The sequence below is a fragment of the Patella vulgata genome, chromosome 3 (assembly GCF_932274485.2).
Source record: "Patella vulgata chromosome 3, xgPatVulg1.2, whole genome shotgun sequence".
In the NCBI taxonomy this organism is placed as follows: domain Eukaryota; kingdom Metazoa; phylum Mollusca; class Gastropoda; family Patellidae; genus Patella; species Patella vulgata.
This window is the reverse complement of record NC_065881.2, coordinates 46293314-46437492: the sequence shown is the minus strand read 5'-3', so window position 1 is coordinate 46437492 and position 144179 is coordinate 46293314. Positions and strand designations below refer to the sequence as shown.

The window sequence follows — 144179 nt, the reverse complement described above, 5'->3', positions numbered from 1 at the left end:
ATATTGCTTGGCACCAGATACATAATGACTATACAGTATATACTTTTATATCTACATATATTTATATCAGTGGTATGTGGAAGTCTGGTGGTTATTTCATCTCTTAACAGATTTTCTCCTAGTATGGTAAACATAGGTCTGACATTAGTAATGGTATTGTTAGATCAATGTACACTATCAGGTGGATTATAAGGTTTATTTTATGGATTCCCTAACTTTATAAACCTATAATGGTAAATCTCTTTGATCTTTGGGGTATATTCTATGCCCGGAATAACTTGTGGTCTGAAAGTCGGGGGCGCCTTTGAATATATACAAGGGAATTTGGGGTTATTCTTCTAGAAGTTTTTCTTAAAACCTGTAGTAACGGGTTAGTCTTCCAGTGTAGGCTTTACTTTCCATAAGAAAACAAGATAAAAGGTTTTTCTTACTGGAATTCTGGGATATTCTTTATATTGCTTATCAACCATCTATGTTTACATGTATGTTAAATGAGAATATCCCAGAATTCCAGTAAGAAAAACCTTATATTATGTTTTCTTATGGAAAAAAACATACGCTGGAAGAATATCCTGTTACAGATTTAAAGAAAAACTTTCAGAAGAATAATCCCAAAGTCACCTGTATATATCCAAAGCCGCCCCCGACTTTCAGACTTTCCGGGCATAGAATATACCCCAAAGATCAAAGAGATTTACCGTTATAGGTTTATAAGCACATGTAAACATAGATGGTTTATAAGCAAGATAAAGTCCTCGACTTCGATTATACTGGGGAAGAAAGACTTCAGAAAAAAAACCTGACAGAAAAACCTCGGCCTGCTGGCCTTGCTTTTTCTTTTTCTCAGGTTATTTTCTTCAGTTTTTCTTTCCCCAGCATAACTTCAGTCTCGTGCTTTATCCTACACATAACAACCTGTTTTTTTGAAAATAACTATACTGTGATCATTTTTGATAACACACTGAAACTTTTCAAATATTAAATTATTTTTTCATGTTTTTGCTTCTGTCGTTCTTTTTGAATACAGTAATCGAATTAAAGCCAAACTATTTCAGACTAATATAGGGAACTACGTACAGACTTTAGAAAATATTTAGTACCGGTAGTTTAAACAACAAGCATATTGGTCCATTATTATGCCATCCAAAATTCAATTATTTATGTCATGCTCCCATCTTTTATTTTATAGGGTTAGCTGAATCCTAACAATAATTTATTTATTTCCATGAAATAGCATCTATGTTTTGTGTTTTTATCATCCAGATTACTATCTAACGAACATTCTGTCATTATTATTGATTATTGTTAACTTTATTGGCCTTCTCACACACCCAGGCTTTAAAACAAAATAAAAACCTACCGTAGAATCATCTGCACCTGAAGCTATAATATTTTCATTGAAAGGGTTCCATTTGATATCCATAACAGCACCTGCATGACCGCATACTTTTGGAGAATTTATGTCCACTCGACCAGTCTAAAATAAAAAGTTATCAACAAATAGATATCAGTTCCGAGATATTTTAATACACAGTTTAAGAAAAATATGCCAGGTATCAAATTAAAATTAATGCTATGAAAATAATAATATACAAATATCAGTAAGTATCTATCAATATACCTACCTTTTCAATAGGTAACACTACAAAACATCCTCCACCTGAACTTTCTGTGACGACAGCTACAAATTTCAGATTCACAGCACAAAAATGGCTTTCATGAGCATTTCGTGTTATTCGCACATTTTCATAACAATGTTCTTTCCGAAAAGGGCTACCGTAAACATGGCGGAATTTGGTACTCCGCATTTTAAATGCCATCTGAAAAATGGAAGAAAATCAGAAGAATAAACAATGGCAGTATAGTTAACACTTTAATTCCTTCCTAATCTCTGTGCAATCTTAGCTTACACAAGATGCTTGTCAAATTTTGGCACAAAGAGAAACCATTTATTGCATTGAAAGTTTACATTTCTTTTACATTAAATCAAATCAAATCTCTTATTGAGTTAAGAAAGGCCTAAAATAATACATTAAGATATAAATGTTTACAAAATATCTCTATCATATTATTACAGCATTACGTTTAAACTTAATGAAACATGCTAGTTTAATCCACATTTAAACTTGTCAACAACAAAACATATTGCAAACCTTCATGCTGAAAAGTCAAGACAATTGACATGCATACAACTCTACAGCTCTTATTACACAAAAATACATGTAAGGGATTATGTGGACAAGTTAACTTCAGTTTTCTTTGCAAGATAATCTGTCAAGCTTCACTATATTCTTGTTTAACTATTTCTTTTACACTTCTCATATAAAACAAACTCTAGGAATGATAGACAAGGGTTTCCTTTATGATAGCATTTCTCTTTCAATATAAGGGACACACGTTTTAAGAAAGGAAAGAATCACTTCCTTCCAACAAAATCAATCACAAAATGGCTACATGCCCACTTTTAATTAACTTACGAGATCAACAGAATCAGAAAATCTTATATTTGATATGCGAAAAATACTTAAATATTGATAACTTATTTGCATGAAGATATACACATTATAAAATTAATAACATTTTTACCAACTTAAATAAAGGAGAATGCAATAGTAAAAGTTTAATTTTATCATTTACTTAGTTCATTGTGTAACGGATTTCAGCATTATTTTTTTTAAAAAAAAGTTTTAGTAACAAATAACGTTAAAAAACAGAATCAGAAGATCTTATATTCGATATGCGGAAAATACTTAAACATTGAAAATTTATTTGCATGAAGATATACACATTATAAAATTAATAACATTTTTACCAACTTAAATAAAGGAGAATGTAATAGTAAAAGTTTAATTTTATTATTTACTTAGTTCATTGTGTAACGGATTTCAGCATTATTTTTTTTAAAAAAAAGTTTTAGTAACGAATAACATTAAAAAACACTTTCGGAATTTCCGGAATTACGGAAACACCCGACAATTAATGAGCTGAAGCTAAATCATGTGACATGACGTAAGAGGCGACTCTGGTGTAGCAGTCGCTGTATATTTCAATATGGTATCGGCAAAAAGTGACAGCTTGTCAGACATTGATTTCACCCCGAATATTCTTCCCAATCAGTACGAGCCAATTAGAAAGGCGAGCAACAGCGGTGACGATAATAGTTCGGACCATTCTACCATTTCTAGCCACGAAGAATGACAAATAGGCACTAAAAACAGCGTAGGCCTACCTTGTATTATCACCACTCCACAGTCCTTGGAGTTGGATTCTCGATAACTTTTCGCTTCATTTATCGATGTTCATGCTTCCTCAGCGAAAATATATCAGAGAAAAACTATTAATTCCAATAAGTTTACCCTAGCCATAGGGTAATACGGTATTATATGTCCTAGACTACTTTCTTTGTGCAACAATTGAAAAACAAGGATCACATACATAGAACTATCGGCATCGGACCCGAGTATCCGCGTATCGCTGAAAAAATATTCTATCACACTCATTTACCTAGTTAAATCTGACAGACTTCCTACATCTAGGACTATCTATGATCGACTGCAAAATCGTCGACATGGGCCTACACCTACTACTGGCGCGGAAGACGCTTCGAAGTGGGGATATTAATTTACATTTAGTAGTATTTAGCTGGCCTACCTAGCTGTGTTGTTTACATTTCATTGCTATGGTTACATCAGTCATTTATATTCCTAGATTTTGAAAGCATGTCGGTTTCACCATAGAACTATGCATAGTTTTTGCATTGAAAGATAACATAACTGCTATATCTTGATCGACATAATAATATAATTAAAATTGCACTGGTCACGTTCGTAAGCAGATAACTCGAAATGCTCCAAACAAAGAGAAGCATGTTTTGACATCGCCTCGTTGACATTGCTGTGTCCAGACCATTCTGCGTGTTGCCTCGCTTGAAAATTTTTTTTAAAAATGACACATGCTTCCTGGTTTATTGTTTGTGCTATTAGTACATCCCCAAACAACGCAACTGACCATGATAATGCTTCCAGGTAGACAAAATGACGGGATGCAGTGCTCAGTTGCAATAGTCTTCTATAAGTAAAATCACGACGTCTGTCGTCTTTGACATCACTCACGGAAAAAATCAAAACGAGGCTGCAGATATGCATAAATGTCAGTTCAGTTTTTTTGGGTATATTTTTCCAATATGACTTTTCAGAATGACTTTTAAAATTTCGCAGGGCTAAAAATATTCTAATATTAACGTTATTTTTCATAATAAAACAACTTTTTGCGAAATTATTCTCCTTTAAAGGATAAAGAGCTTACAGTTCTCGCTATAATAGTTAAAAATAGATAATGAAAAGGGAATATGTTGGAAATTTCAGTCAGATTACTTCACTTTGAGCAGAGATATCGGCCACACAATAACAGTGTACCTTCGATTGTCATTGCTACCGTTGTTACGATAATAAACAAAGTGTACTTTATCCATTTTTACAGTAAATCACCAAAAGCAAAACATGTTTAAATCTACTTAATAGCAGAGCCATCCAATTGCAAAGAGAGGTGTTTATGGCCTTGATAAGTTAATTATGTCTAATTAATAATTTATAACATTTAAGGCCTAAAGAAAGACCTGCAATAGGCAGATTTAGCTCTTGCATAATGCCTGTTTTAATAAACACTATGACCGATAAAGGTCTAGATTTTGAAACATTATTATTTCTTTACAAGGCATATTAATACTACAGTGTTCAAAATTACAAATTTCTATGGATACTCTGGAGATATTTTATAAATCTGAACAATCTTATCCTATAGTACATGTATGCACAAAAAAAATGAACATACAGCATAGTTGAAGATATGTTTTCTTTTAACACATGATTTAAGCCAATAAATGACACAAGAGCCAGACATGCATCTTCTTAGATCAGCATGAGACTGGGTCTTCATTACAGATTTGTTTTCCTTTAATGGAGCATAATCTAAATAAACATCCACAGCACGAGATAAATCTCAACTGAATCATTTTATGTTTTTAAAGCATTAGAATCTCTGCCAAGTTTATTTACATGAATGGAATGGGAATAAACCATAACACATATTTATGGAAGAGCAATTACTAATTTATTTTGACGCCGAATGGAATGGGATTTAATGTCATGTTAACACAATATTTTGTCATTTTTGTGACAAACACGATAATTTTCATATCTATGGTTGTGTGTGCCGATTGAGGTAGGGGAAGTTTGCCAGGGCAACAATGTTTCATCTTACGCTCTATGTTGATTTTAATTTGAAATGTCAAGGGTTCTTTCACGTGCAAGCCAATGTGTTCATGCATGTAAAACATTAACACTACATGATTTTATATACCAGTACTCAATACCAACCAAATATTGAATAAAGAATACAGCAGGGTACTTTCTACATAGAAATTAATTTATACACTGAGCCAGTTACTGAAATAACATATTGTCATTGGCTGAATATTAAACATGTGGTTGCCATGCAAGATACGCCCACATTTTGCAAGAGATAGACAGAAACAAACTAAACAGCGATTTTTCGTATTTTCAGGAGCCATAACCCAGGATGTTACAGTCCGACATGCGACAATATCAAAAGGAACCAACAAGTTTCATCAAAATCAGATAATTCTCAGTGATGGCAGAGGAAATTCTGGTGTGCTTTCCCCTTGTCAGTAGTGCAGGATGGAGGGCCTGGCAAGGAACAGTGTATAGTTGTTTGGATGGCACAAAATCTTGAGGTAGTGTGGACACCCTAGCGTGCACGTAAAATAACCTTGACAGTTGGAATTTGAAATAAGAGTAAGACAATCACTGTCCGTCCAAAATTTCTATCATAGCACATTGCATGGCGTATACCTGTCTTTATTAGCCAAGTCAGTACAAAAAAAGTAGGATGTTAATCCCCATTTCATTTCATTTTTGAATGTAGTTGAGACATCAAGAGTGTTTGATAAGAATAACTACAATGAAGTCAACATTAACTGCAACTGATGCTAAATCAATGGCCTTACATCAGATTATAACGTTATTACGAACAGATATTCTTCTACTAATCTGTCTACTTATATACAGATCAGGCTATAAAAAGAAGCAGGAATGATTGTTTTCATACTATATTTATTGATTGACAAACTAGCCATGGCGCCTGCATTATAATACATGGTGTAACATCCGTCAGACTCATTAATCAGTATTAAACACCTTGATAGTGCATTTTATAAATACTATTACATAATGCATTTTATAAATACTATTACATAATAGAAGTAATTTCCAATGTAAGCATATCTCCCGGAAATAAAAAGAAGTGAACTGAAATGGCTTTGTAATTTTCATCAGTCTGATATAATATAAGACATTAATGTGTAGGACTCAGAATTTAAGATGAAGGTACCCTTTGGAATCTTGCCAAGTTATTCTTCAAATTCTATTTTCACCCAACTAGATTAATATCACCTTAAAAACAACAATATAAGCCATGATTGATGTAAATCATTGTAAAAGGAAGCATGACAGGGAAATGGTGTCATCAATCTGCACAAAGTTATGAAGACATTTGAGTGGCTGCAGAATATCAAAGCCAAGAAAAGATTTAGAAGAAAATTGATATATATTTTCAAAAGTGGCAAATATATTTAAATGATTTAAATAATATACAGTTAAGTCAGACAGAAGCTTTTATCAAAGCAGCAATATTATAAAGATAGGTTGCCAGGCAAAAAAACATACACCCACAGCAGTTAAGTCGTCTGAACACTCCACAAGGGTTGTCACATATCTATTGTCTTGTAGGTAATGGGAGAGTATAAAGGACAACAAAAACTAATTATGAGTAAAACCCCAATAAGTAATTATCAGAAATAATTAAATTGGCCTCTAGTTTTTCAAGATACTAACATTTATTATACAAAACATGTAGGCCTACCGGTAACAATGATAAATTCGGCTGTTTGAGTTATTTGAAATCGCTTGAAATTAATGTTTCATCAAATAGACACTGCTGTATTAATTTCAAATCAATGAGGAAACAACTTGAACTGCTAAACGGTGAACAAGATTTTAAAAAGTTATCAAGGGTAATAACTCTGAAGTAATTCTAGACCACTTCATTAAAATCAGAATGTAAAGATAGGTTGCCAGGCAACGAAACATATGCCCACAGCAGCTAAATCATCCGGGCAGTCAACAAGAGTTGTCGCATATTTTTACTTTTTTCGGTAATAAAACATTTATAATACACTAAAATCTGATTAAGAGCAACAACTCACGAAGTAACTATCAGAAAACCATTAGAATTTTTGGGTTTTTATAAAGTTCTGCCCCATGCTAACGTTTTATATACAAAGATTTTAATATCATGGATTTAACTGTTCAAGTCATAAAAATTCATTGAAAATCAATATACTTGTTCGTCTCAAGAACTTAAACTCTGTGTATCAATCTGAAGTCAATCGGATGATAACTTTAGCCTTTAGAGTGTCACAAGATTTTCCAAAGTGATCAAGGGCCATAACTTTGGCAGTAATTATCGGAAATCATTGAAAATCAATAGGAATCTTCGTCTCATGACTTCAAACACTGTGTATAAATATAAACTCAATCGGACAGCCTCTAGAGTATCCACAAGATTTTTTGAAGTGATCAAGGACCATAACTCTGGCAGTAATTATCGGAAATCGCTGAAAATCAATAGGCTTCTTCGTCTCATGACCTTAAACACTGTGTATAAATTGAAAGTCAATCGGATATTAACTTTGGCCTCTAGAGCGTCCACAAGATTTTTCAAAGTGATCAAGGGCCATAACTCTGGCAGCAAATATTGGAAATCGCTGAAAATCAATAGGCTTCTTCGTCTCATGACCTTAAACACTGTGTATAAATTTAAAGTCAATCGGATATTAACTTTGGCCTTTAGAGCGTCCACAAGATTGTTTGAAGTGATCAAGGGCCATAACTCTGGCAGTAATTATCGGAAATCACTGAAAATCAATAGGCTTCTTTGTCTTATGACCTTAAACACTGTGTATAAATTTAAGGTCAATTGGATATTAACTTTGGCCTCTAGAGCGTCCACAAGAATTTTCAAAGTGATCAAGGGCCATAACTCTGGTAGTAATTATCAGAAATCGCTGAAAATCAATAGGCTTCTTCGTCTCAAGACCTTAAACACTGTGTATAAATTTAAAGTCAATCAGATATTAACTTTAGCCTCTAGAGTGTCCACAAGCAATTGTCGACGCCGGACCGACCGACGAACAGACGGGGGCGACAACAATATACGACCACATTGAAATAAAAATAAAGGAACTCGAAAAACAAATTCATCAAGATTGTTAAAAGTTGTCAAGGGCAAAAACTTTGGCAGTGATTAAACCAAATCATTTGACTTCTTTAGCCTCTAGACTAGAGCATCCACATGATTTTTCAATTTAAACCAGGGCCACAACTCTGTAGGAATTATAGAAAATCAATGCAAATCATTGGGTTTGTTCATCTCATGACCACAGACACAATGTATTCATTTAAATGCAATTGGAACGTAACTTTAACCTCTAGAGCATCCACAATTACAATTATGATTGAACAGACAAAAGAACCTTATATGTTTACAGTAAGTGGGTGACCTTATAAGTTATAGAGAGGTAAACAATGAGCATAATTCAAGAGTATTGCAATTACCAGAGCTTGAAAAGTTAGAATTTTAAAATTTATGAGAATAATTAATGACAACAATTTATCCTCGCTAGGATTCAATCGGATTAAAAACAGGCATATCCATCATATTTCATAAACACTTTCAGATGGTGGAGGGTGTGTTCTAATATGACGTCATCCAACAATAAACAGACTTGTAATTACTGATTGATGGAATTTCGCTTCATCATAACGTTATAAATTAACAATGGAACTGAACCATTTTTGGACTGATATTTCTATTAGAAATTCAACTTTTACGTTAGTTTGCAATGGATTCCCATATCGTTCAAATCACACTTAGAAACTTAAGAAGTAGTATCTACTGTTTATTATTTTGTTTTATCTAAATAGAATTATGACCACCTTCGTTGATTAAAATATCAAATAAATCATAAGTTTCATCCTATTCATGATGTCGTTCCTTAATTACTTTTTGGCTAAAATTTGACTGTATAATAAATAATCATCCAGGCAACTAGAATAGACAAACATCCATAAAGCAGAAAATACAATGTCAACAGAGATAGTGATTTTCTTGTAAAATGTGGAAAAATGTATGAAAACTGGCACCAAAATGGCTGAAAAGATTTGAAATTGTACCAAGTGGATGGGATATGATAAACAAAGAATGTTGACTGGTCAGGAAACAAACAAACAAAATAAACAACAGCTATTTTATTTGCGACTATCATTACACATAGTAATGGTGGACACCAAACAACTAAGAATTTACTACATGTATTTGACACATAGTCCTTGTATAGTCAATAAACCAACAAATTAAATCTAATAACAATTCACTTTTCATCAATATTTCCCTTCTGATACTGCCATTTTCCTTAATATAACTGTCACTTAATGGCAGCTATCCAAGTGCTATAAATGACAGCTTAATTTATTGCGGCTGATTTTATTACGATCTGTTCCAAAAACATAAATGGTATTAATCATTTTAATAACAGGAAGAAATTACATCATGTATCAAATACATTCATTATTCAATCCTCTAATACCAAAAATTGGCTTTGAATTTTGCACGGCGCTCATGACAAGATGTAGTCTCCTTGAGATTGTGCATAGAAGGTGTATGCAAAAATTAAGCAAAGACTATATCATGTACCCCACCCCAACCCTTCAAATTTTATTACTGGCATATGGAAAAATAAAAGTAATAGAAATAGAAATTAAATTTAGAAGTTTAATAACTTGTAACACCATCCTCTCCTCTTTTCCAATATAATTAAAACTCTTAAAATTCATAATACATACCACCTTTAATTACAAAGGATATCTTTTTCATAATAAATAACTAGGTTTTAATATTAGTTTTAATCTTAAATTATACATCAATCTGTTTAACACACAGATCTCCATTTCTTTTCAAATTTAGTTTTATTTGGCTTAAGCTACCACCCGTACATAAGAATTATCTATAGAGACTGAATATCCAATGCCCATTTAGGAAAATTTAATAGTTGGCTCATTTGATAAACAATATTAGCGATAGGGTATAAATGTCTCAAATCAGCTGCTGTAACTGATTTTTAAAATGGAAATGTTCTAGATGGGAACAAAATAAACTACTGTTGCCAATTCAAGTGTCCTACAACCCATATTCTATTGAAAAAAAAAACAAATTTTGTATACACTTTCAATGCAAATCTATGTCAAATTATAAACATTTACCTCTGATTTTTTGTTTTTTAAAAAAAAATTCTAGACATTTGTAGGTTAATATAAGTACTATGCCCTTGTATTAAAAATGATGTTAATTGACTATGCAGATTTGGTAAAGTTATTGTATTATTCTTATCTACGTATAATTAGTGACATTTATAACCAAGCCCATCATTCTTGTAAGTGATATTTTGTTAAAATAACTGATTGATCATAAAGTTTGTCATTTAAAATGATCATGAAGATATTAAACAAAGACGATTATGTTGAGTTAAATGACATATAGAAGGATCCAGACAGCCATTGTTATACTAAGATGTCACTAACGGCAGAAGACATTTAATAAAGCAAACTGAAAATCCAATGAAACACTAGTAGGGTAGGGTAGAGTGAACCCAAACGGTGTACAAGATGCAAGTGACAATAACTGAACATGCTATACAGAATTATTTGCTGTTTCCTCAATACATGTACCTCCAAACTGTTGGATCCCATTGTTGACAAGGTTTCTGAGTGGCGTTTCTAACAGAGAGTGATCGAAATAAAAGAGTGAATTGCAATTTTTGTACGTAGACTACCACATAAACTGCTACAGAGAAAGATGCTGCAATAAAATAATGGATGAAATAGGGATTGCATAAAGGCATATATATATATATAATGATTTGAATATATAATTAAATAAATTCATATTGATTATAATATAATATGCTATTCAAGTACTAATGATATAAATTCTAGTGAAGACACTAAGCCGGGGGGTTTCTAATGTGTGGAATGTTTATCTTCAACCTATTAACCTAAACTGATCATAATATCCATCTCTTAATCTAATAATTGTCACATTCTATTTTGTCCTATTAGAAATTTGTAATTATGTAATTAAAAAACTTGAAAAACAATTTCATAAGCATAATTAATATGATCAAAACAGAATATCAGCAACAATGTGTCTCGATCATTAGTTCATAAAAGATAGGTTGCCAGACGATGAAACATACGCCCACTGCAGCTATTCAGGGAATTTAAAAAAGCACTAAAAACTGTTCAAGAGTAACAACACAACTACCAGGAATAATTAAAATTTGATTGGCTTCTCGTTCTTCTTAGTGCTAACATTTATTATACAATACAATTATTCAGATGGTAATGTTTGAGTTAACAAAATTCATTGAAAAACAATAACCATCTTAATAACTTTTACCTACTAGATTTTTTAAAAGTGATAAAGGTAGTAATTTCAAATCAATTACCGTCCACAAGATTTTTCGTATTTATCAAGGACCATAACTCTGACAGTAATTATTGGAAATCATTGAAACACTCCATCAACACTGTATACATTTAAGTCAGACTATAGTATAACATTAGCCTCTAAACCGTCCACAAGATTGTTCAAATTGATCAAGAAGCATAAATCTGACAGTAATTATTGGAAATTAATGAACCACTGCATCAACACTGTGTATACATTTAAGTCAGACTATAATTTTAGCCTCTAGGGCATACATAAGATTTTTATAAAAAGATTAAGGGTTGTAACTATAACAGTACTTGTAACTATCGGAAATCAGTGAAAATTAATAAGCATCTTTGTCTCATCAACTTAAAACACTGTGCATAATCAAATGATATCATAAGCCTAAACAGCGAATGTGGATGACAGATTAACAGACAGAAAGGGTGACAAAATACGACCACTTTATTATAGGTGTATAAAAATAAGAAAATAACAAGAAAAAAGATGTGTTGCTAGGCAACAAAACATACACCCACAGCAGCTAAGTCATCCGGACAGGCAACAAGTGTTGTTGCATATTTTTTTTCTTTTGTCAGTAATGAAAACATTTACAATACATGAAAATCTGATTACAGGTAATAACCCATGAAGTAATTATCAGAAAACATTAGAATTTGTTTTGATTGTTTGTGTCTTGACCTTAAACAATTTATATTAACTTTAGCCTCTAAAGTCAATGAATGAAAGAAATGGAGTTTTAGCCTCTAGAACTTCCACAAGTGATCAAGGGCCTTAACTCTAGCAGTAATTATCGGAAATCGTTGAAAATGAATAGGATTCTTTGTCTCGTGACCTTAAATGCTGTATAAGTTTTTTAAAGTCAATCAGATATTAACTTTAGCCTAAAGAGCTTTTACAAGATTTTTCAAAGAGGTCAAGGGCTATAACTCTGGCAGTAATTATCGAAAATAGTTGAAAATCAATAGGCTTCTTTATCTCATGACCTTAAACAGTGCATATAAATTTAAAGTCAATCAGATATTAACTGTAGCCTCTAGAGTGTCCTCAAGATATTTAAAGTGATCAAGGGCCATAACTCTGGCAGTAATTATTGTAAATTGTTGAAAATCAATAGGCTTCTGTGTCCCATGACCTAAAACACTGTGTATATATTTAAAGTCAATCAGATATTAACCTTAGCTTCTAGATCATCCACAAGCGATTGTGGACACCAGACCGACAGCGGCGACAACAATATCTGACCACATTTCAATCTGGGCGTATAAAAAGGAAAATAATTGTAATAGTTTATCAAATATACAAAATTTCAAAGACTATCATAATATAATGTGCAATGATTATAAATGCAACGTACTGCATGAGGTGAAAAATGTTGGATACTTACAGGCATGATGGTAGGTTAAAGTTGTTGACAATCACAGGGTTAAGGTATTAGTATAAACATCGAACCTGGAATAACAAATAAGTTCATTTAAAAATAAATATCCAGTGTATATCATTTTAAATTGAAAAGATATCTTTAATAAAGCACTGATATTTAATATTGTCATACTATTATATTGAAAAAGGTCATTCACCCCTAGAAATAGAATGTCAATTATTCAAGAATGTTTCCCTCATTAAGAACTAGATTGGGGGCTCTCTCTTTATTCAGCAAAAATAAACTAATTCTAACAAAAATGTAATCATCTTCAATGAAGAACATATGGTAGCATCGAACAAAGAAACTTTAGAAGCAATTCTGTTTCTCGACCCACCAATAAGGTCACAATGACATATACAACTGGAATCAAATTCCTGTGAAAAATGACTACCAGTTTAAAAGCCCAGTCAGAATCTAACTGCAAAATCAAGAAAAGCAGCATGATTTTTGTATTTATACAAGATCATTTCATAAACTAATCAACATAATCTGCTTACAGGAAATCAAATTTTACACATACATCTATAGAATTTTTTCATTCTAATTAAGTCATTCAACTAAAACAATAACAATGCATTATGGTAAATAATGTATATGTGATTATGATAAAAGAGCACAAATTAAAATCAATTTACTTATCATCCAAATCATATCAATAAAATTGATCTCACCACTACCAAATTCAAAACTGATGAAGGGTACTACATGTGTGATCATAAAATGTTATGTAAAGCTTAATAAAGTTTATTTATCAGAATATTTTATCAGAATAAGGTGGCAAGTAATTTTAAGAACATGTGCAAATGTCCATACTAATTATATTTATCTTAAAGCCTTCTTACTAAAGATCATCTTGACATACAGCCAAAAACCTAAGCTTATATGACAGATCTCTGGCAATGAGTAAGTTTAAAGAGTACAGTTTAGAGGGTAAAATGCGAGAAGATTGTACATCATGTATGTTAGTATTAGATAGGGTTAAAGTACCCTAGAAATTTAATGCTACATGTACATGTATGTACAATAAGTGAATCTAGGTTCTTCACATTCCTCAAATAGAACTAGTAGAACAAGTTGATTATGGTGCTTGTTTTACCCATCTAATTATATTTGTAGTCCCTACACCCTACATTTAGCTTAAATTCTATAAAGTGCATTTTTAATAAGAAAGTAGTCTACCTCATGCACTAAATGTCATGTAGGTCTCTAGCTCCCACCAAAGCATACTAAAATACAGAACTAATCATATTTGTGAATAAAAATTGATAAATGAATTGAATTTATATAATTTTGATGAATCCAATCAATACAAACTTTGGTTCATGAAAATAAGATGAAAATGATTGAAAGTAATCACCCTTTCAATAAAAATGTATATCTCGAAAACGCCCCAACGGCAGACTGATTACCACTCGGCATTGTATTTGTGCCCATTTGATGGACACCCCTCCGCACTGAGCCTCCAGACTCAACATCTTTTTGACACTGATCTATGTCAAGGTTAAGCATACATTTTAGTGGCTAAAATGGAATGTTATTTAATTTAAATAAACTAACTAATCTAGTAATGTATTCATGTTAACTAATCTAGTAATTACATTAATGTAATAATACATTATGTATCCCATGTTTGCTAACTAATCTAGTAATTACATTAATGTAATAATACATTATGTATCCCATGTTTGCTAACTAATCCTGTAATGTATTCATGTTTACCAACTAATCTAGTATCTAGTAATGTAGTCATCTAGTAATGTATTAGTGCTTACTATATATATATACCGGTATATACAACTAATCTAGTAATGTCTTCATGTTTACTAACTAATCTTTATAGCTGGTAAACAATGTCATACAGTTTTCAAATTATTCAACTAGAACAGAACAGAAAGTTTGGAGTGGATGGGAGTAGAGAGAGGTTTCACCTTGCCCCTGGAAAAGTGGAGTTGAATTACATGTATAATAGAGACATTTAACTTTATAGATGAACATAGTGGGGTTGCAGATCTATACCCACCTCAAGAACAGCACCAGTACAACAACATTCCACATCAAGGCTTATAATCAAACACATTTATATTTCTGTAGAAGATTACTCAAGCATGGTTCATAACAAAATGAGTTATGGTCTCAATTATTTCTTACAAATCAACTAGAATTCAACTAAAATCATTCAATCATATTTCTAATCAAATAAGAATCAAAATAACATCATGGTCAAATGGAGCAAAAACATAGCTCATTGCAAATTCCTATTTTAATTTGTTCGTCTATGAAATATTTATATCATTGGTACAGATAGCCCATAAATAAATCCCTATACATGTATAGTCACTGAATTTATTTCATGAACCTTTTTATTAAATTGACAACAAAACAAAATAACAGCCAAATGAGAGTGAAAACAACTTTTATGGTGACATTTTTGAAAATAATATATCTTTGAACGAAAAATTATTCAAACTAATTAAATATAATTGATAAGTCCTACTTTTCTGAATCAACCGGACTAATGAAGATGGGAAAACACCATGCAATGTTCTTTGAGAGACATTTTGCCCAGGCAGTGGCCTTTTCACCTACTCAAACTGTCAAGGGTTCTTTTATGCGCACAATAATGTCTACACAGGAATTTGTTTTTTTTTAATCCATCCACAACCTTCTGGTTTGTGAGCCTGCACCTATCTCGCTGACCTGCTGTAGCTCCAAATATTTGTCTAAGACACATAAAGATGGTGATGGGAAATCAATAGAAACTAATGTAAACTTTAAATGGACACAATCTTAGTCAGAAAATGCTTGTTTTAGTTATAAGTACTTTTGAATGTACATGTATATTGTACAGAGTTAACATCATTAACAATAAAGATCCTGGTCCATTTTAAATATCAAAGTACCGGTATCCTATCTTAACCGTGTTTGACTCCCCTCTGTGTGACAGAATGTCAAATGCTGCAGAATGCTTTCCAATCACTGCTTTTTTTGTACTGTAAATTTATGTTGATCCCTCAGGATCTAACTGATATCTTACATATGCTCTTTACACAAGAATAAATTTATATTTCAAATGTCTGTTAAGTCTGTAATGTACCTCTCAATCTATTTTGCGTAACTTTAGGCACATGGCTGTCTGAAATTGTAAGATCCATGTTCTCTCACTATAACAAATAAACCATGCCAAGAAACAAACATCCACGCTTTAACTAGTAAACAATCAACTGTCTTATTTAAACTCATTCAAATACAGTAAGTGGCCTCAAATACTTGCAATATACACTCTTGAATACTAATAATACGCTGTATCAGTGCATTCACTTTTTTTGGGGGGGATTCAGATGACTTTGTGTTTTAAAAATTTATTTAATCTTACATGACCCTTAACTGGTACACAGTGTAATCAAAATTAGGATTTGAAAAATTCACTTTAAACAAAATTTTATCAAAATAACACATTTATGATAAACAACACTTACATGTACTGAAGTCTAAACTATTTAAATATTCAAATAGACATGCATACATATAGGCCAAGACTACTCATTTATCACATTAATAACTACACACTTGACATACTTTATCTAGAATGTTAAAACTTCTTGTCACATGAACATGCCATATTAATAAAATCATCTTAACTTTCCAGTTACATGTAAGATTTTACATATCTTTGACAAGTGGAGAGTCTTCAATATACTGGTATATTACACATTCCGTAATTATATGGAATGCAAGTTAATTGGATGTTTCTTATACACAGGTCACAATTCTATGGAATACAATTACTGTTTATTACTGAACAACATTTAAACAGGGCTTTTCTAGTCTTTATCAAGTAAAAGGTATAGGTCTGTAGAGTGTTGATTAGTGAAATTTAATGCACTTAATCGGGCCATTCTTAGAATCCTGATTACACTGTTGAGGATAATAAATATTTAAAGCAGACAGTAAACTGAATCCCCAAAAGCGTAAGGGCACAGGTACAGTTCACTATTTTATTCCATAGAAGTGTGACCTGTGTATTTCTTGTTCATTTATTAAATGCCATTGAAACAATTTAGAAGTTTTTTAGTGAGGTTGTTGGAGGGTTTGGAGAGGATACTGACAATTTTGATTCTTGATTTGTGCAAGAGCGGAAAACAAAAACTCCTTGCTACCAGTTAGTCACCATAATAGAAAAGTAAATTCTGAGAGCAGTACATATTGTATTTTGGGGAATGTTAATACCAAGATACACACATCATATCAATAGCTACAGAATTCCAGACACCAAGTACCGTGCTTTGGAAGTGCAGCCAATGTGATCTGTTCAAAAACGAAAAGAAAACAAACGTGAATTCTAATCATGGCATTACTGAAGTGAAATATGAAAAAATGTACTCTTGGGCAAATTTTAAGTGAACAGTCGTTGGATCGGTTATAGAGTTTTCATATGTCACATGTTTAATGTGGTAAAGTACTATATTAGTCAATATCAAGAAAATATTACATTGTAAATTAACAAAAACAATACCAGATTTACATACAGGCTTGGTAGACTGACGTATTGGGCCTAAAGATCTGGACCTACGACCAAGGTATATAATATTTTGACTTGACCACTACCATGACTCAACTTTGCTTAATTGTTTTAAAGACACACTTTCATCTTCTTCTAGTCATGAGGGTGGGAGATCAGGAGGGGTCTCATAAATGGAATAGCCTAGAGCTTCTCTTCATCCAAATCTGACACTGAATGTAAATAATATTAACAACCCTCTAAATTTATAATATTGGATATAATTGATAAATTAATATCATATTGTTAGAATTATCAGTATTAAATTATGTATTGTGTATTTCAATTATACCTAACTCTATATAATCAAAGTTAATCCTCAAATAAATAACTATGCTAAATTATCCATTAGCTGATAGATATCTAAATCTAGGGTAAATTATCACTATATATATATAAATTGCTGTATAATATATACTTTATATTTCTATTCCAAATTGGGGTATGTAATAACATCCTATTAATAACTGTATAAATTATGAACAATTGGTTCAGTTGGATGATAATGAAACAATTACTAGGACTTGACTACCGGTATATATATATAAGGCTGATTCTATCTATGCGATACAGACATGCGACTAAGTTTGACATCATAAACAAAAAATTTGTAATAAAATTATTAAGAGTCCTCCATTATAGAGATCAAAACAGTAGTACAGTCCCGACGTATAGTACTCAATGTTACAAAATGGCTTGGCATAAAAGAAAAACAAATATGATAGATCTATAATGACAGGAACCGAGCATGATATATGTCTTCTGAAATGAGTCCCTGTGGCATTGGATGTTATGACACTGTACCTTGTCACAATCTGTACTGTAGAGATCATAAGCCAAATAAAACAGATTTATATGTGAATATGCCAAAAACAAAATTTAGAATAAGATACTAGTAACTAGATACTATAATTATAGTAGAAAAGTTCCAGATCTTTCTTGCAAATGTTTTGGCCCCATTCTTAAGCTCATGTACTGTCAACTTCAGCTATTTTCTCCTCTTAATTTGTTTTAATACAAATAAGAAGAATTTACCCATAGTGTACTGGGTACATGTAACTTGGCAGTAGTATCAATGTATGTATTTCGATATTGGTAATATTACTCTACTTGAAGAACATCTTGTCCTTCATCTCAACACCTAGATTGTATGCTAACACCTACATGTTATGTCCACATATATATTCTACAATAGATAGAAAACTAACAACCTAGAGAGAACTGTAAATACACGGTCTACCATCTTCTATACTTGTAATAAATTAGATCTGTACAACAAATGTATACTAACAATTTACTGTTGGGGGGGATAAATTACTAGTTTTAGCTTATACACGTCTCACAACATCTCATAGGTATTTCTATTTGAACAGATAATAACTTGCTTCTAATTGAAACCATTCAAAGATACTTTTTTAGATATTTTCTTTCAAGATATTATTTTTGCTGATGATATCAATGTATTGTAAAAAGTAAGTAAGTAGTAGCTTATTAACATCTCACCAATGATAATTAAATCATATTCAAATAAAATGTATTAATTAATTAAAATAATTGCCATTCATTATGAATTACCAGAGACGATAAATAGTTTATATAAAGCAGTAATATTGAGGAAAAATATATAAGCACAGTAAATAATTTACATATAAAATAAAACTTAAGTTATAAATCCTAAAAGAAATGTCAACATAAAGCTAAAAATCAGTCATGAACTAGATTAAGGAGTTTGCCTACGTTTTTTCAAAATATCACAGCCATATTTGGCACTTAACTGAACTTGTATAGGATGACAGGGATCATTGATTCAATTGTAACATTACATGTATACACTGATAGTTATCGAGTTGAGCAACAATCAGTATGAAATGTTTAGTTATTCATACCAAAAGAGGTTTTGAAAAAAAAAGGAATTTAAAATTGTAATATAAATATATTTCATACATGAATAGCTAACTAAATACATGTAAAGAAATGTTTTTCAAGTTTTTGAAAAAAGAAAAACCTTACGAATCTTTAAAAATGAAGGGTCATATTCAATCAGAAAGCTTAATCCATGTTCAAATATACCCAAATATGCCACTTTGTTATAAATTGGTGATAATAAATCAAGCATTTGAGGATCCTGTTAATCCAACAAAGAGACCCGCTATCACATCTGATCAAACAAGTAACAAACCTGACAAAGCAAGTTGATATCAATATAAATCTGTGTAAATATCATGAATAACACAGATTGACACCACCTAGTAATATATAGCTATATATGTTGATGAATGCAAGTCCCACCCACACCAGGTAAAAGCTACTGTTACAATGTACCTACTATATAAAAGCTTTAATATGCAGATTATGAACGCTTTACAGGTGTACCAACATAAAGCAAGAATCTTGATGTAAAACCAAAATGCTCCTCTAAATCAAAGTCTAAAGCACCCTAGCTGCCCCCTCCTCTAAAGACACTTAGTGATCCCAATTACAACTCTGAACCTAGAGTCAATGAGATGAGACAATCTATTGTCAAGTTATAGACCTGATTCGAGATTGTTAAATATCAATTCCACACAATACCACGGTTTCAAGTTTACCAAACACAGTATACATATCAAATTCATCATTTCTTAAATAATACAAATCATTCCCTTGATAATGTTGAGAGGTTCAATTAATATGTCCTCCAAATTAAAATAGTGATTGTATCCCATATAATGTTATTGTGTTTATTAAGTATACTGGTATATGAATGACTGATTTTTGGTGCTCTCTATAAGTTACAGTTCATTTATCACATTATTTTGGGGTGGGAAAGTGATATCATCTATGTGCATTTCAAATTTCAATATAGGTTAGTTAAATTTGGGTAAATTACTACTCGTTCCAATCTAACACATCATGTCAACAAATTCAAACTTCATCAACACTTAAACTTTGTTTGCTGCCCTATATTTTTGAATGAAACCTTTTCATTTACAGTGTCAATACGAACATTTTGAATGTACCCACAAAGTCTTTCAAGCTGTAAATGCAAATATAAAACCCAGTATATTTTTTTTTCTTTTCTTGAGGTGAGATATGAGTGGATTTTAATGGTAAATAGTTGATCTATCTATTATATCAGGCAGAATCTTTGCCAAGCTTTATATTTGGGTGGAGACTATTTTGGATCAAATTTGTTCAGTTTATGATTTTTTATTGCTTTCTTGTGCTTCAATAATTATATGTTTTATAGATATTTTGTCAAAGCATTTCTTTTTTTTTTATATACTTTGTCTTGTGTTATTCTCATGTTGTATAAGCTTACTTCTCTTCAGGGGCTAAGTGAGAGGGATGCCATGACAAGCTTTGTGTCATGGTCTTGAGTTTTTGTGCCTCCTTGCAAATGGCAAAAAATCATGCAGTTTCAATGTGGTTTTCAACATTATAATCCTAATGCTTAACCAGTGTCAAACATATACCGTGGGTCAGATATGCTACAAGTTGACTCTATCATGTTCCACACAGTCCAATATTACCCTGTGACACAGGGAGCGACTGCCACCCCCCTCCCCCACACACACACATTTAAATATTGTTTTTGGGGCCCGGACGGGGATATTATTCCTCATACAAACTCATGGGTCACCACGCCCCTGCTTCTCTTAACTGGTATTAGATTATGCAACATAACACACATAAAATCTATTCCATGCAATAGATGTGGCCATGTAGACCATTTACAAGAACTGTGGGTGGATAGACGGACTGACAGGCATGACAACAATCTGCTCCTCTGCACGAAAAATGGGCACGTAATAAAGTGTTGGGTTGACATTTCTTCGGCATAATTACATGGGTACAAGTATTGTGTAAGTAACTAAGTATAAAATATCTACATTTGCCAAGTAAACAGTTAAAAGACAGCGGACAAAGAACAGGGAGATATGATATACTAAGCCCCTAAGGCAACTGGCTAAAAACAATGGATCAAAGCTGATCCATTTAATACCAGTAACTTCATTTTTTGTAAGCATTAAGTAAAATTGGAAAACGTGCCACTACAGGTGGCATTCAGATGTGATATTTGCATACTGACTTGTCCACTCCTAACTACTATCAGTGGTATCATGTGTGAATAATAATAACAGACCTGCAAATTGTTAGTGACTACACAGTATGGCCGTTGGTTGACCTTCATCAGTTAACACATAAATAACTATATCTGAAATAGAAATGCCATTTTGCCAAAAGAAAGTCAGAATATATCACTGTTAACAGCACAGCACTCAACAAAAAAACATTCTGTATTAATCTATCATCATGTAATTATAAACATCTCTCATAAATATCATGACCTGCTTTTAATCTGTTTCTTTTACATCCAGGGCATAACATGCAATAACATAAGAGAACTTGTTCAGTCTGTGCCAATATTCTATGATTCATGGTACGGTACTCCAAATCGAGTTCAAAATCAATATTTATAAAACTTGCAGACTATCATTTTATCCTGAATTCATAAAGTATACAATCATTGATTACATACTACACTAAACAGCAAATAAAAAACTGTCAGTATGATTTCAAAATCTGAGAGGCACTTTAATCAAATCATTCTAGAAAACGACTTACTAAATGGATCAAAGCAATTTTTTTTGTGAACAGTATGTTGATACATTAGTGATTAATTCATCACAATTCCAAGACATTACAAGAAGGTTTAGAGTCTGTACACAGTCTATACATCAGTATCTGGTGTGTCCACCGTGAGTGTCAATAACAGCAGCGCTGCGTCTGTAAATGGAGTGGACCAGACGATTGATGAACACCATTTCCACCTGGAACCATACACTCAAAAAAACCTAGAGCAATCCGTCAGCTAACGGTATGACGTTATTAAGTCTCCTCTTAAGTGCAAAACGTTGACACCGTTCTGCTGTAGAAAGTCCCGAGTAACTCTTGCGGTGTGGGCACGGCGTTGTCATGCTGCAAAACGTTGTTTCCATGACATGCGAAATGTGGTATGACGTGGGGTCTGAGAGCTTGATCGATCTAGCGCACTCCTGTGATGCCGCCTCCTCTCCCTGGACCAAGATTTTGGAACACCACTGGACCAACTCTCTGGTTCAGGCCGAGTTCACCCCAAACCATTATGCTTGGACCTCCTCATGAGTCAGAATAATGCTGGCCACGTTGACGCCATATTCTGGTCCTGCCATCTGCAGTTGATACCGACTCTCATCTGTGAACAGAACAGTTCTCCATTGTCTGTGTCGCCAGTTCTGGTTTTGTTGGGCAAACTGTAGACGTTTACGTCAATGGCGAGGGGTGAGGATCAGTCCACGGTAAGGTCTACGGCAATGGATGTTCTCTCTGGTGAGACGTCGGCGCACTCTATCGGTACTGATGGGTCATCCGTGTGTTTCCATTGTCTGACGTGCTGTCTCAGATGCCTGTGTGAAGGGATTCTGCACATGCTATCGCACAACATAGTGGTCTTGTCGCCTTGTGGTAACCCTTGATCTACCAGTTCGGGGGCGATCATCTGTGGTGTTGGTGGCCCGAAAGCATTGCTGAAGCCTGTAGATGGTCCGAACATTGACTTGGAAGTAATTGGCAATGGCTTGGGCAGTGTGGCCAGTGTTGAGTCTTCCAAGCGTCTGGTTCCTCTGAGCTGTCGTGAGTCGTGGCATGCGGCTGAGGTTGTAGTGTGAATGATTCAACCAGGTATGGGGGTGCATTTTATAGGGCTGGTCCCGGTGAACAACACGTGCAGCATAAGTTACATGAAAGTCATGGAGAACACATTACCATCTCAAAAGTCAAGTTGCGATTTTGAGAACATTTCCTGGGTTCAATTCTGTGTTTTGGAAGGAGCCTTATTACTCAGGTAAAGTGGTCACAAATATACAATAAAAACATTTGGCAAGTTTTATGCAATGCGTCTATTCAGAGTAACATACCAGCCGGACGTTTCTTTTGCTGCTTAGTATATATAAACATGTGTACACTGAGCTTTCTTTGGTGGATCGTCCAAAAGTCTGAACAAGATTTATGCCCTTAGATTAAGTCAGTAACTTTTTGTGTACTATGTATAGTATATTACTTGATATTAATGTTTCTTGTTCATATTCCTGCAAGCCCTTCTCAAATGGTACTAGGTTAGTTCCTTAGGAAAAGTCTCTGATCAGACACTGTCTGCTGACCGTTCCAATCCATCCCTATATAGCTGCAATATAAAAATACCTCTCTTTCCCACCTCTGTTCTAAGGCTATTTTGGAGGTCTTACTGACTATTTCTCACCGTGATTCTTTTGGTATGCCAAAAGGAATCATTTATCGCCACATTTGACACAAATTTATAATTCAACACTATTTCCAAGTTTGCTATTTCACATTTAATTCAGAAAACAAATTTAAAATGTCAACGTGGTAGATAATCTCCAGGCTTGAATTCAATTGGATACAAGACTTAAGCAAAGATTACAGGTGGCAGTTTACTGGCTTTTGACCATGTCCATCCAGAGGACGCTGAATGATGACGTATTTTCAATTCATGATATCTTTGTAAATAATGAACTTGATTAAAACAGTTTTGGACTGATTTCCCTTAAACATGCATTATGCAAGAGCAAAATCTGCTTATTACAAGTCTTTCTTTAGGCCTGAAATGTTATCTAAATTATCAATTAGACATTAATTAACTGATCCAGACCATAATAAACTCTCGATGTCAAGGCTAGCCTTCGATGTTGGCTGGATTAGATTCCTATATGCCGCTAACGGCCGTTGATAATTAAATCAACAAAAGTGGATAATCAAGACTATGCTGTTTATATTAATGATTTTAGTAATGATGACCGAGACTATGCAAAAATTTCAACCGCTTCTTTCTCAGCTCATAGTTGATCAATTTGACTGAAATTTTCAGCAAATTACCTTTACACTATCTAGTTTTTAACTATTATAGCGAGAACTGCCATCTCTTTATCTTATTTCCCATAATGTATCTTTAAGTGATTCGACTTTCCCGATATTGTACTATTTTGCAAGGAAATTCCTTAATACGGTACCTCAAATGACATCAAAGACTTTAATTTACAGGTACTTATCTCATTTATAGAATCTATATTCTAACCTACCTTTATACATATATTCTATGTTAGTGAAACTCAATGATCCCACGATTTGAATGACTTAATAAAATAAACAAGACTATCAACTGACCAATATTGTGTCTGCTATAGATACTAGTCGACTGATTGCCTTCTTAGTCAGTGTGACACTTACATATTGACAAGGTTTAACCAACCATATCTTTAATGTGACAATCACCACTTACCGGTAGTATACGCTTACAACATAAAATGTCAAAATGACTAACTGTGACGCACATCACATCAGCTTAAAATACAAAACTTTAAAGTGTGGATTATGCACTAAAATGTTGATTCATAATCATATCATTATCGAAGTTTCTATGAGGTAGAAATTGTTGCTTCAAAACAATTCAACCAGTTCTATGGACAATTGATCTGCATTATATTGTAACTTATTGATGGTGTGTAAATGAAATTAAATAGTGTTTAATGGCACATCAGCACCAACCACTCTATATTGTGCCTAAATGATACCTACTCAAAATTGAATTCTTGTATAAAACTAAACTGCCCTCAAAACTAAATGGTTGTATTTAAAGTAGCTAAGTCTCTAACTCAATATCATCCAAAATCTTCGACATTGAAAACACGATTTATTTGTTGGTTTAAATCAACAGTGATGTTGTGATCTTACCGGGAAAAGATGACCTTCTGATATCCAATATTTAAGACAAAATAAACATTTTACAATTGGTACACGAATCGTGTACCATACTGCGTTTCAGCATTATTTGTAATAAGGGACTCGAAACACGAGGCTAGGCATATTACACAAGTCATGTCAAACGGTGACGCTATATTCTTATCTGGAGAGCATGCCCAATAAATACTATCGCCGTAGACTGGAATAACCAGAAGCTAGAGATTGAAATTTGATTGAGAATACTGGCGTATGTCGCCGAACCTAACTGATTAGAAATTACAGTAAAAACTGAAACGATTGAATGTAAATCAATTTATATACATTCATATTACATTATTGTATGCGTTACGACCCATTTGTGTCAATTTCTAGGTCCCAAATATTAGCGACTTGGCTCCTTTAACCTAAAAACAGTGATAATATAAACCAATAATTATCTAAACAGTAGTCTAGTAACTAAACACAGCATTCAGATTCTAAGATAATAAGTTGATAAAACACTGCCTGTTCCTCAAAACTAAATAGCAACCAGTCTCCAGCATTTTATCTTCTTAAAACCTCACTAGATTTTGTAGGAAATTTAAAGTTTCAGCTGGATCTCCTAATTTGAAAATCATGACTAACACAGTAACTGTATGGATATATTGATCTATTTATCATTGACGGAATATCTTTGACCCTGGGCTATATTGTCTATACTGATATCAGGACTACTCATCAAGTATTACCTTTACATAAGTGCCAATGGAAAAGTTGTGTAACACAATCACAAAGTGGTATAGTTTCATGAAAGATCTATCTCTACTTATCCAGGATTTCCTGGTTTGTTGAAGTCTTCACTTGATTTTTTATGACACATTATCAATTTATACATCGAGTATTACCGTATTGGTAGAAGAGTGGTGCAAATATAAATATAAGTATTTGATGCATAGATTGCATACCAAGGACACCTAATTAAGCATAAAGAGGGTATCAGTTTTTCAGAATTTGAGTTTTACCACACCCTGTCTTATAAGTAAAGAAAATAAATTGGTGAAGCAGAAATGAGACATGTTTGCCAATAAAACCAGACACAAAACGGCATGATCAAGATATGTATGGACTATGGTACATGCACTTTACATGGTGCATCTATCCTAAAATCCACAGGTATTAATTTTGCTTTTACTTAGTACTGTATTACATGGAAAAAAGCCTCTACTGACCTACGTCTACTCTTAAAAGTGTAATGATTTCCATTAAATAATAATGAAAACATGAGTTAAATTTTCAGCCATAAAATGAAATAAATTCTGATTGATAGATCTGCTTACTCTTCAGAAATAAAAATTGAATCGTTTCCAGATTTGTCCTCGAACACTAATAAAATCATTATAGTATAGCAGATAGGTCCAAGACAACATGCTATTTTGACCTCCTTTTATATCAATGAGATCCTGTTCATGTACACTTTTAATGTTCTAGATGGTATCCAATAGTTCTTACTCATTTTAAAAACTATTTTATTTACAGTATCCAACTGACATTTTAAATGTGTCACAATTTATAAACAGGTTAATCTTAAGCCTTGTGGTGTGGTACAAGAAATATTGATAAAATATTTAAATCAAGATTGATCAATAATTACGCAACTACACATAACCTAGATTGTCAGTGAAATCAAAATGTCGTAGTAAAGGCAACATGCCAGAACTCTTTAGAATAAAAGTATACATGTCAAAGGCAATACTTAATCACGAACCCCTTAATCACCAAGCCTACTCATTTTACTAGGCTCAAAATTAATCAAATTAATCAATTCTAACTTAATGTTATTTGTTATGACTATACATTCTACATGTACATGTATATTGCCTTTCTTTAAGAACATCTGATACCACTTATCATTTGAGGTTCAAATAGCTAACAATATTTTACTCTGTCATCTTATTCTATTAGACCCATGTAGCATTACTAACTGATTCTTTTATTTGCAATTGGATTTGCTTTATTAGAAAGACATTTCAAAATACTCTGCACAATTTCTCACTTCTTTGATAACATTTTCCTAAAAAAAAATTCTATTGTAATTACGTACTTACAGCTATAGAATTATCTGACTATAATTGAGATTTTATTACATCCTGACATAGTGACATATAATATCATTATTAATAAACAGTTGTCTATACTAGAGCTACTAATAACTATCCTATTACTGACGTGTGTACATTTTATGCACTATGATTATGCAGAGTAAAAACTGGGGTAAAGCTTTATTTTGAGTCTACTACTAGATACTGTGTTCATTTTAAACAAATATTCAACAGCAATGCTTTTATCCCACATGATAAATCCTTCATAAAATATTGATGTGTGTGACATCTGTTAAAACCATCTCTCACATTGCCTGTAGAATAACATCTAGCTATCAGATATAATGCAACCAGAGAGAGAAATGCTAGCTGGATTAGACAAAACCATATTCAGTAGTGCCTTGGCTCTACTTCATGTAGATGTAAACACTTCCACCTACCTTAAAATGGCTACGTTAATTATTTTCCAATTATTTAATCCCTATATTAAAGCTTTGCAATGTAATCCTGTTAAAACAATTCAATACTCCTTGATCTGTGGAGTGCAATACATGCGACTCTCCACACCCAAACACACACACACATGAATACAACAATGATGTCATCAATAGCTATAAATAGTTCTGGAGTCTTTACACCTCAAATGTACTACTGGATAGACTTTCTACTACAGCTATATATTGTTAATTTGTATAATAAGTGGTCTATTCAGAATCTAGATTGTAAAATTGTCGACATGATATGATCACTGAAGCCGAAAAAATTTCACCCACTGACTAACACAGTCTGCTAAATCCCAAAGATAAAACAAACAATTAAGCGTTTTATCATATTTTTAGCTGAAACAAGAGCCTAGGGCTACAAACAGTCAATATAGATTGGATGAAAAGCCTGTTAGCTATTGGTTTATGCTGTATATAACTGTTCATAAACTGCCTGCCAGGTTTATGCAGACAAAGATTATGGAGTTCTTCAGACTTTGAAATCAGCTCAATCAACAGGTTATAATGTAAACTAGTAACAGGTTATAAACTAGTATAGATAGAAAATAGACAGATTTCGACTGATGATATATAAATGAGATATTTATGTCTGGAATCATACATAAAATATTTGATCTATTTACTGTAGCCAAGTTAAAACTGGAGCAGCATATAACACACTTTGTATTTAGTAAAACCCCCAACAACAGATAGGGATACACAACACGTACCCTTTGGGAGAAATCTGAAACTGTCACTGCTATTTTGAGGGCTGATGACCAGGGTAGATTATTAGTAAGTTATAACAATATAAGAAAATATCCCCAAAATTATTTGACATAACCAACTCTTGTCAATTATTTCCCCTGGGGGAGTAGTCTGAAATATCCCAACCTTGTCATTGCTATTTATTAGAGGGCAAGGGAAGAGTCAGTTTTGTAATTTTTCTGAACCTTCACAGATTCAGGGATTTTACAAATTTTCAGATGGATTATTTCCCTGAAACACTTTAAACAACTGATTGAAAGATTTCTGGTGTAATAAGTTAGTTTATATATACTTCAAAACTTGCTTGTTGGAAGGTTCAAAACAATCAGCACCTGCCCAAATTGCATATCAGCAAAAAAATTAAAAATGTCAATAACTAACTAGAGATAAATTTTAATAATGGAATACAGTCACAGTGTATTTAAAATATCAACCAAAAAACTATGTAATGATAGACAAATCTGTGACTGACAAAATGATCATGACAGGCATCAGATGAATTGAGCCGAACATCATCGGCAGACATATCCTACACGTAAATATTACTGCACGCATACATACATACAATATTATACTGTACCCAATTATAAGCTTATATAATTAGACCTAATAATCAGAAGAAAAATATGAAATAAATAGGCCTACAACAACATAAAAGATTTTAAAACGGGGGAAAAAAATTTCCGTATATTATTATCATTACACAAGGAACCAAGCTAGATAACAAACCTCATCTCTCAGCCCTCCGTGTTTCGAGATAAGAGATGGTCCTATATAGTTCCACGTAGCAACGCCGAACACGAATCACATCCAGCCTCAGTAAGCAAAATTGACAATATTTTTCATCAAAACAACGATTGATTATTGTTATTTATAACATTTCTGCCACATCCAACTATAATTAAGCAGAAAATCCTACCTGACACAGGTACAAATCCCCTCTTTTTAAATCAAAGCGATAGTAGATTGTTCTTTCCAACATTTTAAATTTACGTCTTTAACACAGAAAGGCAGGGCCTTGTGTGCAATAGCCAATCAAAGTGCTAACCTGATCAGAGTTGCGCAGGAGTAATATGCCGTAATTATGAATGTCCGTATCAATTTTGATAAAAACAACGCTTGATTTACTTTATTGTCAATATTTGCTGATAAATGAATGTTGTTTCAGTAGATTGGACTGCGTAGGCCCTATGTGTAATAAGTACAAATAGTATAAAATTAACTTATTTTTAAGATGGTACATGCATTAATTAAGAAATTGAGTTTGCCACTTGGAACTAAAGCCAAAGGCATCCAATCGTAGCTAAAATTTAAAAACAAGCACATCAGTATATATCTCAATGTTTTTAGTTACGTTCTCGTTCTCGTAGCTAGGAACCAAGCCAACCCATATGTGGATTTCCATGCCAAACCATATACTTATATAGGGGACTTTCAAGCAAAACTTTTCATTTGTGCCTGACATTTTTAGATGCAGGTGGTTTATTTCCAGACTTGGATTAAAGTTGGATGAAATATAATGAAATGTCCCTAACTTCCAAATAAACATTAAACAATTAATGGACAATTTCAGGCTGACAGCGAGATGTTATTTCCAATTGCATAAAAATGAGGTAATTTCATTGTTTATTAATCATTGAGATTTAATCGCATTGACGCAAGAAAGGAATATCTACCGTATAGCCTTGGTTTGGTACTACTGTCAGTTGTTTTGATAACTGCACACATGATGATGATGGTGGCAGGCTATATTCGAAATATTTACACATTTTTTTGGCACGATTGCGTCTAGAACCAAGATCCGTTTCCCATAACAACCAATAATCTATGTACATGCATACTATTTCATTCTAAAATAAAACTTTATAGTATTTGAAATGAGCACATTAACAATGTAAACGGTAAAAACTGTGCACCGTTCATGACAGCACACCACACTTACCACGAAATCTATCAGCCATGCACTCAGCTAAGCTTGATCGGTCACGTGATTGAGTGGGGGCGTGATTATCCGTAATTACGTGTTTTATGCTATTTTTGTCGAAGCCAAAAGTGACGTTACAATAGATACGCGCTTGAGTTTAATTGTTCTTTCTTTTATCTCAAATACAATACATTAATCTTCAAGTGGATATTAATAATGTAACAAGACGGTCGACATCTTTATCTGCCGTGAGTCAAATTGATGGGCCTGTTTCAAATCCGATTGAATCTTATTATATAGCCGTATTTTGATTTTGTTTTCTTAATTAAATGTTAAACAATAAATCTGAGTACAATTACTATTAGCTTGGATTGCTCCAGGTATGTATTAATAATGTAACAAGACGGTCGCCATCTTTATTTGCCGTGAGTCAAATTGATGGGCCTGTTTCAAATCCGATTGAATCTTATATAGCCGTATTTTGATTTTGTTTTCTTAATTAAATGTTAAACAATCAATCTGAGTACAATTACTATTAGCTTGGATTAATTAAGCCGTGAGAAATTTGTTATTTGCAAATCACGTATCGTTACTAAATTAACCTGGATTCAGACTCCTCCACGTGACATTGTCATCGTTTACCATGCATCATGTCATAACCGAGAAACCTCCTTGCTTAGTGTAGTCATGGACCTTATAATGTATTATAAGGTCCATGGTGTAGTTTCCCCTTGTAGGGATTTAAAAAAGTCCAGTTACTGTTAAGGAACGTCGTCTAGCCGTTCGGGTGGGACGAAATTCCGAAGTTTACAGAAAAGTTCTACTTTTAATTCCAGTTTTATTTCATTTTGGCTATTTATTTGACACTGGAGTTTTACAGACAATTTAAATAAGTGACTGGCACTGAACGTACGAGTGTTGTCGTATAAGCCTAAAGCGCATGGGAGACATCGGTTAATTAGCTCCGGTTTTAATAGTTCTTGTTGGGTCGTATGTATAACAGGACGACACCCACCGAGGGTTGCCGATTGAAAATACTTTCCAGCGTTATCTCCCCATAACGAACTTTGAACCTAACGAAGAGGCGGTATCATGTGATCAAATAGAAACCGAAAAACGAAACTAAAATAAGCTCAATTGTAAATTCTTTAATAATATATTTACTTACTCTTGAAGAAGGGAGATACAGAAGTTTAAAATGGCTTCTGCTAGATCTTCGTAAGTTAAAAAGTAGTTTCCTACTCATTATTTACGGATCTGCCAAGCTCTTTTGAATCAAATTCTTATTTTGTTTTTGTACTAAATTGTAGGCATATAATAATTATGGCCGGATATTCGACACCCAGTCTGAGTTGTAAAATATATAGTTCCGTGAATCATAGATCTGTTTCATGCTAAAGATATGGAAATCAACATTTGATGTAACTGTACTGGTGTAGCACATAATGAACGTGGGTGTATCATTACTTTTTGCTTGCCGGGTGGCAATATTTAAATATTCTCTGCCAAAAGTAAATTTTCAATCTATGTTACGTATGCAAGGTAAAGTGACACCATCTTGTTGCATAATAGTCTCAACACCAACAAGGCTTAAGCCATAAGGTATTATTTCCCAACACAGAATAGTGACCCTTGGATACAAACGTCCAAAATAAACTTTTGTTACTCTATTACTCACAATACACTATTAGTATTTCACTGTCAATACCTCTTTAATTCGTACATTCACGTGTTATCACGTAAACGAAAGTTTCAGTTTCATCACTTTCTTGCACAATCGCAGTTACACCTACAGACAAAACGATAAAACTTGGGGACAGCTATTATCTCTCTATTTATACTCTGATCTATGTAGTACAGTAGTCGAGTCTTAGATTTTCGAGTTGCTTTCCTATTTCCTTGTAGTATGAGATTTCCACATCTTGCTACCACGGGTTTGGGATCCGCCATTTTCTTTTTCAAACTTGAAAATGACCCTTCATATCTTTAGACGAGTGATGCGAATAATTGTTGAACTAACAATGCTTACATCACCATACCTACAATTATGTCGTATTCCCTAAAAAAAAGTAATAACACATTTCGCCGTTGTATAAATGTAAACAATGATTCGTAGGTAGCTTTCGTGTCGGAATATCTGGTATGTCCTTGACCGTATGCTAATATTAGGGTGACCCATGTACTCACAGAAATACAGTTCACCGCTGATAGTTCGAGACTACCACTGAAGCGTGCACATTCGCCGTGCCGAGACCAACTTTCTGACAGTATGATACTATAAATAGCCATGGCACGTGCAATTCTCTACAAATCTATCAACTATTACAGCCGTAAAAAATTTATTGTTGACGATTTTGAATAGCAGTAAAATTAAGCTTCTTGGTTATTACAGCAGATTTAGAAATTACGTTCGTTTCATTTTTTAAATCGCTTTATCATTAACTGTACCGTTAATAAGGGCATCTTTTGGTTTAGTACAAAAAATATCTCTGAATCACTCGGGTTAGACAGGAACATGATACTAGCAGTAGTTTCATTTTACTTTTACAAGCTTCTTAAAACGATTGTTGAGCTACCTAACGTGCTTATTTCTAAATTCAATTTCTTGTTCTAGCTTTCTGTTATGTTTCGTAAAAAAGTAGTCTTGATTATCCCGACCTGTCAATCAGACGTAGAATGGTCGATAGACTGGTTAAGCGAGACTAATTTCAAAACAAGGGCACGTAACCTATCTTTTACTCAAAAGTGTCTGGATGTTATGGACGACTCTTGGAACCAGTTTTCAGTCTATTATTTATACATGATTAATGGTCATAGCTTATTAAGTACAACATGATCGTTTATTTAGTGACTATAATTGTGTGAAACTGATTTGAGGCTTGGCATATATATAAATATTGTGGCGTAATTGTCGAGATATATGGAGATATTTATTTATGGTGGGTCACCCTACTAATATCAATGAATAAAGTGTTAATTTTAAATACAAATTTTTATTTTTTTAATTTAAACAACTGCGGAATACGATTAATTCATATCAAAATACAAATGAGGTGTCATTTACGGGATTTGATAATATTATAAAAATAAGTCATGCATGAACTCATTGATGCGAGCAACACTTCCTTTGAGCGGTAATTCGACACAGAAAGGTAAATAAAAATGCAGTAAATACTTTTTGACTTATACTAACACAATTATCCTTACATCAGGTGGTAAAACGTAATATTATAGACTATTGCGCTTCATTTGCAAGAACTGTCACTTCTTTTAATATCAACATTATTCATATGGACCGTTCTGTAAATTGATGAAAACAGAACTGTCAAAATCTATGTTATCATGGCTGCCATGGTAAATGTTAGCAAAAAGGTTTGTTTCTAAACTTTGGATAGATTATTATCAGGGGCGGATTGGGTCCGGGAACCGGCCCGGCTCCCGTGTTGAAGCGGCCCCTTTTACTGTCCGCGGAGCCCGGACGGGGGTGGGGGCAGGGGCTCTCCCCATGGAAAATTTTGAAAAATGAACCCCAAATATGCGATTTGGTGGCATATCTGATTATAATCTCTGTCAAATAATATATCTCATAAATCAATTAATTTAGGCCAAAACCCCGACCTGCAAGTAATTTACAACCATCAACCTGTTTAATTATCACATCTTCATTTATTAATTAACGTATTATCATTGTATCTTCAAGAGTCAAGATAATTCAACTGGTTAAAAAATGGGACTAGTTGAGAAAATTTTGACCATTTGATTAACCAGTTAGAAATATTGAATAAGTAGGAATATTTTCATTGAAAAATGTCCCATTTTTGTTGCTGGGAGCGCTAGTTGATTCCTCCCGTGATGGAAGGCCATGAGACACATTGTACAGAGTGACGAAAGTGAAATTCATGAGCCCGTTAAAGCCACCAGCCACATACAACATGATCATCATCGCCCCATGGCCGGTCCAATACCCCGACCGCCCGATGGCCCAATCCGCCCCTGATTATTATTCATTTATGTTAGAATAATAATCATTTTGAGGGTCTGATATAGAATTTGTTACCATTTGAAACACATCATATTTTCCAATCAATCATTCAGCTGGACCTTTCCACATTCAATAGTGAACTATAAGTGTACAATGTAAAATAAATAATGTGTTGAGTGTGAATAAATATTGAATAAAATTTATAACAAATTATTTGACTGTAAATCTTAGTAAAAATGTTCAATCTTTAATTGTCAGTGCATCTATATGCTTCCTGGCACAAAGTTTCAAGGGTTGAATTAAGAAGTAATACAAATGATAACAATGTGTATTCATTATAAAAAATTGCTGAAAACCAAAAGCAGTTTCAAGGAAATTGTGATGCAGTATTTACAATATTCCATACAGACCCGAAACATTTAATTCAAATGATGTTTATGATGGTACTCCATACAAAAAGTCTGAAAGTAGTCCCTTGAAAAGAATGGAGGATATTTGAAAAATAAAAGTTTAATTATATGAACTTGGTGTGCTAAAACAAAGATAGTTTTCAAAATTTGAAGTCTTGATGGTTGTGTATATATTCAGGTATCTCTGTGAGACTTTGTGATTTCCCATGTTGTGTTGTTTACCCTGTAGCTGCACAGTGCTAAGTGGTATATTTGCTTCATATTTTCCAAAGTTACAAATTCCAAAGTCATTATTTTTGATTTTCATCCATTTTTTATTGTTCAGTATCATCTCAAGCACATCTGGACACCAAAAAAAAAAGGCATTAAAGGTGTTGTGAATGATTTTTTGAGGACCCCCCATTTCAGGTGTTGTGACAATTTTTGACACTTAACCTTGCCCTTAATATTATTATGTCAGTTTTTATAGAACAAGTATGAAATGAAATAGAAACGTCAGTAATGAATTGAACAGTACCAGTAGCCCGATAGGCGTACAGGCTGATTTTCTTTGATGGTTTAACTGATCATTTTTGCCTGAAAAATACGGGGGCAGTGCCCGAAAAATGAAATCTGCATAACTTTACCAGATAGCGCCCGGTCAATAATCAGTGAATTAACTAAAACTAAAATGTTTACATTAACTGATCTCATAGTGTATTATTAATCATCACACCTAATTAATAATTATCGTATATATATACACACCATTCTAATGAAATTAAACATGTAATACCACAAGATTCGAATCAGGCCAATATTGCAGACTATGTATAGCAAAGATTAGTCATTTATTGATAGGAAAGTATATTGGAAATTACGAAAATCCACTTGACAAGAGAACGAAGAGCAAAATATGAATTGCAGCTAGTTCATAATCAAATTCCGCACCGGTCAAAACAATGAATCTGCTCACTTCCGCGAGAGTGAAATCACTAAATAACCGAAGTAAAATCTCAAAAGAAAACAGCAAGTAGCACCTAGTGGAGCGAATTTTCGGGAACTTGACAACCTGAATAAAAATCAGAATAGTGTGATTTTCTGACACTCTGAACTCCAGTTGGGAATTGCATTACTCCACCAAAATGTCAGTATAAAAGTCCCGGAATTAGGGCTCTTCATTTTGCAAGATGGAATAATTTTTAAAAAAATTTCTTTTATATCCACTGAAATTTGATTTTTTTTTCATCATTTGGCCACAGCCCGAAAAATTTGATAATCGCCCAATAAAAATTGGTTTGCTCAACTCTGGAGGGGGTGGGGGGATGAGTACCCCATTGAAGTGTCTTGCGAATTAGTTAAAGTCCTTCAGTTTTAATAATCTTCAACCATGACTGGTGGGTGATTAAGGCCCTTATTATATCTCATGTTATTCATGTATTAAACATCCATATACATCAAGTTGATTTTCATTTAGTCCAGCATATTCACGAGGTACTCATACATTGGAGGTACCAATGGAACTGTTCGGTCAAAATCGCCAGAGGTTGTGTGAAGCTCTTCGGAAAGATCCTCGAGTTCCAAAGAAGGCCATTGTATTGCTTCAAGGAGGTGAATCAACAACCAGATACTGTTCTGATCATGAACCACTTTTTCGACAGGTAAACTAATAATGTTTACGATATTACTGATTATTCTTTGTGAAACATTTATTCTAGTCCTATTCAACTATCTAAAGCTCAGTGTTACTTTTTAGAATAAATACAAAAATGTTCAATTTCAGTGTTGGGTTGGCCATAAGTTCCCCAAATTCCATGCCATACAAATCTTGGAATATTCTTTCCAAAGGTGGTAACAATGAGAAACTATTTATTTTTCATGTAAATTGAACTAAAGCACAATGAATCCCCCAATGGTAGTAGTAAGAAATAGTTATCCTATCGTCCCGAATGAGCTGAAACTCAATCAATTTTATCAAAAATAAACTCTTTAATTACATGTTAAGAAATAACATTTTGCATTTATATTTCATTTTTCCCAGGAATCTTATTTCCACTGGGCATTTGGAGTAGAAGAACCAGACTTTTATGGAGCAATAGATGTAGATAGTGGAAGAGCAATCTTATTCCCTCCCAATCTACCAGAATCATATGCTATTTGGATGGGCAGGTACCAAGTCAATTTTTGCTGAAGAACTAAGCTACAAAGATGCAGATATTTGAAAGCTGCATTCGCAACTTATTGCTTGATATTAGTAAAAATTTATGGCATGAACATTTTCCTTTGCATTCAGTACATGGTTTAGTAATTGACAAACAAGTCACTTAATCTCAGTTTTATCATGAATTTAACTTCTTTAGGTTTGAAAAATAAATTGGACCTCGGAGGAAAAATTACACATTTAGTGACACAAGAAGTAGAGAATTAATACCCATCATATTAAATTTTTTTTTTTATCATCTAGACTGTTGACACAAGAAGATTTTCGTGTAAGATATGGTGTTGATGATGTGTTTTTTTCAAATGATGTATGTACTATTTAATCTTAAGACCTTGTGATACAGAGGGTGGTCATTTGTCATCCATTGAGGTGGATGATTCTAAATACTTATGACAATTTGAAGAAGCTTGTCTTATTGATCTTATGAATGATAAATACATGAATTGATATAAATATTCTGTTCCATCGAATTTGAATATGGGGCTAGTTCAGTTTACCCAAGCTTTAAATCCACTTCCACATAGGGTGATATTGCATACAAGTATCTCCTAATAGACGTGCCGGAAAAAAACAGGTTGAATGAGATGGCAGTCTATCATAGGTTAAACATGGAATGGCGAGTACCAGTAGGAAATATTATCACCACCATTTTCTTGGTAACGGGTGCAATCAAGCCTTTTGAGATACAGTGTTCAATGGTACTGTTAAGGAACATTTCATTCCAAAGGCATTGCTCCTGGGTAAGTGGAATATAGCCTAATCAGAACTGTTATGGTGATGGCCTGCATGTGTAGTCCTGCCTACATTACCACCTTAGCTCTGATCCTTTGAGGGCTGATTCATATTAAGATTATGTGTTTGCAGCCTGGAACTCCTGATACATAAGCAAACATAATCATTTTTATACGTCCACATGGAAGTTCATAATATATGTTCTTCACATTAGTGAGATGAAGAAGCCTGTTGAATTTCAGCAAATTCTTTTAATTACTTCTAGAGTTATGGCCCTTGTTTCATCATCTGATCTGTTTTAAATTCATATGCATTATTTAGATAGAATTTCAGCAATTTCTGTTTATACCATCTAGAGTTATGGCCCTTGTTTCACTTTGTTGAACCTTGTGAACACTCTATCCACAAAAGTTATCATCCGATCTGTGTGAAATTGATATCAGTGTCTTATAAAACCTCTCATTACCTACAAAAGAATAAATATGCGACAACCTGTGTCGACAGTTTAGCTGCTGTGGCATATGTTTCATTGTCTGGCAACCTATCTTTTGTGAAACCAAAAACTTTGCAACAAGAATAGTCAAAATGAGTCTAAATTTTCTAAATACATTGTAAATAATAGTTTAACAATAGTTTTGTATGATTCTTGTTTCAAATTGTTAACAAGGCTTGTTTATTTCAGATTCTGAATATCCTAAAAGAAAAGTCACCATCAGCTCTTCTGACTCTGGTAAGAATATGTATTAGTATGTCTTGCTTTTATTCATTTAGACACATTAGCCGAATGATTCAGTCAAATCAATCGACGCCAAAATTCGCCTAGTGTGTCCGCTTCGCCAAAGCATTTGCCCGATTATAGAATTGATTAGCCGATAACCACTCATCGAGAAGTCACATGATTGTGTAAAGACATGGTCGCTGCTATGTTTAATCATGTGACGTGAAAGGTGATGCAATCATGCGAAGGATTCACCTCATGTGTCCACTCATTCAGCTGCAATTCAGGGCCGTTTGATTCAGTCAAATCATTCGGCTAGTGTGTTCACCACTTCAGAGTACTTTCTTTCTTTTTTACCCTACCAAAAAAGTATGAATCCCAGCTAAACACTGTATATATATATTATGTAACTGGCAAAATATTAAACATTAATTTTTATACGCCCACATTGAAATGTGGACGTATATTGCTGTCGCCCCTGTCCGTCCGTCTGTCCATCCGTCCAATAAAGTTATCATCCAATTGTTTTAAAATTGATATATATTGTTTACATTAGTGAGATGAAGAAGCCTATTTAATTTCAATAATTTCTGTTTATTACGTCTAGAGTTATGGCCCTTGTTTCACTTTGTTGAACCTTGTGAACGCTCTAATGCCAAAAGTTAACATACGATCTTTGTGAAATTTATATGCAATATTTAAGTTAGTGAAAAGAAGAAGCCTATTGAATTTCAACAATTTCTGTTTATTACGTCTAGAGTTATGGCCCTTGTTTCACTTTATTGAACCTTGTGAACGCTCTAACGTCAAAAGTTATCATTCGATCTTTCTGAAAATTGTATGCATTATTTAAATTAGTGAGACGAAGAATCCTATTGAATTCAGCAATTTCCATTTATAGCCCTTGTTTCACTTTATTGAACTTTGTGAATGCTCTAACTCCAAAAGTTATCATCCGATCTTTCTGAAATTTACATGCATTATTTAAATTAGTGAAACGAAGAAGCCTATTGAATTTCAGCAATTTCCGTTTATTACGTCTAGAGTTATGGCCCTTGTTTCACTTTATTGAACCTTGTGAACGCTCTAACGTCAAAAGTTATCATTCGATCTTTGTGAAATTTATATGCATCATTTAAATTAGTGAAACGAAAAAGCCTATTGAATTTCAGCAATTTACAATAATTACTTCTAGAGTTATTGCCCTTGTTTCACTTTGTTAAACCTTGTTAATGCTCGATTGGTGATAGTTATCATCCAATATGTATGAAATTTATATGCATCATTTAAATTTGTGAAACAGGTCTATTGAATTTCAGCAATTTCTGTCAATAATTTCTAGAGTTAGTAAATTAGTAAAACGAAAAAGCCTGTCAAATTTCTGTAGATTACTTCCAGAGTTGAGACCCTTGTTTCAGTTTGTAGAACCTTGTAAACCCTCAAACGACAAAATTGATAATCTGATCTGTATGGAACTGTCTTGTAAAGGCCCCCAATTACCTAAAAATGAATAAATATGCGACAACCCTTGACGACCGCTCGGACGATTTAGCTGCTGTGGGCGTATGTTTTGTTGCCTGGCAACCTATCTTGATAAAAACTTTCATACTAGTTACTGTGAAAGTTTAAAAATAATATAAAGAATCATTGGCATCTTTTGATTTTTAACAGAAAGGTCTAAATACAGACAGTAAACAGTTTAGTCGACCAGCTGCTTTTGATGGTATCAGTAAGTAAGTGTTTAATTATTCTATTATGACTAGGGGACATTGCAGGAATTAGAAACCAAGAAAAAGATAACTTACATGCTTTTAATCAGAAGATGCAATAAACTAGAAATGTGAATGTCATTATATCAATTAAATCATACAAAAATGATGCAAAATTATCCTGTCTAAAATTACAATGATTTTATGTTTTTCAGTTTTACTGTAAATGATGAATTACTACATCCTGTGATATCTGAATGGTAGGCTATTTGTTTGTTTTTGTTTGTATTAAATTATGATTATGCTGGATATTTTCATTTCTAATTGTTATATTTACCATGTAAGGCTGTGGTTCTCAACCTTTTTTAGGCAATGGCACACTTTAGAGCACACGAAAAAATAGCGGCACACCTGGCTAAATATATATGAAAAATATCTGAATTTTCAAAATAAAAACATGGCAAGTCATAGACGGCATACAACCGCAGACACAGGCTAGTCATAGAAAAATAGAATGGCTCAAACTAAATTAAGAACTATGAACGTACCAGTAGACACCAGTGAATACTCAATTGGGATCAAGTGGCTTTTCGCATTTTCTTGGTGTGCCGTTCAAAATTTCGCGGCACACTTAGGAAGATCTCGTGGCACACTGATTGAGAATCACTGATGTAATGTGACGTCCCCTACCCAAAAGACTTGCCCAACATCAGTCAAAGTCTTCCACAGGAGAATCAACAGTTGCTCAACATCTCAAGTTCAGTCCAATCAAGGCCACAAAATCCATTCATCTAAGACCCTAGCACTCACGCAAAATAACGAAAAGACCTGGAAAATGATAGAAGCCATACATATCGAGAGATCCAAACCAGACCTTAACCGAGACACTGGAATATTCCTCCCAAGAGCTGTTGACGATCTAATTCTAAACTGATGTGTACATTCCAAGACATATCCAACATGCATAAGTTTAAATTGAATTTGTGGAATCACGTGTCATTTAATTTTTGGAAATAGGTGTTATTTAATTTGTAGAACTCAAGTCTTCAACACTGATTAAGTATAAACCCAAATGGACATGGAATGTGTACAAATCAGTTTGCTGTTACCAATATGTTTTTTTTTTACTTTTAAGTTGTGTAAAAACGTGTGTGCTAATTTGGGTGAAAGTACGTATGACTGTGTAGTATCGTTTTCACAAATATATTCTTTTAATCATTGATTAAGTTGTAATCCAATTTGTATGGAAACATCCATTGCAACCCAATCTAATAGAGTGTGCTTATTTAAGTGGTGTTTACAAGATACAACCAATCCCCACAACTGGACAACTGTTAACACGACACAATGGTTCTATTCGTTGTTTGACAACATTTATTTGTTCTAATCTAAGTAACTGTATAAAATGGCAGCAATAGACCTCCAGGTGACACTTCTCATCCTTGTGTCAGTCCGTCGGATGAGAATACAACATCCATACAACATGAGTTGGTTGGATGTGACTGTTGCATCCGACGGTTGTCAGGATTGGTTGTATTGTGTAAATGCGGCTTTAGGAGACTGTGTGTAGGACTTTGTTGTATGCTTCTTAATACTTGTATTTTATTCATTATTATTTCACTTAATTATCATCTAATTATTCCATCATCATTAAGCATACATTATGCAAGAGCTAAATCTGCTTATTGCAGGTCTTTCTTTAGGCCTGAAATGTTTTCTAAATTATTAATTAGACAATTAACTTATCCAGGCCATAATCAACTCTCGATGGCATTGGATTTATCTGATATTAAATAGATTAGAACTGTTCAGCCATATTTTGATTTAAGCTAAAAATGGAGGAGCAAGACTTAGCTTCGAACAACCAGTACGGTGGTTGAAATTATTGCACACATCTTGTCAAACCTTCAAAGGCTAATATCTTCGTTCGCAATAGAGTAATTTGAATGAAATTTTTAGATTGTTCATTTTCCATTATCTATTTTCGAACTGTTATAGCAAGAATGGCTAGCTCTTTATTTGAATCTTACATAATGTATCTTTAGTATATCTGGAATTACTATTTCCCTGATGTGTCTGTATCTTGCCATTCATTGTTAAGTGTCATGTATGGCTTCACTTTTGTTTGTTATTTCGTTCTTTTGTTACTACCAATTTTCAAGCAATGAAATTTGATACAAATTTTTAACTATTTTTTAACTATAGTTCATCTATTTCGGGGGTTGAAATATGATGCCAGTCTTCCAATCATTCATGGAGCAACTGGGGTCCTTAAAATTTTCAACAAAGTTTGCGGGAGTCTTAAGGTATCTTAAATCTGAAGTTTAACTTTTTCAGTCGTGTTTTTAAATCAGATTTGGAGTTGCGAGTTATGAGATATGTCAATAAAGTAAGCAGTGAAGCTCATAAAGAGGTAAATAAGATATGTGGATATATTTTTAAATCTAAATACACAAGAAAATTCAAACAATGACATTTTTATTATATAATCATCTTCCTATTGATTTGTATGTATTTACCACATAATTAATTGAAATATTTTCATTGAATACATAAAATTACTCTGAGTATTCAAACATGAAACTTTATAATCAGAATTTATAACGGTGCTTTATATATTTATTATTACGGATTGTTTTTTCAACAGATAATGAAACTTGTTCGACCAGGTTTATATGAATACCAAGCAGAAAGGTAATTTTAAAATGTTCAAATTTATATCTTTCTTTGTTTTAATTTTGTTAAAAAATTGTTTTTGAAAAATAGACGTACTCATGTGTTTAGTGTTGGTTTTTTATAAAAATAGAAACTATGTTTTCAATGTTTTATTACAGTAAATATGGTGATTATTGTCATTTTAATGGTGGATTTAGAAAATTGGCTTATATTTGTGTCTGTGGAAGGTAAAAACCATTATTTGGTCCAAATGAATATTTTTATTTTTATTATTTTATTACAGTAAATATGGTGATTATTGTTATTTTATTGGGGGATTCAGACGAATGTCATATGTTTGTATCTGTGGAAGGTAAAACCTTTATTCACCTGTTTACATTTACAATTACCCACCTGTATAGAAAGCCTCAGGAGCCAAGTGGCGAAGTGTGTAAAACGCTGGCTTGCTAGCCTGAAGGTCGCGTGTTTGATTGCTGCATTGACTGAGAAAGTTCATCAGGCTTTTCGGATGTGGTTTCCCCATGTCAGTGGTACAGGACGGAGGGGCTGACAAGGACAGCTGTCTAGTCGATTGGATAGGATGGAAAACCGAGGTCCATTGAAATGCACGTAAAAGAACCCTTGGCAGTTGGAATTCTCAGCTTGGTCAAATATGCATTATTTAAGAGCTAAATCTGCCTATGGATGTTATATAAATTATTATTTAGACATGTATTCACATGACATGCCTATAATCCACTCTCTAGAACATCAGATGGTGCAGATTTAAACGGATTGAAACACGATTGCCATTTAATGAATTAATTTAACAAGTACCCTTGCTACGATGATAAACCATCTGTCAAAAACTGCAAACAGTGATAACTTCACTCAGAATAAAGTAATTTGAATGAAATTTTCAATATATTGGTTTTGGATTATCTATTTTTGAACGGCCAGCTCTTTATCTAAACCTTACGTAATGTACGGTATCTTTAAATAAAAGGCCTGTACATGTTTATAACAGAAACATTACTCATATTGACATTTTGGATTGTTTGAGTTGTTCTGTTTTTTTATTGGGTAGTTAGTGTGGCACCGTCATTTAGGAACTGCTGGCATCCTATGCTCAGTCTATGAATTCATTATGTTTATGTTAAACAAATATAGATTGTAATTTTTGAGAAACACACTAGATTTGGGCTTTACAAATAAGGCCATACCCAAAAAATATTATGGTTCTCAGACAATCCTTACCAAAAATTTGATGCGAGAGGGGTGTTTTTATTTTTGTGAGTATATTTTGTCAAAGGATCACTACTTGGCTAAATGTCTCATATGCACATCAAATTGTTGTTTATAGGAATGTATGATTATCCAGTATCAGTTATGATTGTCATCAGGGTTGTAACCAGGATAAAATATTTACTTGATGATTCTGTTTTAATTTTTTTGAAATAATAACAGGCTTTGAAGTGATGCAGGATTATCTGATAACCAGAATATTTTTATACACCCACATTTTCATGTGGACGTATATTGTCGTCGCCCCTGTCAGTCCGTCCGATTTTGATGAAACTTAAAACATATTTTTATATCCCAAAGATCTCTGTCCCTTTTGATATTTGCACGTTTCAGGCCATAACTTTCTGGATTATTGCCCCTGATTAAACAAAAAATCATGTTTGTTTTTAGCTTGTTCTCTATCCATCTCTTGCAAAATGTGAGCGTATCCTGCCTGCCAGCCGCTGGTTTACATGACCTAATTGTTGTGTTAGGAACATTTTTTTATCATTTCAGCATGTAAGATGATTTTGTTGCTTTAATATAATATTTTCAAATAATGAGAATAAAATGAATTTTTTTATTTAAGTGGTAATAACGGTGCTACTTTGCATTATGGCCATGCTGGTGCCCCTAATGCTAAACGTATTGAAAATGGGGATATGTGGTAAGTGATATATATTGTTTTATACATTTTCAAATGAATCAATACAGCTATTTTTAAAATCTATGGTAGACGATTGTATAAAATCTGGTTAATTTGTTCATTTTCTAATGATACACGGAACTGTGGGTAAACCAATAAAAACGTCAACGCTGATTGATAATCAATGTCTGACGTCATAGGGTCAAAAGTCGTTCGTACAACCTCTGACGCTACCTTTTACTACAACCGGTCAGATCTTCATTTAGTGCAGGCCATCGAAAGTATAAAAAAACGAAATGAAATATAAACCTGTGTTTTAATCAGATTGATTGACCCAGTGTACTTTTTATGTTACTGTCTACATGAATGCTGAAAATGCTATTATTAGGTTACATCTATTTCATGGCACAATTTTTATGTTATTGTCTACTTGAATGCTGAAGATGTATGATGTTATATATATTTCATGATAAGTACAATCATTATTTTATTGTCTACCTAAATGCTAAAGACGCTATTATGACGCAATTTCTATGAGGAGAGTGTCTGAGTGTTGTAATTTATTTGATTTTCAGTCTGTTTGATATGGGAGGTGAATATTACTGTTATTCATCTGACATCACATGTTCATTCCCAGCCAATGGAAAATTTACTGCAAAACAAAAGGGAATTTACGAAGCCGTATTGAAGGCAAGTCGAGCTGTGATGCAGCAAGTCAGACCTGGTAGGTGAAGAGTAAATTAAGATGGTATTTGTTTTTATACGCCCACGTTTTCATGTGGACGTATATTGTCGTCGCCCCTGTCCGTCCTGACGTCCGTTCACAATTTGTTTGTGGACACTCTACAGTAGGGTGGCCCAAAAATCACTTACTTTCTCAGAACCTCACACTTTTTTGATATATGGTGAGGTTGGGACAGTAATACAAAAATATGATTTTTTTTTGAAAATTAGATCATCCTCTAGGGGTCCCATCTGCCATTTTCCAAGATGGCGGCCAATATGGCTGCCAAAATCAGTTTTTGTCATATGATTTTCACATTTTTGATAAAACATCACTTGTAATATGTCCTTTATAGGGTTTTTGGGGTCAAGGAATTCGAATATGCTAGTGACGATGATGTCACTAAATCCAAGATAGCAGAAATCCAAGATGGCATCATAATTACCACAAAATCAGCCAAAACTATCCATTTAAACATTAAAATAGCCCATCTATCATTATATTCGATCATTATATCCAATCAATATATCAGACATTCAGATAGGATTTCTATATATCCATGTAAAACATATTTTTTATTAAGTAGAACTAGAATAGTAGCCCCTCAAACCAGTAGAAAAGATGAACTCCTAGTAGACGTTTAAGGTTGTATTTATTTAGACGTTTCGGACTAAGGTGTCCTTCCTCAGTAAATGAGTTGGATGAAGCGAAGCGTGCGGTATTTATACTAATTGATTGTGACGTAACGTGATTATTTAGGATGGTTTATGAGTAAATTGGATTAATAAAATCTAAAGTTTTGAATAAAATTGTATATATACCGATCGATTTGCGGTAACATGATGGGATGATATGATTTATACAGATGATTAACAAATTTATCATATACAAATTGATTTAAAAATTGAAATTAATAATTAAAAAGTTAAAAAATTCTTTTTTAAAAAAATTAGAGTTCTTAATTTTAAATTATGCAGGAACAGTTCTTATTCTTCAGAAAGATATATTAAATTCTTCTAAAATTTGGTTAAAGTTCAATTGGTGATATTCGTTGGATATCACATCGTGATCTGACACTGTCGGTGTTGGTGGTGTCTCTGTGTTTGATGTTGTGGATTCTTCCGTGCTGTTTAGTTGATGAAAAAATTCTTCTAAGCTTTTGAAATCGGTATCCTCCTTAACCGGGCTTAAGGTGATGGCTTTGTCCTCGGTGTTGGATTCAACTCGGATGATTGGAGGTTGTGGGCGAGCCTCAAAAGGAGGGATCCACTCACTAGGTTTGACCGGCACGCAAGATGGATGGATGTCGAGCCCGATTTTTTATAGTGAGCGGTCCGTTGTATGCTGTTTCTTTACTTCAAGAATCTGTGTCTTGCTGCAGTTGTGATCTTTTGAAAGGTGTCTGTATAAATTAGAACGCCATTGGTACGGGCGGCCGCATTCTTTACAGTGATTGATAGGCATGTTGAAAAAAATCTTATTTCTTAGGAATGGTCATTAATGCCTCCTGGGTAACTGGTGCCTAAGAATTGGATGAGGCTTTCTTCGTGTCTCAGCCATTTATTCAAATTGCGTGACGTTGTGCTGAGAATAATGACGTCAGGTTTGTGATTGGTTTCCTGGAAATGGTTGCTGACGGGGGTCTCCTTATTCGTTCTGATATCACTAAGATGATTGAGGAAACTTTTTTTACAGTTATCGCTCGTTTGCCCTATGTATTGTGAACCACAGAACGAGCAAATGATCGCGTAGATTACGTACGGGGTTAAACAGTTTAGATGTTGGTTAATTTTGAAAATATTCGAGTTAATTTTGAATTTTATAAAAGTATTTTCCTTGAGGTGTCGGCATAATGTGAAATTCCGTCCACACTTCTTGCATCCTATTGGGCTGGTTTTCCTGAGGGCGATGTCTGATTTGATCAGCATGTCTCTTATATTATTGTTTCGTTGGTAACATACAATTTTCCTGTCAGCTATGAACTTAGTATCCATGTTTAATTTAACTATACTGAGTTGATTGTTGATGAGTTTGTGGTGGTTGAATCCTGGGATATACTTGGTGCTAAATACGATGGCGCCTTGAGTTCTCTTTTCCTTTTGGACTAATAGGTCCGCTCGGGGTTGTGATCTGGCTCGGTCGAAGCACGATGCTATTGAACTTAATGGGTATCCTCTTTTTAAGAAGTTTTTTCGGCAGATCTTAAGCGAATGGTCGCTGTCTTCTAGCGTACTTGAAATACGACAAATTCTTAAAGCTTGGCTGTATGGGAGGCTTCTTTTCAAGGGCTCTGGATGGCAGCTGTTGTAATGGAGATAGAAGAAACTATCTGTGGGTTTTTGGTAGAGGCGTGTTTGAAGGTGCTGCAATTCGTCTTGATAAACTGTGACATCTAGGAAGTTGATACTTGTGTAGCTGTGTTCTAGTGTTAATTTGATGCTAGGTATTGTAGAGTTGATCCCTTCCATGAATCTATTGAGATTCTCTAAGGTGGAGGGCCACAGGAAAAATATATCATCAATATATCGCCACCAAACAAGTGGTTTGATGGGACTTCTGTTGAGTATCTCTTCTTTGAATTGGGTCATGAAATGATGAATATACAGGCGATGTTGGGTGCAGCTTTGGTTCCTATTGAAATACCGTTGGTTTGTAAGTAAAATTTATCATCAAATCTGAAGCAATTTTTGGTTAAAATTAGATGGAGCATACGTAAGAGCAGCCAAGTAGGTGTGGTTTGTTCAAGTCTTTGTTGAAGTTTGTCTCTGCAACTTTTGATGGCTAGATTGAATGGGATTGAGGTGTAGAGGGAGGATACATCTGCTGTGCATAGTATAGTATCAGGTGGTAGCGGGCCAAGAGCGTTGAGTTTCCTGAGAAAATCTGTGGTGTCCTTGATATAAGACTTAGACTCTGTGACGATGGTTTAGGTTTTCTCGGATGTTTTACTTTAAGAGATCTGGCGGTTCTTTTATCCAAAGCTCCTTGTCTTTCTGCAAATTTGATAAATTTGTGGATTTCTGCATTAAATGATAGAGTGAGGTCCTGTGCCAGGGGTTTATAGAACTTGCGTTTTTTTAACTGCCGTAGTCCTTCGTTGATATAATCCGTTCGGTTTAGGATGACAATTTTGCCGCCTTTGTCGGCCGGTTTGATGACAATATCTGTGTTTTCTTTTAGTTCTTTGAGAGCGGCTAGAAATTTTTTGTTGATGTTGCTGGTCTTCTGAATCTTGGTGGGAGTTTTGCTGGTGATTTCATGACTGGTTACGTGAATGAATCTTTCTAAGGTGTGGCAGTGGCTTATGGGTGGGGTCCATCCGGATTCTAATTGGATAGGGTTATTAGAAAGGCGAGGGGGGTGGTCCCTGAAGAAATGTTGTAAGCGTAAGCTTCTTTCGAAAATTTTGTTTTCCATAATGGTTTCAATTTCATTTTTATAGCAGGGGGTAGGTATAAAGTTTAGTCCATAGGCAAGGGCTGTGAGGTGGGTGGGTGAGAGGGGGCTGTTGGATAAATTAATTATTAGATCGTGGAGTTCTGGCATCGTTTCTTGTTTTCTCTGGAATTAATTTTTTATTAATGCACTTCATTAATACTGATATCCATTTAAACATTAAAATAGTCCATCTATCATTATATCCGATTATTATATCTAATCAATATATCCGACATTTAGATAGGATTTCTATATATCCATGTAAATCATTTTTTTTTTTATTAATGCACTTCATAATACTGATATCCATTTAAACATTTAAATAGTTCATTTATCATTATATCCGATTATTACAGTCAAACCTCACTAAGTGTCATCTTGATAACTGAGAAACCTGCTAAATGGAACACTTTCTCCAAAGTCCCGAGGTGTTTAAATAATCGAGGTTTGACTGTATATCCAATCAATATATTCGACAGTTGTATAGGATTTCTATAGATTATATCCGTGTAAAACATATTTTTACTAATGCCTTCACATATCTACAGTTCACAATTTGTATCCGATTTTGACGACACTTGAAATATAGGTCTATCTCCCAAAGATCTTGGTTCCTTTCGATATTGGCATGTATCAGACCATAACTTCATGGATTATAGCCCCTGATTGTGCGAAAAATCATGTTTTTAGCTTGTGGACACTCTAGAGGTCACAATTTGATCAGATTTTGATGAAACTTAAAATGCATGTTTATAACCCAAAGATCTTTGTTCCTTACGATATTCATGCATATCGGATCGTAACTTCCTGAATTATGACCCCTGATTGTATGAAAAATCGTGTTTTTAGCTTGTGGTCCGCCTGGAGGTCACAATTTTTAGCCGATTTATAAAAACGTTTTAGTATATCACCGTTACACCCTAATGTTGGTTGAGTTAGAATTTCGTGAAAATCGGACCAAAATGGACGCCCCTCGTATGCAAATAGTGTAAACATCTGGTATATCAAGGTTGTGGACCTCCTAAAAGGTCACAACTTTGATCTGATTTTGATGAAACTTGAAACGCATGTTTATAACCCAAAGATCTTGGTTCCTTTCGATATTCGTGCATATCAGATTGTAACTTCCTGAATTATGGCCCTTGATTTACGAAAAATCGCCTTTTGAGCTTGTGGTCCCTATAGAGGTCACAATTTTTATCTGATTTAAAAAAAAAACAAAAAACGTGTGAATATATCACAGTTATACACTAGTGATGGTTGAGTTTGAATTTCGTGAAAATCAAAAAAAACTAATGGAGATAATGGCCGCCTTTTGTACGCAAAAAGTGTCAAATTATGGTATATCAAGGTTGTGGGCCCTCTAGAGGCCACACTTTTTATTCGATTTGGAAGGAAACTTTAAATATATGTTTTTATTATAATGATCTTGGTTCATTTTGATAACCACACATATCAGAACGTAATTTCCTGGAATATCGCATATTTAGCTTGTGGATTCTCTAGAGGTCACAATTTTTGTTCCCATTTTAAAAACCGTTTAGATATATCACCATTCCACCATAATGAAGGTTGAATTGGAATTTCGGGAAAATTGAAATGAAACTGACCGACAAAATGACTGTTCTTTGTACACATATTGTGTATAAGTATGTAATACAAAGGTTGTGGCCCCTCTAGAGGTCACAGTTTTTATCCGATTTTGTTAAAACTTATATCGTTATATTCCAAAAATCTCAGTCCCTTTTGATATTTGTGCATTTCAGACAATAACTTTCTGGATTATTGCCCCTGATTGTTCAAAAAATTATTTTTTGTTTTTAGCTTGTCCTCTATCCATCTCTTGCAAAATGTGGGCGTATCCTCCTTTAAAGGAGTAATGGATAGAGGTTATATGATCCGTAATTTTCCAATGATCAACATATTCTTAAAATTTTGTACTTCATTCTATACACGTAGACTTGAATGAAAAATTACATATACTGTGACCCCATGAAAACACAGCGCTTTGATAAACTGATGATACTAAATCTTGTTTGAGATACACTTGAATCTTGCAATTCTGAATGTATCTACATCAAATCCCACCGGGATCTGCGCCCATGACTGGCAGTTACCTGTGCTACTGTGAGTGGTCCAAGTCCACGTGGGTTCATCGTTTGTCGCCGACTACGTTTTGCTGGACTGTGTGAAACATGCTTAGGTTTTATTGTTACCCTTTGTGCATTTTCAGTTTATATTAAATTATCTTGATACCTCTTCTCATGGAGCCAGTATTTGATATTCTTAAAACATCTGTTATTAGGTGTATCTTGGGTTGATATGCATAAGTTATCAGAGAGAACAGAACTAGAAGCCCTGAAAGCTATTGGTATTGTTAGTGGTGATATTGATGAAATGATGAATGTAAGATTAGGTGCAGTATTTATGCCACATGGTTTAGGGCATTTTATGGGTATTGATACACATGATGTTGGTGGGTATCCTGCAGTAAGTATAGAACAATAATAATAGTATATTACACATGACTTGACATCCTATCAAAAAGCACACATATGTTTTGTGGCTAGTTCCTGCCAAATAGGCAGGGGCGGATTGGGCCATTGGGCCGGTCGTACAAAAAATGAAAAAAAATTTTTTGTCCAATTCATCTAAAAAACCTTTTTCTGCTGAACATTATATGGGGGGAGGGGGATATTGGACCGGCCATGGAGCGATGATGATCATGTATGTGGCCGGTGGCTTTAACGGGCCACCATGACATCACTGGAGTCTGGAATGGGATGGTATAATAGACTTTCTGGGCCGGGTGTGCTGGGTGTGGGCCGGAATTCGGAATCCTGCAATAGGGATTCCGAATTTCATCCGAAAATTTCATCGGATTCACCCTACACTGTCGCCCGCAAATTTACTAATTATTATATATGACGATATGATAATTTCACCGGTTGATTATTGTAAATTACTTGCAGGTCAGGGTTTTTCCCGGGGAGAACCCTCGGACCCCCCGTCTGGTCTCCGCGGACAAAAAAGGGGCCGCTCTGACACGGGAGCCCGGGCCGGTTCCCGGCCCCAATCCGCCCCTGCAAATAGGTTTTGGTGTAGATGAATGAATGAATAATAAAATGGAGTTTAACATCATACTTTTCTGTTCCAAATGTGTTTAGGTTGGAAATTTGGCCCGAACAGAACTTGAATTCGAACTGTCAAGGGTTCTGTTGCGTGCACATTGTCCTCATCATTTTCTATCCCATCTAAACAACTACATGCTGCCCTTCTGGAATTTCAATATATTTAATACTTGTAGACTGAAGTGTATTGCAAGGCAATCTTTCAAACATTCTAAGTTTTGTTATTTCTAAAAATATCCCTTATTCCACATTCTGTTTTGTCCGTCCACATTTTCTTGTGAACACTCTAAAGACTTCATTTATCATCTGATTGATTTGAAACTGATATGAAATTTATATGCATTATTTAAATTAGTAAAAATGAAAATTTTTGTTGAATTTCAACAATTTCTGTAAATTACTTCCAGAGTTAAGGCCCTTGTTTCAGTTTGTAGAACCTTGTGAACCCTCTAACGATGAAAATTTTCTGATCTACATGAAATTGTCTTGTAAATGCCCCCAATTATCTACAAAAGAATAGATATGTTGCAACCCTTGTCGACAGCTGGTCGAATTAGCTGCTGTGGGCGTTTGTTTTGTTGTCTGGCAATGTATCTTTAACTCAATTAATGTGTGATATCTATTTAAATAGGGTGTTGAGAGACCAGAAGGAGCAGGTATACAATCCTTAAGAACAGCTAGAACATTAGAAGCCAGAATGGTAATAACCATTGAACCCGGCATATATTTTATAGATGCTGTAAGTAATTAATAAAATATTGAGTTTGTTTTGATCAGTTATGTCAAGGTATGTCATTGTTGGTATCCGAAATGACTAAAGGAAAAATTTGCAACAAATGAAGTGTGTGGGATGTAAGAAGTATCACCTCTTGTCATCCATGCATATGTGGTAGATTATTAACTTGAAAATAATATGATATATTATTCATTTCAACAGACTGATCAGCCTTTTCAAACATGTGACATTTACAAATTAGATTGCATGATTTTGGATCAAATTTGTATAAAAATAGGAACAATAAAGATAGCATTGTTATTGTCCAAAATAGAATATTAAACGAGTTAAGGTTGAAGTTTAAAACCATTATAAATTACTCTGCATATTTTGTGTCCAGTTTAAATTATTATTTTGATCTTTATAGCTCATTGATGGTGCCTTAGCTAATCCAGAACAAGCTAGATTTATCAACAGAGATCTTCTCAATCAGTATAGAGGATTTGGTGGGGTAAGGTTCTCATAAATAAAATTTTCTTCCTTGATTGGCATTTAGTAATTGAACATATTAACACAAGGTACAATTTTATGGCTACACAATTACTGAGTTTAATATTAAGCGAAGTTTCGATGAGGATACTCTCGTCTTTATCAAGCAAATGATAAAGACAAGAGTATTAAACTCAGTAATGCATCCATAAAATTGTACCTTGTGTTAATAAATAAAATTGTTTGTGTTATGATAACATCCAGTTAAGTTAAAAAGCATTATTGCTATATTTCTGTATAGAAGAAGTTTTCAGTCTTGATGTGCCTAGAGTAGGAAATGTAGTATAGAATTTTCAAGGATAATAATAAAATTATTGCCCTAGTAAATTTAAAATACAAGTTTGTATAGTGATGACATGATATTGCTCCATAGTTTTAATTAGCAGAAGTGATTCCAGGTATCTAGCAATTGGTTATTTTCTTTTACATTTGTTTTGTTGCTTACATTGTCTTCACTACAATATTTTGATCCTTACATGATTAGACTTATCAACATAAATTAATAATATTTTCCATTTTATGATTAAAGCTATTCATCACACACCTTTGTATCAACCTTGGAATGCCTCTAACATCAACTGCAATGAAAGTTAACATTAAGGCCAATTTTCTATGTGCGCGTTGTTGCAGCATTTTCAGCGCGTGAAAAAGTTGGTCTAATGCAAATGCGAACATGGAAAACTGGTTTAAATGTAGCTGCATACAAATCACTGATTAGATAACACATAGTAGAAATAGTACCCTTTTTTGTCAGAACAACTCTTGTATATTTACAATTTCTTGATGATTTCAGGTGAGAATTGAAGATGATATTGTGATTACGGAAGATAGTATGGAACTATTAACAGACGTTCCTAGAACTGTAGAAGAAATAGAAGCTTTGATGGCAGAAGGCAGACAATCCCATGCTCCATTGCCTCAAGATACTTGTGGATGATTGGCTTTCTTTCAAAACTGTTTATGACATATATCTCATTTCAAAATTTGTTACTTACATGCTTATTAGTAAAAGATAATAGATAAGTACATAATATATAAGTATATTTTATTCATTTTTATTCATATATTTTTATTCAATATAAATGAATAGGAGATCGCGGAACAGGCAAAATGTCCTATGTCAGACCCCTTTCTCCCTATATAAGTACATCTTTTATTAAACAAATATCCTATCATTTAAAAATCAATTGCTTGTAATATTGTTATGAATATTTATTGGGCAAAATAGAATTATTTTTATTTAAAATTTTCAGATATATAGATGTACAAAATTTGTAAGCTTATATACTATTTGGTCATTGCTATAGGTTAGGGGTTGGCAGCGCCGGATTAAGACCCACAGAGGCCCTAAGCACTTAAATGATTTTGTTGCCACCATATATGTATAATTCAAAACATAAGAGTAAGTGCAGGGGGACTGTACCACACACAAACAAATATACAAGATAAATCTAAGGACAAGACACAATATACAGACATCACAACCAACAAACTACATATCAGATCAAGTGAATGGATCTGGGGGCTAGCCTTAAGCGTCCACTGTGCTGTACAGTCCCGGGCCTGTAGTGATACAGACTTCACTCAAAATGAAAAAAGAACTAACAATAGGGGAATATTTCCCAAATGTTGTATAATACTAATGTGAGTCATAACAATATTTATAAAGCATCAACAACTGTTGAGCAGTGGTTAGAGTTTTCCTGGGGTTTTATGCATGTGATTATTAATCGCGACAAAACAGGTAACAGTAAGAAAAGACAAAAAAAATGAAAAACTAATAATAAGATCATAACTAATTTTTAAATTTAATTTTTTAATTTTGGCATGTAACAAAGCAGACGTTCTGCCTTAAGCACATGCTTATTTTGCTTAATGATTAATCCAGCAAGCCCTGAAGATTTGGGGGCAGTACTAAGAGAATCGTTACAGATTTATGATTAAAACCATTGTTTTAACACTGAATTAAATAAAAAAAATTATGCTCAAATTAGTGTCCATTTGATATGTTCTTGCCTCTTGGTGTATGCCTTTGTTTATATCCACATAAACTAATTGACATTCCTCAATCACTCTTCAGTATTATGACTAGTCTAGCACATATATTTATCTGTTATCAAAATGTTTTGTTTTTTACTACAGAAAACATTATTCTGACATTTTTGTACATAAAATATATTTGTGTCATGTCACTAATCTACAGAATAAATTTTTTAATACACGCTCAGGTTTTTCTAAAGTAAGTCTAGAAGATCATTTTCATTCCATCTATTTTGCCAAATTATATTTAAAGAACAGGTATCGGGTGGAAATTATATAATGTTGTCCAAAAGTAGGGTGCTCCGTGCAACAAAAATTTTCTCTACTAAAAGTTGAACACAACATAGCGAATGTGCTCGCTTCAGTGGCTTGTCTCAAGAGTGATTTCTGGCCAGTCACGCAGTACGATAACACTCGTGTGAATCTTTAAATAGCCATCGCACGTGAAATTCTCTACACATCTATCAACTATTACAGCCGTAAAAGATCTATTATTGATGATTCTAAATAGCAGTAATATTTAAGATTTTGGTTATTACAGCAGCTTTAGAAATTATGTTCGTTTTAATTTTTAAATTGCTTCATCATTAACTATACCGTTAGGAGCGGCATCTTTTGATTTAGTACAAATAATATCTCTGAAACACTCGGGTTAGGCAAGAACATGATATTAGCAGTAGTTTCATTTTACTTTTACAAGGTTCTTAAAACGATTGTTGAGTTGCCTAACGTGCATGTTTCTCAATTCAATTTCTTGTTCCAACTTTCTGTTATGTTTCGTATAAAAGTAGTCTTGATTATCCTGGCCTGTCAATCAGATGGAAAATGGTCGGTAGACTGGTTAAAGGAGCTAAGTCGCTAATATTTGGGACCTAGAAAATTGACACAAATGGGTCGCAACGCATACAATAATGTAATATGAATTTATATAAATTGATTTACATTCAATCGTTCCTTTTTTACTGTAATTTCTAATCAGTTAGGTTCGGCGACATACGCCAGTATTCTCAATTGAATTTAAATCTCTAGCTTCTGGTTATTCCAGTCTACGCCAATAGTATTTATTGGGCATGCTCTCCAGATAAGAATATAGCGTCGTTGTTTGACATGACTTGTGGAATATGCCTAACTCGGTTTTTCGAGACCCTTATTACAAATAGCGCTGAAACGCATTATGGTACATGATTCGTGTACCAATTGTAAAATGTTTATTTTGTCTTAAATACTGGATATCAGAAGGCCATCTTTTCACGGTAAGATCACAACATCAATGTTGATTTAAACCGACAAATAAATCGTGTTTTCAATGTCGAAGATTTTGGATGATATTGAGTTAGAGACTTAGCTACTTTAAGCGAGACTAATTTCAAAACAAGAGCATGTAACCTATTTTTGACTCAAAAGTGCCCGGATGTTATTACCGACCTTCGTAACCATGTTTCAGTCTGTTATTTATGGATGGTTACCGGTAAGTACAACATGACCGTTTATTTAGTGACTATAAATGTGCGAATCTGATTTAAGGCTTGGTATATATATATATAAATATTGTGGTGTAATTGTCAAGATATTTGGAGATATTTATTTATAGTGGGGCACCCAACTAAAAGAAACTTTGAGAGACTTTTGAATAAAAATCCAAATATGTTCCATATTGAAATGATACATATTGAAATTCAAAACAAACTGTAGTGGATATATCAATTGTACTTGACTACTTATTTAAACAATTTTCTTCTTTCTCTTGTTTCAAAATGTTGGTATAGTTTTGTTTTATGCAAGACATCTTCCTGAGCATGAAAAAGAAAAAACACCAATTCCTGATGACTGGGTTGTAATGTGGTATGACATGTCATACCGTAGGATTTGTATGCTAAAATTGATTTTTTTTCTTTCTTGTTTTGTGTTGATGTTGGACCAAGCTATCCAAAAATGTTGGGGTTCAAATTTTCCGCCCCCTTGACCCTTCTGAGAGGGGCATTTTTGAAATCGGGACCCCTCTGAATGAGAACATGCCAATAATGGTTGGATTTTCATGATCTGAAGTCCATTCTCATGTTTTTTCATCGTGCCGACCCATCTATGATACACTTAAAACGATTGGAAGTAGTTTTCATTGATTTCCGGTGGGGAATACCAATTTCCGGTTTCAAACTCGGACTGATTTCAGCCAATAATCTTTGGATTTTCATGATCTGAAGTCATTCTGTTTTTATACGCCCACATTTTCATGTGGACGTATTATGCCGTCGCCCCTGTCCGTCCGTCTGTCCACAATTGTTTGTGGACTCTCTACAGGTCACAATTCTTATCCGATTTCGACGAAACTTGAAATATAGGTTTATCCCCAAAAGATCTTGGCTGCTTTCGATATTGGCATGTATCGGATCGAAACTTCATGGATTATGGCCCCTGTTTGTACGAAAAATCACGTTTTTAGCTTGTGGACACTCTAGAGGTCACAATTTTTATCCGATTTTGTTGAAACTTGAAATGTAAGTTTATAACCCAAAGATCTCAGTTCCTTTCGATATTTGCGCATATCGGACAGTAACTTCCTGAATTATGGCCCCTGATTGTACGAAAAATCGCGTTTTTAGCTTGTGGACCCTATAGAAGTCATAATTTTTACCCGATTTAAAAAAACGTATTATTATATCACCGTTACACGCTAAGGACGACTGAGTTTGAATTTCATGAAAATCGGCCCAAAATTGACAGACAAAATGGCCGCCGTTCATTCTCAAATAGCGTAAAAATATGGTATATCAAGGTTGTGGACCCTATAGAGGTCACAATTTTTATCCGATTTTGTTGAAACTTGAAATATAAGTTTATAACCCAAAGATGGTGGTTCCTTACAATATTTGCCCATATCGGACCGTAACTTCCTGAATTATGGCCTCTGATTGCTCGAAAAATCATGTTTTTAGCTTGTGGACCCATTAGAGGTCATAATTTTTATCCGATTTAAAAAAACGTATTATTATATTACCGTTCCACCCTAAGGACAGTTGAGTTTGAATTTTGTGAAAATCGCCCCAAAATTGACAGACAAAATGGCCGCCGGTTGTTCTCAAATAGCGTAAAAATATGGTATATCAAGGTTGTGGACCCTATAGAGGTAACAATTTTTATCCGATTTTGTTGAAACTTGAAATGTAAGTTTATAACACAAAGATCTCAGTTCCTTTCGATATATGCGCATATCGAATTGTAATTTCCTGAATTATGGCCCTTGATTGTAGGAAAAATCACTTTCTTGTTAGCTTGTTCTCTATCCATCTCTCGAAAATGTGGGCGTATCCTGCCTGGCAGCCGCTGGTTAAATTTATACACAGTGTTTAAGGTCATGAGACGAAGTAGCCTATTGATTTTCAGCGATTTCAGATAATTACAGCCAGAGTCATGGCCCTTGATCACTTCAAAATATCTTGTGGATGCTCTAGAGACGAAAGATAATATCCTATTTACTTTAAATTTATACACAGTGTTTAAGGTCATGAGACAAAGAATCCTATTGATTTTCAGCGATTTTGGATAATTAAATTTATATGCAGTCTCTGGGGTCATGAGATGTAGAATCCTATTGATTTTCAATGATTCCCGATAATTACTGCCAAAGTTATGGCCCTTGATCACTTTGAAAAATCTTGTTACGCTCTAGAGGCTTATGTTATCATCCGATTGACTTCAGATTGATACATCGAGTTTAAGGTCTTGAAACGAACAAGTATATTGATTTTCTATGATTTTTAATAACTTGAACAGCTAAATCCATGATATTAAATATTTTGTATACTAAACGTTAGCATGTGTCAGAAATTGATACATAGAGTTTAAAGGGCCAATCCCGATAATATTTTAGAGAATAAAACTGCTTAATTTTGTGTTAAAATCCCCTAAAATCCTCTACCTCAAGCCGAGAAACTAACTCAATATATGTGATATGTTTTCAAACAACTTAAACCCGTCAGTCTTCATCTGGAAATGGAGACCGGTGTCCCAACCGGTATTATACGGTGTCTGGATAAAACCAGACTTTTATTTTATAAAAATAATGTGTAGGTGAAATTTACCTTTCGTTATCAAGTACAGCACATGGGTCAATCACTGTATAGACCTCTAAAGGAACGGAAATCGATTATCAGGTCACCCAACAAAAAAATCAACCCAAAATCTTAAAAGGGTTACGTGTCCGGATAAGCAGTTTTGACGTTCATGTCCAAACGACTCAATATTTTGGGCTGCAATTTTGAGACAAGCTAAATACAACCTTCCTCTATATTTTTGCGCTTAAATTTCATACATACTCGGATTTTATTTTTGAGGCTCTGTTCAAATCGGGATAGCATGGGGCAGAAATTTATAAACACCAAACAAATTCTAATGATTTTCTGATAATTACTTAATGAGTAGTTACTCTTTAATCAGATTTTAGTGTATTATAAATGTTTCATTACTGAAAAAGTAAGAATATGCGACAACTCTTGTTGACTGCCCAGACGATTTAGCTGCTGTGGGCATATGTTTCGTTGCCTGGCAACCTACCTTTTGTTAAATTTGTCTGTCAGTGTCTTGTTAAATCCTTTTTTTGTATTCAGTTTCTATAGTAAAACATTCTATACAAAACCAGGACTATAAGATGAAATCAATTTCCTAACCATACAATAATGACCTCAGGAATGATACTGGCTTCCTAACCTGGCAAGGAACGGAAAATGGAAGTCCTCTGTGAACACTTTGGCGTGCACCCAAATCAACCCATGAAGTTCTAAATTTTTCTAACAGCACATTGTATGGTGGGTGTATTAGCCTTCATTAGCCTTATTGGTGCAGAAAATTTGGACATTAAACACCCATTTCATTCGGTCAGGGATATTAGCAGTGGGGGGAAAAAACTTGAGAAGGCCGACAACACTACTCCTGGTGAACTACCACAATCAAGGAATTGATGTCACTGTCAACCTACATTTAACACCTTGGACTAACCAACCCTGGAGCAACAGTGGCTCAAGTAAGACATTTCCTTGCTAACCTAGGGGCTCCTTGTTCAATCTTGTTGTGGGCAGAGAAAGTTCATCTGGATTTTCTGACGTGTTCCCCCTTGTTAGTGGTGCAGGACAGAGGGCCTGGCCGGGGACAGAAGACTGAGGTCCCGTGTACACATTGGTGCACATGTGAAAGAACCCTTGGCAGTTGGTATGTGCTGTAAGAGTAGGCCATAGCGCCGCTGTTTGGGCCAAATTTCCCTATTCATTAGCCAGTCGGAGCAGTACAGTAGGACCTTAACCCCCATTTCATTTTCCTTTCATCCCAACCCTATTCTATTATGGGTTATACATTTTCGACAACTGAAAGCACTAATATAGGCATAAAACTGTTTATTATATTATTACTGAATATTAAAATCATTTCACATATGTAGAGAATAAAAGTTTTTAAATTATTGACCATAAATCGTTTCACATATGTAGAGAATAAAAAATATTTGAGAAAAAAGGATTTCGATTCCAATAGGTAACTAATGAGCACTATACCATGTGTGTATTTTTAGAAAGTATGGCATTAAAATGCAAGATTTATCAAAATTGTGGCTTTTTTAAATGGTTAATAAAATGAGCCTCAATAGTTTTGATGTTTTGCACAATATAATACACATCAACCGTTTCCATTATCCTATACATATTTATTAAACAAGCCAACAGTGAGGCTGATGTCCCCCGCCGAAATAGGAAAATAATTAGAGGACACATATAAATTTATCACAAATTATCTTTTACAAAGTATTGAACAATCAAACAGTATATCTTTACTTATAGTCTAACAATCAAAGTAGGAGAGTTATTGTTTTCCAAAGTCTCGACCAATCAAATTGCGTATCGCTCTGCTTACCCTGAGCAGAAAATGCTCATTATCAAACTTAGTCAAGGTATTACTGTAATGAAACTATACACCAAGTTTCATCAATCTCACTTAATTAGAACTAAAGTTATCGTGTCCCAAAGCATCAACCAATCAAATTGCTTATCTCTGCTTACCCTAAGCGGAAAATGCTCATCTTCGAACTCCATCAAGGCATTGACCTAATCAACACATACACCAAGTTTGAACATTCTAGCTCAATTAGGAAGAGAGTTATCGTGCCCCAAAGTATCAACCAATCAAATTGCTTATCTCTGCTTACCCTAAGCGGAAAATGCTCATCTTCGAACTCCATCAAGGCATTGACCTAATAAACACATACACCAAGTTTGAACATTCTAGCTCAATTAAAAGTTATCGTGTCCCAAAGCATCAACCAATCAAATTGCTTATCTCTGCTTACCCTAAGCGGAAAATGCTCATCTTCGAACTCCATCAAGGCATTGACCTAATCAACACATACACCAAGTTTGAACATTCTAGCCCAATTAGGAAGAGAGTTATCGTGTCCCAAAGCATCAACCAATCAAATTGCTTATCTCTGCTTACCCTAAGCGGAAAATGCTCATCTTCGAACTCCATCAAGGCATTGACCTAATCAACACATACACCAAGTTTGAACATTCTAGCCCAATTAGGAAGAGAGTTATTGTGTCCCAAAAAGTGTGACGGACAGACAGACGGACAGACAGAAGGACAGACAGACGGACAGACAGACAGACAGACAGACAGACAGACGGACGAACCCATTTTAATAGTCCCCTGCTTTCTTCGAAAGGCGGGGGACAATTATATACATTTACTTACCAACCTTAAGAAAATACATAATTATTAAAATTACAAGTTCAAGCCTATTGATGATATATAATATATAACTACATTACTCACACTCTCAAACACACTTTAAACAGAATTACAGCCAATTACAACTACATTTATAACATGGAAGGCTTATCAAAGTACAAAGGTTATTCACATTCCTTCTATGTCCTAATTATTATTCAGTATAAATGACAATTGATGGAAAAGTGTATAACTTTAGTATTGTGATAGTTATCTGTGAAATAATTTACTGTTTGAATAAAATAAACAGTATTTCTTGTGTAATAAGAAAACCAGCAATATAATTATGGAACCCAGTTCCTCTTCAATCCTGTAGTACTAGTAGTAACCCAATATATTTGCAACATAATGCATGAACATTACTGTTTTATAAAAACAATAAGCATAGAAAAATATAGTACTGATGATCATAAAGGATAACCAAAATACAAAATTTCAATTGATAGATGACATAAGTGTAATGGTACTACATGGACATTGCTGCTTTCACACTTAAAAGAATTTACAACTGTTTTAGAGGAATATACAAGAAACAAACAGTAGTGATTGATAAGACTACTTCTAGTCTATTATTAGGTTTTCAGTTAAAACATATTCAAACTGAATTTAACTAAACATGACTTTTTGTATAAATGAAAACTTATATGATCGCTTGACCTCCTTTATAGTATCCCATTCTTTCTTTCCAGCCAACAATGCCACATCCACCCAACAAAATAAACAAAATAAAAATGACTTTGTTTAAAAAAAAAAAAAAAATTAATAAATAGCATCAACAGTCAGTGCAAATAGAAAATGGTGGCTTCTAAGTAACAATGCAAGTTGTTAGCTGGTTAAGACAATGATGAATAAAAACTACACTGGATACTTGTACTGTTATTTTCAAGAGCTTCAAGTCATTTTTTTTATAAAAAATAAACTTACTTAGATGGGATTGTTCAGATTAAGAAATATACACCTAATTAAAATTTTCTATTGATGGGCACATTGAACTCTGGGTCCACCTCCATGCATTTCATCATCCTCGTCATCATCATCATGATAGGCTTCACGTCTGCCAGATCTGTTTGATCGTGTCTGATCATAGGGGATCAAATCAACTTCTTCAACATGTTCACCTGTAGGTTTTTCATATTTGGGTCTTTCTGGCAAGAGTTTTTCAAGTTTCTATTAAAACAAAACATTAATTATAAAAAAGAAAGTATTGACATACCTATCTGCACTTAGTACAGCACAAGGCCTGGAAATAAGTCAATGTAAGGCTGATATCCCCTGCCTCAATCCCAAAATAAATGGAGGACACTTATTAAAGGCTTGATGCATCATTTTAAGAATGACTAGCAAATTAAAATATTGTGAAATATAGGAATATCAGTCCAAAATATGGTTCAATTCCGTCAGTATTTACAAAGATATGTGGAATTGAAATTTCATTGATCTATGCTGTTTAGGGCTAAAAATTCACGCGAATATCCAAATCTAATTTGTGCAAGGGTTCTCGTAAGAGTAAAAGCTGCAAATCTACAAGGATTCGCATAAAATATTTGTAACAAAAAAAAAAAAAAATCTCTGAGAACTGTTGAGTCCAACTCTATTGAATGTCAGTCAGGATGTTTTGAATCAAATTTGTATGACTTTCTTTATAGAATAGTACATGTATAATAAAATTAAATATTTGTTGTGTTTTTGTTTTACTGTTTACTTTTAACTTAATTCCATTTACATTTATGCATTGAATTTTAGTTACGCTAAAAATTTATTTGATTCCTAATTATCTATTTTAATCCCTCTTAAATGATATTTAAAAGAAACTGCTTAAGCAGGCCAACCTTGAAAACGAAATAATTTTGTGTTCCATTTTATCCTTTCGAGCGATTTGATTCCGCTAGTTCCACACCAATATAATGGTTAAATTGGGTCATTCCAATTCTATTCTGTCACTGTCAAGGTCTGTCACTTGGTTTTTTTCACTTTCGTTTGTGCGGACATAAACTATATTCCTTTATTATAATACTTTATCAATCAAATTTTTCGGAGATTGACAAGGCTTCTCGAAGCAAAATTATCTAAAGAAACTGTTATGAAACCTAGTAAGGAAATAAATGAAAACTACGAGTTGATTCTGAAAATAAACAGGTAATTCATGCTGCGTGCAAGGTGTGTCGAAGGCACTATAAAAGAATACAATAAACACAATTTTGTTTTTTTAGACAGTATTATTAATTAAGATTCGGAGGATTCACACAGATTGCATATATGAGAATCCTCTTAGATTCTCGCAAAAAAATGACGAATTTCTAGCCCTGCTGTTCGCCGTGTAATAATAAGCCTGTCGCCATTTGGTTATCAGCTAAAATTATTTGTTAGACCCGTTTTAATCCTATTGATCTTGGACATTCAGAAATCCACTAGGATTTGTCCAGTAACTTCGAGGTCATTTAAGATCCCTGGCCAATAGTGATATTTTATACAAACATTTGTTGTATTAAAGTTTCCTGTAACAACATCGATGTCAAATAAAGGTTTATTTTTGTTTTTCTTTTACAAGATTCCAGAAAAAACTACATTTGAAATTAGGTAATAATAAGACTATAGAGAGTATAAACTGATATCTTTAAAAGACACTAACCTTCATACTCTCAGCAGGAATAAAATTATTAGGTGGGAAGGTGACATCAAATTTAATATACATATCACCTTTCTCAAAAGGATTTCTATACATAGGCATTCCTTCACCAACAACAGTTTTTATCAGACCTAAAAATAAATACCGAAAACGTTATCTTGGAGCAATAACACGAGACCCATAGACTTGAATCATCCAATATTTACAACTGGTTGATAACTTCAGTCTCCCGAGCTTCCACAAGGAATTTTGGACAAAGAAAGAGTAATAATGAGAATATACGAAATTTCAATGTAGGAGCAGATAAAAATATATGGAATATTTGTATCCTTTACTGTGCTGACAAAAAGTTAAATGACAGATATATTGGCATACAAAAGTTATTTAGAATAGTTAATTAATTGCATTAATTACAATATAGAATAATAATAATAATGTACATTTATGATTGTGCTTAATCATCCATATTGCATGCTCTAAGCACATGGAAGATAATAGCTAATCCTGATAATAAGTAACAAACAAATGGGTTTTGAGTTTCGATTTGAACACAGAGCTAATGTTTGAGAACTCTGTATCTCCAATAGTAAATTATTCCACAGACACGGTCCGCAGACCCTGAAAGCTTTATCCCCATATGATTTCAGTTTAGTGTGCAGCACAACTAATGTTGGCTTATTTTGCAAGCGAAGTGGTTGATTTTGTTGATATGAATGAATGTGGTCTGTGAGGTAAGATGGGTAAAGATTGTGTTTACACATATAAAACAATGTTAGAATCTTGAAAGTTATCCAATGTAGTAATTTTAAGATGGGAGTTATATGAGAGTACTTTTCTGTTCTTGTTATTACTTTGGTGTTTTGAATTTTTTGGAGTTTTACACATAGGTTTGGGGAAATTCCAATCAAACAATGTTGCAGTAACGGAGCCTTGAGAATACCAAGGAACGCACAAGCAGCTTACAGGCCCCAACTGTTAAGAGGTGTCGAATATTGCCAATACCACACCGTTGCCCAAAATAATAAAGCAAAAAATATGATAGTATTACTTTATATTACCTGGTTTTATAACCTCTCCAGGTGGATTACTGATAACGAGATCCCGTCCATCCAGATGTTTTAAACTAAAACTAAAACCACACAAAGCTTCTGTTAAACCTATACTATGTGTATAAGACAAGTCTGCATGATCTCGTACAAATTTATCATGTTCTCTTAGTTGTAAGACAATAACAACATCACCAGGATCAACATCAGGCTACAAACAAAAATATAGCTATGTCAGTTATACGCTTGAATAAGGTTATATCAAATGTAATGAGAATGGAATAATTGAAATTTTGTTTAATCACTATTTCATTCCCAAATGACAAACAAATCTAATCTCAAAAATATGACTGGGTTTGTTTTGGGGATTTACTACTATCAGCTAAACAGTGAAGGTGTGTTAGATTTATGTAAAATTCCCTTTTTTTTACATTATCCCCTATTTAGTTTCTTTCAGAAAAATGTTTATCCGTCAAACTCGGATTAAACTATGTTATATACAACTCAATATTTACTAGTATTTTTGTAGATCTTAAACAATAACTTACAAGTTGATCTCCTTCTCCTCTAAATGTAATCCTCTGTCCATCCTGCATTCCTTTATCAACATGAACCTCTAAGATTTTTGTTTCATTACTAACTTTCTTTCCTTTACATTCTTTACACCGATCTCTCTCATTGATTATCTCACCTGAAACACATCATCAAGTATATTATAAGTATGTAATCAAATTATTAAACCATGAATTTATTGCAAATTGTATAGACGTTTAATCTTTACTACTACCTCTAGTCTAAGTGGGTCACAAAATCTATGTAAACTCATATTTAAATATAAGCTTGCACATCTTATTTCAACACCACAGTAACTTTATTTCCTCTAGCCATTTCTATATTTACATTAAATCACTGCTACAATCTCTTCTGTAAATGCATTATGAATTTTATTTGTTTTAAATTGACATATGATCTCACAGGTAACTTGACCAAACAAAGTTAAGCAATAATTAGATATGTCATCTATGTCAAACCAATTATAGATTTTATCCAAGTTAATTCAGTATACTATTTGTCTCTGGATAGCCAGAAAATAGATTTGGTCACCATTAGTGATGATATGAAGTAAAATTTTACGCATCGATGCATCGGATGCACACATCGATTCTTGCATCGATGCATCAGGAATTTTTTGTTGCCATTTTGTTAATCAAAAATTACAGAAATAACATTAGTATTTCTGATAGAAACATAAATTTCCCAAACATTATCATTAGGCCTATTATAGAAATGTCGATTTATTTCAATAAATTTATTTCCACAATATTCTTCTGTTATTTATTATGACATTAATATTGTCCGATTCACTTCAATGGACACTCGTTAGCCGTTGTTCAAATTTGTTGTAAATGTAAAGGTGTGAGGGGTGTGTGTGTGAGGTGATTACAAGAGACAGTCTGCATTATTTATACGGATCGTATCAAAGCCGGTCTATAGGGTTTTATAAAGTACATTCTCTATTGCCTGTGACAGAAAATAAGACTAAATCGTTTTAAAACTAGCATAAAAAACGGCCAGGAAATATTATCCTCCTGACACAGTTGGTTTGGCCATTTAAATGAACCGTGAAATTGACCTTGGGGTTAAATGACATGATAGTCTGGGGACGTAACCAGCAAACGCAGTATTTGTAGTCACTGGAAAATGAAGACCAACATAACGGAAGCGTAGGGTAAACAGGTCAAGCCTAATACATCGTGCGGGATTCATTGAATGGTTCCGTTACATATATATTGTTTTATTTTGGATTATAAAAAAACCCACAGAAAAAACGTATCGAAAAGGTGTTATTTATTCTAGTGGACGAACTTGTGAACTCCTCGGAGTCTTCAGACACATAAAGCCAATTATTAGTATTTTTTGCCAATGCATCGATAATACAAAAAAGGACCGAGTATCGAATCGGCGTCAGCACTAGTCACCATAAATAAGGTATAATGATTAAATCCTTTAGACTTGGCTCAATATTCTATTCATTACCTTCTCCATGACAATCTGGACAAACTGACTGCATTTGTTGTACCATACCTGGTCCTAGTTGACGTAATGTGACTTTAATACCACGACCTTGACATACCCTACATTTGATTGTTGCTCCTTGCTTACCTCCTAACCTATGAAATAATAATTAAATCCATTAATACAGTTACTATTTTAAACTTCCGAAGTACAGGAAGTGTTGTTTATCAGACCAGCATGAGCAGGCTAGGAACATGAAGTCTATATTTTTAACTGACAACAGGTTTTAATAGGTGATGTGACTAACAAATCATAACTCTGTCTATACCTTGACTTCAATGCCAAGTAACTAAATTCTGACATCAATGTTCAAACTCTTGCTGCAACTCAGAATGCGACGAGTGCTGTGCAGTGTGTACAAGAACAAGTATGCTCACTTTCTATGTCCACCAATTTCATTATTAAGGAAATTCAAATGTTAATATATTTTGCTGTAAGCTTATGCTGTATTTTACTCTAAAATTGACCATTGCTGTTAAAGGAGCTAAATCGCTAACATTTGGGATCTAGAAATTGACAAAAGTGGGTCGCAACGCATACTGTAATATGAATGTATATAAACTGATTTACATTCAATGGTTTCCGTTTTTAATCCAATTTCAAATCAGTTATGTTCGGCGAAATAAGCCAGCAGTCTCAATCAAGTGCAAATTTCTAGCGTCTGGTTATTCCAGTCTACATACGCCGTTCGATTTGGTGCAATGTGTTTAGCCTCGTCCCTCGAGTCTCTTTTTACAACTGGGACTGATGCGCATTATGGTACACGATTCGTGTACCAATGGTAAAATGTTTATTTTGTCTTAAATATTGGATATCAAAAGCCCATCTTTTTCCGGTAAGATCACAACATCAATGTTGATTTAATTTGACAAATAAATCGTGTTTTCAATGTTGAAGATTTTGGATGATATTAAGTTAGAGACTTAGCTACTTTAACCCAAAACAGACTATCATAAGGTTGCAAGATAAAGATTTTAATTTGACTTACCCTGAACACTTCTTACAGATAATAGTTTTACTTAATTGTAATTTTGCAGCTTTTCCATTATACAAATCTTCTAAAGTTACTCTGAGAAAAAAAAACAACACCACAAAAATGTATTGATGAATTACACAAGACACAATTCTCTGAAATATAAGTTCTGTTTAGCATGGAGTGATGCTTCGACTAGGATTGTTGAAATAAAGGAACTAATGGAAAGAGGGAAATTTTTGGCATATTTTACACTGGAGTAAATAACCTACTTTGAAGCAATTCTTTATCTAATATTTCATGTGGCAATGCATTATAGAATAAAATGAACAAAGCTATGCTGTTTTAATCCAGTAGTTAACATATTTTAATGAAGAAAAAAAAAAAACCCAAACAATTATATAGCTTTTCTCTAGAGTTACTAAAATGGTCAGGTTTTGGCAAAATCAAATGACATATTCTTTAACTGCATATGAGACTATTATTTGAAAAACATCCTTTATTACGTGTTTCAGATTGTTTCTGTAAGTGTTTCTATTGTATTTTTTTTTTTTTGGGGGGGGGGGGAATTTAGTCAGTTTGTGCAGCCAAAACTGTCAAGGTGCAAACATTCTGTCAATGTAGATGTTGCTGGCCTCCGTGGATCTATTTTTCAAATATAAAATGGGTCATTTTTGACACACAGGATGTTTTATTGATAGGATAAAAAAAATCTCAAGATTCCCCATATCTCGGTTGTTTCCCAACGGATCTTCGTCAGATTTGCATTTTTGGATTCTTTGGACGAGTCCCATATGGGCTCTGACCAACGGTTTTTCGAAATTCTGAAGTTTGCTTGATTAAATTTAGCATCAAAGATTTGCAAAAGTTTTCTTCATTTTTTCGACATTCAGGAGGTGTAACAATATTGTTGTTGCGACATTGTTTTCAAATTCATAGACAAGGAATGGAGAAATATGATGGCTGAAACAATATTGTTATCTTTGTATATTATTGATTCTAAGTTCATAACCAAAAATATAGAAAGTATGCTGGTTATTTTGATACGTTAACGCAGTTTTTATAGTTTAGTAAACATATTGGTCATTTCCATTTTTCAAGGATAAGTTGTTATTGTTTGAAATACACATGAGTGGAAAATTACTGATTAGCCTACGCCATTCGGCACCTATAAGAGAGAGCGGGGCAAGAATAATTTTTAGATATCATGCAAATTCTTTAGATGACTATTTCATGATGTAGTGTTTTCCGGAGTCTAGCCCCGCTGGTTAGACTTTTACAGGAGTTGGGGTTAAGAGAAAGATATGTTAATATTAAAGATGGGTTCCCGCATACAAACTGGGTGATTTAATGGCATATATGGACCAAAAACATATTCAAACTAATTAATTTGTCATAATTATGCTTCAAATCCTTCTCAAACATTGTAATTGCGAAGGAATGCCCTGCTATTAAAATTCGATAAAACCAGGTCATGTTTACGTCACGTCTTGGAAGTCAGAGGAGAATCCATTGCATACATAAGACAATGTTGTCTTTAATCGCTTACTATTTATTACAATTATAGAATCCTAATTAAATTCTCGGATTATCCACTACTCACGTCTTTTTCCGTCATTTTTATCTCAGAAAGTGTTGTACGTCTAACTCTTCATAAAGTTTATCAACTTGTACAACAAGCGCTCAATGTTCGCTTGTGACCTTTGACATAACGCGTGCAGAAGTTTTGAATCGTCGGGCTGTTGATTAGGGGAACCCTTACGTTTTTGTCCTGTATACGCTCCATAAGTATTTTTCTAGTAAGATTGGATATCTCTACTTTCCATATATACCAAAATTGCCATAGTTTTATTGGAAATTACCACCCGATAAATATTTTTCTGGGAACCCATCTTTAACTATTGTCTAACTGTTGTGACATAAAAACGTTTAGCAAAAACCTCTCGTTGTTCCCGTTACATATTTGATTTCGGTATCGTAAGAAAACACAATGGTGTAGTCCTTAAGAAGAGAGATACGACAGCAGCCAGTCCAGACAGAGCCAACCAACCCCTTGACGATCAGGTCAAAATAAAGATATGCGGCAGTAATGCTACAGAGGGCGTATCTGAATCTCCTTCACTATTTGAGGTATCAAGTTGAAACTTGGTAGGAATAAGGAACACGTTGATGCCTTCACAATTTTGTGACCACTTCCAGAAACTTCCCGAACATGAATAGTTCTCTCCATTTTAAAAATAGACCAAAGATAGGTTGCCAGGCAACGAAACATACGTCCACAGCAACTAAATCGTCCGGGCAGTCAACAAGGGTTGTCGCATATTTTTACTTTTTTCGGTAATGAAACATTTATAATACACTAAAATCTGATTAAGAGCAACAACTCACGAAGTAATTATCAGAAAACTATTAGAATTTGTTTGGTTTTTATAAAGTTCTGCCCCATGCTAACGTTTTGTATGCAAAGCTTTTAATAAAATGGATTTAACTGTTCAAGTCATAAAAATTCATTGAAAATCAATATACTTGTTCGTCTCAAGATCTTAAACTCTGTGTATCAATCTGAAGTCAATCGGATTATAACTTTAGCCTTTAGAGCATCACAAGTGATCAAGGGCCATAACTTTGGCAGTAATTATCGGAAATCGTTGAAAATCAATAGGTTTCTTCGTCTCATGACCTTAAACATTGTGTATCAATTTAAAGTCAATCGGATATTAACTTTGGTCTTTAGAGCATCCACAAGATTTTTTGAAGTGATCAAGGGCCATAACTCTGGCAGTAATTATCCAAAATCGCCGAAAATCAATAGGCTTCTTCGTCTCATGACCTTAAACACTGTGTATAAATTTAAAGTCAATCGGATATTAACTTTGGCCTTTAGAGCATCCACAAGATTTTTTTGAAGTGATCAAGGGCCATAACTCTGGCAGTAATTATCAGAAATCGCTGAAAATCAATAGGCTTCTTCGCCTCAAGACCTTAAACACTGTGTATAAATTCAAAGTCAATCAGATATTAACTTTAGCCTCTAGAGCGTCCACAAGCAATTGTGGACGCCGGACCAACGGACGGACGGACGGGGGCGACGACAATATACGACCACATTTCAATGTGGGCGTATAAAAATGGCATGTGGTGGTGTTAGCGTCCAATTTTATCTTTCATTTTCGAGACCATGTTCAATTATATTTTCAACCGTTTGGCCGTCATATTGGATTTTTAAAAAAATCTTCCAATCGATATTCAGTCGACATCTTGATTCAGATTTTTAAAAAGCTTTTTTTGTTTTGAACCTACTTCAAATGACAACAATCCTTAGGGAACCGATTTTTGAATTTTGATTTTGTTTACTTCCAGTTTCACTTTGAATTTTCTTTGACTTTTCAACTTCTATCTGTTGACCCAACCTTTTAATGACCCTCAACGTTTTCATATATGACGACCCTCATGTCTACTAACAATTAATATCAAAATGTTCTGTCTTGAAGTTAGTGATGGTCTGATATGGCACCTATCGGTTTTTACGGATATCAGATATTGACAGCAAAATATATCGGCCGATACAGATACAATTACCGATAGTGGTGCAGGGGTAGAAACTAACCTGAAATGGTCACTAGCCATTTGGGCTAGTAGCTTTCAGATCTTACTAGCCCAGCCAACATTCTACTAGCCCAGTAAGACTTTGTTCGTTGTTGCCTCTGTTTTTTTTCATCAAATGAACTCATTAATCAGTCATGAAGACATATATTAAAATTCAATTTGGCACATTTCATTTCATATTTGTCCTTTGGAAGTTTAATCTTCAATACAATAGATTTTTTCAGGGGCTTCATTTGTATTTATATTTCATTTATGTTTTATAAATTCAGTTGTGATCACTAAATTATTTCTATATTTTTATCAGCATCTAGTATTCATGTGACATCAAAGGGATATCCCCCTTTCATCTTTCATTCCAATCCTGCGCAAAACTTGTGATATGCAAAACTTGTGATATTTTCGCGCCTTTTCCAAAAGTTCTACTCATGTTGATAGTGGCAGACAATATTAGCAGTGAACTAGATAAATCGAGGGAAAAAAATTCTGCGAAGTAGTAAGACTTGGAACTATTTCACGATAAGCAACGTTTCATATACCAGCACGGTATGCAATGAACCATTGCTGACATCTTTAGTTTTAATATTTTATTATCATGAATCGTGATAGACATTGTTTACTTCATAGTTAATAAATTTGTTATTACTTATCAGAAACAATTTATATAAAAATTTCAATAGCCTAATTAGGTATTGTTCTAGTTAGTGATCTTGTAATATCAGCATGCATTGAAAACAGATCGAAGAGGGGCCTCCGCGAGATACTGACTGCGTACTCAAATTCTATGATTTTGATCATCATGCAATTGGCTTTTTCCCCTATTCCAAACAAAAGTTTTATCGGATCGACTGTACGTTAATGTCTGTCTGCACATGCGCAGAAATGGTATTCTCAAAAATCGCATTGAGAGATCTAAGCTTTCAAACAGTGTGTGAATAAGGATTTAAAAAATAACGGAGACCGGTAAGGATTTTGTACTGTTTGTTCTTTTCTTTTTAAGGCCCCTATGATAAGAGTCTTGAATTACCGGTACGTCTAAATAGCAACGCACACGGCAACTGATATATAAAACTTTTATTTCGGTTGTCGTGCGGGTGGCAATTTAGATAAAGGCGGCCGGTAAGGATTTTGTGTCGTTTATTCTTTCCTTTTTATGGCCGCTATGAGAGTCTTGCATTACCGGTACGTCTAAATAGCAACAAGCACGGTAACCGAAATAAAACTTTATTTCGGTTGCCGTGTGCGTGACTATTTAGATGTACCGTGTGTCAAGCAAAGAATGATTTGTTCACAACTCGGACAATATTTTAAAGGTATTTACCGAGTCGTTTTGAACAGATCTAAGCTTTCAAACAGTGTGTGAATAAGGATTTAAAAAATAACGGAGACCGGTAAGGATTTTGTACTGTTTATTCTTTTCTTTTTAAGGCCCCTATGATAAGAGTCTTGAATTACCGGTACGTCTAAATAGCAACGCACACGGCAACTGATATATAAAACTTTTATTTCGGTTGTCGTGCGGGTGGCAATTTAGATAAAGGCGGCCGGTAAGGATTTTGTGTCATTTATTCTTTCCTTTTTATGGCCGCTATGAGAGTCTTGCATTACCGGTACGTCTAAATAGCAACAAGCACGGTAACCGAAATAAAACTTTATTTCGGTTGCCGTGTGCGTGACTATTTAGATGTACCGTGTGTCAAGCAAAGAATGATTTGTTCACAACTCGGACAATATTTCAAAGGTATTTACCGAGTCGTTTTGAACAGATATCGGCAACTCAAGTATCGGCAAAATGGCCGTGTATCGGTCGATACCAATTTCTCCTGATAGACCAATTACCGATGTTGAAACCGATTATCGAACCATCACTACTTGAAGTATAACTTCTGGTTTTATCAAGAGTTCAAAATGACAGGTTTATCCACTTCAATAGGTATTGGATCTTACTATACTCAATAATGCATGGTGTAACTTGATTGTTGACGTGACAGGGTGTGACCTGACGTACCGAAACACGTCAGTATCCTTTGGAGTCCTAGTTTATACTTGTAGTATATATGTCTGCTCTGAAACGTAACTAACCTTAGTGGATGCATTGTATTTTCTCCCCGTCGCCTTCCTCTTCTACCCCCTCCTCCCATACCAGACATTCCTGGCATTCCAGGAAAACCAAAGAAACTTCCAAAAATATCATCAAACATGCCTGCTCCGAAACCACCTGTAAAGTAAGGAAAGAAATGGAAGCTCTAAAATAACAGATTTAGAAATCTTATGTTGAGTGGAATCGATTTAGTTAACTTACATGTACACACAATATCTTTGACTTGAATTGTGCACTATATATATAGTATAAAATGATTAATGACCAGACATTAAATTCTTACCTCCTCCTTGTCCACCTTCTTTAATACCCTGTAAACCATGTCTGTCATATATCTCTTTTTTTTCTGGGTTTGATAGGACTTCGTAGGCAAAGCTTATTTCTTTGAACTGAAAGAATCATGTTAAACTATTAACTTTCATTTTGTTGTCAGGTATTGTCCAATTACCTAATTATTTCACTGTATTGGGTAAATTTGTTAGTTTATGAAAGTGCTACAAAGCTAGTTAATATAGAAGATTCTTCTTCAACTCTTTTGATTTTTTAACCTAACTTTAACTTTTACGATTTGACTTCTAATAGAACAATCTATAATTTTTATATCATGTGAAGCTCACTATAAATGTCTTTTTACAATACAAACACATGTAATGATCGCTATGTAATAGCTAAGTATACATGTAGCCTACATAGTTAAGTACAAAAGCTTTTGGCACTATTTGAGCCTGCTAAGTTAACAATACATCTCATCTATATCATTTTTTTAATTTTTAGCCCAAGATGCAAATTTTGGATTAATCAAAACCCTTTAAGCTGAACAAAATAAAGGTTAGTTTATACAATATACACAATATTTAGTGCCAATGTCCAATTCAGATATGGAGGAAAAACACTGGATTAAGACAAAGTAATTCCAAATTCCTTAATTCTATTGCGAGTGAGTAGGTCATCTAATGAACACCTGTTACCTCTTGATTGGATGTTATACTGAGTTTAAAATGTCTCTGTATAAAATAACATCACAGTTTTCAATGAGCTTATACATATACAGAAAAACAAAACCCTAAACAAAAACATCTTAACGTGCAATCATGTTAAAGTTTGAATTATCAAATAAACTATTCAAGATCGGATACTACAATTTATAATAGAAATTGTGATATCAGAATAAGTTCAATTGCTTTAGTGTGGTGAACAAAATGTTATATTACCCTTTCTCCAGCATCAGGATTCTTGTCAGGGTGAAACTCCTTTGCTAATTTATAATATGCCTGAAGTGAAACAGGTAGAAACATATAGTCTCAATGACTTTGTGAAGTATCAACAAGCTTATGTAGTCAAATTTATCATGCAAATGAATTTAAAATTTCTTCACTCAATGTCCAATCATGTGGTGCCAGTTAACTCGTCCACACGCAAACTCGTCCACAGCTAAGAAAACATTTTTATTATTTGTTCGCCACCCGGGCAACATGTATCTTGTTGGGAATTTTGAGGGCCAAGTAACATGTTTCAAGAAAAATGTCAAGAAGTCAAACCAAATCGGAAATGCTCTGACCAGGCATAAGTGTACATGTACCTTAAAGGTATATGGATGCACAAGCAAGGAAAACTACACGCTGACTTTTCGGTGGAAGAAATAAGCTAACTCACAAAATGAAAAGTGTCAGTCAGTAAATAGAATACTAAAATAGATTTTGTGTAAACTAAATGGACTGGATATATATTATGCAAGTTTAATGTATTACCAGTATAAATATCTGAATTTTTAAAATTTCGAGTTTGCTGAAAGAAGTACCGGTAAATAGGTTGTCAAATTTTGTGGCGAGATTTGACTTTTTAGATGTAATATGTTATGACATTAAAATATCAAGTGGGAACAAGTCGGGTCATTGATTTGACTTAAATCGGACAAGAATCTAAGTCGCTGGGTATCCAGACAACCCATCCCAAGACCACCCATCGCAAAAGAAGACAACTCATCCCAAGACCATTCATCCCAATAGAAGACAACAGTGACAACTCATCCCAAAATAGAAGACCACTTGTCCTAAGTTTAGAAGATTACTTGTCCCACAGTAGTTGTTTGTTTTAATACGTGGGCCGAGATATAAGACCATTCGGACCAGGTTTAGAAGACTACTCATCCCATAATAGTTGTGGTTTTTTTTTTAAAAAATACATGGACATGGAGTATCCCAACTTGGAAGTGTATTTGGGAGAACGCGAATAATGACGTGGAGGGTTGGCACAATAGGATGAACCATAAGGCCAAGAAAGGAAACCTCCAATTAGAACTTTTATTACTGTAATTTTATTGTATAAAGAGGCTGCTCAACTACCAACACAGATCAAAATATTATAATTATTTTATTCTTATAAATTGTTGAGTGGTCTTTAAAACTTGGTCTGAGTGGTCTTATATTGCAGCCCACATATTAAAACACATACAACTATTGTGGGGTGAGTTGTCATCTATTATTGGGATGTGACTCCAGTTCCCACCTCTGCAAATGGTTACATCTAACTTGTAGGAATAGCATAAATGGGCACCATTTGATGGATTTCTTTGTTTATTCAGGAAGATTTTATTATAATCAATTTCAAAATATTATAATTCAAGGGAATTTAATAAGTTCCGTGTTCGGCTAGTTGAGTAGTTGCCATGGGCATGAGGAAGAGTAGGCCTATAACACATGCCATTAACACATCCAGTGTAGCTAGAAAAGAGGTCTGTCACCATGCAATATTTACCTACACAGTTCACACACCTGAAAATTCCAAGTTTCACTTTAGTTTACAAAATAGTTAAAAAAAAAAGAAGACAAAACAAGTTCCAGATACTTGATTGATCAAGGGCCAGACACCGCCAAACAATTGTCCCTAATTAATTGTACAATTTCATTCAAATCCAATTTTGTTCTTGTAATAAAGACATATCTTCGGCATGATGAAATATCTTTCCCAGTCCCTATCCAGCCAAGTCATTCTTTGTCAAACATGACAAATCACTCAGTCCTTTAGCCTTTAGATTCACTGATTCAGTGTCTTACTTGTCGTCACGTGTTACGAAACAGTGTACATTTATCTTTTTTTTCAAAGTGGAGGAAACATGGTATTTTAATATAAATTGTTTAATATAGGAGAATCTTTGCATAGAACATTCTCTCACCTTTTTAATCTCACTTTCAGAGGCATTTCTACCCACATTTAGGATGTCATACAATTTCGTGTCAGCCATTTTTTCAGAAAAACCAAGGACAACAGCGCCACCTACACAAGGAAGATTTCTAGTTTTGTCTTGGTTATTCGGACGTTTAATCTGCTACATCCTGGTATTTTGGATGTATATAGATTGTTAGTAGGGATCAACCGATGTAGCACTAGTTTTACCAGTTCTGTCTGCTTACAAAAAATTTCAAGATTATACTACCTGATATAAATAATCCTATTTTCGCCTCGGAATTATTTCCCGAATAAAATCTGGAGGCAAAAGCCATAAACAAAATGGCAAGCATGCCACCAAATTCAATTCTTGGCGCAAATTTCTTTTTATTATTTTTTTTTTTTTTTAAATAATTAACAAAAAACAGCAATGTATCCGAGGACAATGCTAATCTTAAAATTCAAATGCATAAATTGCAATGATTTTGAGCTTCATTTCAGATTACGTTTGTATTTACTTTGCGAACTCTCGAAAATGTGATTCACTCAAGTTTTAGTCTAAAATATGTTTTTATTTATTTATTGAATGGTAACTTTCTATTATTGATAAGTGCAGGAGAACTGTATCACACATAACAAACATTTATTAAACCAGAAAACACATCACATCACACAATTGAAGGATCCGGGGCCGGCCATAAGTGTTCACTGCGCTATAGAGTCCCGAGCTTGCAGTGATGTACAGGCTTCACCTTAAAAGAAAACAAATTCAATAGGGAGGCAGCCCAGAAATAGACAGCATCCCCGAGCGCTGGCGGATGTGTAAAAAGCGCAAGATTTGGAAAAATGAAACGTAATAGATGCAATTCCGGACTTCGGACCGCCTAAATTGAGCAGGAGAAGCACCCCCCCCCCCCCCCCATGAAACGCGACTGATCATGATCGGCTGTGTGTTAAATAAATTGCAATGGCAATAATACATTGACAGGATTTTCAGACAGGGCGGGGGGGGGGGTGCTGCCCCCACTTGGGAGTTCGATGCCCGGCTCTCGGTGGGCGGACTGACACAAGGACACAGGGACCACCGACTTACGACGGGGATCACTACCATTTTTAAGTATTTTTGTTCTTCTTTCCCGCGAGAATATAGAATTAAACACACCATGAGTACTAAAAATATAAATATATCAATGTAGGAACAAATGTGTCAAATTCAACTTTAGTCCGACATTGTGTAATTGAAAGGAGAAACTAAAATAGCAGTATTGTATGTACCCTTGTTTTGATAATAGGTATTATTGTGTTTTTCCAAATTTATATTCTCTTTACCTAAAACTATTATTTAATGTGCAATAAAGCAGAAACTATTACTTTATGTTATTAACTTACGGCTAGTCCCCGGACCCATCACTCGATCTGTTATGTGCGTTTGTTGTTTTTGGTGTCTATATATTGTGTCCTGTCCGTAGGTTTGTATTATGCAACTGTTTGTGGCCGCCCCCCCCCCCCTCCCCCGTCACCCGCACTTAGCATTATACGTTGTTCATCGTTCGGTGATGTTTATAGAATAATCAAAATGCCGGCTCAGTGCTTTCCTATTTATTAAAGCAAGAATTTCATATTTTCTAAGAAAGTCAAAACATAATTATTTCTATGTCTTTTGCTCAATAGGTTGTCAACTAACTATCAGACGACCATAGGTATCATTCTCACACGTAAAAACCATTCGCCACGGAAATAATAACACAATTACCTCCCTTGTTTTTTCTATCCCCACCCACCCCCACCCCCATATGGAATAGCTATCTTCAAAAGTTTGAATTTGAAGTTGAAAATGATATTTTTGCCAATTTCTCAACTCGCAGTAGTGAATTATAGGATTAATAGGATTATTCTTTAACAAGGTAGGACTGTTTATAGATACCATCTATTTTAAGGCTTTATTTTAATACATTTTAAAAATATAACTTAAAAATATGAAATTATCGCTTTAACGGATATCACGACTGGTGTATATTGAGTATTTCCCGGTGTATATACCATGGATATCACAACGGGTGTACATTAAATTGAATATTTTACTGTGTATATTCCACTTCGCTACTGACCCATTTTTATTGCCCGCTAACTGATGGCAATAACCACTGGTGTATAATATGTGACCGAGTATTTTTCCAGTTGTTTATTCCCCTTTTTACCGACTGAGATAATTACTGACTAGACAATATTGGATATTTTTAACATGGTATCCGTAATAACATGGACAAATGTCCACGATTAAGAACTATTAAATTTTCGCGATATAAATTATTTAATGATGCGCATATTAAAATCTTATTTTAATAAATTATCAATATTCAATACTAGTATCCTGGTATTAAAAATCGAATCTATAAATTATTTGTCATATGATTTTATTGTAAGAAACCGGATGAATTGAATAATGCCTAAACTATGCTAGGCGATGGGCGTAACCTGATACTGCCACTGGCTCAATCCAGAGTCGTGAAAGTAGACGAACCGAATTCCAGTGAAAACTGTACCGTATGAAGTTAGAAATAAGTTCGCTCTTTGCTGATTTCAACCCAATACAAGTGATATTTTGATCTATTATAATGATATGAAGGATTATTGTTACGTTTTGTGAGAGGATATGGACAAAAAATTGCAATGTTGGGTGTAAAACGTGCAGAAATGGAGTTGTAATTTAGCCAGGTAGAGTGACCTACAATTGACAGTGAGAGGGCGCCATCTTCCTACCGTCACCGTGTGAAAAGTTATATGAAGAATTTAAAGTTACATACGTGTGTATAGCTAAAATACAACCATGTTTAAGAAGAAAAAGAAGCCGTCTATAGAAATATCCGAACCGCAGGATTTTCAGCATCGAGTACATACAGGATATGATAATGAACATGGTGTTTTTGTAGGATTACCGAGTCAGTGGGCTGGTATTATTGGAGTTGAAAAGGAGCGTCCCCGTCCAATCATAGATCCATCCACTATTACCGACTATGAAATAGAACCCTTAAAAACAATTGTAAGGGGTAATTCACAAATAGGAATAAGTGTTGCAAGATCAAATTCATTAAAACAAAGTAGCCCACCTCCCTATCGTAAGAAATATACAGGCAATTCAAACTATCCACCTGTTCAGGAGAATGATGGTTACTATGAAGGAAATAATCATTATCCAGATGTCCCTCATCCTATGCATCAGAATGCCTATAATCAAGGTAATAATCATGGTCATCCAGCAGGCTACAACCCTCGGGTTGACAGTAGGCCCCCACCAGACAGAGATAATTACTATGGAGGAGGAGGAAGAGGAGATCAACATTATCCCCACCAAAACCATCAAGATCACAATAATATGCATCAAGGTGGTTACAGACAACCTGAAAGGGTGAATGACTATCAGCCTCGATTAAACAACTCATATGATAGAGATCAATCTGGATATTCTGAACGAGATAATTCATTTGAAAGAGATAGTCATTATCGGGACAGAAACGACAGAGATATGTACAATCATTCAGCTCCTCAAGATCCAGGGATGGGTAGACAAATGCCGGCACCATATCAGAATATGCCACCAAAACCTGGTTACAATCCTTACAATGATCGCCCTGGCCCACCCCAGCCCCAGCCCCGGTCACCATCTCATTCTAACTCTATGCAGTCATTATCAAAATCTCCAGCACCTACTGATGGGCGCTTGTCCCATGATCAATTCAGAGCTGCCTTGCAAATGGTGGTTAGTCCAGGAGATCCACGAAGTTTCCTTGAAAAGTTTATTAAGATTGGAGAAGGTTCAACTGGTATAGTTTGCATAGCCACAGACAAGGAAAGGCGCAACCAAGTCGCTGTAAAAAAAATGGATTTACGCCGACAACAGAGACGTGAGCTTTTGTTTAATGAAGTAGTTGTTATGAGAGACTATCATCATCCTAATATTGTAGATATGTATAACAGTTTTCTGGTCAATGATGAACTGTGGGTTGTTATGGAGTTCATGGAAGGGGGTGCCTTGACGGACATTGTAACACACAGTAAAATGGATGAAATGCAAATCGCGACTGTTTGTAAAGCTTGTTTGAAGGCTCTTGCTTATCTTCATTCACATGGTGTTATTCACAGAGACATTAAATCAGATTCTATTTTATTGTCACATGATGGAAAAGTGAAATTATCAGACTTTGGTTTCTGTGCCCAGGTAACCCCGGAATTAAGGAAAAGAAAATCTCTGGTAGGTACACCATACTGGATGGCTCCGGAAGTTATTTCAAGGATGCCTTATGGAACAGAAGTTGATATCTGGTCATTGGGCATTATGGTTGTCGAGATGGTAGATAGTGAGCCACCATTTTTTAATGAGCCGCCACTGCAGGCAATGAGAAGGATACGTGATATGCCACCGCCAAAAATACGCAGTTCACACAAAGTCTCTCCAAGGCTTCAAGGCTTTTTGGATAAAATGTTAGTAAGAGATGCTAGCCAGAGAGCATCTGCTCCAGAGCTCCTGAATCATCCATTTTTACGAGAAGCTGGTCCACCAAGCTGCCTTGTTCCTTTGATGAGAAGTTACAGGAATAGTCCATGTTAATATCAGAACAAGTTATGCTGTCCTGGTACTTATTATTATTATTAAATATATCATAACGCATTACATGTTCAGGATTATATATCAACATTTTCTATTATTATTGTAACCTTTAACCCATATAAATATATTCATTAACCTGTACACATTATATGTACATAACTGGTATATAATCATTCATAATATTAATACTAGAAAAAAAGTATATTTTATTTTTTTCATTTCATTTTATATGATTATAATTATTTAACCAATATTTAGTATTTCACTATAGAAATTCTTTAGAAATATCTTGTACGTATACTGTCCATGTACTTGCCTACTTGTTTCTGGGACATATTTTCTAATACACTGAAAATATAATTTGGTAAGTGATCTAATGAGCCTGCACTGCAGACCATACATTTATCTTTCACATCCCAATGGTTATTCAAGTACACATTGTTCAGCTAAGTCTACACCTACTAACAGTAATATAGCAAGTATTTCATAGTATTTAATCATGCTTCGGAGTGTCTTGTGTGTTACTGAACAGAACATGTGCATGAACATCTATGGACTTCTAAAACTTTTAAGTTTATGTAAATACATGTATTGTAATTAATGTAAACAAATTATTCGTATTAGGCCTAACTGTCATTATAACAATATGCTTATTTGTCTTCGTTCACTGTTATTATTATCTTACAGGCATTATATCTTTCAAATACATTCTATAACGTTTCATAGTTCATTAAAATTCATATTTTACACACAATCTAATATGATGATGCCCATTGTAACTACATGTAGCAGGTTTACATGTATGTTTGGTTTCTTTTCCTTCATTGGTGACAAACTCCAAAGTAAGATTGCCTCTTTAATAATATAGTTTATATTTGGATGAGGTTTTAGCCCAGTTAAATTGTTACATCAAGTACCTACGCAGGTTGATTTATGTCTGAAATATAGCTTAATTCTTTTATTAGTGTTTTAATGATAGGATATGCCTTCAAGTATGTAATAAACAGATAATGTTTATTATACTAACTCTATCCAACAAATTATCAAGAAATATTAAGAAATATTATTCTTGGCAATTAAAAGAAATCTAAATTTACGTACATATACTCTATAGATTTTGGCATAAGCACAAGTTTTAAGATGCCAAAAAAAACCCACCTTGAGTTAAGATCAGATGTTTGTACATAGTAGCTAATGCACGAATATCCAACTCTTGCCTATTCAGTGAATAGTAATATGTAGTATCAAAACTATACCAAAGTACTGAGACATCAAATTGAAAAAACAGGAATAAACTACTACTAAATAGTGGTTTTAATATTAGAAAGTAAACAAAAAATATAACATTTTCTATTTACAGTAATAAAATTCAGAAGCGTTCATAGAAAACATTCCTGCTTAAATTAGTGCTGCAAAGTTTCCATTTATTTTTGTACTTTAATGACATAATGGTGTAGAGAAGTAAAAAGTATATTCTAGAAATAGATTTTTAATGTATTTTCATGTTTAGATATTAGCTTTTGTACATACCCGTTACTGTAATGTATTTTCTTTACAATTTGTGTTGTACCCTGTATTTTGTGTGCATGTGATCTATGTCTTAAAATTTTCTCTCTTTGAAAAAACAATTCTTACTTGTGTAGAACTTTTATATATACTTTTGTTTCTTGCAATGCTTAACAATATTGTATAAATTTGTTTTAAATTATCAACATGTATAAAAAAAAGTTGGTCAGTACATTACAGTGATTCATAGTTAATGCATTACTTTCTAACTTCGGGGCAAGTTATAAGTTTAATTGAAACTGTAGAAATAATTATCATTACACAACCAAATAGTCATAATCAGTTTATGGATTTGTCAACAAATTTTATTTAAGTTTATCAAAGTAGTATCAAACTGAATAATAGGAAGTATATCAAGTACATGGATAAGCTGTTTGATATGTTGTATAAAAAGGGGGTCCATAAAAAGGGTGTGGTAATATTTTTGCAAAGTTCTAAATCCATTGAATTTACAGTAGATCTGGTACCACCAAGTTGTATACATGTAGTTCTGTGTATTTACTCTTTAAAGCTGTTGATTGTTATTGCAATTTTAGGAAACCTCAAATTTCTCATTGCTTAATCCATGCTAAAATGTTCTCAAATTGATTATTTAACATGTAAGTATGAAACAAATCAAAATATCAACAGTACATAATTTCCGGCTTTGATTAAAAAGAGGTCAATCAAACAATTTCAGCAAAGATTATACCTGGTGCTGGTATGTTTTGACCATATCCCGTTATATGGTCTGCAAAGGATGTTGAATGTTGACAAAATATCATATCTTTGTAAAAACTGAACAGAACTGTACAATTTTTGGACTAATATTCCCTGTAGAGATTCAGCTTTTAGTTTGCAACTACATGTAATTCAAAATGAAGATGAAAGACTTTATTTAATTATATGTTCATATGAATTATTATTAACATTTTCTCATGTTGCTCTTGGGATAACATAACATTTCTTTTGTAGGTACGCTTAGTTGTGCAATTTTTCATAACATATTGCATGAATTGACATGTTCATCATTAAAATTAATATTCTTATCAGCTTTTGAAACTGCCAACATAAATCATTAATATACAAAATAGGAGTTATAATACGCTGGATGATGTTTGCATGTCACAAAAGTATGAGGTTTATATGTTTATTAAACTTTAGTTCAAATTGAAGGATTGGTATTAATTTCTATAAACTGTTTTACTGGATCTTATTTTCACAAACTGTTGTACGAACTGACATGTTGTTTAGAGCATGGGAAGAAGTATTTATAATGTAATTTGATACATTTAAGCAACTACTGGCAATAAACCTGATATACAAGCAATAATTCACAAACTTCATTTTGATGTCAAATAAGTTATTGAAGAAATGCAATTACTGGTAAATGATATGACACAACTTAAAAATTATTCAAAATAGAATTTTACCAGGTTAATTGTTTTCTTTGATAGACTTATTTACTGAGTTTTTCTCTGAAGTATTTTGTTCTATCTTAAACATATTTATATTGGGGAATGTTCATTTCCACTTTCCATGTATAACCAAACAATATGTTAACCAATATTGGAATTGACTTGACATGGGGGAACTTATGTAATATACTTGTATGTATATATATTATGAGGATGTTTTCATAATCTAACCTTTTGTATTAAGACTTTATTTTCTTCAACTAGCCATTCAGAGACCTTTTTTGTGAAAATGATGTTTTAACTGTTATTTTGTTCCTGTAAAAATCATATCATTATTTTTTGGTTGTGCTATTCATTTTATTTGTAAATGTATGACTTTTAAACAAATATTTGATATGAATTTAAATATTTTATCTATCAGATATTACTATAATGTTTAGATAAGTGTGTAATAGTGATGTGATGTCCATTTGTTAAAATATTATTTTAATATTTCTGTAATTGGTATTACTTTTGTTTATTGTAGATTTTTTGTAAAACATAAGATATATAGAGAAGTTATTATCCCCTTATCTTTTTTTTCTTATCTAATCTTTGTATGATTTACTTTTTTAAATGCATATAATAATCCTTTTTTGTTTAGCTATCATGGTTAATATGCATATTAATAAAAACTTAAGACTTGAAATCTGAAAAAAATGCTAAATTGATTTTTATATTGTAAGCTTGCAGATGCATTATAGTAATTGAATACAAATCAATATTTTCTACATTTTGAACTTTCTTATCACTTTTGCTAGTTTAATAACAACAAAACATACTTATATATTCACTATATTATTATATATTGAAATAAGCCGTTCATTAAAAACATATGTTAAAAATTAGCTGTTTTTGTTTCATGTCAGTGTGTAAGATGGTTGTGTGCTCTTGACGGAGAATTATCATCAAAACTGCAAAATCAAATTTAATTTGCTGATTTGGAATAAAAATATTATTCTTAGATTTCAATTCAAAACTATATTATACCTAGTTGTTTCGATCAACTGGTGTACAGTATATTGATAAAAAATTCATAAATAATGATAATGAAAATACTGCTGCAATGAAGCTGCAAACTTCCTGAGTGTCATGATGTTATGAGGAAGGTTGCTGTCAGATGTCAGCTACTCAGAACATTGTTAGTCTGTTTTTTTCCTGAAAGTTAATTAAACAAATACAAATAGATATTATTAACAAAACTAACTAGAGTAAACCAGCTAGCCTACTCATCATCATGTCCATGCCATGGAAACAATCATGTTATTGGGGCCGATTTAAACTTCAACATGTGACTATAAGAATGATCTCCAAGCCTTAGATTACATAAACTTTGACTTTCAATATGTACATTTCTGTCACTGGAATCCACCGAACTTAAAACATTTATATCGGGTTAACAGTTCTAGCGCTGAGAGAATACATATTACAAAAGGACTTTGTCAAAGGCTGCAGCAGTCTTCTATTATCACCAACATAGAGAGTGTATGATGGGTGTAGTACTTGACCTTTAAGTTTATCTGCTATTAGATATGGATTTGTTTTTCTTGTGTCTTTTTATCTGAGCAGGCTTAGGATGTCTTCTTAAACATATGCTAATTGAAGATTTATAGTTTATCTCTGTATATAGCATTCAGTACAAAAGGTGTTTGTTTCTTCCGTTGATTTGGAAAAATCGTATTATTCCAATTTACTAGTTCCACTGAAGCAACCGAATTCGAAGTAATGTTTTACCTACACCGTGCACGGATACCCATTTCATATGGGCGCTATTGCACTTTCGTACCTCTACCAGCTCCCGTAGTCGTAGGCACTTGAAATTTTCAGAGGATGTTAAGGGGGGCTAGCAATGACCACACACCAAATTTCAGCCGAAATGTTGGCATATGTTATCCCCCCGACCCACCTATTGGTTTGAAGGCCATATGTTCGTTGACGCTCTAGGATCTAAAGACAAGCAGGTGATACCATTATGTAGAGCAGTGATGGGATTTCAAAATTTTTCACGTGTCAACAAAATATTCAAATACATTGTATAGTGTTGAGGCTAAAGTTATCACATGATTATGTTCATATTTATACAAAATTTTTACGGTCATGAGACGAACAATGCTAAAATCTGTGGACACTCTAGAGGCTAACCGCTAAGTTACCATCTGATACACTGGTAATTTATGCACATTGTCTATTTTCAACGACTTCTGATAATTACTGCCAGAGTTATAGCCCATGATCACTTTAAAAAATTTTTTTGCACTCTCTGAAGGTCAAACTTATCCGATTAACTTGAAATGTTTATGTTCATAAGATGAAGAAGCATATATAGATTTCCAACATTTTCTGATAATTAATACCAGAGTTATGATCCATGAGAACTTTGACAAGTCTTGTGGACACACGGAGGCCAAATTTATTTTTCGACTGACATGTAATTTATCTTTTCAGTGCCTTTAAATTTATGTGCATGAGATAAAGAAACCTGGAATTACCTTCGGAGTTATTGTCCGTGAACACCTTTAAAAGTCTTGTGTACGCTCAAGAGGTTAAAGTATATAGCCTTGTAGGCCTATCATAAATTTTAGCATTAGGGAGATCTAGAAGCCGATCATATTTCTATAAATTACCGGTACTTAAAGATACATTAATTAAGAGTTTAATAAAAAGTTGGTCATTTTTGCTATAATAATTCAAATATAGATGATAAAAAAAGAAAATATTGAAAATTTCATTCAAATTACTTCATTCTCAGCCAAGTTATCATTGTTAGTAGTTTTGACAAGGAATGCACATTGGTAACCAGGGCACTGGTATAATCGTGTCTTAGCCTCGCTTTCCCATTTTTAAATTAAATTTTTAAATGGCGAACCGTTTTAATCTAGTTAAAATCTCGAGTATCCTATGCCATCGAGAGTCGATTATGGTCTTGTATGTAACATTTCAGGCCTAAAGAAAGACCTGCAATAGGCAGATTTAGCTCTTGCATGGTGTATGTTCAACCGTGGTTAGCCTACTATTCATCGGTTTTTAATGTATTGTAAATTTTTTATGCACCTATTACCTACAAAAGAATAAATATGCGACAACCCCACGGTGTATGATTCGTTGGCTGGCAACCTATCATTTACCTCACAGAATAACTACACTCAGGAAGAGTCAAGAACCAAGAATGACTGTGAAGGAGTTGGTGAAGGGAGGTAACTCTGTTAACTTTATTAACAACCCGGGCTTCTGACTGTGTACTTAATTTAACCCCTTGAAAACCAGTAAATTTAAAGTTAAACAACTTGTATGATTTGTATGAAATGTTGCACACAGTTTAATCTGAACATATCCGACGTGTTTAGTCAAATCACGTTTTTTTTACCAATGATGTACACCACATCAATGCCCCGTTAAGGATGTCTTATTTGGACTAAATTAAAACATATTCAAACTAATTCATCTCAAATGTTTCCTTGAAATCGCTTTCTAAACAATTTAATCGGAAGAAAACTATATCCCATCGCGTGAGTATCTATGTTAATCAGCCTTGTTTGTCACGTTACTTGGTTGAGAGGAAAAAAAATCCAATTCAGCTTGTATTCAAATGTTTCCTTGAAATCGCTTTCTAAACAATTTAATCGGAAGAAAACTATATCCCATCGCGTGAGTATCTATGTTAATCAGCCTTGTTTGTCACGTTACTTGGTTGAGAGGAAAAAAAATCCAATTCAGCTTGTATTTATTTTTAGTCGATAAATTAAATATCGAAGCCTAAGTACCTTCCTGGATTATACTCTGCAAATTTCATTTTCACAGATTATAGGCAACTGAGCGTTTAATTCTCTCAACGGTCTTATAACCGTTAGACTTATAGCCATTTAAGTGGTGGCACACAGTGTGTCATGGCTTATAATAATATAATTTCATATTATAATATACGTTCAGATAAAAAAATAAGGTTCGAGATGACAAAGCCCTATTCACACTTTTCTGTTATTTGACCCCGATTGCCCTACGGTGAGCAAACCGGTGCCAACAGTGGGGATTCGTGGAAGCAAGGATGTGAAAGGGGGTGATCAAGATTGAACCGTGAGTCGCTACGGTGGTTTTAAAACTGTTGGGGCGAACCGTGTTCAAACCTGGGATATTGTCGCTTTTAAAAGACTAACCGACGCCATTTTGGCAGACAAGCAGTAGGCTATAATACACACCTTGACTACGGTGCCATTATATTACGGTGTAGCCACGGTTTTAGCCAGACAGGTTACAAACGGTTTACTACGGTACGTCCTGGTACAACTACGATTTATCAAAGTTCATCCCGGTCACTACGGTTCGCTATACGGTCTTGCCAGGGGATAATATAGTAACTCAAGGTAGCTACGATGACACCACGGAATGTTCTTTTGCTATGGTTTGCCACGGGTTGCACCGGTAGTTTTAAACAGTTTAAACGGTTTCATTACTGCCTATGCCCACCGTGGCGCCACGGTGTGACTGGGGACGACCCGACGCCCATAAGTCACCGGGGTAGATCGTGAACCGGGATAAACCGGGGAAACCGGTAGTCAAACATTAAAATGCTGTTGTGGTATATGGGATTTCCGTGGCCTTCCGAGGTAAGCCTTGGTAATTGCCGTAATAGTACCGGCAGCTACACTGTAGACCCTATAGTAAAAAAATAATAAACCGAAGTGAAACCGTGAAATACCGCTTTTTTCGCAAACATGAACCCGGTTCGAAACCGGGGAGAACCTGGCTAAAACGTGGCCGATACCGGGAAGGTGTGATCTCCTGGGCTTTAGCTAATTAATGTACATGTACATGTAATATACTCAGGGGAACTAATGATAGACGTAGACTGTGGACATTGACGTTGTTGCTTACAGTGCAGTCTAGTGTTTCTGAAATTATATAAGAACCTAATTTATAAATATCACCCTTTAAACTAAGCTATTACCTGTAGTTATATTTAGTATTTAATTGGCTAACTATAGCTCGTTTTCGCCATAGGCTTATCATTAGAGCGCGTTCCCCCAGGAAGACCAATCATCATTAACTGTCAATTTGTCAGTTTGTAACTCTACCTAATGAAAGGTTGGAGAGTAATTAACCAGTAAAATAAAACAGAAGTCATGAATATAAACAAAATTAGAATATTATATTATGTCTGTGTTGATCTGATGGACTTACTTACAGGCCTCGTTTAGCAGTCGGGCTAGTTTACTAAAATATAATATTATAATTTGTATTGTGAAATGAGTGAGCGAAGCGTGTTTGATATTGACCGTGTCGTGACAAGTTTTCATGAGCTGTATTTAATATATACGCGTTTTCAAATAACAGACATTGAGGTTTTGGTTTAGGGACATACTTGTTAGCTTAGTTACATACACTGCATGGCGAATTATTACATTGGGGCTTGGTGCGAACCTCTATTACAAGTGTCTGGCGGGACAGGGAGAAAACAAACAACATTTTGTTGTGTAATGAAGAACCATTGGACTTCACAATAAATTAAGTGCGTATTGTTGATGCCAGGCGGGACAGCCCCCCCCCCCCAACATTTGTAGTGTTTCTGTACGTTCATTACAGTATAGTTCGAAGAACCATTGCACTTCACAATAAATTAAGTGGGTATTATTGATTTTAACTGATGTTTTGAAGGTTGCTTTATGTTTAGATTCATCTTTAGTTCTTTCCCATTCCGTTGTTGGCCGACACAATTCCCTGGTATGTTCCAGTCTGGGTTTCACTTGTCAGTGCTGGGAAAGAAAAGCACCTAGTCCACCCCACCTGCCCACCCGTGTACTCGTTGGCACCCACGTAAAAGAAAACTTGAATTCGATAAAGGGTAATTCCGCTGTCCTTGCAGAATCCCCACACAGTACATACACTGGAACAAAGAGACAGGGCTTTCGCAACGAATTTCAGCCCAAAACTGCTTTCTTTACTTATCTTCATGAGATAACAATTATGATCTTTAATTCAAAGCTAGGGTTTCGTATCAAGGACGTTGCTGGACGTCATCGTCTCTTCGCACGCCTCGTGTTTACCTGACCTGTGATCCTTGTGTGAGGTAGGTCCAATTTAATGCCACTTACTTTTTTGGACCCGATTCGGTAGGTTTGCCTGTTCTCATTTATTGTCAACACTCTAGATATCAGATTTAAAAAAATGTCTTTAAAACTTGCTATGCGTGTTTGGCTTGCCATAAAGAGTAACCGTATGGAAGCTGTGTTTGGATTTTACGCGTGGTTATTGGCCCTATCACCCAAACCTTGTAAATGACCTACACACCAGTTTTTGAGTTTTAATTTCCATCTCGACGGAATTGGATAGATCTGGAAAACCCCTATATAGCAGATGTTGCCCTTATCACCATGAACCTGTAAACACAGTGTAGGTCAAAGGTTTTTTTAGTTTTATTTTCAAATTGACTGCGCTTTTGGACTAAGCATAAGGGAGAATTATATTTTGAAATTCAATTGCTCATCTATTTTAATATATCGCCCATGTATACCCCCTGAAATCTTGTAAATACTGTATAAGGAGGAACCTTACCGAAATTTAGAATCACACAGTTACTGTCATGAGATACATGAGACCAAAAAAGATTTAACCCATGACACTAGAGCAAACAATGTCCAACACCATAATATTAACGATATAGCAACGGGGGCATTTACAGAAATAGTTTGGAGAAACAATTTTTGTAGATATTGATCCATTTTTTAAACACAACCAAGAAAAGCCTCAAAGCGAAGCTATCAACCATGATTTTGGAAAGTGAAATGATGAAAAACCATTTTATAACAATATTGCCAAGGATATGAACACTGTGCTTAGTGATATCTAAGATTAAGAGGGGTGATTTGTGGGTCCTTCGGCGTGAAAAAACTACTAATCAAATAATATACACATGTTGATACCTACTTATTGTTTAAACAACTTATCTGAAAGTGAAAAGACAAATAAATATCTTATAACAATGCTTAGAGCATATCGTATGTGTAAGAAGTTTTATAGGGTGGTAGGCATGGGTACACTATTTGATTGTTGTATACTTTTCTAACTTTCATTTGAACACCTTAACCTGCAATATGTCAACGGTAAGTTGATTTCTAATCTTATTTTCTTAAATTTTATGATTAATAAAATGCAGTAATTTTAATAAGTAATATTTCTTAAGTTCATATACGTGAAATACTTGAAACACCTATACAGCGTTTTGGAAATCATCATAGGTTGGTAAAAAAAAATGTTTTGCCTTGAAGTGATTTGAGAATCCAGACGGTATGGTAAATTTGAGACACAGTTTTATATTATTTAAGTATATTTTAAAATTTAACGAATGTCTTTTCGAAGTATTTTAAATGTGATATTGTTCAAAGTTAATATACTTTATTTATTGGTGGGGAACGGTAAAATGTATATCTTTAATGTTTTGTAGCGAAAATGTATTAACTATGTTTTATTTAACTACTTGACGTAATATATTCACACATTCTATTGTTTTCTGTTTCTGTTTTATCGATGGTCAAAAAGCATGGGGGCAACATTTTACTTTAAATTTCTACCCGAAGTTAATTTAATGAGCACGATTCATGAACACAGTGAAACAATGAGCAGTTTATCTTCATCGCCCTTTAGTTCATACCAACGTAAGTATACTGTGCAAATTTTGATCATAGTCTGTTTTCATTTTCTATTTTTTACTATTATAGCGAGGACTGTCAGCTCTTTATCTAATCTTGCCCAATGCCCCTTTAAGGCTATTGCAGTCATGTACGTATGTGTTCATGAGAATAATAAATGAAGTTGGAATCCAAAAACACCGTTTTGCGAATGGATATATTATGTGAATTTGTAGAGAACTAAAGATTCCCTGGGACTCATTCGTATAGTTTTACAGAAGTTTTTACGGGAGGTCTATACTTTGCGACTTTTAGTGAAGATGGCTCAATTAATTTTATTCGGATTGGTGTGAACTCGCCGTAAAGTGTATACAGAAACCACCATACAATTTTGTTTGTTCAATTGATTTAGCCCTTGATAAAAATCATGGAATCAATCTGGTATTTAAAAAAATAAACCTGGTGGCATTTAGCAACACATACTGCTGTCATAACTTCAGACTATTGGGTACATGTTTGTAAGGGGCACATGACTATAGTCTGTCAAAACTGTCCACGTAATTTGAAGAGGAGCTTGGCCGATTGTTGGTTACCGATGGTTGCCATAATTTCGCCGTTTAACCCCAAAAAATATCATTGGTTAAATCGTGTTGAAATTGGAAACTGTGAGTGGATGTACTCTTGATACGTGTAGTTTTTACATTTTGAAAACACACTAAATGAAATGTTAAGAGGTGAAATATTTTGATAGGCCTATAGATATATTATTTTATAATGTGTAAAACGTGCTATTTATTATTTCAGGGAGATAACAATCCGGTTTAAGTTTTCCCATCTAGATTAAGTTTTCCCATCTGGATTGTCATCTCACTGAAATAATTAAGACTATTGCAAAAGAAAAATAAACGTATTTTACGTTTCCCGCAAGACATTTATTTCGACTTTATTTTAATTACTTATGAAATACCAAGTACATCGATAATCGTATAAAGGGGGAATAATCTGGTTTAAGAATGAGTTGAATAGAGCAATTTGATTATCAATACTGTTCTATTGCGATATTTGGATCGTATGTCATTTATATTCGTACAATTATCACATTTACTTGTATACTTATCAAACTGAAGCATACAAGGGACAATAAAACATTAAGTCACAACTTTACGCGTGTTTACCTACAAATATGGCGATTAAAATTATACCATATCTACTTACACGATCCCTATTGTGTGATATAAGGCCATCAAAGATATATATATATAATTTAAATTATTTCAGGTTCTTTCAGCGAAGTTTCAGTTGAACCAGATCTACATTTAGATTTATCAGGTAATGGTAATAAAAACATCTATAAAGACAATATTCAGTTTCATTTGATACACGATACAAATCACGAACAAAAACCGACAGGAACCGACAACATCGTTTTTGTCTTGGCAAATAGCGCTCAGATTATTGCAAAAGCAACCCACAATATATATATTATTCTACACGTCAAATCCAAGTTTGAAATGCTTTCATAACATTAAAATTTTTATGGATAATTGAAATTTTGTAATATCCCCATTAAAGGGACAATCTCGATTCTATTTTGGAGAATAAAACTGTTTAATTTTGTGTTAAAATCCCTTAAAATCCTCGACCTTAGAGCCGAGCAACTAACTCAATATATACTCTTCAAAAAAAGTAGGGGATATTCAGAAACAATACAAAACTGAGGAAATGCACTGCTGTTTTTATTAGAGGTAACCAGTGTATGTTAATAACAGGCCAATTGTCTACACATGAACATAAACAGTTCATATGGGCGGCTTATTTGACGGCCCCCTTTCACTCCCAGAGAGATGAACTGTCAAAAGTGAAAATGGACGTTTCTGATTTTTGTCTTCATTTGGGGCAATCTGACCCACTCCTCTTGCAGTGCCACGGCCAATTCTTGCAGTGTTGTCCGTTGACGTCGACGAACACGTCTCCCGATCATGTCCCAGACATGCTCTATAGGGGAAAGGTCAGGACTCATAGCTGGCCAAGGCATACGGACAATATAGTGACGCCGGAGGTAGTCATCACGACACGAGCGCGGTGGGCACGGGCATTATCATCTTGAAAGATGAAACGTCGACCTGAACGTTCAGCAAAGGGCAGAACTATCGGTGCCAGGAACTGGTCGAGATAGTACACACCAGTGACCCTTCCTTGAACAATATGCAAGTCCGTTCTGCCAGCCATGGTGATTCCTCCCCACACCGTAACAGACCCACGCCCGAATCTGTCATGCTGTCTGACGTTAACGTTAGCATGACGCTCATTTACACGCCTCTAAACGCGAGCACGCCTATGGCTGAAATCCGGAATAAATCTGGACTCATCTGAGAACATTACACGCGCCCATCGACGATTACCTCAATTTCTACGCTGCCTACACCATTGACGCCTGTTAGCCATGTGCTGACCAGTTAATGGAGGCACAACACGCGGTCGTCACGCATGCAAATGGGCTGCATGTAGCCGATTTCTAATCGTTTGGGGTGTAACTCGAATTCCTGTAACTTGGTACAAGTTGACAGAAAGCTGATTGACCGTTTGTCCTCGATTTCTCAGGACCTGTGTACGAATGTATCGATCCTGGGCTTGTGTGGTGGCTCTAGGACGACCTGAACGAGGTCTATCATCAACATTGTGTGTTGGTTGGTACCGGTTCCACAGTCTGCTGATCACAGACTGTGACACATTAAGCATGTTGGCTACTGCTCACTGTGTAGAACCCATTTCAAGCATGCCAATAGCACGTTGACGTTCATCATGTTGAACACGCCTCATTGCAAATTAAGCGTAACACACTAAAGCAATGATACGCTAAACAGTAAATCATATGCAAGAACCGATAGGAAAGCAAACATGGATAGGATAAACCAGCACGCAGCAGTTTTCACCAACCCTTCCTTGAAGTGTTAAATTTAACAATGAACCCCTCCCACGTGTATGACGCTATTGCGTGTCGCACGTGCAGTTCAGTGGTTCTGTTGTGGCGATAAGTTCTTCATCTGTGAACATACTCTCAAAGCATGTCAGGTTCCGTGACTATTTATCCCATCACAACCTACATAGGTATTTGCATTTCAATATCCCCTACTGTTTTTGAAGAGTATATGATACGAAACAACTTAAACCCGTCAGTCTTCATCTGGAGATGAATACTGGTGTCCCAAGCTATTTTTTACGATGTCTCGATAAAAATAGACATTTATTTTATAAAAATAACGTGTAGGTGAAATTTACCTTTTGTTATCAAGTACATCACGTGGGCCATGCACTGTATAGACTAGATAACAAACCTCATCTCTCAACCCTCCGTGTTTCACACGTCAGTATATCTCAACGTTTTTAGCTACGTTCTCGTAGCTATCTATGTATATACAACTGGCGGTAGTTTTTACTTTGATGTCCATAGCAGTTATATCTCATAACAACCTGTCATGACATCATCATAGGTTGATATATTCGTTCATATCAACCGCTGATGACGTCATGACAGGTTGATATTTCATATCAACCGCTAATGACGTCATCCCATTTCAATATATTCGGCTCATATCAACCGCTGATGACGTAGATGATCGAAATAATACAAAAAAACACAGAAATAAATTTTTATTCTTTTGACAATTAAAATTTGTTATGGTACAGTTTCTAACATTCAGGACCGAAATAGACGGCGTACTTATCGACATACATGTATTTAGATCGGTTATCCATGTCTAAGACATCTTTCAGAATTTTCTTTTCGTCCACATTGCGATTATTTCTCCACACACTACAAGACTTGAAAGTATTTATCGCCCAAGAGTTCCTTTGTAAAGTATTTTTGGGTACAGTCCACTTAAAACAGTCGGTCAAATCCTTCTCTGAACATACCGAAAACCTTCAATCATGGTTCACTGTGAAAGAATTATGCCTTTTGGTCCAAAGTTTCTGCAGGCTTTGGATAGATCCTCGTCGATATTTGCATTCACATCTATTCCATCGTCAATATGTTGGCTAAAAAGGATTGATTATTCGTCTGACTTCGTATTACTATCCATTTTGTTTTTGCTTTCAATTCAATAGTCCAAAATGGCGACATATAAACAAAAACATGCACGTAATTGCACGTGATTACTTCGGTAATTTTCGCTATTTGGCGGAAACTATCGAGCAATTATCCAATCGTTGTTGCCTTTTAATGGAAGAGCCCATTAAATTTAAGGGTGAAATGGCGTGGTATATGTCGGATATAAACCTACTCTCCCTCGGGTAGGTTAATATCCTATACATAGACCTCTAAAGGAACGGCACTAGATTATCAGGTCACCCATCGAAAAAATTGACCCGAAATCTTAAAAGGGTTTTGACGTTCACGTTCAAACGACTCAATATTTTGAACTGAAATTTTTATACCCCCACATTTTCATGTGGACGTATATTGTCGTCGCGCCTGTCCGTCCGTCCACAATTGTTTGTGGACACCCTACGGGTCACAATTTTTATCCGATTTCAACGAAACTTGAAATATAGGTTTATCCCCCTCAGATCTCGGTTCCTTTCGATATTGGCATGTATAGGACCGTAACTTCATGGATTATGGCCCCTGATTGTACGAAAAATTGCGTTTTTAGCTTGTGGACCCTATAGAGGTCACAATTTTTATCCGATTTTGTTGAAACCTGAAATGTAAGTTTATAAGCCAAAGATCCCGGTTCCTTTCGATATTCGCGCATATCGGACCGTAACTTCCTGAATTAGGCCCCTGGTTGTACGAAAAATCGCGTTTTTAGCTTGTGGACCTTATAGAGGTCATAATTTTTATCCGATTTCAAACACCGTTTGAATATATCACCGTTACACCATAAGGATGGTTGAGTTCGAATTTCATAAAAATCGTACTCAAATAGCGTAAAAATATGGTATATCAATGTTGTGGACCCTCTAGAGGTCACAATTTTCTTCTGATTTTGATGAAACTTGAAATGTAAGTTTATAACCCAACGAACTTGGTTCTTTTCGATATTTGCGCATATCGAATAGTAACTTCTTGAATTATGGCCCCTGATTGTACGAAAAATCGCGTTTTTAGCCTGAGGTCCCACTAGATGTCACAATTACATGTATTATCCGATTTAAAAAAAAACAACGTTCAAATATACCACTGTTACACCGTAATTTTGGTTGAGTTCGAATTTCGTGAAAATCGGACCAAAACTGCCGGACAAAATGGCCGCCCCTCGTAAACATCTGGTATATCAAAGTTGTGGACCCTCTAGAGGTCACAATTTTGATCTGATTTTGATGAAACTTGAAGTGCATGTTTATAACCCAAAGATCTTGGTTCCTGTCGATATTCGGGCATATCGGATTATGACCCTTGAATGTAGAAAAAATCACGTTTTTAGGTTGCCGTCCATGTAGAGGTCACAATTTTTATCTGATTTGAATATATCACCATTGCACACTAAGATCTTGGTTCCTTTTGATAATCGCGTATATCCCAACGTAATTTCCTGGATTATGGCTCCTGATTGCTCGAAAAATCGCATTTTTAGCTTGCGGATTCTCTAGAGGTCACATTTTTTTTCCGATTTTAAAAACCGTTTAAGTATATCACCATTCCACCATAATGAAGGTTGAATTCGAATTTCGGGAAAATAGAAATGAAACTGCCCGACAAAATGGCCGCTCTTTGTACACAAATTGTGTAAAAGTATGCAATACGAAGGTTGTGGACCCTCTAGAGGTCACAGTTTTTACCGATTCTGATGAAACTTCAAACATATCTTTATAGACCAAAGATCTCAGTCCCTTTTGATATTTGCACATTTCAGACCATAACTTTCTAGATTATTGCCCCTGATTGCACAAAAAATCCCGTTTGGGTTTAGCTTGTTCTCTATCCATCTCTTGCAAAATGTGGGCGTATCCTGCCTGGCAGCCGCTGGTTAGACATATTTTGGCATTTAAATTTTATACGTACATATACTTTTATTTCTGAGACCCGTCTTCATTAGCCCAGGTTAGGAGCAGAACAGTAGGACGTTAAACCCCATTTCATTTCATTTATTTCTGAGACTCTGTTAAAATCAGGATGGTCCCTTTAATATTTATCCAAATGTAAACATTTTTATATAAATGGTATAATATATAGACCCACCTTGTATTGCACATGTCGGAAAGTTCATTTCGTATCTTGGTCCTTGTTTGGTTCTTACAACCTGCATACGTATATTAATTTTCATTCAATTGATGTTAGTTATATGGCAGATCTATCTATCACACATTCCCGTAGGTCACCTTTTGCAATAATGTGGACGCTATTGACAAAAAACAAAACAAAAAACGCTATGGTCGGTTCTTGTCGGTGGATAGTCAATCTGATTAAAGCACAGATCCCATTTCATTTCGTTTCTTATAGTTCCAAATTTCGATTTACTTATCTTACTACACTAGGATCTGGAAACTTGCTATATAATAGGCGTCCTAGTTGATAAAAGGAATTAGCCAATGAAACGGTCTGTTACGACGAGTTCTTGGCGTGCCCTGTACGGAACTATGGGTAAACCCATAAAAACGCCAACGCTGATTGATTAATCAATGTCTGACAAAGAGATTTAGCCTCTTCAATGAAAGTTGATATGGCGCAATAAACATAAGGATTCCCTGCAGGGGCTAAGTGAGAGGGACGCAATGACGAGCAATCTGATAAAAACACAGATCCTATTTCGTTTCGTTTTTTTATAGTTCAAAATTTCGTTTCACTTATCTTTACAACACTAGGATCAGGAAGTGTTGTATAACACGCGTTCTGGTTGATGTAAGAGATTATGCAATGAAACGGTCTGTTGCGGATAGTTCTTGCAGTGCACGGAATTGTGGGTATCCCACTAGAAACATCAACACTGATTTGTTAATCAAATATCTGACGTCATAGGGTCAAGAGCCGCGTGTATGACCCCTGACGCGATCTCCCACTACAACCGGTCAGATCTTCATGTAGTGGAGGCCATCGAAAGTATATATATATATATATAAAAACGAAATAGAGATCTGTATTTTAATCAGATGGTGGTTAGTAGAGCTCAAATCTCCATTTACGACTAATTCTAGAATATTTAACCTATTAACAAAATTCTAACAATATCAAACTGGATGTGGGCTTTAAAGTAAACAAAAGTGTGATTAAGTTTTGTGAATCAATGGCAATTTAATAAATTCTTCTGGTAAACTAATGGGGACAAAAGAAACAAATCCTGGGATAACATAACACAAAAATAAAACTTATATAGCCCTGAAAAACGAGTTGTGATAATTGACTCAAACGAAGCTAACAAAACGAATACTAGGCCGTAGTGTGAAATTTCTAGCTAGCTTGCTTCTGTTTCTCCGTCCCGACCATTTTCGGGTGAAAAAAAAAGTACATCATCTAATTCTTCTAGTATTACTTTGTATTGTCACACAACTTTTCTTTTATCAATTCTTTGACGTTAGATAGAACACGTAAATTAAATATGGGCTTACTTGTCAATGTGCAATGGTATTTGAATTTCGCGGTGACTCGGTTTAAACAGATCACGTGACATAATTGGCCAATCAAACATACACGACGAAAAGTTCAACAGGTCATGTGGTGAAAGGTCACCTGCTCTTTGTTTACGTTTTGTTATTAACGGTACATGGCGGAAGGATAGCTAAAGTAAAACTGCATAGCTCGAGTACATTTTGTTAAAACACTGAGCTAAAACCGTTCACTGCGACAAGCTGGGAAAAATTTAAGGTATGTGCTAACCAGTGGATCAAATTAGATGGAAATGTGCCGGAGACAAATGCCGATTTGCTGGAGAAAGCTGAATCAGAACTCCAGTCAGGAATGTGCAGACAAAACTGGGGTATTTTCCCCATTTTTTTGCAAATGCAAGCTGATGAAGATATTCTCCCAAATGCATGACAACCCAGACCAAGGACTACTCCGCCCAAGACCACTCAGACCAATAGAGAAGTCCACTCAGTCAAAGACAGAAGACCACTATGGTTAAGACTGTGTCATCAATATTGAGGTGAAATACAATGTGCAGTACTCATACCCAACAAGTTGTTATGGAGAGAGAGAAATGGGGTTTAACGTCCACTCGACACAAACTAGGTCATTTTGGGACTAACATATGGTTTAATTTTTTATTTCAATAATTCGCTTGCGCGTAGGGGTCTTTAACAGTGGGAGGAAAGGGGAGGACCCAGAGAAAACCCACGAGGTTGGACAGGCGACCCTACTCCTTGTCACGTACAACCGGGGATTCGAAACCACGCCTGTTGACTCAATGACAGGCTTTATGATACAGTGCGCACGTGCTAACAATTCGGCCATCCAATCCCCATGTTATGGAGAAAGTTAGAACCGAAATAGATGAGTTGGTACAAGTGCACTTACATCACCAGTCAAAAAGGGGGCATATTCTGGCGCATTCCTCCCAGGTTGCCTGACTGTAGCTGTGGAAATTTAAACCCCTCTTGTTAAACTCTATTGAACAAATGACAGGGTTAGGGTGACTAGAGATCAAGCACCAAACAAAATTTTCAATGTGAATTTAAATCAAGCTGCATTACACTTTTACAGATAGATCAGTAATAGATGTACTTGTTACAAGTGAAAACTTTCTTGTATGGTTTTGTGTATATTGTTCGAATATAAAAGTGACAGCCAAACATATGCTGACAGTGACATTGATTTTAATAGTGATGATAATTTTGATGAAATTATGTGAGTAGGCCTACACCTGTATACATGTATTTTTGTAAGCGGTTTTTTAATATTACATGTTTTAAATATGTTTTACTTAAATGTACTGTACATGTCAATAAATTTTCATATTATATTTTGTCACTTTATGCTTACTATATGTTTTTATTTTACTTTTTTATTCTAATTCATTTCCGATGGTTTCCCCTTGTCAGTGGTGCAGGCGGAGGGCTGACAAGGCACAAGGACAGCAGTCTATTCGAGGTCCTGTGTATACATTGGTGTGCACGTAAAAAGATCCCTTGGCAGTTGTAATTTGATATAAACGTATTGGCCATAGTGCTGTGCCCAGGCAAAATTTGCTTTATAGCACACTGTATGGCGTATATGCCCATCTTCATTAGACCATTTCATTTCTAATTCATTTTACTAGAACCATTTTACTGTTAATTACTGTTTGTTTTTCTCTTATATGTACTTTTATTTACTGGTTGGTATATATCTTTCAATTTTGTACAGTGTATATGGGCACAAGACCTGATCTCTGTGTAAATACATGTATTCTGTGAATATATGAACCTGAACAGCACATTAGAAACCGTTCTCCAGTATTAATGTATTAATGATGATGTTATTATTATTATTATGTACATTTTTCATTAATACTAGTGGTGTATGGTATTGTTGTGTACGAGGAAATTTATATAATTGCATTTGTTTATTTTTTTAAATTTCTTTCTTTAAATAAATGTAATCTTATACTCTCTTATAGGGGGTTGGGTAGCCGAATGGGTAGCATATCATAAGGTCTGTCATTGAGTCCACTGGCGTGGTTTAGATTCCACGGTTGTACTTGACAAGGAGAAGGGTCGCCTGTCCAACCTCATGGGTTTTCTCCGGGTCCTCCGGTTTCCTCCCACTGCTAAAGACCACTACACGCAAGCGAATTATTGAAATAAAATTGAACCAAAATTACCTAGTTTGTGTCGAGTGGAAGTTAAACCCCATTTCTCTCTCTCTATACTCTTATAATAAGTCTATTGTTTTCTCGTTTTAAAAAAATAGTAAAATTGATGAAGGTGAATTATTATTAATTGTATCGATCAGATCACATGGTATTATTATTTTTGTTTTTTCTTAGCATTATATATTATTATAAGACCGAACCAGTATTTCAAGCATGCCAAAATCGTTTTCATCTGTATTAAGTATATATTTCTCTTGGATATTGTTTCACTGAAATAGTTTTGAAGAAATACTTGTTTCCAGAAAATAAAAGATTCATTCAATCATTGGTGCTATTTCCTAATTATTGGCCATATTTATGCAACAGATCAGGGGTAAGTCGTCTTTACCGTGTCAATGCAACATTTAACAGGTGATATTATCCAGTAATCCCGGCATATTTGCAGAGAAATTCTCTCAGACAAATGTAAACAATCCAACGTGTTCTGTCTCATAAAAGGTATTCACTGGTCTATTTATGGCTATTGACCCTTGACCTGTGACGATCTTTGCTTTTATGGTTTCTGATTGGCTTAGAATTTGATTTTTTCACCCGATTATGGCTACACTTGACAAATATAGTTCGAGACGTAATTCGAGTGCAAGACGTATTGTGCAATGCATCGGAACAGAAAAGTATGCGACAGTGACGGCCTACTGGTTAAATTATGTAACAAAGCGTCAGATTTTCACCCGGAATTTGCTGGGACGAGATGAAACGATTTTCGGGGCTAAATCACAGCCTATACTAAACAGTGCATGGAATCTGCTAAACTTAACATAGACAGAATGAACCATACATGAATACAGAGCAGAAACAAACTACTTTTCACACAACAGACCTTAACATATGAGATCATAGTGAAAAATGGTGTCAGAAGTAAAACCTAAGAAAAGGCACGTATCCTCGTCCATGATACCCATATCATTCTATTCGAGGTGTTAAATAAAGATAAATTACTAATATTTTCTAATTACAGGACCAGATTTATCTAATGTGAGTAAAGAACTAGAAGAATATGTAACACAACTGAAGGATAGTGTTGGTAACATGAAAAATCAAACACGTACACAGAACAAGTAAGACTAATCGTCCACGGGCCGGTTGATAAAACTCAGTTATTTTAACGATCGTTAAACTCTAACAGATCGTTATCTTGCTAATGTGTCGTTTGTTAACTGTCTGTTAAATTTCTGTTGCTGGAAAGTCAATTTCATTATCCGTTAGCTAAGGAGATATCGCTTTACATGAATTTGATTGGTCATCTCCTACTCGTCTTTTTGATATCAAAAAATATCAACACTTTATCAACTTGTGTTGATATTTTTTGATATCAAAAATGAATGGTAGGAGATTCTCTATATGTTACAAATAGTGAAGAATGGAACACTGAAATCATAATCTTATCTTACCGAACAGTTTTTCGAGTGACATGACATCCCGTGATTCTGGTTCGGCAGCCATATTAAACTAACAGAAATTTCGCATAGCAGTTGGGTTTAATCAAATCATGTAGGCTAATTATACGGTAAGGTTTAACCTTTATTTCAATGGGAATTGGTTTATATAGAGAACCTCCTACCAGTTGATAAAGTAACAAAAAACGAGGCTCTGCCGAGGTTTTTTTACTTTATCAACGAGTGTTGATATTTTTTGATATCAAAAAAGACGAGTAGGAGATTTTATTTATCACCCAATCCCTTCTTACATGCACAAATAGATAAATATAATTCTTTGCTGTAGATTTTACTTTTACTGAACATTAAGGCGTAGTGATACATCATTTTTTGACAGCAATTCAACCACTGCAAAGTCCTTTATATTGACCCAGTGTTTCCATCAAGGTCAATTGAATAACTATAGTTCATTTTTAATAAAAAAAAAAAGAGTTACTTTTAATAATAAATGAACTGTTCTTTGAAAATAAAAAAAAGCAGTTCCTTTTCAACTGACCAATCAAATTCATGTAAAGCGATATCTCCTAAGGAGATATCGCAGTAGATTATGAAATATATCACACAAGCGATATCTACTGTAGAATGTATTATTGGGTGATAATATATGTTAAGCTATGTACAGTACAGTTTGGGGTTAGTGTTATTGGAAATTAAGGGAGTTATAGGCCAGTAACCTTTTTTTTAAGTCAATTGACTAAAAAAACTTGCTCAAAGGAAGGCCTTTGGACGGTCCACTACTGTGGCTGGAGCAAGACGGAAGACATCAGTAGTCGAACCATTTCTAAAAATTCACTAGCGCTAGCCTGTTCAATCCTCTTGTTTGTAATTAAAACAACATGAATGATTAGGCCTAGTGTGTAAAATTAGTATTATTAGTTTTTTTAAATGCATAATAGTTGTTCGTAAAGTATGGGTGTATTGAGAAAGAGTCCGACTTTAATAGAATTTATGATAAAAAGATAATATTGTGTTATTTTTCACGGACCCCAATGTCATGCCGTTGATAACATTAAATATTACAGTCTGATGGCGCTATAAAGTCTTTATTTTAACCACACCGCATAGAAATTTAGAGAAATTTAAAAGTTATTTAAAATATTTTAAAGGTAGTCTCTACCGGCTCAATTTAAAATTAGTTTTATGTACAACTGATCGCTTTAGATCCCTGTCCACGATTTCTTCCAAACACTCTACAGACTTAATTTAACATCTGGTTTCTTGTTTGATCTTTTTCAAATTTGCAGGGAACGTCCATTGCCAATTGGGTTAAAAGAAATAAGAACTGGGATTGAACATCCTACTTTTCTGAACATATTACCAATATTTATAGTTGAATTGATTTGTAATAAATATGAAATATTATAAAAATTCAAACATAATGCATTCTCCGGTCTGCCGGTTCTGGCGTTTAACGTCCACTTCTACCAAGGATGATATCGTAGACAAGTGTTTCCTAAGAAACTTGCCAGAGGAAGCCACAAAATAGACTTGATCCAACTTATTTGGGTAAGACACAGTGTCTTTGTAGGGAAGCACCAAAGATGTGAGCGCTTAACAGGCAGCACATAAAGTTTTTGGCTCTTCAGTTTTTGTTAATATTTACAAGTTTACAGATATTTGAAATATATTTTTGGGACTAGTCGGTTTCCAAAGTCTTTCTGACTCAGGATTTAGTTTTGTGAATGAAAACAAATGGATTACTATGCTATTTCGGATGATATTTATGTTTTGTTTCTGGATAATTCTGAAAAGTTACAGTGAACTCATATTTAACACCCAAGCTCTGCTGATTTCCACCAACCAGATTAATCACTACAATAGAGACGAGCTATTGAACATAAACTCAGTAGCAAAAGATGTCATTAAACTAGATCAATCTGAAGTGACTACTTTTCGACAAATTAAGCCTAGATCACCATGGTATTCTGAGGTCATCTCCCTAGATAAAAATGTTTTCTTTAATGGCCAAGCGTGATTATGGGAACCTCCCTGTTGTTGATAATGATACCGAGTCCCCCTGGAAAAAGCAGTCAAAACACGTTTATTTGATCATCTTGAAAAAAACACCCAACTTATTCTGTGAATTTCAGTCAGCTTATAGACCTCATCATAGAACTGAAACAGCCTTAAACAAAGTCGTTAACGACCTTAAGATGTGTGTCGATAAGGGACATGGTTCATTGCTGATATTGTAAGATCTTTCTGCAGCTTTCGACACAATAGACCACCAAAAAGTGCTTTTTCGTCTTCAGAAAGAATTTGCTATTAATGACGCTGTTTTGGAATGGTTTAGATCTTATCTGTCATCTCGCCATCAATCTGTGATTTTCAACTCAGACAAATCAGAATGTGTTCCTCAAGTGTGTGGTGTTCCTCGGGGTTCTGTTTTAGGACCTGTTTTATTTACAATGTATACAAAGCAGCTTGGAGATGTTCTTAATCAAAATTCTGTATGTCACCATCTTTATCTTTAGATTCGTTTACTCCTGGATCAGGAGGTGCTCCCAAAAATGGCTACCAGTATCGGACAAATTAAAACCTGGATGAATTTAAATCGCTTGAAATTAAATGCAGATAATACCGAAGTTATCCTTTTCGTCCCCAAAACTCGAATTTCGGACTTTCAAATTTAAAATTCGACATGGGAGATATGGTAAATTTATTTAAGGTATTACTAGATTATGGTCTGACCTTTATAAAAAAAAGTTGATGATCAGTGTAGAAAACGCTACTGCCTTCTGAAGAACATCAGTTCCATCCGCCATGTTCTCACACAAGATTCAGTTTCAGCTCTAGCGCGATCATTAATTCTATCGCGACTAGACTATTGTAATGGTCTTCTCACCGGCCTACCTCAAAATCAACTAAATCGCCTTCAGCGAATCCAAACTCTCACAGCAAGAATGGTCACAAGATCTCCATATCATTGTCACATAACTCCAGTTCTCAAAACCCTTCATTTGTTACCAGTCAGTGCCCGGATAGACAGTAGCGGATTATCAGTGAGGCTGATGAGGCTGCAGACTCAGGCCCAAAGATTTCGTAAAAAAATTTTTTTTAGACTTGTCTGATACGATTAAAAACGCATAGACAATGAATGTTAGGGGGGTGGGGTTTAGGCCCAACGGGAATCAACATAGGTCCTCACCCGAAATTAATTAGGCCCACGCCATTTTAAATAGGCCCTATTGTTTGGAGATCTGATCTTATTTTTTAAACGTAGGCCTACAATGTATTTAAATCCTTGTATATATTGTATCCACGTGACGTCATGTATGGGCATATAAAGTTACATTACCAATATCAAACGACTTTGGCTTAAGAAAAAATATCTAGCGAAAGATCTTGCGCTAGTTTCGATGTAAACACCCCATCATGAGGAAATATTATCCTTGAAAATAGGTGTATTTACAATTGGTTTCCGGTGACGTTTCTGCTGTCAAAGCATTTTGTACGACAAATTTCAATAGTTATAACTAATATTTTAATAATATTATAACCTCAGTAACGAATCCCGTTTTTAATGTTAGCAACTACCTTGGCTCTAACTTTAAAAACTAAATAGGCCCTCCAGCAACTGCCGCCTCAGGCTTTGGTGGAGCTTAATTCGCCACTGCGGATAGACTTTAAAGTACTCTGTCTAACACATCAGTGTGTCAGTGGAGAGGCCCCTGATTACCTCGGCAAATTAATTCAACGGTAAATTCCAAAAAGACAGTTGCGTTCAAACAATCTCAATCAGATAGTGGTAACAAAGTAGAAACTTGCTACCTTTCGACAAAGAGCGTTTGCTGTTGCAATGCACTCCCAGTTGAACTCCGTTTAATGAATTCTTTATCAGTCTTCAAATCGCGATTAAAAACTCATATTTTCAAAATTCACTACAGAAATTGACAAAGAAAAACTTAGAGCCAAAAGACCCTTGTATAGTTGTATGCGCTATGAGCACGATTTGTGGATTGGGCGCTATATAAATGGACATATTATTATTTATTATTATTATATTTCATCGGAGGGAGAGGCTCCGGCTGGTGGTTACAACACGTCGGCCGCATTTTTAGGAGCCGAGGATGCCAGTGCTTTCATTTAGAATTCATCAATTTCTTTGTTTACATATTCTTATTTTTGAGAAGGATTTATCAGTAAATGTTCATTTGTAGTCATATCGATCAAGTAAAATGAAGCCATTGCACATGTAACTAACTATCAACTTCCGAGGCGAGAGTCGCCGTTAAGCCGGAGCGACGAAAAGGTCGCCGAAAATGGCGCCGATTTTTTTCGGCGACCTTTTCGTCGCGCTGGCTTAACGGCGATCCTCGTGTCGAAAAAGTCGCCGATCGTCGCCCTTTTCGTCGTGCTGGCTTAACGGCGACTCTCGCGTTGTATCTAGAAACACGATGATCTAAATGGTCGCTTTCAGCCATGTCGCTTTCAGCCACCATAGACAAATGCCACAGTTAAACCGATAACGGAGCTCAACACCTTCAAATATAACGGCAAGTTAAGGACAAATTAAAAGTTAACGGGGCTTCCAGTATCAGACTTTCAGTTAAATTTAACGATCACTTTACCCCATGTTAACGAGTCGTTATAAGTTAACGGAGCTTTGAACAACCGGCCTCAGAAATTTACGATATAGGTTAATAATTGATTTGTGTTGTAAGATGGCAATCTGTCCTCATGGAAAATAACTTCTACAGATAAAGCCAGTGTTGAGATGTAACCGATTTTGTGCCCCACTAGTCAACACAGTAAGTGGTCTAGTGTCGCGCTTCGCTAGTCGGTCACCTCTGGCTTGCGGTTGTGGTTACGATTCCTGGGGTAAGCGTATGTGGCTTGGAGATAGGGGCATCTTCTCAACCCCGTGGGTTTACTGTAGAAAGTGAATTTCTGTATGGAGTCTTAAAAGACGTAGTTTCAATACGGAAAAAGTTAAATGTGTTAATGATAGGCAGCGATTCCTATGGATATTTTTGGCGAATATGTACGGAATATTTTGTCGTCGGTGGGTGGAAAATGGTTAGAATATTGTGTAATGACAAAGTGACTGTCAGGTGGAACCACGTGGCAACTCTTACGAAATAAAATGGTTACAGATAAAAAGTACTCAAACAGAACTCAAGAAAGTGGTCACGGGTGTGTCAGCATCGTCACGTTCACCCTTAGTAGAGGACTGGGCAGTAGATAAGGATCAAAACATTTTGAACGTTATGCTTGCTGTCCATGGATTTGGGGTGTTATGTACTAATAGGATATGAATAGTTTCTACAAGGCGATTAAAATGTCCGATTACCACGAGGTAATCACGTAGATTAAGTAGGCACATGCGGCATATTTTTTATGACTTTTTTATATGTCGATGGTTGAGCGGGAGTTATTTATTTTTTCCCACCAAGGCCAATAAAAGAACTGCACGCGCAACCAGTTTTGGGTACGGACGGTGCCCGAGAAACAACTTATTTTATTTGTGTTGCGTAAAACAATTTCTAAATAGAATCTAAGATTGAAATAAATTAAAGTAGCTAAGTCTCTAACTCAATATCATGGAAAATCTTCGACATCGAAAATACGAATTATTTGTCAATTTAAATCAACATTGATGTTGTGATCTTACCGGGAAAAAATGGGCTTCTGATATCTAATAGTTAAGACAAAATATACACTTTACCATTGGTACACGAATCGTGTACCATAATGCGTTTCAGCGCCATTTGTAACAAGGGGCTCGAAGAACGAGGCTAGACATATTCCACTAGTCATGTAAAACGACGACGCCATATTCTTATCTGGGGAGCATGTGCAATAAATATTATCGGTGTAGACTGGAATAACACGACGCTAGAGAGTTCTGATTGAGACTTCTGGCGTATTTCGCTAAACATAACTAATTTGAAATTCTAGTAAAACAGAACGATTGAATGTAAATCAGTTTATATACATTCATACATTATTATATGCGTTGCGACCCGTTAGTGTCAAATTCTAGGTCCCAAATATACTCTTAAAAAAAAGTAGGGGTTATTGAAATGCAAATACCTATGCAGGTTGCGATATGATAAATAGTCATGGACATTTGACATGCTTTGAGAGTATGTTCACAGATGAAGAACTTATCGCCCCAACAGAACCACTGAGCTGCACATGCGACACGCAATAGCGCCATACACGTGGGAGGGTTTCATTGTCAAATTTGACACTTCAAGGAAGAGTTGATGAAAACTGCCGCGTGCTGGTTTATCTATCCATATTTTCTTTCCTATCGGTTCTTGCATAAGATTTACTGTTTAGCTTATCTTTGCTTTAGTGTGTTACGGTTAATTTGATCGGGGGACGTGTTCGTCGACGTCAACGTCAACTGACAACACGGCAAGAATTGGCCGTGACACTGCAAGAGGATTGGACGTTTGACTAGGAGCATGCCACGGCGAATTGCTGAATGTCTGAGGATTGGTGGAGCAATTACTCATTATTAAGACAAAAATCAAAAACGTCCATTGCGAGTATCTCTTTGCGAGTGAAATGGGGCCGTCAGATAAGCCGCCCATATTAACCGTTTATGTTCATGTGTAGGCAATTGGCCTGTTATTAACATACACTGGTTACCTCTAATAAAAACAGCAGTGCATTTCCGAAGTTTTGTATTGTTTCTGAATATCCCCTACTTTTTTTGAAGAGTATATTAGCGATTTAGCTCCTTTAAAAACAAATTATTCCGTAGTTAATTGTTTTATTTAATTAGGGGATTAAGGAATAAGTCAGACATTAATGAGTACATATCCCGTTGTGTATAAACATTCCTAATATGCATTCCGTCAATGTGACGGCACTGGGTTCTTAGGGGATTAAGACTGTTTTCTACAATTGGCAAAGTCATTTTTACGGGAGGTCTATACTTGCGACTTTGAGTGAAGATGACTCAATTAATTTTATTCGGATTGGTGAGAACTCGCCGTAAAGTGTATATAGAAACCAGTGGCTATAAGTACATAAAATTTGGGTTGTTCAATTGATTTAGCCCTTGATAAAAATCATGGAATCAATCTGGTATTATTAGACTTGAGTGCCGCTTTTGATACCGTCAGTCATGACATCATCTTTAAACGCCTTGAAAATATTGGGATAAAAGGATCAGCCAAAACCTATCTCTATTGGTGTACCACAAGGTTTGGTACTTGGATCTTTGTTGTTCATGATATATGTTCTTCCATTAGGACAGCTAATTAGACGCCATGGTGTGCACAATCACGGTTTCGCAGATGATACTCAAATTTATGACTTCTTTTCGATGAATGAACCTGATAGTTTAAATCATGCCTTGAGAAAATTAGAAAATTGCCTCGAAGAAATTCGTTCATGGGTGGCAGTCAACAGTTTAAAACTTAATGATGAAAAGACATAATTGATTATGATTTGTCTGAAACATCAGTCAATGAAGTTGCCTCCAGATGTGTCGATCGAAATTGGTGATGTGGTAATCGGACGAAATGATAAAGCAAAGAACTTGGGCTATATGTTTGAAAAACACATCTCCAACAGACCTCAAATGAACAGTATCGTAAGCAAATTGGATTCCCAGTTGAGAAATATTTCTTAGATTAGAAAGTGTATGAATAGGGACTGTGCCATCAGTGTAGTTTCTGCACTTGTAACCTCGCATCTATACTACGCTAATTCATTATTAGCTGGAACACCGGACTCGGATTTACACAGACTGCAGGTTGAGCAGCATAATGCCACTCGGATTATATGTGGAGCTCGAAAAAGGGAACATGTCACACCATATATGAAAGATTTTTTAAAATACTGTGCAACACATACAATTTGCTATACGCCGATTCCCATCCAGTCTATCTGAAAGAACTTCACACATATTATTCAAACCAACGATCAGCCGAAATCAGCCGATGACAGAACTCGCATTTCGCTCCCAAAATTTAACAAACGAGTTGGCCAATTCTCATACCCGTGTAATCCAGCCAAACTCTGGAACAATCTTCCTGTAACCACGAGACAATCAAATTCGTATCCTATATTTAAGTGTAACTGAAAACTCATCTTTTCGGACAGTGTTATGATTAGTCTTGTGTTTTTTTGTGAAGCGTTTAGAAACATTTTCATATATAATGTAGCACTATATAAATGAAATGATAATAATAATAATAAAACACCAATTTTACTTTTATTTTAATTGAATACTGTAGCAGTGAGAATCTTCGGTAATAATTAAAGACCGGAACTATGCTTGAACCTATTTATTACATTAAACATCATGTACGGAGAACATAATGTCCCAGCGCATGTCCGACAAGCAGAATAACTGTCCTGGAAACGAGATAAAACCTAGAATGTTATATAAATGTACAAATCGATATTTATAATAAAATGGTATCTTAGGAATTTACTATATACACTTATGTTGCTAATAACAATTAAAGAGGAAAGATTATGTAAAAAAAAAACATTGCAATAAAATAAAACAATAAGATAGTATAATTAAACTCATTAATGTCTCAGCTGACATTAGATTAGTAACTTAACCTCTAATTAAAATGAGGGATTAACAGAAATATAAGAATAATATAAATGTTTAATTGAATGGATGAATAATGAACGAACGGATTATTGAAAGAATGAAATAGAAACAGTTTATAAATTTATCACCATTATAATACCACGAATTTGTACTGAATTACCCATGGATTGTCTTGAGTCACTCTACTTTGTACGACATTTTCGAGCATCGATTATTATTTGGGAATGCAGCTGTAATAGTCTGATTGGATGGTTGGAATTCAGGTCGGCCTTGAGTGGGATTTTGGTTACAAAACCATTGGACAACTTTGGAGTTGCTTAACTGAAGTTACTGTATTCAGGGGCTGAAATAGCAGGAAAACGCGTTTGCGGCAATTTAATTTTGAAAACATTTTCCCGACGATCCCGTCACCGTGAACTATAAACGATTGATTGGTTAATTGAAATTCGAGTCAGCCACGTAAATTCATGTTCCTAAAGCAACGATCGCGAGTTTTACAACATCTAGGCGTTGCAAGGCTGGTCTGCGATTCCCGAACCTATACCTACGTTATCTCCCTTTAACGCAGACATATGAACGAGGTTGTGACACAAACACAATCAAATCAAACATGGCAACCTTGACAATGAACGAACCTTGAACTTTGCAACTCGATTATCACAGGTAGACATGTTAGCTTGAACGCTCGAGACTTGGTACTCACGATCATCGATGAATCTGTTCGGCACCCCATCTGGGTCAGTAGCTAATCGAAATTAGTGCCGAAATATGCAGGGTATTACGTGAAGGGCTTGATAAGATGTACAGAGTTAAAGGGAGACCAAGCCTTCTATTGAGGATGTCTAAAGTTGCTATAATCACGGGCTGGAATAGCAGGAAAACGCGTTTGCAGTCGTCAAATTTACCAACAATTTTTTTTTGGGTTGGTTGGGGGGGGGGGGAGAGCTTAACCCAATTTTTTTTTCGGGCATTATGGGTTCTTCCCGCCCCTCCTTAACAGTCATCGAGTCCGTACGCCTATGAGAGTACTCTCTTGTTAGTGTTCTGTTCTCTTCTATCTTCATTGTCATTAATAATATTCGTTTCCTGTATATTTCAGGTATATCATTGAACTTACGTTGAAATATGAAAGTAGCCTTGATACTATTGTAGAGTTAAATGAGAAAATACGTTCATTGGAAAAAGAAGTACAAGATTGGAGAATAAAGGCCAGATCTCACGAATTAAGTTCATCAATGTACGAGCATGACGTCAACGAATTGAAAGATACAATAGTCCTTCTTCGACGAGAAAGTATAGATTTTAATCAGCATCATAATGATGAACCGATTGTTGATTCTACTGAAAGGTTGGAACTGATCAAAGAGTCGCCAATGAAGGCAAAACTAGGGGTGAAAAAGGGTATAATTCACAAGAGCACCAACGACGTTTCAACACAGAAAAAACTACACAAATCTCAAGTACAGAAAACAAACAAACAACTGAACATAAAACCAAATACAGCAAACAGAGATTCGATTTTAAATCCAAACAAAACTTTGCAGAAATATGGCGCCAATTTTTTAAAACCCGAAGATATAGATGCCTATAAAATTAGACAACGTCCGATTGGTGGAAGTACCGCAATGATTAACATACCGATAGGTGCACCAATGACTCTAAGGAACAAAAACCCCAAAACACTGCCCGCTTTACCCAAAAGGCCGACCTTTTCGAAACCTTCACGTTCGTTTCCGGGTCGTTTTCCAGATGGAACTCCACGATTATCTAGTCTAGTAGGTGAGAAGAAATATAATTACAGGAAAACACCCAAACTGTCATCTACTCAGCCAAGAAGTACAGACACAATCGTAAAAAGTATAACACCTGAAAGAAAACCCAAAACACCATTCAAAAGTCTTCTTAATCGTAGACCCAACACTTAAACAGCCAAAATCTAAAGCATTAGAAACGATGTTTTTTTTATCTGTGAACATCTATATTGCGTCATAAATATGTACAGAATATACGCGAAAGATGACTGAAACAAGCGAACGTTGTATTTTCGCGCCTCAAGTGGCTGTATATATTGCGAAATAAATATGTACAGATATAACTTGAAATGTGATAGTTGGCAGTTAAAGTGGTTATGACAAAAATCATTAGACCTACTATGTGTCAGGAGCGAAAACAAGGGAACTACGGGTCGGGTGAGAATGGGTTGGTTAATAAAATTTAATTGCATACCCCCCCCCCCCCTCATAATTGTATACGGTATTCAGTTGTCACGTTATAAAAAGAACATACTAAATTTAATATCTAAATATCTGACACATATTTTAAAATGTTTTTTGTTTATTACGTGTAAATAATTAATATTAGAAAAGTTACATTTGATATCAAGAATCGTGTCTTGGCAACGTTTACAAAGTAGATTATGACTTTTGAAGTCATAAAGTCTATGGTGTTTACTATTAACAAATTTATGAAATGGATCTGTTAAATTATTGTTCGAAAAGTTTGGTATCACAAAAACGCTTAAAGGATTGTGTACAGAAATGTAAGTTATACGTCAATCCCTGTGTTAATATCGGTCCTACGAATCACCAATAAGAACCGAAAGAGCGTTTTATTGTATATTCTACACATCATATCCGAATTTTGAATTGCACAGATTTGTCAAAATTCAAAATTTCAATTATCAATTATCCATTATTTTTACGATACCATTTTATGTGTTGAATCAATCTGATTAAAACCAGATCTTATTTTTTTTTTTTTTTTTTTTGAATAGTTCAAAATTTCGTTATACACTAGGATCTGGACGAGGGTTAGATCTAAATATTAAGGTCACCTGCAGATTTCGTCAACCCTAACCCTAGACCTAACTATAACCCCAAATTCTCGGCAACAATCACGTGCCCTGTCCTTGTTTACATCTTGTGACTTGACGAAATCTGCGAGTGGCCTTAATATTTAGATTTGACCGCGGAAGAGTTGTTACCCGGTATATAACCCGCGTTCTGGTTGATGTGAGGGATTAGCCAATGAAACGGTCTGTTGCGGTGAGTTCTTCGCGTGCGGTGCACTGAACTGTGGGTATCCCACTAGAAACATCAACGCTGATTGGTTAATCAAATGTCTGACATCATATCTTTCCTTGTCTGTCACTTTTTACGATACTTTGGGCGCCTTTTACAAAAAAAACCCTTGTCGATGATTAGTAGGAGCCGTTAATAGCAATAAGCGGAAAATATATTAAAGGCAACACCAGTCGTGACAATCTTTACTTAGAGTGTGTTTACAAAAGTACACTTAAATACTGATCATTTTGTGTGTAGACGCTTTGAATTTAGTTGCTCTTTATGGTTGAGGGATTTACTGTATCAAGAGAGAGTCTATTGACGCACTCGCCAATCCAAATTTCAGCAAAAGGCCAGAACTATTAATTATTGATTCGATTTTCGATACAACAGGGTCAATCCATTGTACTGTACCTCATTAGGTTGGAAATTGAATTCGATTTCTTGTGCTATATCATTACCACGAAACGAAGATTGATATGGTGCCATCAATAAACATTGTGGCGATTTCTTTATACAATCCTGTATAAATAAGATGAGTGGACGTTAAACCCCATACAGAGCAGTTTACCTATCTGTACTAATTTTCATTCGTGTCCTTAGATTTCAGTCAAGAATGCACTTATCCATCCCCGTACAGAAATGAAATGAAATGAAATGGAGTTTAACGTCCTACTGTTCTGCTCCTAAACTGGGCTAATGAAGACGGGCATACGCCATACAGTGTGCTATGAGGGAAATTTTGCCCGGACAGCGGCACTACGGCCTACTCTTATATCGAATTCCAACTACCAAGGGATCTTTTACGTGCACGCCAATGTGTACACGGGACCTCGGTTTTTCGTCCCATCCGAACGACTAGACAGCTTTCCTTGTCAGCCCCTCCGTCCTGCATCACTGACAAGAGTATGCCATGGGATCGATAACCCATGGGGTTCTGTGTTCGATCCCGGTGTGGTCTGAGAAAATTCTTTGGGATTTTCCAGCCGGGTTTCTCCTTATCAGTGAGGCAGCACAGAGGGCGGGACAAAAGCCGAGGCACACCCGCGTACTTGTGTTGGTGCATATTTAATCTCGACTGTTAAAGAAGCAAGTATCATTCAACCCGGTTCTCTGATTAACGATCGATAAAAGTAATTTTCTCATTTAGCGTAGGCGTATTATTTCGTCGCCCTTTGTTAGTCTGCCCCCCCCCCCCGCCTTTCCGTAAACCATGCGAACGTTTTCAGCCCCCCCCCCAACCTTCAGAATACATTGTGACTGTGATAGTGGCTTTAGTCTTAACTGGATTTTTTTTTCAAACTTGGTGTGAAGTATTAACAATGAGAGGATGAACCTTTTTGATTTTTAATTTGGTGTGTAATATTGGGATATTAGAGGATGAACCCAGTTTATTTTCTATAGCTTATACCTATCCCGTTTCTCTAAACGCTGCAGTGTGGGTGTATTTACACGCTTTTCGTGGCAAACATGTTTTGTTTGTTTGTATAAATCAGTTTTTTAAATAAAATGAAATGAAATGGGGTTTAAATGTCCTACTGTTCTGCTCCGAACTGTGTGCGATGAGGGAAATTTTGCCCGGACAGTGGCAGTACGGCCTACTCTTATATCAAATTCTAACTGTCAATGGATCTTTTACGTGCACGCCAATGTGTACACGGGGCCTCGGTTTTTCGTACCATTTTGCCCGGACAGCGGCACAACGGCCTACTCTTATATCGAATTCCAACTACCAAGGGATCTTTTACGTGCCCTCCGTCCTGCATTACTGACAAGGGGGAATCACGCCAGAAAATTTGGATGAACTTTCTCGGCCAATGCAGGGATCGAACACCCGACCTCCAGGCTAGCGAGCCAGCGTCTTACCCACTTAGCAACCGCGTCTCCCATTTTTTTTTTATAAATATGTAGGGCTAATTCCCCCAAAACGTTAATGGGTGCTTTTGAACCTATTCCACCAAGGAAATCAAACTACACAACTTCATGATCTCCCGTATTTGTTTTTACACGATACCAGTTTGATGCCTGCAGATTTATATGCGTGTGTCAGCGTTAACGACTTTAAAATCATTTTGTTAGTAAAACTTATTCTCTTACTTCCCAGAATTTATTAATGCTACACCACCAGTATTGACAGGGAGCTGTAATATGGTTTGACATGGGAATCAAATCTTATAATCTGGGTATAAATCTTATATATAATGGTGTATAAAAATGAGAACCGTTAGTTCTAAGCTAAACACAACAAATCCTCATTACTCGACTTTTTACGTCAACGACAACCATTGGGATCCATACAATACATTCATTATATTTTCTGGAAACGCCATTCTAGAGAAAACTTGGTTGAGAAAGGTGGTTATATCTTACCACACATCAGTTGATGTATGAGACATTCTCTGTTACTGATGACAAAATCGGACAATTTCTACAGAAGCGGCGTGTGGCGTAATGAGTGATATATCAGTCCCAGCAACACCTAGGATCCAAATTATCACAAAAAATCTACTTAAACAGCATATTCATACAGCACGCACAATCTATAATGTCAAAGTGAATAAAGAAGCAATTCTATAAAAATGAGCTAGAGATATCGAGCTTTCTTTGGCTTTCAGTGATTCTTAATTCGCGCAGAGTGGGAAACTATGGAAGGATAACGTTGCTAATATTATTTCAATGTCCATGGTGTAAATTGCATATGTCAACAGTTCAAAATACGTATTTTAGTTTTACAATTTGCAATTTCCATTGTTCCACAATACCAGAGTTAAAATACAGAATACACTATTCAATAATACAAAATACAGTATAATAGTTATTTTGCACATTACACTTATCCATTCTGCCTTTTGCATAATAGTCTAATGCATAATAGAACTTAGCATATTAGAACATATACCTTATATGGGATCTGCGACAAAGCTCATTTGCATACGGAAAAAAGTCCGGACTAAGATGGAGATTAATAATTTACAGACCTTGGAAATCAATCAATGAAATGAAATGGGGGTTAACGTCCTACTGTTATGCCCCGACTAGGCTAATGGAAACGGGCATACCCCGTGCAGTGTGCTATGGGTGAAAATTTACTCTTGTATCAACTGCCAGGGGATCTTTTACATGCACGCTAATGGTGTTTAACGTCCATTCGACTCAAGCTAGGTCATTCCGGTACTAACATGTGGTTCAATTTGATTTCAATAATGCACTTAGCCCAAATATATCATCAAATCACACAGTTTATACGCTGGGAAAGTATCTTTAAGGAGAGCATGAAATCAATGTATTATGAATAAATGATATCAATGTGGGTATGAAGTTGGCGGGACTATGAAGTTAATGAGAGAATGAACTTAATGAATGGTTTTGAATAAGGGCACGAAATAACTAATGCTATTAATGGGAGCATGACCTGAATGTGCCGATCCCGTGACCTAAAAAAGTACTTTGTTGGCCTAGCTATCCGATAAATAAGTGTAGGGCGACCTTGAAATAAACTAGTTAGAAAACTTTTTTTCATGTAATTGACCCTAACGTACTTCCCCGTATCTTGTAATTATAATGTGCCGATCCCGTGACCTAAAAAAGTACTTTGTTGGCCTAGCTATCCGATAAATAAGTGTAGGGCGACCTTGAAATAGAGAGAGAGAGAGAGAGAGAGAGAGAGAGAGAAATGGGGTTTAACGTCCACTCGACACAAACTAGGTCATTTCGGGACTGACATATGGTTTAATTTTATTTCAATAATTCGCTTGCGCGTAGGGGTCTTTAGCAGTCGGAGGAAACCGGAGGACCCGGAGAAAACCCACGAGGTTGGACAGGCGACCCTACTCCTTGTCACGTACAACCGGGGATTCGAATCCACGTCAGTCGACTCAATGACAGACTTTATGATACAGCGCGCGCACGCTAACCATTCAGCCATCCAACCCCCCCGACCTTGAAATAAACTAGTTAGAAAACTTTTTTTTCACGTAATTGACCCTAACGTACTTCCCCGTACCTTGTAATTACAAGATATTTACAAGAAAACTATCTTGTAATTACAAGATAGATATCTTGTAATTACAAGATAGCCTAATATAGCCTATCTTGTAATTACAAGATAATTTTCTTGTAACTATCTTGTAGCTATATAGGCTATCTTGTAGTTACAAGATAGTTATCTTGTAGTTACAAGATAGTTATCTTGTAATTACAAGATAGCCTATCTTGTAATTACAAGATAGTTATATAAAATGGTTTTCTTTTAATTACAAGATAGCACAATGGTTATCTTGTAATTACAAGATACTCAGAATATTTTTTTTCATTTGATTAACCCTAATGGTCTTTCGTACACAGTCATAGAAACTCTTTTCTCGGACCCGGTGGCCCTTTTACTTCCGTGGACAAAGGTCTCTTTTCCTGGAACTCAGGTGGCCCGCCTCGAGAGACCCATACCATGTTTTGGGGGTTTAATAGCGAACAATGCAAATGTTACTTGGTATAAGTAAGGAAGAATGTTTGGTAATTTTCAGATCGGTTATTCCAGCAATTTTGTGTTTCTACTTGCGCTAAATAAAATAAAAATATACTGATTAGTAGACTGAACTCCAAGAGGAGAACCAGTAATACAAATGTAACAAGCGGCATAATTTCGACCAGACCTAGGTAGTAAACCCCACCACTACGTAACAGGTACAATCCTTATCGTGATCTGGTAAAACGGAATATTAATAAAATACGTAAGGCGTGGACATGTTTTAATCACGTCCCTTAGTACTGCTGATTCTAGAACTTGTAAATAGTTTACGCAACTAATTTGTTTTCAGCGTATTAAAGGTAACAAATACAAATTACCCCGTAATAATATGAGTCCACCTGAACCTATAACAAGTATGTTATGGAGCCGAATCATTGTCATATTAAGAGAAAATTTCATGGTTAAAATTGCAAATTATCATAGTCAAAATGGTAAAAATGACTATTTTCGAAATTTTTCACTTGTAAATATCACATAACACAAAATCACTATATTAGTACCAAAACAAAACTGCTCAACAAAAATTAACAATGTAAAAATCTAGTTATGTTTTTTCTATTTCTACTTTTTGCCTATGCAAATTTACTATAACTTTTTCAACTATCAGAATTTTCCTTTGTATTTTCCACCATCAAAATTTCTCCAATCGAAGGGGTACAGGGAGTGGCTGAGGGTTCAGCCGAAGTTGACGTCATAACATGTCAGTATTTATCGTCTCTGCTAAAATTAATGCTCCACTGAGTTATATATAACTCCTAAGGATGGCCCGATTTTATTGATAATTTTTTTAGAAAAAAGATGCAATAAATTCGTGGTCAAGTCGAACAATTTTTTTTTAATGAGTTATATCATCGAACCTTGAGGTTGGGTCATTGACTTAATAGACCGGACGAATCTTTGACAGAACATCGGCATGAATATAAGCGGATTGCTGGCGTTATATCTTAAAGGGGCATTAGGTAAGATGAGATAAAGAGCTGACATTTCTCACTATAATAGTCAAAAATCGATAATGGAAACAGAGTATGCTGAAAATGTAAGTCAAATTGCTTCGCTCTGAACCTAGATATTAGCGATTCAATTTTACACTAGCCCCGATCGCAATTACTACAGTTGGTACGATAATAAACAAAGTCTCGATTATCCATTTAAATCATCCATCACAGAACGTATTTAAATTCACTAAACATCCCAGGCTAACGATGGCATCGAAAGTTGATTTTCTGTGGATAATTTAATTAATGTCGAATTAATAATTGTAGGCCAACTACAAATGAAGTGGCTGGTTGCTTTAATCAATTAAGACGACGCAATACATTTGCAAACAAGACAATTAGGACATGGTAGAGAGCATCATGTTTCATCAGGAAGAGTTGATCCTCCCAAGTTATTTATTCTACAAGAACAGTTACAATATTTAGTTGATAAAGATCTGCAATTTGTGGAAAATTTAAAAAAGTAAAATAAAATATCGCTGAAAAGAGGTATGAATTATTGTTATCACTGGGTCGGTCGGGTTCCCAGAATATTTTAATTTACCTGCAACACATGCAACAGACAGCAGAGCCTACCTGTCCAGTGTCGATATTAAAATCTAATCGATTATGTAGCTGCCAACAAACATGAAAGAAAAACATATCTTATTTGTTCTTTTCACATTGACATGGGGTTAAATAATGCGAAACTAGAAACAAAAGTTGTATTAATCAAAATACAAGTCGGGCATAATTAGGCCTATATATGTAACTCAAGAGTTAAAAAAAAAAACCTAAATTATTGACGGTCGTTGATATCATGTTAGTTATAGTTACTGAATTTTATTCATTAGCATTTAATACTTTTGCAAAGCGGAATTTTTTGAAACAAGTATCCGGTAACCAATACATAGGCCTAATAAGTTTTATGTGGTCTTCTATCAAAATACAGATGTGGCGCCATCTTTTGTTGTTGGCTTACTAGTACTTCAAATAAAGTATACCTCTATGGTACTTACAATTGATCAATTACCTACAAGCAAAACATTACGTTAAATATCTATACTATTCACTCGGCTAACCGAAGAACCCCCGAATGCATTAGCCGAGATGTAAACAGAGCTAGGGCACGTGATTGTTGCCGAGGATTGTGGGTTACTAGGGCTAGCGCTAGCCCTGTTTACATCTCGTGACCATGACGGAATCTACAGGTGGCCTTAATATTTAGACCTAACTTTCAAGGAACATCAGCAGTGAATATTCGCTAGACCGCTACAGTCACTGAGGGGGGTGACATATAAGAAATCTTTCAAACTACACCTGTGAAACAGATTGGGAGCATTAATTGTAGTCCAGACGATAAAAACAAATGAGTTATGACTTCGGCCGAACTCGGAAAAACGTCCCTTTCCTTATAATATGGTCAGTTAGATTGGAGAAATTGAGAAAAATCTTGAAAATGACCATTTTTACCATATTGACTATGATAATTTTGCAATTTTAACCATGATATTTTCTTTTAATATGACAACGATTCGGCTCCATAGTATGTGATGCAGGCGTGTTGCATAGAATGTTTTAAAAATCCCAAATGTATTTTAATCCACAGAGCCAACAACAGCTTTCTAGAAGAAAATGGATCTTGTTGATAGCCTTAATTTTAATGTGACGACACAAGATATTACTGTATGACAACTGACATGGATAGAAACGCCTCCGAAAATGAGACAAGTCCAAATCGATAAAATATCAGAATCGAGAATGTATCGGATGTTCATACAAGTTGTGTATATTATCTACCACCTCCGCCCAAACTCTCCTTAGTATATTAATCCTATATAATGCGCATGAAAGGCGATTTAAGTAAAAACATCTGATATTGACTTCAGTTCAGATTTCTTGGAGATCTTAAGAAAAGTTCAGCTTCGTCGCTAAGGTAAGCCAGTCTTTATTTCTTTACGCTATGATGATTATACTTTATCCCTGTTACTAAATTTCATTATTTCGTAATTTGAAATCATAAACGGTTTGGTTTCATTAGAAATAAGTCGATGGTGATTGACAAAGATTTGGGTGATGATATATCGCCCATCAAAACGAGGTATTGTAATTTGGTTTTGTTTACAAACCGTAGGATGGAGATAGTATGGGTTCTGTGATATTCCTAATCTTGAGTGGGATTAGGTCTAATCAAACGAAACACTGCGAGGAGTATGGGCTTCTGTGTTGGCCAAATATAAAAACATATTCTAGACATTAAGATGTGCTTTTAAGACAGCATTGTGTGTTCTTAAATATCTATTTTCAGTTGAACTTTTGACTTTTTGGAATGTCACAATTATAAAGAGAGAGAGAGAGAGAGAGAGAAGAGAGAGAGAGAGGTGGGGTTTAACGTCCATTCGATACAAACTATTTCATTTCGGGACTAACAAATGGTTCAATTTTATTTCAATAATTCACTTTCGCGAAGGGGTCTTTAGCAGTGGGAGGAAACCGGGGGACCCGGAGAAAACCCACGAGGTTGGACAGGCATTGATTGGTGATTGCTTGTTAATCTTTTGTGGCTTCACACCCACCGATTGTTGGCCGGATTAGATAGTGTTGATTCAATGGAAATCATCGTAGTTCGGATTTCACAGAGTACCGGAGTATTCAGAGGTCGGATGTGACAGAGTAAGGGGAAGGGGGAGGGTCCTTCCCAGTGCCGCCGAGTAATATTGGGCTGCGTGGCACATGCTACATTAGGTTTGTAGCATATCTAACCCACGGTATATGTTTCACACTGGTTAAGCATTATGATTATGATTATAATGTTAAAGAGTGCATTGAAACCGCGTGATATTTTGCCATTTGTGAGGGGGCGCAAAGACTCAAAACCATGACGCAAAGCTCGTAAATGCATTCATCCCACCCCCTCCCCACTTAGCCCCTGTAGTGAATCCTTATGCTTAAAGCACGCGCCATATCAACTTTCAGATATGCTACAAATCGACTTGATTTAGGTCAAATGAAATATTGATTTGTTATTTGGAATAGTGCTGAGATAATTCCTGTACAATTACATGTTTGTTTTGAAAGATTAAGAATAAATAGCCTTGTTTACTGATTTTAAGTTAATCTTTTGGCTTATCATGTGGACAGTGGGGGACATAGAATCGGTTATATATCAACACTGTCATTAGTTATAGACGACAAGTTTTCAACGATATCAGACTGGCAACCCATAAAACAAATCCAGTTAAATCGACAGTTCTATATGTGTCCCAAATCAAACTCGTCTAGTAATTTTTACGTGGAAGTTAAAGGAACTAAATCGCTAACATTTGGGACCTAGAAATTGACACAATTGGGTCGCAACGCATATAATACTGTAATATGAATAGTTTACATTCAATAGTTTCCGTTTTTAATCTAATTTTAAATCAGTTATGTTCGGCGAAATAAGCCAGCCGTCTCAATCAAATGCAAATTTCTAGCGTCTGGTTATTCCAGTCTACATAGTATTTATTGCGCATGGTCTCCAGATAAGAATATGGCGACGCCGTTTGATTTGGTGCAATGTGTCTAGCCTCGTTCCTCGAGTCTCTTGTTACAACTGGGGCTGAAACGCATTATGGTACGCGATTCGTGTACAAATGGTGAAATGTTTATTTTGTCTTAAATATTGGATATCAGAAGCCCATCTTTTTCCGGTAAGATCACAGCATCAATGTTGATTTAAATTGACAAATAATTCGTGTTTTCAATGTTGAAGATTTTGGATGATATGGATTTAGAGACTTTAACATTCATCGAAAAATCTTTATACAACAACTATGCAATTATCGTGTTTCCTTTGGAAATAAAAATTAGATGATACCGAACTTTTGATAAATGCACATCAATCATATGTGGTTACCAGTTCTGTTAATGATGTGAGTTAATGATAAAGAATTCTATATTATTGCTAAGTCTTTGTCATAATGTTTACAAGATGATATTGCGATAGTTATTATTATTACTGTTGATCAATATTGATAATAAATATATGAGCTTGAGGCGTTGTAGCAACTTTATTAATATAAAACAACCCTCATTATAATGAAGTATGTGATAAAATGGAATATAAATTTTAGTTATTTATCAAGCCATTATGTATAATTTGAATCGTTAATAAACAAATTGAATCATTCATTACTGCCAAAATACGTAAATTGTTTGCTTAGAAATGGATGCCAGATTTTATGAACATTAAGTCGGCCATGCGTACTACCAAGGTAGCTTTCGTTATATACCTGGTAATGTGCATACAAGAGAAAAGTACAAACACCCAAAGATGCACAAAATCGTAGATCGGCATGGCATGCACCCGTCGCCCACGTTAAAATATGCTCTTGTTTTTGTTTTTAAAAATAGTCTAAACTTTTCAGTGTTAAATATATATTCTGGCTCGGTTTCCCCTTGTCAGTGGTGCAGGGCGAGGGGCTGGCAAATCGTTCGTTCGGATGAGAAATGAAATGAAATGGAGTTTAACGTACTACCGTTCTGCTGCTAACCTGGGCTAATGAAGACGGGCATACGCCATACAGTGTGCTATGAGGGAAATTTTGCCCGGACAGCGGCACTACGGCCTACTCTTATATCAAATTCCAACTGCCAAGGGATCTTTTACGTGCACGCCAATGTGTACACGGGACCTCGGTTTTTCGTCCCATCCGAACGACTAGACAGCTTTCCTTGTCAGCCCCTCCGTCCTGCATCACTGACAAGGGAGAACCATGCCGGAAAATCTTGATGAACTTTCTCGGCCAATGCAGGGATCGAACACCCCACCTCCAGGTTAGCGAGCTAGCGTCTTACCCACTTAGCCACGTGATCCCCTTCGTTCGGATAAGACAAAACAATATTCTTCAATATAGTAAATAACTAACTGTTAAACATCCATACCGAAAGTCAGCCCAGTGGTTTGTCAACCATGGACTCGATTGGTATGTTAAAGATGCATTATGTAAGAGCCGCTATGCTAGTTTCAAAATAGATAAAGAGAAATAGAAATTTCCTGATAACCTTTTGGCCAGAATTGTAACCATGGATGTTACCTGTTTCCAAAAAGAAACTAGCCGGTCGTAATTTTCTTAGTATTGATGACGTCATGTCAGCTGTGAACGACTTTTTTTTATGGTGGCTGAAGAAAAAATGTCTTCCTAAGAAAAGTGTGTACACCTCGAAGGGGACTATGTGGAGAAATAAATGGAAACCATTGACTTTGTGCAGGTCTTTCACAGATAGGCTTAGAACTTTTCAGCCAGTCCTCGTATGAATGTTTGAAGTTTTTCACAATATAGTCTCGGTTGTCAAGTACCATTGTTGCGATAATAAACAAAGTTTCGATTATCTGTTTATCATTCAATCATTAAATGGGAAGCCTCTTCTAATCCATTCAATATCTAAGCCACCCGATGGGCCAGAGAGTTGATTATGATCTTGCAATGTGAATAACTGTTTAAAAAATAATTTATATAACATTTGAAGCTAGAAAGACACGCAATAGGGATATTTAACACTTATATATTGTATCCATAATGTATTTTTATTATAGTTATATACATTATATATGCATAGGTCTACATAACAGAGGCCCACATATTACCAGATTTCAAACTGTCAGGGTTTAATGATAAATGCCATTATATAGATTGTTCAAATAGATTTTATTCACAGAATGAATGTTGAATATAAAACTAGGTTAATATAGATATCACCTATAGGATTTTCTAGTTGTGATATTTATTTAAATGGAGTGGAATAATCAATTCTAGTTTAATATATTACTGTCGTCAAGGCTAAAATAAAGTACATTTCAGTATATTTCATAATGCGGGCTTCTAAAACTATCCCAGATGAAAATTGCCACTTTGGTATAAGTTAACTTTGTTATTCGCATGGAATGGGAAACACAAATTAATCGACAACAAAGGAAAAAGAAAATCTATTTGGATATTAGTCTGGTAAGGTATAAGTTTCTATTTTTCAAGGGTAAGAGGGGGGGGGGGGAGGTCGGCGGAATAAAGCGCATTCATAATCCCTAAAGTCCATCTCATTCTCTTATTTGGTCTCCTTCATACCACTTTAAAATTGTTTTCATCATAAAATGACATATTTCATAACGGCAATGAATTGTAGATTATCGTGATCTAAATAGAGATAGACTATCTTAAATAGGACAATCAGAATTTTTTGTTCCAAAATCCTACATTTTTACTAAATAAAAAATCATCAATTTTCATCTTTACCAACCGATATATTATTATTTAAAACTAATATGGATATGACATGACATTTCTCACGCGATTCTGTGATCAATCACATTATGATTTAGAATAATACACGTTTAATTTTCTTAAATTCGTTAAACACGCGGGACGTACAGCCTTTTTAGGAAACAGGACATTCAAATGAGTTTCTTCTTCTTAACGCCCACTTCCACCAGGGCTGGATTATTCATTAAGTAAAATAAGCACGTGCTTAGGGTATCACAGGAATGGGGGCACCACAGAATTTCTGCTTTGTTAGATGACAAATTCAAAATTAATTAAGAACTGATAATTAGTTTTTTGTCTTTTCTTTCTGTTACCCTCTTTGTCTTAATATGTAATGGCGTGTATAAAACCTCAGGAAAAACTTAACCACGTGCTTGATGGTTTGTTTATGGTGTATTATTGTTTACATTTCGAATTGCACACTATATGGGGGCACCAAAATCTTCTATGTGTTTGGGGTTTTAATTCGGCCCTGACTTCTAGGCTACCTTTGGTGATATGACTAGTCTGGCATAGGGTGGGAATAGGTAGCCTAGACGAGGTAGAAAATATGTCATGTAGTGTATAATGTCCTGGGGACAAATGTCAGTAACATAACCTTATTGAGGATCGTTGTAATGATGGCAGGTAGGTGCTGACCCTCGCTCCGATCACCTGCTGGCTTGTGGTAGGACAACGACAGGGCGCTGGTCCGTTCGTTCGTTCATGGGACTTAATGTCCGCTCCCACGGTGTGTGGTATCGCAGACAGATGATACGAGAAGCCATGGGTTGATGAGAGGGTTGTCTAGCATAGGTTGGACACAGAACAGTTATTGAAAAGTTTTCCTTGTCTCCATTTGAGTTACAGTGTCCACTGGTGCTGTTATGGACCATTTATAGAATCATTTCAAAGGCGTTTCTGCTAGGTACATAGCCACTTAAGCCCACCGCACCCTACTAAATTTTCCCCCAAACGAAGATTGTTGAACGCAACCGACCAACGTTAAAATTTGTCACATGATTGACCCATTTCTGTCACTCGGCAAACCTCAGCAGACTCCAGTACCCTACATCTAGCCTTGGCTGTATGTCGAAGTCCGCCATTGGAACTATTTTCAAGTTCCCGGATTACCAACGGCGTTGCCCATGAAGACGCCTTTGAAGAATGTTTTATCATACAAATATTTCAAAGTCTGAAACTGTTTTTCTTTCAAGTTTATCCGATCTTCTTCAAACAAGGACAACTTTGCACTGAATATTCGAAACACGCTTCGAACGACGCAATTTTGATAACTTCTTTTATAAAGCGGCAAGTTTTCCTAATAAGTAAACCGGTGCCGCATCGCAATTGTATAGGCGTAGGTACATATCACTTACCGTCATATAGCCGAGGCTAGATGTAGAGTAACGGAATCTTCCGGGGTTTGCCGAGTGCCATTTCTGTACCACCTGATCGTTAGCGAAATACTGATTTAACGCAAACGAGACAAACACGAACATTTGTTGGCAGAACAGTTTTTTGAATTCTATTACAAGTTTGATCTAGCGAATATTGTTCGGCCAACAATTGTACGTGTGGAAATCCAACGCAGACAGGTACACTTTTGTCGGAATACACTGTTCGGCCAACAAATATTAGCCGGTCTGCAGTGGGCTTTAGAGATTCTACTCTCCTCATCTAAACCCCAAGATAACTTTTAAATGACAGAATTTAACAGATCTGACACAGTGGAGTGGATTAAATTTCTTTATAAATTATCTGTTTATTATCCTTGTATCGTCTATATTTTTCCTTTAAGAGGACGTTGATGACGAAGGCCACGCTATAATATTATTATGTGCATGCAAATAACAAATACAACGATGTCAATGGTGCTGTATTCATCAATGACCAGGCCCAGGCAACCTTTATCGAGCTGGTATAGAAGGTGTGCGCATACATAATTACAAACCCGGTTGTAGCCAAACATTCTACATTTAATAAGAAATTCTCGATATCTGTTCATATACATGTACAACTGAACGTATGTTTATTGTTTGCTACAAAATGTAAATTATTTGCTTGCACATTTTTTTGTATTTACATACCTTGAAAAAAGAACAAATTTGAAATGACACTAGCATGTATTAAATGAGGAGGTGTGTGTGTGGGGAGGGGGGGGGGGTATTTAACGTCAAAATACGGGCCATAACACAAAATAAAAGATATCGGGATGCCTACCATTAAAAAGGTCCGAATACATTTTCAAAATTGTAAAATATTTTCTAACATATTCATATTTACATACTTTGTTAAAGCATATATAATTTGGGTCGGCTGAACTCTATTTAGTGAAGGGGGGGGGGGCTATTTAAATGTCAAAATACGCGTCTTAATATGAAATTCCAGTTATCGTATAATGCTTCACCGGAAAGTATTTGTCTATCGCTCTTTGAACATACGTGTATTAGCTATTTTACTGGCACATTCATGATTACATGATTTAGAAGAGATAAAAGAAAGAAATATGTCGCTATCAGACAAAACCTAATTTCTGAAAATAGACTACTTTTAATTTATTTTATTTAATGCTAGTTCAGAGAGAGAGAGAGAGAGAGAGAGAGAGAGAGGGGGGGGGGGGCATAACACGCACGCGATTTCACTAAAGTCGTGGTCATCGAGCGATTTTTCTTATTGTATATATGCTTGCCCGATTCTCCTTTATTGTATGGTGACTTGTTGTATGCAAGGTTGATTTCCGCTCATGTCGTCATAATGTTCCGTTTCGATGAATTTCGAGAAATATTTTTGGAGAAATGTTATTGAAGAAATGTTATTGAAGAAATGTTTTTGGAGAAATGTTTTGCAAGATTTGTATTTGGAGATTTGTATTTAGAAATTTGTTGTTCGAGATTTGTTTTTCGCTGTATATCTATGATGAATTGTAAATGTAGATTATTTTTTTGATTTACTAAAATAAATGTTATCTTTATATTAAAATAAAATTAAATAAAACAAAAATACTTTTACAAATCTGATATGACAAATGTTTGATTTGTACGGAAGCGTAAAACAAATATTGATTTTAAGATACAAATGTTAATATTAGTATACAAATGTCGAAATACGACAACAAATGAAGAAATAAGAATTAAGGACTATGAATTAAGAACTAAGAATTAAGAACACTGAATAAAGAGCTGTTTGTTCTTCCATACCAATCCACGTGTGTACTTCATTGAACAATCTATGCGGGAAGAATAAAGCACCAATTACACGTCGAGTATCCTGCCATAAGATCAGTTTTCTCGGGAAAGAATACACTTTGAAGTGAGAATATTGTGACGCAATAGTGTCAAGTAAGATTAAACAAACTATCCTATAACAGTTCATCTCTTTCTTAATATTCCTAAAACTTACTCAACCTGTTTTTCAAGGCTAGAAAGAAATCTTACTGATATATGTTTAGTTGGCTAAATCATATCTAGTTTTTGCGAGGGCATTTTCTACAAATCAATAGAGTAACAGTATTCATATATACTATTCAAAAAAAGTAGGGGATATTTGATTTTTAAGTGTTATTAAAGTCACCTAATGAAACTGACGAAGAAACAAATGACAAAATGAAATGAAGTTCACATTCATCGATTTATTCCAAATGATCGTTAGACTAAGTAAGGCACAGACTGACCATTATAAGGGTAAAATGATACCCGGGGTCAAACAGCAAAGTTACCACAGCATCACAACCAAATCAGTAACTGGTAAATCCTCCTTTGTTTGCCAAACAAGCATTGATCCGACGTGGCATACACCTAATGAGACGTCTAAGGTCATTTTGGTCCAGATTGTCCCATTCCTGTTGCAACGCAGCAGCAAGTTCTTGGACATTGGCAGGACGTTGTTGACGTTGACGTAACCTCTGTCCAAGCATGTCCCAGACATGCTCGATGGGGGAGAGGTCGGGACTCAGTGCTGGCCAAGGTAATGTGGTGATGTTCTGTTGTTGGATGTAACCTGTAACGATCCTGGCCCTGTGACATCTTGCGTTGTCATCCTGGAAGATGAAACGGCGGCCATGACGTCGTGCGAACGGCACAACATGGACTGCCAAGATGTTGTCCCGGTAGTACTGGCCTGTAACACGCCCTGCAACAACATGTAAAGCCGTTCTTCCAGCAACAGTGATGCCTCCCCACACCATAACAGAACCACCCCCAAATCGATCATGTCTGATGACGTTAACGTCTTGGAAGCGCTCGTTTCGACGACGCCACACCCTCCTACGTCTGTCCAAAAAATCAACAGTGAACCTTGACTCATCTGAAAACATCACATTGCTCCAGCGTCGATTATCCCAGTGTTGACGATCCCTACACCAACGACGTCTTGCCTGAATGTGATGATCTCTCAAACAAGGGATCACGCGAGGACGTCGGGCGCGAAGGTGACCCCTATGCAGTCGATTCCGAATCGTCTGGCCACTCACTCTCACACCAGTGTCTGTTTGAAGACGAGCGCTGATCTGATTTGCGGTGATGACACGATTTCTCAAGGCCATGGTACGGATAAATCGATCCTGGGCTTGAGTTGTCGCCCTTGGTCGACCTGAGCGTGGTCTGTCCTGTACAGATTGTGTATCACGGTATCTGGACCATAGCCTGCTTATGACAGACTGAGAAACATTCATCGTCCGCGCCACAACCGCCTGTGTTGTGCCGATCTGTAGCATGCCAAGGGCACGTAACCTTTCATTTTGGGTAAGCCGACGCATATCAAAATTTGTTTTCTGGTCACTAAAACAATTAAACTGATTTTCCACCCTGGAATTCAATGCCACAATGACTGTAACATTCAAAGTCAGAGTCGTGCAAATCTTGGGTTGGACCCCCATGATGACCCCAAGCATCACCTGCATTCCATGCGGTAGCTATTGGTGCGTTTGGGCGTCACATGTAACTGGAAATGTTTCTTCTGTTAGGTTCTATAGTGACTTTTTTCGTAGTCATTTGCATATTTTAGTATTATGCCCCCAAAATCAAATATCCCCTACTTTTTTTGAATAGTATATTATATTCAACTGATAATTTATTATAAGATTGGGCTGTTAGATAAGGGTTCAGTTGGTACATGAAAACAAAAACCCCAAACTCAGTGGTTCTAAATAAAATATATTATTTTTATAACTGAATGGTGTTCACCGTCTCAAATTTCAACCGTATCTGAAACAATTCCAAAGGATACAAACCCCAAAACACTAGCCTGCAGAACAGGTGGCCATATAAATAATTTTATGCGTCGATTATACTTCTATGAGACGTTTCGAAATAAGCAACTACAGTTGACATTCTATGTAAATTAATGATAAGATAATTATCTACTACATAATCCTTGGTGCGAAGCAAATGTGATCGCCATGTCTGATAATATATAACAGTGGGAGAAGTAAGATTGATTACCGTCTCTCTATAGATTAATAATGACGGTTCAATATGTTGGTATAATATTTACATGTTATTATATTATGGTATGTCTCAAGAGAATCAATCATATTAGAGTAGTACAATCTGTATATAATATACAGACTAATCTACACTTCTTCCTTCTTCCTGATCAACAATATTATAGTATTGATCACAAAATAGCTTTTTTTTTTCTTCTTGTTTGTTAAACCGTTACAATTTCTGTGACTAAATGCGAATAAGTCTTATTTCTGTTGTTTAAGCTCTACACTACAATGCACTCAACGCAGTATTGTTGTGTTGCCTTTAGGTGGACTCTCAGTATACAGTCTGACAACATTTGTAAGTGTTTTTTCTATGGTTCTGTGGCTGTCCAACGTCGTGGATTTGGTATTCACTGTTGTGGTTGATTTTATATTCTGTCTGGTGCAGTACACCTGTCATTCCCAGTGGAAGAATACTTTGGCCACCGAAACATACAGGTAGAAGAAACTTCGGGAATATGGCCACCAACATAGTGAGTTATGTTGACAGGTATGGTCGATAGTTACATGTTTACTAGAAGGTTACTTCCAGGTTATTTATCTCAATATATCAGTCATTGGGAAAAGGTTAGAGTCATGCTAATAGACAAGAAAATAACACTGAAGTCAGTGGGAAACACTTTGCTCATCAGTGGCCTTTCAAATACAAAGGAAGAGCTAGCGTACAGCCAGCAAACGCATCGCCCCCGGGAGCAATGATGAAGCAAAGTTCATGTGTCAACGAAACAGTCTTTATCAACGAAATAACACCTCATTTGATTTTAAACAGGCTTTCATTATTAGTTCAGGGATTATGCTAATTTATCTACAAATAACTTATACATATAGACCGATACTAGTCTATAATGATGTCTTATCACTGAACATATCAACAACTGTTTAATAACTTGCAGATTATTCCCCAGTCCACGGTAAACCTACTCGTTTTCTATATTTAGAAACTTCATGAATAATAACCACAAAGAGGGCACTAGAAATTGATTTAGATACAAGTATCATTATCTTGGAAAATAATAATTTGGTTAAATCAAAAAGGATATTCGATTACTGTTTGTGAACTATCTGAAGAGCATAAGAATGGATTATTGTTTTTCTGGGTTAAGTATAAACTTAATATTTGCAATAATTCGTATTCCAATATTCTATTGCTCCTAAAGGCTTAGTATGCCAGACGTAAAGTCAAATAACAACTCTCAGACCACACACAATATAAAATAGCCTTATAGTCTGTAGGGTTATGAAGCTGAAATCAGTTTTGTAGAAAAAAAATGGTAACCGCTTGGCACCGTATACCAAAATGTTCGTTATGACCCAAACTTTTCGGAATCGGTCGGTGCCATTTTTTACCAAAAAGCAGTTATTTAATATTTGTATAAACCAATCCCAACAGAGGTTACTGGTTCGCTTTCCCCCATTTAATTTTCTCTTAGATCATTACCCAGCATCTAAACAATAATTCTTGTCTATCCACGAACATCGAGGCACAAATGACATCTTACCAACGTTAAATCAACTACACAACGTCTAGACTACTTTTCAATCTTTAGTTTTCAATGATTATTCGTCTTCTGTCGCATTGATGTATTAAGTAGATTTAAAACAATGTGTTAAGCCAGTGGGCTTTAATGAGTAAGTTCTGAACAAATATTCATAAGGAGATTAATTATTTGGAGTACTTTATATAAGATAAACGTGTATTATCACTGTGTTTATTACCTCACCATAACAATCAAGAGTTCATTAATGGGTATAGATTACAATAAGGAATGCCACGGGCACAGATTAATCAGCATATAAAAGCGTCTAGTTCAGATGACCTGGAAACCGCACATCGACGAGACTGTAGATAGATGCACCAAAATCCTAAACTTAATGAGGAAAATAACGGGCAGCACTTGGGGGGCCAACAGAGTCACACTAATGATGGTGTATCGTGCTCTAATACGATCTGTATTAGACTACGGCTCTCTGGCCTTCATGAACTTCGCGCCATTACTCTTAAGGAAGCTTGACACTATCCAATACAAAGCTCTGTGTATTGCGACTGGCGTAGGGCAAGGGACTGGGAGAGAGGCACTACTGCAAGAAGTCGGGGAGTTGCCCCTATCCCTAAGAAGAAAAGAACTAGCGACAAGGTACTGGGCTAAGATCTCGCAACTGGGCGAAAGATCCCCAACCTTTGTCAGTCTACAAAATACAAGATATGTGAGAGATCCTAGAAAGAAAAGCTTCGGCCAGGGTATCAGGGAAACAATCAAGGAACTGCGACTGGGGGAGCTCGTGATAAATGAACACGACCCCCCAGCGATCGCCCCTTGGACGCTCCCTATACCTCCGGTTAACTTAGATCTACTACAGAAAACCGACAAGAAAAACAACCCCACTGCTGCACGTACTTTCTCTCTAGAACACCTGGAAGACAACTGGCCGTCTGATGACTGGGACCATGTGTACACGGATGGCTCACGCAATCCTGAAAGGGGCACCATCTCGTTTGGAATATACCTGCCAAACGGGGAACAGGGAATAAGCAGGAAACTGCCCAATAACTGTTCGGTGTACACTGCAGAGCTTGTGGCCATTCGTGACGCTATATCATGGATTTCCCATCAAAAGACTAGTAAGTTCGTCATTCCAAGCGACTCTCTGAGCAGTCTGATTTCAATCCAAAATGACAACTCGGACTCGAGACCAGAAGTCATTTTGGAAATCAGGCAGCTGTACCAGAGGGTTTTAGAGAAGGGAAGCAAAGTAGAACTCGTGTGGATTCCATCACATGTCAACATTAGAGGAAACGAGGAGGCAGATCGACTCGCCAATGAAGGTCTCAAGGACACAGCACCACTCCGCACCATAGACTACAGCACCACGGAAATCTACAGTATGGCCAAAAGACAGGTCAATTCAATCTGGGAATTAAATCTCGTTGAACTTGACACATACAGATTCCGGCTGGATGACAAGATCTACACAAAGACAACACTCAATCACCCTAGAAGAGATATTTGTAGACTTATATCGAAGCTAAGGGTGAAAGAGCGGCTTCGAGACTACAAACACCAAGTCATCATCTGTGAGTGCGGAGAAGAATGTACCACCAACCATGTCCTGGTAGACTGCGAGGTATACGAGGAGGAGAGAAGGGAACTAGTGAGAACAATGGAGACCAACAACATACCATTCAACACTAAGAACCTACTCTTCCCGAGACCAGATCTGAAACTGCAAATCTTCGGACAAATCGACGCCCTAATGGACACAGTTGGACTAAGTTGAATAGTGAAGTAAGAGGGGGTCACGGTTAGACGGGCCCGGCATCTAACCACTAAACTACATAGGGGATTTATACAAAACTGGCAGGATAGTGGAGTAAGGGGGAGTCACGATCAGACGGACTCGGCATCTAAACACTATTCCACCAAAAACAGACACCAAACCTACAGAGTGGGATAGTGAAGTAAGAGGGGGTCACGGTTAGACGGGCCCGGCATCTAAACACTAAACTACATAGGGGATATATACCAAACTGGCTGGATAGTGGAGTAAGGGGGAGCCACGATCAGACGGACTCGGCATCTAAACACTATTCCACCAAAAACAGACACCAAACCTACAGAGTGGGATAGTGGAGTAAGGGGAGGTCACGATAAGATGGGCCTGGCACCTAAACACAAACCCCACAAAGATGACATCTACCAAACTAGCAGGATAGTGGAGTAAGGGGGAGTTACGGTCAGACGAACTCGGCACCAAAACACTATTCGGCAAATAAAACTGATACCAAACCCAGAGAGTGGGATAGTGGAGTAATGGGGAGGCCACGATAAGACGGGCCTGGCACCTAAACACTAAAACGATGACATCTACCAATCCAGAAGCAGACGAGATCATCTACCAAACGATATATTTTATATTAAATAAAGGGAAGAACTTCCCACTAAACCAAATCCATGGCCTAAGGCCAAATGGAAAGATTGCAAAATCATATTCTAAAAAACAGGAATCAGCTTCGGCTCTCCTATGTCTTGTCTGCGATATCACTTATGTGGAAGCAGACGTTAAACACCAAGAACGAACGATGACTTGTTGTCTACGATATCACCTTAGGTGGAAGTGGACGTAAAACTCTAGAAACGAACGAACGAAATGACTTCATTAAAACATGGAACAGTCTTCTTGGTGAACATAAAGGTGAATGATAGCAGATGATGTCGAGCACAACTGGTCTGTGCTGATGTATATTATTAATTTACTCTGTTGATGGAAAATCGAATACTGGTATTCATGAATAAAGCAGAATTTATCTTAAGGGAATTTTACGCTTCTGAGAATAGGAATTCCATGAATAGAATTTGTATAGATTTCAAACACCGATAATAAAGAATTAAGCAAGTTTTTTTCCCTCAACTTATGAATTACCAAAATTTTAAACTCACCGAATGCCTTAAATACAGACGGACCACATTTTTGGGGAACAAGTTGATGTGGTATGTCCACGGGAAATTATATATTTTGTAGTGGGTATTTTTTTTTATTAGACACATTATTTCAGTATAGTTTTTATATTTTATGCTGACATTTTATGGGGGGGGGGGGGGGGTTGATGGCTGAATGGTTAGCGTGCGCGTGCTGTATCATAAAGTCTGTTATTGAGTCGACTGGCGTGGTTTCGAATCGCCGGTTGTACGTGACAAGGAGTAGGGTCGCCTGTCCAACCTCGTGGGTTTTCTCCGGGTCCTCCGGTTTCCTCCCACTGCTAAAGACCCCTATGCGCAAGCGAATTATTGAAATAAAATTTAAAAACCATATGTTAGTCCCGAAATGACCTAGTTTGTGTCGAGTGGACGTTAAACCCCATTTCTCTCTCTCTCTGACATTTTATTGCTTTAAATCTTCCTAGTGCAAAAACGGAAAATTTGACCTTTCAGCCTCCGGGGTCACAAAGAACAAAGGGAATTTAGCAAGTTAACATTTTTATTGAAAGAATGATTACTTTCGATCATTTTCAGTTTGTTTTCATTATACAGGTATGGCCGCGCATTCACTTTCAGTGCAAATTACCTCTTTGGCCTTTTACCCCGAATATCTCGAAAACGTCCCAACGGCGGACTGATTACAACTCGGCATCGTATTCTACGTAAAATGTTACTCTAGAAAAGTAGGGTCTGGTTTTGTGCCCATTTGATGGACTCCCACCCCCCTCGCACTGAGCCTCCAGACTATAAGAACAAAGTCAAAACTGAGACGTAAAAGTCCCCTGTCTAGAGATATATTTGACATTGACAGACACCAAACTGTCGACATCTGAGCGATCATTTGATTGATGGATTGTAATATCTTACGATCATAGAAAATATCTTATTATTAAATTCTAGAACAAATCCACAAACACGTCCCGATAGTTGACAAGCAAATAATTTGGTCAAGGATAGTTATTAGCTAAATACGTTTTGATTCGTGTAATATTTTGAGTAAAGATAATTGATCTATTACTGACCATATCTTAGACAAGTCTTTTTTAAAACTAATTATATAAATGTCTAGTGCAGAGGCACAAGATGATCCACCACCTATCATACACATAGATGAAATGCCACAGATCTGACTAATCTGTCTTTGGGTTGGAATAGAAACTCACCCAGAATCGATGTCGGATGATTTAGAGTGACATGTTTATTTTTTACCTAAATCTACATGGCTCAGGAAAATTTCTAGGTTAATGTATTTGCGATGCTGGACTGATAATAAGGACAAATTATCAAACTGAAAGAACTTGTCTAAACCTCAAGGACATTTAATCATCTTGTCAAATAATATAATCACCAAGTTATTACAATCCTTGAATACTAGACTGTTATTTAATTACTTATAAGCCATATGTCTTCACGCTTACACTACTTTGATTAAAATGATACTCATCATCCAGCTTTATCCAATTATTTCTTTTAAACTTCTAGACGTAATCCACACGGTTTTTGAGAACAAAATCTCCTTCCTATAAAATTGTAAATTTTTGAGATTGCACCTCTCAAAGAAATTCAAGTTAAATTAAAACAAACCTCCGTGGCAAGAAAGCTCAGAAGGAATCGTTGTTTAACTTCATTCTGAAAACTACCGTTTTGTTAATTCTTTCTCTGGACACTTCGAACTACACAGGGCAGTATTTAAGAAAGTGACCGACCACAGTGGTAGTAAACAATAAACGAAAGAAAAAACAAGACCCCCCCCCCACTTAATTCTAAATGTTTTATTCTCTTATAAATCTCTATTCTTATTTTCATGCATTTATGAATCCTTGCAATTAAATTTCTGCCAGAAATTCCAATGTTGCTCATCGGCGTCTCTAATCTCCCAGCATAATAATACATGTATTATGTTCATGCCAGTAATACAAAATGTCTAGCAACACCTCGACATTCAAACGTTCATACACCAAAGTGAAATAATAAAATGAATTATTGGATGCGAAATGGTCTAATTGTGTTGAGCTGTCCCACCTCCCAACCCTTACTTCTATTATTGATTTCTGTTGCCTCTTGTAGTGACTTCTTTGCTGTCGCCTGTGTTTCTAGAATGACGGGAATATATTGTGACGCAGGCGAGTCTCCAAAGTACGTACATCCTGAAGCAAACAATTTGAGAAGGTTTGAATGTATAATTACCAATTTTCCGGAGACAAGCAAACGCCTGTCAGGCTGATTTGTGTTCATTCTATTCACGCATCCAAAATGCCACGTTAAATTAATCATCAGTTTTCGGGTTAATGATGTATTGTTGATTGCCATTCAATAATTGAGTACTACAATCACGAACAACGTGGTGGTTAAAAGGTCGGTATTCAGGAACAGACGGAAAGACATTAAGCTGTCTTGAAATATAAGATCTAGTCATCTACCAGAAAGACATTACGTTCACCAATGTTGTTTAAGAACCAATGCCAAAACAAGTTTTCTGGTTTACGATTCTTCAGTAGTTAGGATATAGATGAACTATATTGTCTTAGAATTAATCTTTGATCATCTGTGCAATTTGAGTTTGACGTGACATGGAATAGGTATGCTTAAATATGTTGAAATATATTAATGATAAGCATGTTAACATAATCATATTTAAACAGGATAGTAAATGTAATGGATTCCATTATATATTGTTTTTAGGCTACTAATAAGGACCCAACGAAAGCATTGATCCACATAAAGCTGAATTATTTGAACATCACTGCAAAAACTGAACGTCTAAATGATAGTCACCATAAAACACAATAACAGTATTTGCCATTCAGTAAAAAATTGGTCAACAACACTTTTAAATTATTTGTCATACTAATCTGCAATTTTTGTGCAATGGCCATATATTTATCAACAAAAGATATAGGTGGGCTGGCTGAAAAGTTCTAAGCCTGAAAAGGATAGCTTGAATAGGTTGAAACAAACATTTGCCACCAAGTACAATCATTGAATAAATCATAGACGTGTGCACTACAACTGTAGTGTTATTATTGTCTTACAAGACAATGTTGTGAACCTACCCATTGAAATCACCAAAAATGGAAAAAGGAAAAACAACTGACTATAGGGCATCCCTTGTTGAGGCAGATCCCGATAATTTTTTAGGCCAGATGAATGAGATCTGTTTTCAAAATTGAAAACGGAACTAGCTGGTCGTCATTGTGGACGTCCTTTTTAAGGTGCCTAAAGGAAATTTGTTCCCGGCCGGTATACAGGCATCGCAACATCGTTGGCAAAAGTATGTACACCTCAAAGGAGACTATGTAGAAAAATAAATGGTAACCACCGACTTTGTACAGGTCTTTCCTATCTTGGCTGATTACAAAATTTAGGTATCCTTGCTGTAATCGCTTTGTACAATATACTGACCAACACGTAGCTCATATTTCGTTATGTCAATAAGCTTAATAATGTTGTTGTGGCTACAGACATATTACATCACTAAACTAGTATGACATAAATAGAGAAAGAAGTTGGATTTTACGTCCACTGAACAGTATTTACTATTTAGGAACTAACATCTGTCGAGCAGTGGTCTTAAACTACAAGTATGAATTATGAGATTGAAACTTACACAGTATCACATAAAATTTTCCTTTTGTTATTGGATTGCTATTTGTGGCTTACAATCAACTGTGAGCCATGATAGGCAATACTTTTGCAAATGTTTTTCAGTCTAGAGTTTAAGCAAATTATTTCTAAAACGGCATTTGTAAAGGTCTAAAAAAAACCAACCTATAAATGAAAGAGAAAAGAAAATATGTAAACGTGAAAAGGATATAGGTGAAATGACAATGGACAACAGGTATATTTCATGATTAATATGTTGCATTATGCTCTTGTTTACGATATCACCTATGGCGGAAGTGGACGTAAAACTTTAGGACCCAACGAACGAGCATTATGCTCGGCAAGAAATTAATCTTTATGATAAAGAAATGAAAAAGTGTACCGATATCTCGGGTTTTGTGACAAGTTGGTGTCACTTTACCATGCTATTTGTCTGACAAATAGATATGGGAATACTCGTTTGAGCGTTACGAAATTAAATTCTCTTAATCCTGCGAAAAATGGGGATTGAGTAAACTTGAGAACTTCGAAAGACAACTAAATACGATACAATTTTGACTATAGCTGAAACTGGTTCCAGTGTTTGACATTGTTACGCCTCTTGGATTACTGCGACTGGTATAACTGTGGTAGGTCTTAATTCCTTATCTCTCGATTACAATTTGAAACGTCCAGGGTTCAGACTCAAGTAGCACCTAAATGTCTATGTTACATCTTTTCATAGAACACCATTCTTATCCATTCTTATTGTATTTTACTAATGTTATGTTGTACTTCCTTCTGTGGCGGAAATTATTGTCAATTCGCGTTTCTAGTCGTTATAAAATGCTTTACAGCCAATTTTAACCAAATTTCACGAAACAAGTCCATCTGTTTTATTTCTTCTTTTCTAGTATTAACATTGATTATCTCGTCCTATAAACATTTTTCTCATATCGATTGTCAGAATTTTATTGGGTAAAACTTGTGTTCCTGCTTGTTTCAGTCAGCCTTGCTTCTAACCCGATTGATAGATCACCACGGCCCGTCTCCGCCATTTTCAGTCGGGCTCCAGTCGTTTTAATTGTTAAAGTAGCTGAGTCTCTAACTCATTATTTTCCAAAGTCTCCGACATCTGTCAATTTGAATCTATATTGAAGTGATCTTACCGGGAAAAGGTGGGTTTCTGATATCCATTATTTAAGACAAAATAAACATATTACCATTGGTACACGGATAGTGTACCATAATGCGTTTCAGCGCCATTTGTAACAAGGGACTCTAAGAACGAGGCTAGACATATTCCACAAGTCAGGGCAAACGCAGACGCCATATTCTTATATGAAGAGCATGCGTAATAAATACTATCGGTGTAGACTGGAATAACCAAACGCTAGAGATTGCCATTCGATTCAGACTTCTGGCGTATTTCGCCGAACATAACTGAGTTGAAATTAGAGTTAAAACGGAAACGATTAAATGTAAATCAGTGTAAATACATCCAAATTACATTATTACATGCTTTGCAGCCCATTTGTGTCAATTTCTAGGTCCCATTAAATGAAAATATTAGCGATTTAGCTCGTTTAAACATACATTATGCAAGAGCGAAATCTGCCAAATGCAGGTCTTTCTTTAGGCCTGAAATGTTATCTAAATTATTAATTATACATTAATTAACTTATCCAGACCATAATCAACTCTCGGTGTCATCACTAGCCTGCGATATTTACTGGATTAGAACCCGATCTGCTGCTCAACGCTCATTGATGATTAAATAAAAACACTGGATAATCGAGACTATGTTTTTTTTATCGCACCGACTTTAGTAATAATGATCGAGACTAGGCCTAAAATTCAATCGCTAAATTCTCGGTTCAGAGTGGATCAGTTTGACTGAGATTTTCACCAAATGCCCTTTACATTATCTAGTTTTTAACTATTATGGTGAGAACTGCCAGCTCTTTATCTAATCTCCCATAATGTATCTTTAAGTGTCCAAGAAGAAATTAGACACCGGTAATCTGTTCCAATAGTAGGTGCAGTAGGACCGACTACATGCACACAAAACAAAAACGACAAACCTGCGGATAAGACACAAACTACACAGACATTTCAAGCAATAAACAAATAAACAACAAATATTAAATCAAGTGGGTTGATCGGGGGGGGGGGACAGCCAATATAGAAAGTTATTGCTCATTTATTTGATATATTCTTGTACATGGGTTTTATATATTGTTAAACGCTCATTAAACAAAGACGTCGGTTGATTGAACCTAACAGTTTTATTACTAAAACTAATCGCTTCTAAAACATTACAAAAATTTGCTGAATTAAATATATGTTGGTATTGATAAAAGCGTTTACAATTTATAGTTGGAGAGATGTAATCTGTGTTAACAGCATAAAGTTAATTATGATTTTTAGGATTACATTTGAATCTTTGTTTTTCACCTAGGATCACTATTTTAAACTGGCCATTCTTCTAAGAGAGGATGCAGTCCGAAATATCGCGGTTATAGAGGACAATGGGTTTAATGGGTTAAGGATTATGATTTACTTATAAGTGCCTGCTAGAGAATATATCAAAGTTTTTTGTTTGAAATTGTCTAAGTCTACAATCTATAGAAAAAATAACAAACAATTTATCTTATTACAAGCTCAATAATTTTGACACTACATAAGGAGTCAGTGGAACTTCATATAAAATTGACCTCATTACAAGCTCCCCAATTACGGCAGCGACTAACCGGTCATTGTCTGCGTGCCAAGTAGATATAATATGATACATGTTAAAGGAGCTAAATCGCTAATACTTGGGACCTAGAAATTGACCCAAATGGGTCGAAACGC

General features: G+C 35.3%; 5 protein-coding genes across 32 annotated transcripts in view; 3 read left to right on the top strand and 2 right to left on the bottom strand.

The window, feature by feature from the left end:
* LOC126816312 (uncharacterized) overlaps positions 1 to 30738 on the bottom strand; it is a 64084-nt gene extending 33346 nt beyond the window's left edge. For 4 of the 27 annotated variants that reach the window (XM_050542723.2, XM_050542725.2, XM_050542722.2 and 1 more), the window contains exons 1-5: positions 27928 to 28222; positions 13034 to 13098; positions 10863 to 10992; positions 1626 to 1820; positions 1361 to 1477 (exon numbers count right to left, since the gene is read on the bottom strand). In XM_050542723.2, coding sequence (XP_050398680.1) covers positions 1361 to 1477; positions 1626 to 1820; positions 10863 to 10883 — 333 coding nt within the window. In that variant the 5' untranslated portion in view covers positions 10884 to 10992; positions 13034 to 13098; positions 27928 to 28222. Of the gene's footprint in view, positions 1 to 1360; positions 1478 to 1625; positions 1821 to 10862; positions 10993 to 13033; positions 13099 to 21756; positions 21779 to 24748; positions 24771 to 24833; positions 24858 to 27927; positions 28246 to 30413; positions 30632 to 30679 lie in introns of those variants that run through there. The other 23 variants (XM_050542715.2, XM_050542716.2, XM_050542720.2 and 20 more) reach the window with 21 other exon arrangements.
* A 983-nt stretch (positions 30739 to 31721) lies between these two features.
* On the top strand, positions 31722 to 55776 carry LOC126816317 (xaa-Pro dipeptidase). 2 transcript variants are annotated; one of them, XM_050542737.2, is made up of 16 exons: positions 31722 to 31879; positions 36510 to 36693; positions 37074 to 37201; positions 37497 to 37560; positions 38668 to 38715; positions 40375 to 40436; positions 40628 to 40672; positions 42750 to 42825; positions 43060 to 43106; positions 43372 to 43440; positions 44941 to 45018; positions 45573 to 45721; positions 51465 to 51649; positions 52922 to 53029; positions 53433 to 53516; positions 54348 to 55776. In XM_050542737.2, the coding sequence occupies exons 1-16, from the start codon at positions 31860 to 31862 to the stop codon at positions 54489 to 54491; spliced, it is 1491 nt and encodes a 496-aa protein (XP_050398694.1). In that variant the 5' UTR covers positions 31722 to 31859; the 3' UTR covers positions 54492 to 55776. The 2 variants fall into 2 exon arrangements, with proteins under 2 accessions (XP_050398694.1, XP_050398695.1); XM_050542738.2 differs by lacking the exon at positions 43372 to 43440 and adding an exon at positions 43247 to 43315.
* Positions 55777 to 60963: 5187 nt separating this feature from the next.
* Positions 60964 to 78087, bottom strand: LOC126816318 (dnaJ homolog subfamily A member 2). The gene is made up of 10 exons (XM_050542740.2): positions 77960 to 78087; positions 75999 to 76058; positions 75071 to 75176; positions 74769 to 74904; positions 69099 to 69179; positions 68072 to 68205; positions 66583 to 66725; positions 66047 to 66245; positions 64992 to 65119; positions 60964 to 63529 (listed from the first exon to the last, which is right to left on the bottom strand). Exons 1-10 carry the CDS (start codon positions 78026 to 78028, stop codon positions 63335 to 63337), a joined length of 1251 nt encoding a protein of 416 aa, XP_050398697.1. The 5' UTR covers positions 78029 to 78087; the 3' UTR covers positions 60964 to 63334.
* Positions 78088 to 80458: 2371 nt separating this feature from the next.
* On the top strand, positions 80459 to 85359 carry LOC126816316 (serine/threonine-protein kinase PAK 4). The gene has a single exon (XM_050542736.1). The coding sequence runs from the start codon at positions 80780 to 80782 to the stop codon at positions 82556 to 82558; it is 1779 nt and encodes a 592-aa protein (XP_050398693.1). The 5' UTR covers positions 80459 to 80779; the 3' UTR covers positions 82559 to 85359.
* A 7750-nt stretch (positions 85360 to 93109) lies between these two features.
* LOC126816319 (uncharacterized) lies at positions 93110 to 115184 on the top strand. Its single transcript, XM_050542741.2, has 4 exons — positions 93110 to 93206; positions 94458 to 94508; positions 103929 to 104028; positions 114039 to 115184. The coding sequence occupies exons 1-4, from the start codon at positions 93137 to 93139 to the stop codon at positions 114862 to 114864; spliced, it is 1047 nt and encodes a 348-aa protein (XP_050398698.1). The 5' UTR covers positions 93110 to 93136; the 3' UTR covers positions 114865 to 115184.
* Positions 115185 to 144179: the final 28995 nt, after the last annotated feature.

Excerpts from the sequence above, each read along its gene's own strand:
- LOC126816316 (XM_050542736.1), top strand. The coding sequence starts at position 80,780 with ATGTTTAAGAAGAAAAAGAAGCCGTCTATAGAAATATCCGAACCGCAG.
- LOC126816319 (XM_050542741.2), top strand. The coding sequence starts at position 93,137 with ATGAGCACGATTCATGAACACAGTGAAACAATGAGCAGTTTATCTTCA. Across the intron at positions 94,509-103,928 it reads TCTACATTTAGATTTATCAG|GACCAGATTTATCTAATGTG; the intron begins GTAATGGTAATA and ends TTCTAATTACAG. Across the intron at positions 104,029-114,038 it reads CAAACACGTACACAGAACAA|GTATATCATTGAACTTACGT; the intron begins GTAAGACTAATC and ends TGTATATTTCAG.
- LOC126816317 (XM_050542737.2), top strand. The coding sequence starts at position 31,860 with ATGGCTTCTGCTAGATCTTC. Across the intron at positions 40,673-42,749 it reads CATCCTGTGATATCTGAATG|TCGTGTTTTTAAATCAGATT; the intron begins GTAGGCTATTTG and ends TAACTTTTTCAG. Across the intron at positions 42,826-43,059 it reads GCAGTGAAGCTCATAAAGAG|ATAATGAAACTTGTTCGACC; the intron begins GTAAATAAGATA and ends TTTTTTCAACAG.
- LOC126816318 (XM_050542740.2), bottom strand. The coding sequence starts at position 78,028 with ATGGCTGACACGAAATTGTATGACATCCTAAATGTGGGTAGAAATGCC. Across the intron at positions 74,905-75,070 it reads AGAAGGTGGACAAGGAGGAG|GTGGTTTCGGAGCAGGCATG; the intron begins GTAAGAATTTAA and ends CTTACTTTACAG. Across the intron at positions 66,726-68,071 it reads TCCAGATTGTCATGGAGAAG|GTGAGATAATCAATGAGAGA; the intron begins GTAATGAATAGA and ends GATGTGTTTCAG.